Source organism: Phascolarctos cinereus, unplaced genomic scaffold (assembly GCF_003287225.1).
Source record: "Phascolarctos cinereus isolate Bilbo 61053 unplaced genomic scaffold, phaCin_HiC Scaffold_5;HRSCAF=322, whole genome shotgun sequence".
Classification (NCBI taxonomy): Eukaryota; Metazoa; Chordata; class Mammalia; order Diprotodontia; family Phascolarctidae; genus Phascolarctos; species Phascolarctos cinereus.
In genome coordinates, this window is record NW_027555958.1 from 415,139,581 (window position 1) to 415,283,759 (window position 144,179).

Genomic DNA, 144,179 nt, shown 5'->3' on the forward strand with positions numbered 1-144,179 from the left:
ACTCAGCTGGAAAGAAAGAGTAAATGTGCCTCAGTCATGCAGATTTAAAGATGCAGACAATTCAGAACATGAAGACAATGGAAAGAGGTTCTTCCCAACCACATGATAGGAGTGTAAAATATCCTCACATGCATCAGGTCTCCTGTATCACAGAAGCAGATCCTCAATGCTTCTCAATGTAAACTATAAAAAATGGGACATTATGTTGTAGTGGTAGAATCAGGGTCCTAGAAACATTTGACCACACGGTAAAGAAATATATTAAGGATGGGATTCAAAAACTTAAGAAGAAGGATATGTGATAGATGGAAAAAGGAGACCAATCAGAGCTATAAAATAAGATCTTTGGGAAAAGGAAGAATGGAAAAAGAAGACTGGAGAAGGAGGCAGGTAGGGTGGCAGAAGTGGGGGGGACCTTAAGCAGCTAAGTGGAAAATTAATGCTTAACAGGGACAAAAAGATGTTTGAAGTAGAAATGGAAGGATACTAAGGCCAATTACATTTTAGGGGCCCCCCTAAATTCTTTAACAGGCTTTAGTTCTCTCCAAAACATCCTCAGCCATCCCTAGTTTGCCTAAACGTAGACTTTGGCTGTGCAGGAGACCAGGCCACTATAGGACTTAGCCAGAGGCCAAGTTGACCATGAAAATAACTATGTCCTCTTTCCACCAAGGAAGGGACCAGCTAGTTTCTTCTTAGTAGTGTAAGGGTGATGGTCCACTCCTCGTACGGGCTTGGGATATTGATTAATCAATCTTCACCAGTGAGGATTAAGTCCTGCACAGTATGCCCCTTTGATCCAAGGGTTGTACTAAGATAGATGGAGGGATTAACTCACACAGGCCCATTCTAGGATGGACAAACCAAGCAATCTCCAGCCAAGATGGTGGTCCTGCTTTTAGGCAGGCATTTTACATTGCAGTGGGTGTAAGAAACACTGCCCTGTTATGACAAAGGAGGATAGCCCAGCAGTCATTGAACTCTTCCTCCTAGCAGATGAGGCAATGCTGTTGCCTCAAGAATCTGCTGACTAATGGACTTGAGTATGGTTTCGCTTTCAAAGGCAACAGCTTCTGGCCTCTACTCCCACCCCTCCAAAAAAAAAAAAAAGAAAATGAAAAGCTCCCCAGGGCTTCCTGTTTTGCAGTGATGCAACTGGGAGGGAAGAGGTCTTGCCAGGCAGGCAGTGATGCAAACATCTCAGCTAAGAAAGAATCTGCGCTGGGCTGAAACAGCCCAGAAGGGGATTTCCTTCTGCATTGGATAAAAACTGGGACTTCTGCCAGTTTGGAGGAGGTAGGGAAGAGCGAGATGGTGAAAGAAACTTGCCTTTCACTTTCTTTCAGTGAATGGATAAACAGAGGCACGGCTAGCTTCCAGGCATAAAATTTAATTCTTCATCCTTTCTGTAGGTTTTCTCTGCCCTTGTCCGCCTATCTCTGTGAGCCTCTTTCCCACTGTAGTTGTGCATTTCTAAATGTGAACTTCTGTGATAAGCTTTGCAACAGCACCTTCCTATGTAGCAGTTAAATGTGCCGTGTTAGACCAGATATGAACTGTCCTTGAATGAGCTAAACATCAAAAATGTGGAGTGTCGTGAATTTCCCCTGTTTCCCAGGAAGCAATCAAGTTCAGCAGCCAGGGACCCAAAGGAGGAATTAATAGACAACTTTTCTGGCAATATCTTCCTGTACAGAGAAATTTATCCTCTTCTCTTTATCCCTTTGTCTTGTGTTACTTATTAACATCTGGACTGATCTTAACCAGACAACCAGGAAAATATCTTTCATTTTTATTTTGAACAATAACTTTCTGATCCAGAATAGACTTTTTGCTTGTGGTGGGCAGGGTGTGATACTACCTCAGCAAGAGAAAGCATTCTTGGTTTTAGAATTAGAGGATTTATAGCTATAGTGGAGCATGGAGAAAATCCAGTCTTATTCCTTTCAATTTACAGATGGGGAGACTGAGGACCAGAGGTTAAAGTGACTTGTGTAACTATCAATTGATCAGCAAACATTTGTTAAGCACCTACTCTGTGCTAGGCACTGTGCTAAATGCTGGGGGATAAAAAAGAGGCAGAAGATAGTCCTTGTTCTCCAGGAGCTTACAACCTAATAGGAGAGACAACATACAAGAAGTTGTACAAAAAGCTTTAGATAGGATAAACATGAAATGATTAAGGGAAAGTAGGCACTAGAATGAAGAGGAATTGGGGAAGGTTTCCTGTAGGATTTTAGTTGGATTGACTTAAAGGAAGCATCTGTGGTCAGTAGTTGAAGCAGAAGAGGGAGAGCATTATAGGCATGGGGAACAGTTAACTACACAGATAGTTATTATTCTACTACTTAATTGCTGCTGTAAGATGACAAATGCCTTCTGTATTTCAGCATAAGAAATACCACTACTCTGTCCCCCCTTTAGCTGCCCAAATAAATATACAATCTGGAGTAGACTTAGAAGAAAGGAATTCTATTCCAAATTGTTCTCCAGCATGGTTGGATCAATTAGTAACTTCACCAACAGTGCATTAATGTTCCTATTTTTCCACATCCTCTCCAGCATTTTTCATTTTCCTTTTCTGTCATGTTAACCAATCTGATGGATCAGTGTTGTTTCAATTTTCATTTTCCTAATCAATACTGATCTAGAGCATTTTATCATGTAACTGTTCATAGCTTTGATTTCTTCTTCTAAAAACTGCCTGGTCATATTCTTTGAATGTTTATCAATTGAGGAATGGTTCTTATTTTTACGACTTTGGTTGAGTTCCCTATATGTTTGAGAAATGAGTTCTTCATCAGAGAAATTTGCTATAAATCCCTCACCCTCCAGTTTCCTGCTTTCCTTCTAATTTTGGCATCGTAAGTTTTGTTTGTGTAAAAACTTTTTAATTTTATATAATCAACATGATCCATTTTACTTCTTATGATCCTATCTGTCTCATGTTTGGTTGTAAGCTCTTGCCTTACACACAAACCTGACAGACACATTTTTCCATACTCCCCTAGTTTACTTGTGATACCATCCTTTACTGATAAATCTTTTATTCCTTTTGAACTTATTTTGGTATATGGTGTGAGATGTTGGTCTATGCCTACTGTCTTCTGAACTGTTTTCTAGTTTTCCCAGCAATTTTTGTCAAACAATGAGTTCTTGCCCCCAAAGCTTGGATCTTTGGGTTTATCTAACACTGAGTAACTATGGTCATTTACAAATACTGTGTACAGTGTTTTATATACCTGATTTATTCCACTGTGTATTGTGTACCTAGTCTATTCCACTGATCCATCACTCTATTTTTTCTTTAAGTCAGTAGCTCATTGTTTTTATGATTATCACTTTGTAGTACAGTTTGAAATCTGATACTGTGAGGTTCCCTTTATATTTTTTATTGAATGCTTTGATTTTCTTGACTTTTTATTCTTTTAAATGGATTTTGTTATTACTTTTTCTGGTACCAGAAAATAATTCTTTAGTAGTTTGATTGGTATGGCACTGAATAAGTAAATAAATTTAGGGAGAATAGTAATTTTTGTTATATTGGTTTGTCCTGCTAATGAGCAATTGACATTTTTCCAGTTGTTTAGATCCATCTTTATCTGTGTGAAAAGTATTTTTAAATTGTGTTTACTTAGTCACTGGGTTTGTCTTGGGAGGTAAGTACCAAGGCATTTTTTAAAATTGTCTATTGTTATTTTAAATATCTTTTCTTTTTCTGCCTTTTCTTGCTGGGTTTTGTTGATAGAAATGCTGATGATTTCTGTGGGTTTATTTTACATCCTGCAACTTTGCTAAAGTTAATTATTTAAACTATTTTTCATCTGATTCTCTAGGGTTCTCTAAGCATGCCATCATATTATCTGCAAAGAGTGCTTGTTTTGTTTCCTCAGTGCCTATTTTTATTCCTTCAATCTTTTCTTTTTTTTTTATCACTATAGCTAGCACTTCTATTACAATATTGAATAATAATGGTGATAATGGACATCCTTACTTCAACTCTGATCTTATTGGGAAGGCTGGTTTATTTCTATTACAGATAATGCTTGCTCTTGGGTTTTAGATAGATACTAATTATCTTCTAAAGAAAGGCTCCATTGATTTTTATACTTTTATACTTTTATACTTTCTAGTGTATTTAATATATTTTGTCGAAAGGTTTTTCTATATATATTGATATAATCATATGATTTTTGTTATTTTTGTTATTTATATAGTCAATTATACTGATAGTTTCCCTAATATTGAACCAGTCCTGCAGTCCTAGTATAAATCCCACTTGGTCTCCAAGTACATCCCTCCTTCTTTACTTATTTTTTCAAAAATTTTCTATAATTTTGGGATTAATTGTGCCTTAAATATTTGGTAGAATTCACTTGTAAATCCATCTGGTTCTGGGATTTTTTTTTTAGGGAGCTCATTTATGGTTTGTTCAATTTCTTATTCTAAGATAAAGTTTATACAGTATCCTATTTCTCATTTGTTAATCTGGGCAGTTTATATTTTTGGAAATTCATCACTTTCACTTACTTATATTGTCAGTTTTACTGTCACATAATTGGGCAAAATAATTCCTAATAATTGTTTTAATTTTAATCTTCATTAGCAGTATATTTACTCTTTTCATTTTTGATACTGGTAATTTGGTTTTCTTTTTTTTCATCAAATTAACCAGCTTATCTATTTTATTGTTTTTTCTCCAGACAGTCAGCTCCTAGTTTTATTTATTAGCTCATTTTTAATTTCAATTGTATTAATTTCACCTGGGATTTTCAGAATTTTTATTTTGGTGTTTAATTAGGGATTTTTGATTTGTTCCTTTTCTAGTTCTTTTTTTAGTTGCATGCCCAATTCTTTTTCTCTTTTATTGATGTACATGTTTAGAGATACAATTTTCCGCCTAAGTATTGCTTTCAATGCATCCCATAGATTTTGGAACATTGTTTCATTGTTGCCATTTTCTTTAATGAAATTATTAATTGTTTCCATGATTTGTTCTTTGACATACTCATTCTTTAGGATTAGATTATTTAGTTTTCAATTAATTTTTGATCTATGTTTCCATGGCCCTATATTGAATATAATTTTTATTGCATTATGGTCTGGAAAAGATACAGTTAATATTTCTATTTTTATGCATTTGGTTGTGAGGTTTTTATGCTCTATTACGTGGTCGATTTTTGTAAAGGTGCCATATGTAGCTCAGAAAAATGTATACTCCTTTCTATTTCCATTCAGTTTTCTCTTTTCTTTTTCTTTTCTTTTCTTTTTTTTTTTCAGGCTAGGCAATGGGGTTAAGTGACTTGCCCTTGGTCACACAGCTAGTAAGTGTCAAATGTCTGGTCTGAAATCAGATTTGAACTCAGGTCCTCCTGACTTTAAGGCTGGTGCTGTATCCACTGGGCCACCTAGCTGCCCTCTCCCCCATTCAGTTTTCTTCAGATGTCTATCATATGCAACTTTTCTAAAATTCTACTCATCTCCTTAACTTTTTTCTTATTTATTTTATTGTTAGGTTTATCTAGCTCTGAGAGAACAAAGTTGAGGTCCTCCACTAATATTGTTTTACTATTTCCTCCTATAATTAATTTAACTTTAAGAATTTGGATGCTATGCTATTTGGTGCTTATATGTTTAGTATTGATATTACTTCATTGTCTGTGGTTCTCATCTTTTAGCAAGATGTAATTTCCTAGCTTATCTCCTTTAATTAGATCTATTTTTGCTTTTGCTTTGTCTGAGATCTTGACTGCTGCCCCTGCCCTCCCCTCTTTTTTTTTTTTGTACTTCAGCTAAGGCACAATAGATTCTGCTCTATCCCCTTATTTTAATAAATATTTAACTGAAGTGTTAGGCCATCAGTGGAAGATGAAGTAGGGCCAGAATGTAGAGTCCTGAAAAAGTGCAGTTTGATTTCTACTTATTCTTCTTGCTCCTTATCTAGGTTAAATTTCTTTCCTCTGTTCATCTGAGTGAATTTTCTTTTATGGTATCAGGTTCTCCTCATTCCCTTGCTAAAACAATCTCTCTTTCTGTCTTGCTCTGTCTGTCTGTCTCTCTATGTCTCTGTCTCTCTACCCCCTCTCTCCGTCTCTTTCTCTCTTTTTCACTGTCTCTGTCTCTCTCACTGTCACTCCTCCACACAAACACACATTTTTATGTATGTGAATACATGTATATATACACAAACATACTACATATATAAAACATGTTTGGAGGTACATTTGAGGGAATCTGGATTTATGATTTCATCAGCATAAGGAAGCTCTTTGGTGAGGAAACTCCATTTACCCAGGCAGATCTTGTGTACCTACTCTCCTACTTATAATTTTAGAGATTAACAAACAAAACGAGAGAAAATCACAAATTATGCTGGCTGGGTCCACTACAGATTTATGGAACATAATCTTAACTGGATCATCACTGTGGAAAAGCCATCCTTTTATACTTCTCTCTCCCACTCACTACAAGGGCTTTTCCGAACTTTTTCATCCTTTCTCACACCTCCCATAGTTTCCCTCCCTCAAAACCTCTCAGCTGAGAACTTTGCCTCATATTTCACTGAAAAAAAGAGGCTATTAGTAGAGAGTTTCCTTTTTTCCTCTTCTTCCTTATCTCACATCACTCAGATGCCTTCTGCCACTCTTTCTCTTCTTAACTGCAGTATGGCTTCTGGCCTCATTATTTAACTAAAACTGCTCTTTCCAAAGCTACTGATGACTTTTTAATTGCCAAAAAATGGTCTTTCTCAATCTGTATGCTTTTTAACCTCTCTGTACCCTTTGACACTGTTAATCACCCTCTTCTCCTTGATGATTCCCTTTTCTCTAGATTTTCATGACTTTGCTAGCTGCTAGTTCTCCTCCTGCTTGTCCAACCATTCCTTCTCAGTCTCCTTTGCTGGATCTTTATCCAGGTAATTCCTACTAACTGTGAATATCTACTAGAGCTCTGTTCTGGGTCCACTTCTCTTCTTCCTTTACACTGTTTTACGTGGTGATCTCTTCAACTCCCATGGTTTTAGTTATTATCTCTGTGCAGGTGACTCTTAGATATACTTGCCTATCTCTAACCTCTCGTGATTTCCAGTCACACATCTCTAATCCTTTATTGCACATCTTGAATTGGATATCCTGTAGACATCTTAAATTCAATACATCCAAAACTGATCTCATTATCTACTTCTTCCCCACCCCAAGTCTTCCCCTCTTTCTAACTTTCCTATTACTATTGAAGGTATGCATCATCTTCCCAGTCACCCAGGTTCACAACTTAGGGGTCATCTTAAACTCGGTGTTCACTCATTCTTCTGCCCCATATCCAATAATTTATTAGCTGTTGTTTCTGCCTTTCCAAATCTTTCGTGTATATACCTTTCTATTCTCTGACACTGCCACCACCCTAGTGCAGGCCTTCATCACCTCATAACTGGACGAGAGAGAGAGAGAGAGAGAGAGAGAGAGAGAGAGAGAGAGAGAGAGAGAGAGAGAGAGGAAAAGCAGTCCTCCACATTATTACACCAGAGAGTTATCATGTATTCAAGTATATGAAATAGTGGGGGTGAGTATCAACACCACACCTCCATTTATCATAAAAAACACCTTCTGTGACAACTTGTTTCTCCAGTGATGCAATTCATCTGAAGTCAAATTTACTTGGTAGAAAAGGTTTCAGAAACATTTTTCCCTTTATTTTGTGGCTATTATGCTGAGTCTGATGGTTTTTTGACCTCTCACAAAAAGACCAAAGGAAACATTAAGATTTTAGCAGAAGTAATACAGTTCAGTATTAAGAAGGCACAAGCAGATGATGATTATAGGATTCAAAGCAGGAAGGGACTTTAGGAATAATTTAGTCCACCCATTTCCCATTTTATAGATGAGGAAGCTGATGCCCAGAGAGATGATTTTTTTTTCCAGACAGATGAATTTTAATTTAATTCAATTTAACTTGAATTTATCAAATAACTGCTCTCAAATGACCAGGCCTTGTGTAGGCACTGAGGTTATGAAGACAAAATCAAAACATCCTCAAAGAGCTTACATTCTAAGATAGGGAATGTGGTGGGTGGGTAGAAACAGCACACAAAGTGCAAAATATATACAAAGTAAATAAAAACAATTGGGGGTGGGGTGGGGTAGGGTACTAAAAATTAAGGAGGACTGGAAAAAGTATCCTGTAACATTTGGTACCTGGGCTGTACGCTGAATAACTCTAGAGAGTCTATGAAGCCAAGGTGAAGAGGGAAAAGTATTCCAGATATAAAAGATAAGAGTGTGAAAAAGTGCCAAGGCAGAAGATGGAATGTTATGCATAAGGCACAGCACATAGGCCAGTTGGGCTCTACCAGAACTAGCACTTCTCTCTTCCAGAAGGGGTCACAATCCCTAAAGCTGCCTTTTCTTGGGTTATTATTCCCCCTAGTTGGATAAGTTGTCTACCACTGGTTCATTCTCTAATCACATGGTCAGTGGAAGTCAAGAGGATAGAAATTCTCTCTTAGGGTTTTGGCTGAACCTAAAATCCTCTGAACAAGAGCTATTCTACTACTAGAGGGGTTTGTTGTTTGATTAGTCCATTGACTCCCCCATTAACTAACTGCTATCTTTATACACAGGCCCCAAAGTGGGTTGGATTCTTCCAGACAACCATGCTTCCTGTGTGGCGGCATTTGCTTTTATCCAGTGACTAAAAGTCCTATGGAATTGACTAAAGCCATTCACAAATTACTCAACACCTAGTTCTATCTTTGATTGACTGAATTGAATTGGGGCAGTCTGGACCATTTGTAATTTCATTAATTGGTGAATTCATTAATGCATTAAATGTAATACAAAAGGAATGAGAAGAAAGGAAGACTTAGGTTAGATAGGATAACTGTTTTCAGATATTTGAAGCTGAATCCCCATTAGACCCTGAGCTCCTTGAAGGCAGGAACAGAGGGTTGTTGGCATTTTTTTTAAATCTCCAGGGCCATCACTCAATGGTTGGCACATGTTAGGTACTTCATAAATGCTTATGAATTTGATAATCATATGGAAAAAGGATTTAGCTTGTTCTGCTTGCTCCCCAGAGGATAGAACTAGGAGTAATGCTAAGAAACAGATTTAAGAGGAAATTTCCTGGTAGTTAGAAGCAGTCCTTAGTGGAATGGATTGCCTTGGAAGAGAGTGAGCTCCCCATGATTAACTAGCTCTCTTCACATGAAGGCCAGATGACTGACTTTCGGGATGTCGTAAAGAGGATTTCTTTTTCTGAGGCCCAGGCTTATTTCCACACCACTTTCCACCATGTACCTAGATTCCAGTCAAATTTCACTACTCATTGTTCCCAGTAGTAGACAACATTTCTAGCCTTTTTGCTCATCTGTTCATTGGAATTCCCTTCTTTTCCTTCTCCCCTCTTTCACCAGGTGTTGGATTAGGTAGTTTCTGAGGTCCCAGTGAACTCAAACATTTGGTGAGTTTCCAAAGAAATGGGATGACCAGCTATTAGCTGATCTCTGTGGCTTCATGGTCCACTTCATTCATTCATTCATTCATTCATATAGTTAAATTAAATTAACTTATCCTTTAATTGTATAGTAAAAGAAGCCCTACAATGAGAATTAGAAGTGAAATTGTTTTATTTCCTTCTAAGTCAGCCTAGGCTTGCCCATGATAAATGGTGCTTTCTTATGTCACTGTTGAAACACTTCCTGTTCCCGTGAGTGTTTACAAATTAGCGGAGGATGATCTGCCAGCTTGCCTGCATTCTATCCTCTTCTTCTTTTCCCTTCATCTTCACCAACTCTCCACCCCCAAGAACCGCAGAAGAAACCCCGGAGGATTCCAGTAAGCGATAGCAGCCCCTTTCTAGGCTGTTTCTGCCTTCTGAATGTTCCTCTTACTGGGTTAAATCTCTGCTTCAGGGCATTTTCCACTCCAAACCTTGCTTTTGTGTGTGTAGAGGAGAGGAGGGAGGGCAAGAGAAGGAAAATGAAAAGGGAGGATTCTTGTCAGAACATGGACAACCAAATCCTAAATATAAACCAACCTCAGATATTCACATTCCCCTGCAGACAAGACACAAGTGAGATCAGGCCCAGGAACTGTTGGCACCAGCCAACCTGTTTTCTTGTTCTCGGTCTCTCCCCACCCTTTTTTTCCAGCTGTATTAATCTCTTACTTGTGGGAGTGATTCTGGAATATTCTTCTACCCCAATACATCTTATAACATTTTGGCTGAATGAGCATGGGACACATTCTGTCAAGGAAATTCCAAGTCTCTGCCTTTCCTTTATGTACTCCTTTTGCTTATCTACCCCTTACTGCCTCCCCAAAATTAAAAAAAAATATGTGGGAGATAACATTAATTGTGATTGAGGCCTGCTTGCCATTTGCTGTTCTTCACAATTTCTCGGTCTGATGAAATAAATGATTAATTGATTGATCATTGGATGAAACCTTAGAGATTCTTGAACCTGATTCCTCTGTATTACAGATGAAGAAACTGGCCCGGATAGGATCAGTAACTGATAGATCCTAGATTGGTTTCTGGGCCCTCTAACTTCCTGACTATGGTTCCATCCACATCCATGCCATGCTCAGCAATCCCCATTCCTTCTCTTTTACTTCCCTAAATTCAGTCAACCACCAAAAGTTATTATCTAGGTCCAAGATATTCCTTGCTTTCTCTCCCTCTCTCCCCCTCCCACTGCAACTGCTTTTGTTCAGGACCTTATGATCTCTCAGCTGGACTATTTTCATAGCATCTTAATTGATCTCCTAGACTCAAATCTTTCCCCTTTCCAACCTGTCCTTCATATAGTTGCTAAGTTAATTTTCTTTCCACACAGTTCTGATCAAATTAATCCCTTGCTCTAAACCCCTGAGTGACTCCCTAGTCAATCAATCAATAAGCATTTATTAAGCACCTACTATGTGCCGGACACTGTGCTAAGCCCTAACCTGTAGATGAAAGCACAGATTTCTCAACCTGCCATTTGAGCTATTTTCCATCTCACTCCAGCCTGTATTTTTAGAACTTAGTTCACACTGTTTCTCTTGAAAGAATGAATGGAGAATAGATTTAGATTGAGAACTGAAAGGGACTTAAGAGGTCAAGTCTAACTCTTTATAGATAAGTAATCTGAAGTAAAGAAAGTTCATGATTTGCCCAATGTCACAGGCAAGGCAGTCCCTTGGAACAGGAACAGACAGTATAAGGAAAAGTTAAACAAACCCCAGTAGAAGATTTTACCGTTCAGCCATAAAAAACCCAAGTGAAATCAATGGAGCTAGAAATGTATTCAGTGAGACAGAAGACTTCAGAACTGGATAGGACCTTACATAGATACTTTAACACCTTCATTTTACAGAGAGCAAAACTGAAACAGGGCTGTTAAGTGACTTGTCTGAGGTCATGCAGGTGATTAGTAACAGAGCCAGAAACCAAACCCATATTTTCTGACTTCCATTTTAGTACTTATTTTACTGTACAATTAGAGAGTAAGTTAAATTTAATTCAACTCTGTGAATGAATGAATATAAAAGCATTTATCATGCTCCTATTATGCACTAGATCCTTGGGATACTAATAAAAAAAAAGTAGACAAACTCTACACTCAAGGGGCTTACATTCTGATAGGGAAAAATAACATAAATAGAGGAGTAGTGGTCAAGGAAATGAGTTTTGGTGTGGGGTGGGGATGGGTCACAGAGATTGTGAATGTATCCCTAGGTTAGTAGAACTGGTCTTATTTATTTGATTACTGTTCCTAGAGTAAAGATTGAAAGAAGGTAGGGACAGGTACATGTTGCAGGGCAGATGGCAAGATGACCTGGTAGGCCCTGGATTCTTGATGGCTAGGCTGGGTATGGTTTCCTGCTGGCTAGATCAAGTCGGATAAGTGAGTTAGCCCTGCAGTCAAGACTGTTCATACCTAGGGCCAAGTTCCAAATCTGAATGGGAGGGATGCAGTGGTTTTTGGAACTCCTGTCCTGAGGGTGACTGCTCCAGCTGGGAAGAAGGGAAGGTCAGATGGGCAGAAGAGAGGAAGGAAGAAGCTTTTAAAGGCCTACACAGTGCTGGGCACTGTGTTAGGTGCTTTACAAATATCAAGTCAGTTGATCCTCACAACAATCCTGGGAAGGAGGGGCTATGGCAAGAATTAGTTGGGATGGGATAGGTAGCCCAGGTAGGCCCTGGTGTCCTGGTGAACGGTTAGACAGAATGGGTATAATAAACCAAACAATCAACAAATAAATGAATAAATTCCAAGATACAACCAGATTAAGGAAAGTAAAGGATGCATAAAAACCGTAGAAATACCTGGAGCAAACATTGAAAAAACCCAATCCAATCTAATCCAGTAAACATTTATTGAACACCTAATATTTGTGAGGCACTGTGTTAATCAATGGGGATACAATTAATAAAAATAAAGATAGTCCCTACCCTCAAAGGGCTTACAATATAATGGGGGAAGAAAAGGAGGCAGGAAAGAGGGGCAGATGGGACACCAGCATGGAGGCATTTTGTTTCATGGAGTTGAAACCAGCTAGAGCAGGAGGTACAAATTTTGCTGAAATTTTAGCTTATTTAAACCCAGTCATGCATGCATCTTTAGTTGTCCAAGGTTTCCAGTAAGAGGTGGTGACAAGGATGGTAGGGACAGAAATCTGGCACCACCAGGAACAACCTCTCCTACTGAATATGGTCCAAAAAAAAAAATGGAAAGGGTAGGGAGAGCTCTGATTCCAGTCTGACGAAGAAACAATAAAAGTAGAAGGGACAGTAAAAAGAAGGACGAACAGAATAATACAATAGGGCTTAAGCTTTTATAAAAAATATTTTCCTTACTGGGAACCCTGTGAGCTGAGGAGGGCAATATGTTTATTATTAGCCTCATTTTACAGATTGGGCACTGGAACTCTGAGGGTGTGGCTTGGCCAAAGTCACACAACTAGAATAGGCCAGGTTGGTATTGGTCCAGACATGAGGAACTTAGGCTTATGGATCTAGAACGAGAAGTGACCTCTGAGGCACTCATTTTATAGCTGAGGAATGGACTCAGAGAGGTTGTCTGTCAGTCAATAAGCATGTATTAAGTGCCTACTATGTGCTAGACACTGTGGGAAGCACCAGAGATACACAGAGAGGCAAATGACAGTCCCTTCTGTTGAGGAGCTCACAGTCTAATGGTAAACACAACATGCCAACACTTATGCACAAACAAGGGGTATCCAGAAAAATGAGGAAATGATTAGCAGAAGGAAGCCATTAGACTTAAAAGGGATTGGAAAAAAGGCTTTCTGTAGAGGATATAATTTTTAGCTGAGATTTGAGGGAAGCCAGGGTTGCCAGGAGGCAGAGATGAGGGGGGAGAGCATTCTGGGGAGGTGGGGGGGCATCCAGCCTGTAAAATTGCCTGTAGCAAAGAGACAGAGTGTCTTGGGGTCATAGGAAGACTGGAAAGGGAGGTAGGGTAGAGGTTATGAAGGGTTTTTTTGTTTTGTTTTAGTTTTTTTGGCTAGGCAATGGGGTTAAGTGACTTGCCCAGGGTCACACAGCTAGTAAGTGTTATATGTCTGTGGTCGGATTTGAACTCAGGTCCTCCTGAATCCAGGGCTGGTGCTCTATCCACTGCCCCACCTTGCTGCCCCGGCTTTTGAATGCCAAATAGAAGTGACTTGCCTAAGGTCACTAGCTGATATGTAGCCAAGTTTCAAAGCCAGGTCCTCTGACTCCAAACCTATATCTCTTTTCACTGCGTCTCTCCATCTCAGCTCCCTCTATCAACGCTCCTGTGTAACACAGGCGTACTTTAACACTAGCTTTCTGGAGATGATCAACTCTAAATCCGATACTCTTTCCATGACATTATAAGAGGCACAGTAGGAAAATAACAACTTTTTTGCAAACTCTAAATGAGTTTGATTAGGACTTCTCTTTAGGCACTTCTCAATGGCTCTGGAGAAAGTAGCTGTGCTGATTTTAGTTTATCCTTTAAAAAATGAATTGACTTTTGGCTGGAAAATGGTGAGTTTTTAATCACATCACCCAAAAGCCTCTAGTTTCTGTATTTTTCCCCAAATTCCCAACCACTTAGCAACATTTTTCAGATTCTGCTGTTACTCAAAGACGGCTTCCTCCCCAGGTAAATGCCGCCCCCCTCCCAAACTGCTAACAAGTAACATAAATAACCAAAGGCATTTCCAGGATAGCCATCCGGTTGAGGAGCTAGGCAAATAGCAAAATTGAGGAACCAGAGGGAGAAAGAGGTCGAAGCAAATGTCTTGGATGGTTTATAAATTGGATATTCAGCACTTAAAGATTCTGGAATAGATGAGGTTGAGGTCCTAAACTATTTTCAAGGATGGGTTAGTGGAGAAAAAGGCATTTGCTGATTTAACATCCATTGTTGTTAGAATTCCACAGAAGAATATACTTAAAGAAATTTCTTGCCAGTATTTAGACAATAAAAGTCATGTGTGTGTGAGTCCTCCATCCTGAAGAATTTGCCAAGGATGATGTAACTAGTGGGAGTTCAGTTACAGGATAGCAGCCCTTGCCTCGAGTAAGACAGCAAGTTTCAAGAAAACCGAGTCTCACCAAGAATTTGCGATTGGGTCTTCTGTCTCATACATCCCTTAAAAACTCCCCTGGAGTCATATGTCCCTATTGCCTTTCCAGGATCTTGGATCAGGAAACCTCTGACCATGACCTCAGGCAGACAATCTCGTGCCTCTCTCTTTTGCTTAGTTTCCTAGACCCTCTGCCCCGAGACTATGAGCAAAGTCTTTCCATCTTGAATAAGGCTCCTTAAGCTTTCTGCTTCCTGTGTTGCTCATATAGAGTGACTTCACCACCCACAGTTTCTGGTAATGCCATGCTACCCCTCCACCACTCACAGAACTGCTTCTCGAACTGCTCATTGGTGTGTGGATCACATCTTTCTTTGATGCACCGTATGAAGCCATCGTCTTTGCTGAGGCTTTACCACATCTCTTCTCCCACCTTTTCCTAAGTCACAGTCCTTCCCTCACCCAGTCTATGGATGATCGTCCAATTGATCATCTCATGTCTCTCTTTGAACCTTCTGCAGAGCAGTACCATATGACTGGAGAATACTCTCTCTCAACTCATCATGTTGCGTTCTCTTTATGAAGACATTCTAGGTTTACAGCATTTCATAAACGTTAAAGTACCATGCCAATCAATCAGTTCCACCACAAGCATTTATTACGAGTCAACTGTGTGCCAGGCACTAAACTAGGACCTGGGGATACAAAGACAAAAATCAAGTGGTTTCCGTCCTTAGGGAGCTTACATCCTATCAGGGGAAACATTTGACTCTACCTGTATCGGTGTATACAAAAGAAATACAATGTAATTTTGGGGAGGGCATCCATGAATTTGACTAAATCCAAACTTCAAAGAACAGGATCTGTTTGGATTTGTCAAAGAGCCACACTTGAGGACCTAGAAAGCCACATGTGGCCTTGAGGGTGCAGGTTCCCCACCCCTGGCATAGGTACTGAGGAAAGGTAGAAGATGGGACTTGAAGTGAATCGTGAGGGAAACAAAGAATTCTAACAGGTTTTGATGAGGGGCAAATTTCAGGTAAGGAGCTTATCCTTTGCAAAGACATGGTATGACAGATAGGAAGTTGGATGTGAGGACCAGGGACTGTCTTTTCTTCTTTTTGTATCTTCAGCACTTAGCTTAGTACCCACACATAGTGAATGCTTAATAAATCCTTGTTCACTGACTGCGTAGACTGTATAATGCAGGGAGGGGAGAGATCTATAATAAAGCCAGAAAGTTAGGTTGGAGCCAGGTTGTGAAGGATTTCAAAGGCCAAACTGAAGAATTTGTATTTGACCCTAGAAGTCATAGGGAATGATTGGAATTTATCAGCTGTTGTTTTTATTATTGTCGCTACCACCACTACCATCACTAGTGAAGGGGAGTTTGCCACTTCTGTCCCAGAATGAATCTCAAATTAGAACATTATACTTTCTCTTGGTCTGGGTAAATATAGCCTATGCCATCCATGCATGTATTGGCTCAATGATAGTTTTATTTTGCTGACTTGATCGTTCCCCACCTCTCTCTCTCCCTTCCTCTTTCCCCTTTCTGTCTCTCTTTGTCTCTCTGTCTTTGTCTCTCTCCATTTCCTATTCAGGTGCACTCCACTGGACTTTTCCATCATGCTTCCTGGAACTTTTTCATCCTGCAATGTCACATCAGCCTTGGAACTCACACCTCCTTAGTACCCTCTAACCTCAGGACTCCTCTCACCTTGCTTTTCAGCTTCTTGTTGGGTGTTGTCTTTCCCCATTAGACTGTAAGTTCCTTGAGGGCATGGATTGTCTTTGCCCTTTTCTTTGTATCCCTAGAGCTTAGCTCCATGCCTAGCACATAGTAGATACTTAATAAATATTTATTTGCTCGTTAGTACATCATAAATGGTTCTTGAAGACATTGATTAGATTGAAAAAAAATCTCATTTCAAAACATTGGGGTATCTTGAAAATGGTCAATCCTCTTTCTTAGTGGGGGTGCCTAGAATAGCCTTCTAGGAGGACTGCTGAGTGGAGGCTTGCCTGCCACTATAGAGAAATTTAGGGTAAGCCCCACCTTCTTCAAGTAGCCACTATCAGACTACAAAGGTCAGAACAGTCTGGGACCAAATTTGAAATAAAGTGCATATCAGGGTTCTCAAAGTCAGCAATGATGTCAGGTTAGCCCTTAGAGGTCTAGAGTCTAGGGCTAATTGAGCAAATGAGAAAATAGAATAGTTGAATTGCCAGAAGTTTAGACAAACATAAGACATTCCTTTAAATAGTCCCCCACATTCAATCCTGTTTGCTAAATGAATAGGGAAATCCAACTCTACCAAAGGCAAAAAGATCAAATGGAATTCAGACACTGAAGATGCAGCTGGACTGGAAGAGAGATACTTTTCTTTGGGAACTAAGCAATGAGAGTACCAATATAAAGAAAGACTGTATGTAGTTCTCATAAAAGTTCCTCTCAAGCAGAAGCCACCCCAGCCTGGGTTAATTGCTTCTTAGTTGCTTTGGTAACTTTCTGGTTGCAAAGTGGATCCAGGGAGATTTCTCTCCCAAGTTTTGCCATTCTATGGTTGCTACCTTTCCATGTTGGGGTATGTGTATGTTACTCTATCTTCTTTCCCCCTTTCTAGACATTTTCTCTATTTAGTCAAAAATTGGCAACAGGGAAATCTGGAGGGTAGACCAGGAATAGTCCAAAGGCTGTGGGCAGGCTGGCAGTGATGAGATGGGACAGACAAAAAAATCAGGTCAGTGATAGTTGCATGGTACTCTGTCCTCATTAGACTTCACCTGCAGTATTGTGTTCACTTCTGGGCACTGGGGCTTAAAAGGCACATTAAGCTGGAGAGTAATATCCAGAAGAGGCCAACAAGGATGGTAAAGGGCCCCAAATCCATGTCATATGAAGTTTGAATGAATTGGGTATATTTGTTCCAGAGAAAGAAAGACTTTGGTTGATGGTGGTGGTGTGAGTATGAGTATGTGTGTGTGTGTGTGTGTGTGTGTGTGTGTGTGTGTGTGTGTGTGTGTGTGTGTGTGTGTAAAATGGGATGTGTTCAAGTATTTGAATGGCTCTAGAGGAAAAAGTAGATTTTTTTCCATTTAGATCCAGAGAACCTACCTTCCAGGGTTGTGATAAGATCAAGTGTGATAATATTTGCAAAGCACTTAGCACAGTGCTTACTCTGCACATAGGAAGTGCTTAATAAATGTTCTTTCCTTTCCCTTCCTCTTCTAGAATATAGGACCAGGAGCAAAAGATGAAAGTTACAAAGAGGTCATTGTATATCAGAAAAGATCTACTGACCTAAATTAGATTTATCCAAATGTGGAAATTTACTGCTGGGAGACCTTCCTTGGAAGCCTTTAAACAGAGACTGGATAGCCACTTGTCACATATATGATGGGGATTTTTATTTTCATGTATGGCTTGGATTGGAAGGTCAACTGTGATTCTCAAATTCTGTGATTATGCAAAACTTACCCTGAATTCCTCTTTGGGCGGGCCTCATGTCTGTTGCTTCATCAGGCAAACATAAAACTCCACCCAGAAAAATCTTTAGAGTCACTTTGATCCTCCTCCTGCGTCTTTTGCTGGCCTCTGCAAGTGTGTGTTTGTTGAGTTTAGGTTTCTCTCTAGTAAAGGTACTCTCTAGTACCTTGATAAGATACAGCCACACCTGTGAAGTGAAGCAACTCATTTCCGCCACTCGAAAAACAACAGTGGCAAAGATCTTGATCAGAATAAGGTCATGGGGTGAGGATGAACCACCTCCAAAGTGTCACCACCTAACCTTTTTTGAACTGATTAAAAACTTCCTTCTGAATCCTGGAGCATGGGGTTTCCCACTGTAGGTTGCTGCCTGTGCATTGAGGTATGGAGGAATTCCTGAAGGGAGGGAATCCCCAGCTCACCAACTGGACAGGATTTTGGCTCTTTGCCTAAAAATGACTGGCTAGACGCCAACTCCACAGCTTACTGTTCTATTCCAAGAATGTTCCTCTGTGAGCTTCCTCAGTGGCTTACATGGCCCATTCACTGATAATATGTAGCATTAATGAATGTTTGGGAAATGAGAGAGAGAGGCATTACTCTGTAATCTGTATACTTGCTTTACACAGGGAAAGAACTGTAATGGGCCAGAGATCCTTCCTTGTGCAGGGTGCATGAAACTGAAACTAAAATTTTTATATCTTTGACAAGCAAAACATAGAAAAAATAAAAGAGAAGGAGTCTATTCTTTGCTAAATGCAAAAAACCCAGATCTCTGGACATTTTATCATGAGCAATTTATGCCAATGGAGAGATAAAAGGAAGGGTAAAAATTATCAGAAGATATAATCCTGGACCATACCCTTTCCTTAGTTTCTCTTCTTAATTGTTAATATATTGCTTACCTCATTCTGTCCACTCCAGTCTAGCACGGTCTGTTCAAATTACAGAATCATAGAGATGGAAGGTACTTTCCCAGGTCATCTTGTTCAGTCTGGGCCACGTTAGATCTCCTTAGGTTTTCTGGCTGCCTGATCAGTGTACAGTGACAATTCTACTACAATGCTTGTGTCTACAACAAAGGAGGTTGAACGGAGGTCTCTCAATTAAATTGGATATGGTCTGAAATATGAATTACTTCCTCTGGGGTCTCTATTATCATTCTCCTGCCCAATTGTTTTGCTGAAAATCTACCCTATTATTTCTCAAAGGTAGAGAAAATACAGAACTCCGGGCCCCCTCCCCCAAGAAAAATTTTAAAAAGTATACTGCAATCTGCATTCAGAGCCCAGCAATCCTCTCTCTGGAGATGCATGACATTTTTCATCAAGGGTACTTTGGACCTGTCTTGCATCATTGTCTTGATCAGAGTAACTAAATCTTTCACAGCTGATCATCCTTATAATATTGCTGTTACTGTGAACAATATCCTCCTGGTTCTGCTCACTTCACTTTATAAGAGTTCATATAAGTCTGCCCAGGTTTTTCCGAGACCATGCTGCACATCATTTCTTATAGTAGAGTAGTATTCCATCAAAATCATATACCACAACTTGTTCAGCCATTCCCCTCAATGGATAAACATTCTCTCAATTTCCAATTATTTGCAACCACAAAAAGAGTTGGTTACAAATATGTCCTTTTCCTTTTCCTTTGATCTCTTTGTGATACAGACCTAGTTTGCTGAGGTCAAAGGGCATGCAGTTTTATACCCTTCGATTATAGTTCCAAATTATTCTCCAGAATAGTTGGACTACCTCACAGCTATACCAAACAGTACATTGGTGTCCCTATTTTTCCCACATCCCCTCCAGCATTTGTCATTTGGGTTCATTTTTCAGTCATATCCAACTCTTTATGACCCTATTTGGGGTTTTCTTGGCAAAGATCCTAGCGTGGATTGCCATTTCCTTCTGTAGCTCATTTTACAGATGAGGAAACTGAGGCAAATAGGGCTAAGTGACTTGCCCACGGTCACACTGCTAGTGAGACCAAATTTGAACTCAGATAGATTACTCTTCCTGACTTCAGTTCCAGCACTCTATTCACTGACCCACGTAACTGCCTTGGTTTTAGAGAAATACTACTTTTAGATAAACTTTATTTAGATAATTAAATACTTTGAAGAGAGACTTCATTGATTCCTGTGCTTTCTTATATTTCTAATAGGAACGGGTGTTGCATTCGATCAAAGACTTTTTCTGCATCTATTGCTATAATCTTATGACTTCTGTTATTTTTGTTCTTGATATGGTCAATTATGCTGATAGTTTTCCTAATACTGAACCAGCCCTGGACTCCTGGTATAAACTCCACGCGGTCCTAGTCCATGATCTTTGCGATTTATTGCTGTAATCTCCTTGCTAGTATTTTATTTAAAATTTTTGCATCAATATTCATTAAGGAACTTGGTCTATAGTCTTCTTTCTCTGTTTTTGTTCTCCCTGGTTTAAGTATCAAAACCACATATGTGTCATAAAAAGAATTTGGTAGGATTCCTTTACCTATTTTTTCAAATAGCTTCTATAGTATTGAGATTATTTCTTAAATGTTTGGTAAAATTCACTTGTGAATCCATCTAGGCCTGAGGATTTTTTTTCCTTAGGGAGCTCATTTATGGATTGTTCAATTTTTTTCTAAGATAGGATTATTTAAGTATTTAAGCATTAAAATATTTAAGTATTAAGTATTTTCTGTTAATCTGGGAAGTTTTTATTTTTGTAAATATTCATCCATTTCATTGGGTCAGCTTTACTGACCATCCATTTCATTCACTGCCACCCTGCTTTCTTTTTTGCCTTCAATTTTCCCCAACATCAAGTTCTTTTCCAATTAGTTCCATCTTCCCATTATGTGGTCAAAGTATCTAGGCTTTGGCTTCAATATTTGATCTTCCAGTGAATAGCCTGAGTTAATTTCTTTAAATGTTGTCTTATTTTATCTCCTGGATATCCAAGGGACCCTCAAAAGTCTTCTCTAGAACCACAATTTGAAAGCATCAATTCTGTGGAGCTCAGCTTTCCTTATAATCCAACCCTTCCAGCCATACCTTGCTGCTGGAAAAACCATACCTTTGACTATACAGACCTTTATTGGCTAGGTAATGTCTCTGCTTTTTAGTATGCTATCCAGATTTGCCATAGGTTTCCTTCCAAGGAGCAAGCATCTTTTAATTTCATGGCTGCAGTCACCATCTACAGTGATCTTTGACTTTAAGAATATAAAATCTGACACTCTTTCCATTTCTTCTTCCTCTATTTGCTGGGAAGTGATGGAACCAGGTGTGAAATCTTGAGTAGATACTTTTCCTGTGGACACCATTTGCATAGTAGACAAAGTCCATCATTTTTAGACCTGGGTCTTCCACTTTCTTGCTGTATGATCTTGGGCAAGACACTTCATATTTTGAGGGTTCTGATTCCCCCTCTAAAAAATGAGGATGGTTTCCTTCAAGCTATATATGGTTCTATTTTTGTGACTTTCCTTGAAACTCTGGGTTCAGTTTAGTGGCAGTTACATAACAACAACAACAGTGATGATGATAGCTAACATTTATACGACACTTTGATGTATGGATCTTTGAGGATGCTGATCCTTTCAGAAGTTAATGTTTGGCTCAGACTGAGTATGATTGAATATCTGGATGTAAATGTCAATGTCTGATGGTGTCATCATGAAATGAGGCATAAAATCCAAAGAAAGAAATTGACACCTCAGAAGATGATGTCAGAAATGAAAGAGAAGGCCGAAGTAATATTTTCTACTTGAAAGCAAGATAGATGGAAGCAAGATTAGTGCCTGGAATAGTTTGTGGCAAGGTTCTCCAAAGGTGCTAAGTGCTCTCTGTAGGGAGATTGGCTAGCTACCTTTTGCTGATTATAATTGAAAACTTGGGAATGTTATGGTAGCCTGAATAATCTTGGACACTGAACCTCTCCTTCCCCAAATCTTTAGGTTATTTACTGTTTATTTCCTAAAAGTCACTGGAGATCCATATAAGGAGATATTTCCTAATAGTTAGAGGTATCTAAGAATAAAATGGGTTGCTTCATGAGATCATGGGTTTGCTTCACTAGGAATCTTCAAAGGGAGGTTGGTTGACCATTTGTCGATTCTGTTACACATAAGATGACCTCTTAGGTTGCTTCTAACTCTGAGATTCTATGGTTCTGCCTCATACAACTTATGTTTCAAGGACTGAATTAAGAGCTTTATTTAATTCAGAAGAACAGAAGACATTGAATCTCAAACAATACTGAATTCTGTGTCGTAACAACTAGGCTAGAGCTGTATGACATATGTTTATTGTTCTGATATGCTCTTCTATTTCCTTCTTTACTGCAGCTTCTAATGATGAGGCTACCACATCACCAACTTCCTATTAGACAATTTGAACTGGATATTTGGTAGGTATCCCAAACTCAATGTGCCCAAGACCGATCTCCTTATCTTTCTTCCTAAACCCATCTTTCTCAAACTTCTTTATTACCATTAAGGGAACTACTATTCTTCCACTCATCCAGATTCATGATGCTGATATCATCCTCAACTCCTGTGTGGCTCATTGGATAGAATATTGGACCTGGAGTCAGGAAGACCTGAGTTCAAATCCAACCTCAGACACTTACTAGCTGTGTGACCCTGGGCAAGTCACTTAACGCCATTTGCCTTAGTTTCCCCATCTATAAAATGAACTGGAGAAGGAAATGACAAACCACGCTAGTATCTTTGCCAAGAAAACTCAAAATGAGGTTTTTAGTCCTAATGAGAAAACGCCTACTATCAATGCAGAGACAGAAAAACACAAGGTGTTATCAGGGGAATGAGGAGAATCTCAGTGAATTATTCTTGTTTCCCTGACTAGATTATAAATTCTTTGAAGCCAGGGATCAGCTTCTACTTATTTTATATCTCTCCAAACTGCCTAGCCCAATACTTTGCATATAATAGACATTGGTTAAATACCTTTTCGTTGATTCAGTAAATATTTATTGAGCATTTCCTACGTATGAGATGTAGTAATAAGCATCAGGGATATAGAGATTTAAGTAAGAAAGTGCTTATTTTAAAGAAGTTTTCAGGCTATAGAGAGGAGACAAGATATAGACACAAATAACCACAATACAATGCTAAGAGCATCAGGGTACTAGAAAAGTGTGACTTTTATACAGGAGTTGGATCATTTCTAGCTGGGGAGTGGAATTAGGGGAGGCTTCACAAAGGAGATGGTATCTGATAGAGGCTTGTATTCATCAGATCCATCTCCATTATTGGAAAAAAACTTAAAAGTATACATCTTGTTCATAGTGTGGGCTATACTAGCTTTACCTAAGATGAAAACGGGAAATTCTCTACTAAACGGTATGAGGGCATGGACTATGAATTCTCTAAACTTTTCATTTCTCCAAGTACCACAAAGAAGGTTCTGAAATTTTTAGGAAATGAATCACTTTGTTGCATGAGTAAATTAACCCACATATGGGTATAATAAGATATATCAGAATATCTGTACCAATTGGTCAGATTTGCATAGTCTGGTCTGATGGTAAGTCAGGGTTTGGCACCACATTTCATCCCATGACAAAGTCTGGGCTACTGTTCAGGGAGAGCTTGCCACTAATTTCATGCTTTACTGTCCACAGAGGACTGTATTTCGTTTGGCATCTAAGCACCTAACACTTTTTTTAAAGTTCAAAACTTATATCAATTATATGGACCTGCAAGAAATAGGATGGTGGCCCTGGTGAGTATGGAGTGGGAGGAGATTTTTCAGAGGGTACATACAGGAAACATCTGTCCTGTGACATTTAAGATGGTTGGCTAACAGAGTCACATGTTAGGTTGATGGTAGATGAGAAATTACATTAACATCTGCAGCTTCCCACTTGGGCCCACCACCTATGCTGACTTCAGCATACGATTTTGGTCTTTATGAGAAATGGTGATGGTAGACCATTGTTGGTCTGAAGGGGAAACATCTAATTTGGGAAGATTGTATTGTATTAAAGCAAAAGTTTAAAAAAAAACACATTTTCACTTCCTATAAACTGTGTGAACTTTACCACATATGACAAGTGAGGTCTTAGAAATAGATTCTGTATTTCCCAGATTTTTTTGTGGGGTGGGGTATTATTTCTTAGTCTGAAAACTGCCTGTTCATATCCTTTGACCATTTATCAATTGGGGAATGACTTGTAGTCATCTAATTTGACTTAGTTCTCTATAAATTTGGGAAATTATGCCTTTATCAGAGATACTTGCTATAAAATTTTCTCTCCAGTTTTCTGCTTTCAGAAGGTGGCTATTTAAAAAAAGACATAACATAAGTAGGAAGTACACTTCAGGCCTTTTTTTATGTCTTCGACCTTTGTCTGACAGTCTGGGAGTGGCAAACAACAGTTTCTCTGTTCTTTCCATTAGGAGCTTTGAAATATGTGGCCACTTGTCAAGATAGAGTCAAGTGGGTCCATAAGAAGCCACCTAATTCTATCCCAATTATAAGAATACTAGTGTGTATTTTATCTTAGGTGCTGTGGGCCAGGATTCTGGGCAGCCTCCCATCCTCCACCGCAACACAAACCAGGACTATTATGACTAAGGAAGTACTAGTTCAGACCTAGGGTAGTTGGGGTTAACTTTGCCCCGAGGTGCATTGATTTGGGATCATTTCTCTGAACCAGAAGGATGTTAGGGTTACTCTTAAGGATTATATTTACAATTTGTAGAAGCTATCTTTAGTGGATTTGTACATATCGAGGTAGAAATTTCTCTTAAATATTCACATACTGATAAATTCCTAATTAAACATAGCTTTCCTTCTGTTTTGAGCAAAATGGTCTGTTTATTTAGTGAGATTCAACCTGCCCATCAGGGCACTAAAAGCCGCCAAACTTGAAAGTGCTGCATAAATGTCAGTTATATTCATTATTATTAGGAATGTCTGAGAACAGAAATGCAGCATCAGTTATATCCCCAAATCTCTTCTCAGGAGAGTGCTGCTTTTAACAGATCTGGTCAAGTATGTAGGCATTGGGTTTTAATAAGAGTATTGCCTTTAATACCACTAGTATCTTTGGATTTGAGAAGTTCACCTTTGATTGGTGGAGGAATAAATATTCATTATCATTAAAGATCTGAGCTTATTGTAATATGAGTAGTCTCTAACCACTGAAGGGGAAAGGAAAAATATTCTATTTATTTAAGCTTTACACCTTGCCCCACTGCTGAAAGAGCTACACTTGGGTTGTAGGATTCAAAGAAAGAGTATATAAAGACAAACATTTAAGGCTAAAAGGGAACAATTTATCAGAAGAAGGAAGTAAGGGTAGGTGCTATGAGGGACTGGGATGAACATATTATAATACTTAGCCAATAAATTTGGCTCTAGGTTTTCATGCAGCTATAGAAAAAACAGAAGTATATTAGGGCATAAAGATTTCTTTTTCGGGAAAGTAAAAGTCTAGAAATTCATTTGCAGAAACTGTATTTCCAGAAACTCCAGGAGCACTTTATCACATGACTCCTTTATCATGTGGGCAGTGGTGTATTTGAATGACATAGACTTTGGACTTAGAAGCCCTGGATCAAGTGCTATCTTTGTCATTTCCTAGCGATGTGAATATGATTATGAACAGATCACAACCTCTCTGAGCTTCAATTTCCTCTTCTGTAAAATGAGGAAAACAATACTACCTACTTAGAAAGAAGATGGCAGTGGAGGATGAAAAGTGAGAGAGACAGACAGGTAAAGACATAGAAAGAAACCGAGACAGTTTTGCTTCTCCATCTGTCAAAAATAATCTACAGAAAAGCAAAGAGGAGTGCAGCTTTCCCCAAGAATAAGCCTGCCAATGCAGCCTACCAAGAATAAGGATGAGGAGAATAGTGAGAGATGCCAGAAGAACTATTCGTGTTTAATCTCTGTCCACAAATACTGATCTAGTTAGAGTATGTGTATTTTTCTTTCTTGTTGAAATAGTCCATATACCTGTTCCCCATGTCTGTGGAGACCGGCATTCTGCATTTCAAGTACTGTGCCAGCTGTAAGAGACAATCTCAGAGGTGTTCTCCCTTTCCCCTCCTCCTGCCCTTAAGTTTTGGATGAAGGAGGGAGGTGCTACCCTGCTTACTGCAGAAGATTGCTTTCTCAACCTACTCACTTTGACTCTTTGCTTTTCCTTTTTCTGATACCTGTTGTTCTAATTGGAACCAAGAAGGGGAAGGAAAAATTATGCTCCCTATTAAACCACTTAATAAGTGATTAAGGGCTTAATTATTAAGTGCAATTATGAAGTGCTTAATATATGCTAGGAACTGTGCTAAGCACAGGAGATAGGAAGAAAAAGCAACAACAACGTCTGCCCTCAAGGAGCTTACATTCTAACAGAGGAGACAGTACATATGTAGGTATATATAAGAGTAGTGAGCTCACTCTCCAGGAGCCAGGTCAGCTCTATCACTTCCTCAGGGTTGTAAGGGCTGGTTAGGTCTTCTCTAATGCTATTAGCTCAAACTCCCACCAGCTGTGCTGTCCCCACTATTAAGGGCCGATGAGCAACACCCCAGTTCCATTTATCTACTTAATATCAATTAACTTTTACAATGGGGTATTTACTTCAAAGATACAACCAAGAAAAAAAAATTACAAACTTCCCCTCTCCCCAATACCTCGAGTATACACTTTCCCTTACACCCTTCACTCTCTAAAGAATGACCTTAGTCTTCTAAGTAGTAGTAGTTTCTTCTATCACGTTCACATCCAAAGGCAGCATGACTGCCAGGAAAGTCCTTGTCTCACTGGGTCTTGAAGGTCACTCTAGAAGGACACTTCTTGCTGACAAGGCATCAATGCTAGACTGGCCACACAACCTGGAATGGGCTTGGACTCCCAGAATTCCTTACTGTCCTGACTTTTCCAAATTCACAAGGGCAGAGTCTTCACATGAATCCCCTTCATATAAAACAGAACAAATGCTGAGGTCAACAACTCAGGCCTTTTCCACAGAGTAATGCTTAGTCTTGGTAGGGAGGGCCCAAGGCCCCTCTTTCCTTACAGCATTGTTTATAGCTGGATACTCTCATCGATGGAGTCAAAAAAATCCATCAACAGCGAAACGGTCAAAGTGAAAAAAGAAATGGTCATGTTGCTTAGTTGCATGTTCTTTCTGAATGCCTTCCCAGTCAGGCAAAAAGCTTCCTGTTTGCCTCACAGTTAGCCAACCAGAAACAGTTAAAATATATCACACTCCAATATTTTTCCAAAGTGCTTCCATTAAATGTCATCACAACTCATATGCAAGCAGGATACACAGCCTCTCCCACATATGAGATTTACCTCAATTAACCATTGGGCACATGCACCTGAGGGGAAGACAGTAGGTAGGGGGTCCTGAAAACACCTCTTGCAAAATAGGGCAAACTCAGCTTGATCTGAGCCTTGGAAGAAGTCAGGGATTTTAAGAGGCAGAAGTGAGAAAAAGTGGCATTGCATAAATGCATGGGAAACAGACATTGCAAAGGCATGGGAGTGTTTTGTGGGAAGGAGCAGTGAGTGGACCAGCATAGATAGACCATGGAATCTGTGCAATAGTGTTTGTGATGACTAGAAAAACAGGAAGGAACCACATCGAGACCAATGGATACATGAAGTATTTATTAAGCACTTGTGTGCCAGGCAGTTTGCTGAGCACAGAGGTACAAATATGAGAAATCAAGATAGTGTCTGCTTTCATTCTACTAGGAGAAGGCATACATAAAAGGCATCTGGAGTTGGGAAGCGGGTAGACATATGGAAATATACAGGAAGTGACATGGGACATAGCAAGGGAAGTTAGAAAGAAATGAGGTGTCAGCTGGTAATTATGAATATAGTGAAATTCAACAAAGAATTCCAGATTATCTCTGATTTCAGCATTAGTAATCAGGAGGTTGCCAGGAGCCACTAAAATATCTGTCTTTATAGCACCCTAAGTTAGCTATAAACTGAGAAAAACACCATAGTATAGATGAAAGAGTGCCAGTTTTAGGAGGTCTCAGTCTAAGACTCCTGGAGTGTAAGCCCCATGAAGTCAGGAACTATTGCTTATCTTTTCAGTTCAGTCATTTTTCAGTCATGTCTGACTCTCCATGACCCCATTTGGGATTTTCTTGGCAAGGATGCTGGAGTGGTTTGCCATTTCCTTCTCCAGCTCATTTCACACATGAGGAAACTGAGGCAAGCAGAATTAAGTGACTTTCCCAGGGTCACACAGCTAGTAAGTGTCTGAGGCTGGATTTGAACTCAGGTCCTTCTGACTCCAGGGCTGGCACTCCATCTGACTGTGCCACCCAGCTGCCCCTGGCTTATCTAAGCCTAATATTTCTTCTGGTATCTGGCAGAGAACTCTACATGTGTTAGATGGGTTTTTTTGGATGCTAACTGAATTGAATTTCAAAATTTGGCACATACTAGCTATGTAATTCTGAGCGAGTTGGTCTCTGTGAATCTCACTATTTTCATTGTAACATAGGACTAATACTTGTAACAGTTATTATACCACATTGTAGTAAAGAATTGCTGTATGAAAGTAAACTATTCTTTCATGTGAAGATTGACTTCTGTCATCTTTCCTTGTGTAGGCATTCCACATTGGATTTTGATATCGAATGTTTATTATGTTTAAGGATCCAAGCATCCATTTATTTTGAGAAACAGAAGCTCAGAAATTTATTCCTGGGAGCAACCTGAGATTATCTAGTCCAATGCGTTTTACAGAAGAAGAAATTGAAATTCAGACTATTGAAATCACCTGCTAATTGATGTCCCTGCCTAGCCTCTCTATCAAAATTGAAACTGAAACATAAATTAGTGGCAGATTGGGAATTAGAATCCTGGTCTCCCAATGGCTATCCTGTGCTCTTTATACCACACTAGGGTCCAAAGAAGAGCAATGGAGGTGATGAAGATTGAAGAAGAAAGTTTAAGGTTTTGGACAGAAGGGAAGACTAAGTGAGGGGTATGTCAAAAGGCTTCAAGTCAGTCAATGAGCATTTATTAAACCCCTCAGCCAGCACTATGCTAAGCTGTGGGGATACAAAGAAAGGCAAAAACCAGTTCCCGCTTTCAAGGAGCTCACAATCTAATGGGGGAAAACATGCAAATAAGATATATACAGGATGAATTGGAGATAACCAACAGAAGCAAGGTTGTAGTATTAAGAGGGATCTTCTTGTGGGATTTTAGCTTGGATTTGAAGGAAGCTAGGGAGGTCAAGAGTTGGAGATGAGGAACAAGAGAACCTCAGGCATGGGAGACAATGGGTGAAAATGCTTGGCATTAGGAGATGGCATGGTCTGTGCCTGGAACATTAAGGAGGTCAGTGTTGCTAGATCAAAGAGTGCGTGGAAGGAAAGAAGGTATAAAAAGATTGGAAAGGTAGGAAGGGGCTAGATCATAAAGGGCTTTTAATGCCAAAGAGAGGATTTTATATTTGATCCTAGATGTGGTAGGAAGTCACTGGACTGGGGTGAGGAACCTGCAGCTTTGAGGCCACATGTGGCCCTCTAGGTCCTCAAGTACAGCCCTTTGACTGAATCCAAATTTCACAGAACAAATCCCCTTAATAAAAGGATTTGTTTTGTAAAACTTGGACTCAGTCAAAGGGCTGCACTTGAGGACTTAGAGGGCCACATGTGACCTCGAGGCCACAGGCTCCCCACCCCTGCACTGGACTTTACTTGATAAGGTGGCAACATGGTCAGAACTGTATTTTAGAAAGATCCTTTTGATAACTGAGTTGGGGAGGGACTGGAGTAGGGAGAGACTAGGCAGGGAGACCAATCAGCAGCCTATTTCAGCAGTCCAGATGTGAGATGATGAGGGCCTGCAGCAGGGTTTGGCAGTGTCAGAGAGAGAGAGTCATATATACAGGGGTATATATGAGAGATGTTACGAAAGCAGAATTGACAGGTCTTGGCAATAGATCGGATACTGATAGTGAGAGAAAGTGAGGAGATGCCGATGACCTTGAGGTTGTGAGCTTTCAGTGAATGATCAATTAACTAATTGTATTAAGAGATTGGGGAGTGGGAGGTGATATAAAAATAGCTCTCAAGCTTAAATTATAGCAAGAGAAATTTGGGCTAGATATAAAGAAGGAATTCCTGACTGTAAGAGTTACCATGGAACATATGCCCGAGGGAGTGCATGAGATCTCTATCCCGGGTGTTCTGAGTGGGATGGTTTGGGCACATCCCTAACTAGAGGCAGTGGGATGACTCCTACAAGTTCTTTCCAGATGCTAGATGCTATCACCACTAAGGCTTATCTAGGGCTTAAAGACAATGGAATATCGGTGGAAGCCAAGCAAACCCACCTGACATACAGTCTTATTTCTAGAATGTACTTCTCTTCTTTCCTGTTTGTTTCAGATCTGATTTAGGAGAGAACAACTGAAAAGTCAAGCTGTAGAGGGTTCTAAACATGGCATATGAATGGTGAGGTTGGCAGGGAGGAGAAACTAGAGTGTATTCAGCTTGAAAATGAAATCAATATGTAAGACCCTATATACGCAGACAAAGGTGAGTGGAAGGGTCCCTAATTAACACCTGGAAAATACTCTACTTATTTTTCTTCTTTCCATTGGGTGACATCTGCCTACTTTGACTTGAAAGCTGTTACTACTACTCCTTAAAGTGATACTTTGCTGATTGAGAAATTTTAATGGCAAATTGTTTTTTCCAATGGACAAATTCCATTTTACTTCCTTTGTTTTATGTAACTTCTTTTCTTCCTTTTCACCCCCTGACCTTGGCCCAGCTGGCCAGTACGTTTTCCCTCCCAACTCATTCTCATTTTGTGTTGCTCATCTAAATCTAGGCCAATATCCCTGGGGCTGTAGAGTTAGAAAAAGAACAAAAAAAATTGTGTTAAGGAAGCTCACAGTGCCTCTTTATTTTGTAGCCATGGCCAGCTAGTAAGGAATTAGCTGCCTATAACTACTTTGGGAATTGTTGTTCCATTGTTTCAGTAATGTCTGACTTCATGACCCCATTTGGAGTTTTCTTTGCAAAGATACTGAAGTGTTTTACCATTTCCTTCTCCAGCTCATTTTACAGATGAGGAAACTGAGGCAAAGAGGGTTAAGTGACTTCCCCAGAGTCACATAGCTAGTAAGTGTCTGAAGCCAGATTTGAACTCATGAAGATGAGTCTTCCTGGTTCCCAGCCCAGTGTTGTATCCATTGTGCCACTTAGTTGGGGTTAATTGATGAGTGGACAGGAATTAAAGACAGATGGTCAGTGTTTGACATCTAACAGATACTAAATGAATGCCGGTTTATTGATTATGAGTTAGAGGCTGAACCAGTGATTTCTTTAGGATAGAGAGCTCCCAGGAGAAGGAACGTTCTTCCCATGCTGGTTTGGATCTTCTCCACAAATTTTAGCTTTAGAGAGAGCTGCTGAGAATACTGGCAAATTAAATAACTTGTCTAGGATCACATAACTAGTTTTTGTCAGAGGTGAAACTCAAACCCAGGTCTTCCTGGCTTAAAGCCAACATGCCATGCCACTTATTGAATGATTGTTAATTAATGTGATATTTGTCTCATTGGGATTGTTAAACTGCTTCCTTAATGTGCTATATGTGGAAGCCAAACTAGATTTCTCACATCCCCTCAAGAGTAGTCTATACTTTCCTGTCTCATTGTCTTTCCTGAAGGTTCCCTCTTGCTGACATGTTTTCCTTCTCTTATCTACCCACTAAATTCACACCCATTGACATCCCATCTATCTTTAAGAGCTAGAATTCAGATGGTTACTCTTCCCTGATTAGGCAGTATGGTGTGGTGGGTAGAGTTCTGGGACATGAAATCAGGAAGACCTAGGCTCACATTCTACCTCTGACATTTATTAGTTAATTAAGTGACTATGGTCCAGCACTTAGCACGATGCCTGGCATACAGAAAGTGGTTAATAAATACTTATTAATTGATTGTTGATCAAGTCACTTAACTGAAGCTCAGTCCCCATTTTCTACATTTATAAATTGGTAATAATAATAATATCTAACTCTTATAAACTTAGATAGAAAACATGTGAGTTACTTACCAAGTAGAGAAAGAGGGTCAACAAGGGCAATGACTAAATAGAACATATACTTGTTTGTAAAACATTACAGAGAAGGGTGTATTATGAGCAATATTATCTAATAAAATAGAGACAGTTGGGGTGGGAGCTAAAGCTGGTTCAAAGATAGGGTGGGGAGAGAATCAACTAAACAAATAGTACTCAAGATTTTGAAGGATGAAAATGGAATGTCAAGTCAACTCAACATGCATTTATTAAGCACTTACTACATGCCAGGCACAGTGCCAAGCTCTGGAAATACCAATATAAGCAAAGTAAGACAGTTCTTGCCCTTATTTGAGAAGGCTTCACATAAAAGAGAGACACAAAGGAAGGTGTTGGGCATGGGTGAGTAAGTTTAGAAGGACAGCAGTGTAGTCTGGAGAGAAATGAAGATGTGGCTGGCCTGGGTGTTTTCCTTAAAATGGAAGTTCTGGGAGTAACCAGACACCCAGAGGAAGGCCCATACAGGTGGAGGGTACTTCTAACATCAGAAATCAAGGGGTGAAGTGAATTTCCAGGATGAAGTTTCTGTGGCAAAGAAAGAAGTGAATAAGGAATGAAAATGGAAAGGATATCTGCAATGATTTTTATAATTATGTATATATATATATATTTATATATATATATTTATATATATATATTATATATATATATATTATATATATATATATATATATATATATATATTTCACCATCAAAGACAGTAAAATTCCTTGGGCCAAAATATTACAGATATACTTTTAAAGGAGGTAGAAATTGGGGAAAGCAGATAGATTATACCAAGTGTTCATTTAAGGAGATTTTTGCTGGAAACGATAGAATTGTGAGAGCATGAGAGTTCAGCTCACAAGGTTTCCTGAAGCAGGGCAGATATTAAAGGGATGGGAAAAAATCCTGGACCTTCTTAATACAAAGAAAAGAATACCAAGAAAATGTCAGTTAAAGAGTTAGATGCCTACTTTTCCATCTTCAAAAAATACACATGAGAATCACCTACACTGTACATCGAAGGCGTCTTTGATGAAATTATTTATTGGGGATAAACAAGTTTTTGAAAAAAATATTCCAAAGGGGACCATGTCTTTACCATCACAAATGAAAGAAAAGATTTAGAGGATAAAGATCCCACTGTGCTTGTTTGTTGATGATTAAAAAAAACACATACCATATGAATTGATAGAGCAAAATACTAGCTCAAACCTGGCTTCCAACAAAGTATTTCTTATCCATATATCAAAATTATTTAACATTCTTTGAAAAACAAAACAACCAAGAAAATCTTATCTGACAACCCTATGGTCATAAATATCAGGTGAAAAATGTAAGATGAAGAAGATATACGGTCATCTAAGCTATTTGCCATTTTGATGGAAGAGATCTCCTGCAGAGGTTAAGTTCAAGAGAGATTTCCTATGGAAGCCGAAGTCTTGAAGATATTCCTGTTCCTATATGACATTGTGCTGCTTCTGTCAAGGCCTGGAAAATGACAGAACCTCCTGGAATGGCTCTGTAACCATTCACAAGACTTCTTGTCTGTTTTTTACCACTATTCGCTCTTACTTGGCAGCTGTGAAATGAGCAAGAGCCTGGCAGCTTTTCTCTTCTACATTTGCTGTCTTGCTGGCTAGCTTCAGAGGGACCATGAGTGTAGCATCTGCCCCTATGATTCTTCCCTCTCCCTATGGTGACTCAGAACAACTCCTGACTTTCCTCTTGGTTTGCTTGCTGACTTTGGTCTAGTGACTAGAGTGGAGCCAAGCAGGAAAGATGTTTAATATTCTCTCTCTCTCTCTCTCTCTCTCTCTCTCTCTCTCTCTCTCTCTCTCTCTCTCTCTCTCTCTCTCTCTCTCTCTCTTCCTCTTCTCCTCCTCTTTCTTCTTCTTCTTCTTCTTCTTCTTCTTCTTCTTCTTTCTTCTTCTTCTTCTTCTTCTTCTTCTCCTTCTCTCTTTCTCCATTTCCTCCCTCTCCTTTTCTCTCTCCTTCCCCTCTTTTTCTCCTCCTCCTCCCCTTACTCTTCCCTTCCTCCTCTTCCTTCTTCCTCTCCACTCAGTAATGAGCATTCTAATCCAGTATCAATTAATCTAGTATATAGTAAGCTACCAATCATCTTCAGATCAATAATAAATCCAAATTTGAACTCAGATCTTCCTGACTCCAGGCCCAGCACTCTATGCACTGTGACACTACCTAGCTGCCTCTATCCAAATGTGAAATGAACTGCCTCAGGACACAGTGGATGCCACATCCCTGGAAGTAGGTCCTTGATCAAAGTCTATATGGGTACTTATTGGTTATGCAGTAAGGGGGACTTCTGTTCTGATTAGACTCAGAGGTCCTTTCTAGTTTCTAAGATTTTGTAATCCTCTGACTGTTATCACATCTCTCCTTGTGGTTTCTGAATCTTCTCTTTTCAAGCCTTCAGTTCCCATACTTCACTCCCCTTTCCACAACTACTCCTACCTGCCAAGATGACCTCCATTTTACCAAGAAGATTGAGGCCAAGCAATGGAAATTTCTTTAATTGCTGGGGAGTGAGGATGTTGGGAAATAGCAAGCAAACGTGTGTCTTGAGTCTAGGCAGGATGAGGTAAGAAGCATTTATTAAGTACTCACCATGTACCAGAAGGCAGCTAGGTGGTACAGTGGATACCTGGAGTCAGGAAGCCTCATCTTCCTGAGTTCAAATCTGGCCTAGGACACTTACTAGCTACGTAACCCTGAGAAAGTCACTTAGCCCTGTTTGCCTCAGTTTTCTCAACTGTAAAATAATCAGGAGAAGGAAATGGCAAACCATTTCATTGGCTTTGCCAAGCAAACCCCAAATGGGGTCATGAAGGGTTGAATGTGACTGAAACAACTGAACAACAACATGTACCAGCATTTATGCTAAGTACTAGAAGTCTTTGGGATGCTTCTATTTCATTGGAGGAAGATAACACAAAAAGGAACTGGAAAGGTGGTGAGTAAGAATAGCAGGGAAGAGAAGGGACCCGCATGGGACATCACCTGAAATCTCTTCACCACAAAGACTGGTGCAGGTTTGGATACTCTATGCTTTCTTAACTCACCCTCAGTTGTCTTTTCCTCTGATTGGAGGGCTGGGGGTGGAAGGTACTAAACTCTTTCCAAAGTCTTCATTATAGAGGGCTTAGAACTTTCCTGGTAACCCCATTCTCCGACAGTGGCTTTGCTTGTCTTCCACTCCATGACTGCTCCCTTACTTCCATTCAGCTTCCTTTTATACTTTGTCTTCCTCTATTAGATTGTAAACCTTGAGGGCAAGGATTGTCTTTTTTTCTTATTTGTGTCTCAAGTGCTTAGCACTTGGCACATAGTAGGCACCTAATAAATGTTTGTTGAATTGAATTGAAAATTCAGAGCACAGCCAGAAAGGGAATGGAAGTTGGCCAGCTTGGACAAAACGGAGGCCCCTGTAGAAACTCTCTAGTGGGAGTAAGGGGTCGGCATGGTGGATGGGTGTTCCAGGGTAAGGAGGTCCAAGATGCTGAAGGAAATTTCAGGGGGAGACTGTAGTCAAGTCTTGGTGCTGAAGTCCAGAAAGTCAGAATGAGGGGGATAAGCAGTTGTCTACAGCTTCCTGGGACCATTTGAAAACATCAATAATAATAACTAGCTTTTATATAGCTCTTTAGAGTTTATAAAGCACTTCACAAATTTTATCTCATTTGATGCTCACAACAGTCCTGTGAAACAGACGCTATTATTATCGCCAGTTCTACAGATGAGGAAACGGGCAATTGGATGTTAAGTGACTTGTCTAGAGTTACATAGCTAGTAAGGATCTGAGGCCAGATTTGAACTCAGTTCTTCCTAAGTCCAGTGCTCTATCCACTGTGCTCCTAGTCTCAGAGCTGTGGTACAATAGTGGTATGACCTAATCATTTTTATAGGGTTTTGTAAGGAAACAGAACAACTCTTCATGACACGTTGCGGTCAGTTCATCAACATCTCTAAGTCATCTCAAAGTCACCACCCCAAAGTTATCAGTGCCTTTTTGATGCTCTGCTGGACTGGGGCAGTGGAAGCCTGCATTTTGTCTGGAATTTACATCTCATAGGACCAGAGCCTTGGTAAGCAGCACCCAGATGGTTTCCCCTGATTTGGCACATATTACCAGGGTGAGAATTTTAGTTAATATAGGATACAATTTGCAAATTATTCTCCTTTGATCTTTGCACTGGTTTGTATGAGATTTCTAAATTCCCCTTTGCAATCTTATTTCTTGCTATTGCCCTTTTGTACTGGCTATTTATAAACTTATTATATTGACTAGAAGGGGTGATTTGTGGTCAGGGGATCAGTACAAGATACAATTTTAATACATTCATGTTCTCTTCATTCCTTCAGTCATCAACAGTCATAAGCTTAGAATCATCTCCAACTTCTTTCTCTTCTGTAACATGCCATATCCAATGGGTCACCATGTTCTACTGATCCTACTTCTTATGCCTTTTCTCTTCTCCCCACTCTGCTCCTTTGCACTGGTTATACTGCTTTTCAGAAATGTACTCTCTCCTCCCTTGTACCTTAGAATCATGGGTTACGTATAAACAAAGCTTTAATGTCATCTTCTGCAGGAGTCCTTTCTTAGTCTTGCCTCCCCAGCTACTGATTGTCCCCTTGAAGGCTACCTTCATGTACTCTGCATTTATCTTACATGTACATGTACCTAGTTGTTGACAGGTTCTCTCCCCCATTAGAATGTGAGCTCATTGAGGGAAGGGGCAATTTTTGCCCCCTTTAAAAAGAAAAATCCCTAGAGCCACAATGCCTAGCACAAAATGAAGACCTAATAAATTCTCACTGATTATTTTCATTTCTACTCCATTAGCCTGGATAAATCCTTTCTCTTAATCTATTGCAATAGCCTCCTGAACTGGAGTCAATGCCTTCAATGACTACCCCTTCTTCGCCAACCCCTCTATTCTATGCATAATGCCTACTGCCAAGTGCCCTTCTCTAGGGATGGGAAATTGGGAGTAATCTCAGCCAGCTGAATACAGACACGTCACTTTAGGGTGATTCTGAGCACAGAATCTCCCAGATCTCCCTTTTCCAGGACTGATGGCAGCCTGGGCACAATGCAGACACCCGGTAACCATCCCCATTCAGTACCATGATGCCGCTCACTATTTTACAGCCCCTGAATCCTTTTCTTCCCTTCCCTCTCTCCCAGTGTCCTCCCCTTAGTCCTCTCACTCTGAACCTCATTCTCTCCAAGCTCCTGAGAGGTTAGAAAAGCCCAGGACCCTAAGTATGGGTGATGCTTCTACACTGTTCTTCCCAACCTCAAACAGTATCTTATAAACTTACTCACAATACTCTCACTAACCTGTATAAATCTGCTTGATCCATGAAACACCACCCTGCTTCCAGTCTTGCTGAATCCCCTCAATACTCTCCTGGCTGTGCTGAAGCATCGGTCACTGTTGTAACCAGTGACTGCTCTGTTGGGTTTCAAAGGGTGGAGAGGAATTCACCTGCTGAAGAGGGGCAGGAGAAGGCATTCTATATGTAGGGAAAGATGGGAGAAAAGGTATAGAGTTACCTCTCTGAAGGTAGCAGCAAGATGGCTATAGGTAAGCAGAGAGAGATTGGTTTTGTCTAAAGAATAATGTATATGAAAGGGAATAATATAAGATTAGGCGCTAGGCCTAGAGTCAGGAAAACTCATCTTCTTGTGTTCAAATCTGACCTCAGATACTTACTAGCTGTGTGACCCTGGGAAAATCACTTAACTTTGTTTGCCTCAGTTTCTTCATCTGTAAAATGAGCTGGAGAAGGAAATGGCAAACCATTTCAGTATCTTGGCCAAGAAAACCCCAAATGGGGTCACAAAGAGTCAGACACAAATGAAATGACTGAGCAACAATAGTATAAGATAAAGCTGGAAAGGTAGAGTACGATTTTGATTGGCCTTGAATGCCAGGTAACATTGTTTGAATTTTCCTTAATAGGCAATAGAAAGTCATTAATTGGAATTTATGTCAATTTAGGCATCCAGTATTGGAAAAATCAGTTGCAACTGTTACTGAATGCATAATACATGCAAAAACTATGAGAAATATTAATGAGTCATTTAAAGATGAATGATGTAGTGTCACTAGTGCTTTATGGTATAAAAGCACAGGACCATCAGTTGAGAACTAGAAGAGGCTTCAGAGGCCTTTCAGGTTACAGATGAAGACACTGAGCTCAAATTCATAAGGATACTAAGATTTGAACTCAGGTCTTCTGATACTAAAGCCAGCATTCTTTCTACTGTACCACTGTGTACTTGAAACTTCTTAAAGGTCACTGGGGTAGTTAGAGCTAGGACTTGAAGGCTCAAAGTCCAATGTCCTTCCAATTTAATTCAGCACTTATTAAGCACCTACTATGTGAACGGAACCACAGTAGGAGACAGAAAGATGGTTGCTACAAAGACAATGGTGAAGAACAGCTCTTGCCTTCTGGGAGCTTACACTTTACAATGGCGTGCTGAAAGTGAGCTAGAAAATTGCTTGCAGACTAGCTTACTTGACTAGCACACTAGTAGGTGAGATAAGATACACAGAAATCATTGTACACAAGCTTTGAATAATCAGTCTCTTTATTCATCTGCCACATTTATTTCTCTTCATGCTTGCGGTTTTGTGGTGGGGTTTACAACATGATTCAGCATAAATCAGGAAATTTGTTAACAACCAAGATTCATTATAAGTAATTACTCAGTGCCCACAGGGAGCCTGGCAGAAATGTTTAACCTGAGTAAATCACACATCCTACCAGGATGACGACTTCCAGCGTGGATAGGGTCTACACAAGTTCAGATTCGTCTCAGGAGATGACGATACTCTTCATCTTCCTGGGAGGATACATTTCTTCCTGGGCCTAAATAACAACAGAGCTGATGAGAGGATGAATGGTGTGGTTAATCATGTGACAAGCAATAAGATTAGGGCAGACCCTCTCAATGGTAGCACTGGGAAGGTCCTGGAGAAGACACAGGGAAACATCTGCTTTCTCATAGCAGAGAGGTAGGACACCGGAGGACAGAACATTGTATGGCATCAGACCAAGTTTCTGTAGCAGAGGGTTTTGCTTAGTGTTTTTTCCTTGTTGCAAGGGAGGATTCATTCGGGGGTGGGAAATGGGGCCATAATATAAAGAAAAATAAATAAAATGAATTTAAAAATGAAACAAATGCTATCATGGGAGATACATATGCACACACACATATGTGTATATATGTATGTATGTATGTATATTATATATATATATGTGTGTGTGTGTGTGTGTGTGTGTGTTTATGTGTATAGCTATGTGTAGCAGTGATTAAGCACTAAGCTTGGAGTCAGAAAGACTCATCTTCCTGAGTTCAAATCCAGTCTCAGATATTTACTAGCTGTGTGACCCTGAGCAAGTCATTTAACCCTGTTTGCCTCAGTTTCCTCATGTATAAGATGAGCTGGTGAAAGAAATGGCAAACCACTCCAGTATCTTTGACGAGAAAATCCCAGATGGGGTATCAAGTGAAATAACTATGACAACAACAATAATATATATGCATATATATGCACATATACAGATGCACAGACATATATATATATATATATATAAAACACATACACACATGTATGTATGTATGTATGTATGTATGTATGTATGTATGTATAAAGATGGCTGGCCTTGTGATTTCATCTGTACTGGTTAATTCCCAGTGTAGAAATTATCCACCCCAATGCATATTAGCATCTCTTCAGAATCTCAGACAATAACTCAGGGCCAATGAGAATTAACTTGTCCATCATCATAGAACAGCTGGGTGCCAGAGGTCTTCCTAACTCAAAGGCTGGGCCTCTATCCATTCCAAAATACTAGCTCTGTCATAGAAATGATAAACATTCAAAGCTCAGTGGACAGGTAAGATTTAGAATTCATTCCTGAGATGCCTCAATGCAGAACAAGGGTCAGCCTCGATGAGGAAATGTAATTAAATAATTCTTGTGTCTTTTGGAGTTTGTCAAATACTTTTCTCACAGTCACCTTATGAGATAGATAGTGTACCTATTATTAACATCTTACCCTTGTGTAAGACAAGACCCATAGATGTGTAATGACTTGCCCAGGGACATACAGCTAGAAAGTATCATAGGTGGGATTTGAACACAGGTCTCCTGACTTGAGGGTTCATCCCTTGTGCTATTTATGCCTACAATACAATATCCTTATTATTGTGATTATTATTATTCTCTACCAAACCACCTCTCTTTCTGACTTTCCTGGATCTGATTGGCTGGATCTGGGCTGACCAGCACTTCTGAAAGGAGTAAAAAGCATTATATAATCAGCAGGAACCAAGCATTGTTTTTTCTTAATTTTAGTCTCCCCAAGAGGAAGTGTGAATGTTAGGAGGAAGTTAACTTGGGGCACAATTTATGTTCCACAATAGGTTCTGCTTGGTATAAGTTTGTTGCAATGACCTGATCTTTCTCTGGCTTGGGTTACCTGCCTATGAGTCATAGACCCTTAGTCCTGAAAGGAAAGAAGAAAAATCTAGTCCAATCTTTTCATTTTATAGTGGAGGAACCCAAGGTCCAGAAAATCGATGATACCTTGCCCAGGTGCTAGGTGGCACAGTGAATAAAGCAGTGGACGGGGAGTCAGGAAGACCTGAGTTCAGATCTGGCCTTCAAGACATTTACTAGCTGTGTGACCCTGAGTGAGTCATTTAACATCTGTCTGCCTCAGTTTCCTCATCTACAAAATAAGGAAAATGATAGCACTTACCTTGTAGTGTTATTGTGAGGCTAAAATGAGATATTTGTGAAAATCCTTTGCAAACCTTTAAGAACTATACAAATGCTAGTTATTATTAATATTATTACTAAGATCACACAGTTAAAGGCCAAGTCAGACATCTAGGCCTCCTGACATCCAATCCAATATTCCCATCACTATAAAATGCTCAGCTACATAAAAGAGAACCCTTCCTTTCCTCAAAATGAATGTTCCATAGAATCTCTTTCCATGTAGATCTTCTTGTTATTCTGTGGTGGGCAACTAGTTACTCTCCAATGGCTGGCTAAAAAGTTTAGTTCCTCATTTGAACAGCAGAAGGATGTCTAAGTTCTAAACTCAGTTGATGATTCTTAAAGGAGAAGCCTGTCTCGCTGATAAGGCTGGAAGCTTTTGATGCCTGTCCTACTTTATTGTTCTAAATTATAGCATAACCTTCCCTTATCCACATCGACCTTTTCCATATATGAATATCTAAACCAAAGTGTGTGCAACATCTTTTGGTACTCAATTAGATACTGACTTGTCCTGTTCTATGGTTGTGTGTGTGAGTGTGTGTGTTTTGTCTCCCTAATGAGCCTGTAAAGTACATAAGCATATGACCAAGTTCGATATTTATCTGCGTCCCTCAGAGGGTGTAGAATAAACCTTTGTTCTTCAGGATTCCCAGGGATTAGAGCATAAGTATCACCAAACTAAATTAATGCTCAGATTTTTTATCAATAAATAATATGTACTCATATTATTCAATTAACAAAATCATACATTGAAATTGTTTTTAAACATTCTGTATAAATAATAGTTGGAGTACTTAATACCCAACAAAAGGTTAAAGTCCTCAACCACTCATTAGCTTGGGGAAGTGGCTTTCCCTTTCTTGGATTGGTTTCCCATCTGTATGTAGTCCCCCAGCTCCTGGGTTGTAGGCTCAGAGTGCTTCCATGGAGATGGCTAATTTGGGAAATGGCTGAATAGATTGCATCAGAGCCCACCAGTTTGGTGATGTCTTTTTGAACTTGGCTTCAAGGCTTCTGGGAAGAAGGAGATACAAGATCACTTATTTCACTAGCTATATGGGAAAAAGATTTGCAGGCTGAGTCACGCGTGTTTGTCTGAGGTCTGGAGGCTTATTCCCCTGTTTTGTCTCCTCCAGTACTCTGACAAGATGCTTCTGAAGAACTGTGATGATGGGATACAGGCTACTCCCTAACTAGCCTCATGTCTGGGGATGCTGGAAGATCTCAGGGGCCATTTTACCTGGAGCCCCTCTCTTCTTATACCCACGTGTCCTCCAGTTAAAGAATGATGATGATAATAATAATAATACAAAGACCTAGTATTTATAAGGTGCTTTAAGGATTGCAAAGCACTTTATACACGTTATCTTTCATCATCATATCAACCCTGCATTCTTGTGACTCTTTGTGACTCCTTTTGGGTGTTTTTTGGCAAAGATACTGGAGTGGTTTGCTATTTCTTTCCCCAGTTCATTTTATAGACAACAAAATTGAGGCAAACAGGGTTAAGTGACTTGCCCAACATCACACAGCTAGTAAATGTCAGAGGCCAGATTTGGACTCAGGAAGATGAATCTTCCTGACTTCATATTGGGCATTCTATCTACTGCACCGCCTAGCTGCCCCTTCAATCCTGGGAGATAGGGGCTATTATTATTCCCATTTTACAGACAAAGAAACAAAGGCAAACAGGGGTCTTGTGACTTGTCCATTTAAAAACATCAATTTGAGGAGCACAAAGGCTCACAAAAAGATCCATGATATGTAAAAAGGCCCAGACCTGTGGCCTAGAGATACTGCTTAGCCTCTTTTGAGTCTGTAATGACTACAAGCCACCTGTTTCATGGCAGTGCCCAGAACAGTCCCTTGAACATACAGTAATGTACAGTAGGCAATGAACACATAATTATTTGACTCCAATGGGATTGTGACTAGAAGATAACATTAATAGTTAAAAATTCCCAGGTCTAAGGCCAGAGCAGTCTTATCAGCTCTCAGATGTTCTCCTTTTCTATACATATTTTCTGAGCCTTCGAACATTTCCCATTTGAATTCATACAACCTTTTACATTTGCCTCTAGTACCACTACCTGTGGTTAGTATTAAATGTTGTCCAAGGCATCTTTCTCCCAGCTGCTATGACCACTTCACCATTGTGTTCCTGTTTCTTACTACAACTGTCACAGAGGTCATTGACTTAGAACTCAGGGTCATTAGAGGTCATCTAATCCAACCCCCCAACCACTTCATTTTTTACTGATGGGGAAACCAAGGCCCAGAGATTAAGTGACTTACTGAATGACCCAAAAGTAGTGAGTGGCCAACTTTGTGACTCCACAGCCAGCATGCTTTCCAGACACTGTCTCTTTTAGTTGGTTTGTGCGTTTACAAAATATTTATTAAATTCCTATTATGTATAGTGTACTTACTATGTAGGCATTGAGACAGATGTAGAGATAACAAAGGCATGATTCCTGTTATCAGAGAGTTTACAGTCTATGAAAAGAAGATCTCCATTCAAATTCTGCTTTAGACACTAGCTTTGTGACCCTGGGCAAGTCACTTGACCTCTTAGCCTCAGTTTCCTAATCTATAAAATAAAGACATTAATAGCACTTACCTCACAGTGTTTATTGTGAGGACCAAAGAGAAGATATAAAATAAAGTACAAACCTTAAAACAATATATCAGTGTATCATCATCATTGTTGTCATCATCATCACCATCATCATCCTCATTATTATTATCCATGATTCTAGTCCTGGAGGAAACAGGAGTTGATGACCAAAGGGTCAGGTGGAAGAGATAGTCTTTGTAATGGAGAGAGTCACCTTATCCTCTCAGATGGATGAGTTCTGGGTGCCACATTTAGATAAGGATGTTGATGCAGAGGATGACAACCAAGATGGTGAAGAAGATCATGTTATATGAAGATTAATGAAAGAACTGAAGGTTCATCCCCACAGCCTAAATTCCCTGTCTTAGGCACCTTCTTCAGGAGACCTTCCCTAGTTCCCTTACCTCTACTCCCTGCTAGTACCTTCCCTTAACACAATATGACGCATGTTCAGTCATTTATTTCAGTCATGGTCAACTCTTCATGACCCCATTTGGGGTTTTCTTGGCAGAGATATTGAAATGGTTTGCCATTTCTTTTCTAGCTCATTTTACAGGTGAGGCAACTGAGGCAAACAGGGTTAAGTGACTCACCCAGGGTCAAACAGCTAGTAAGTGTCTGAGGCCAGATTTGAACGCAGGTCCTTCTGACTCCAGGCCTGACACTCTATCGCACCACCTAGCTGCCCTTAGTATGACACAAACTAATTGCCTAATAAATGCTCATTGTCTAGTTGTTGACTACTTTCATGTCTTTGTTACCTTCCTCTACTTTACATATATGGTTAACTGATAACTCCATACCCTCATGATTATGTTGTCCCCAGCATGGAAACACTCGATGTACACTTGATTTAATCTGGCTTCCTTTCTGATTTTTTTTTTCTCTATTTAATTCCATTTCTACCTTCTCTATAATCAAATTTGGGTCTGTGATTTTAGAGTCAAAGTGTAGTCACACTACTCTCCTTGATTTTGAAAGCTGTCACAACAACCTTTTCCAATATTTTTATATTTCTCCATTTGTCGTCCTTCTGTATTCATACTTAAATTTCCTTGAGATAAATTTACTTATTTGGGACTCTCATTTCTTTTAACAGGTAATTTATTCTGTGCTATTTCCCTTATCCATAAACTTTTCCACAAAAGATTAAACCAGCATTGCCTTTGGCTGACATTGCTCTCCAATTGACAGATAAGTTAAGTATTTGCTGATAGAGACACCTTTTAGGATTCTTTGTTCTCCTTGTCATAACAACTGATTTACATCAGTTAAAATTCTCTGTGAAATTATAATCAGTTTTAATATCTTTCTGTCCATTTCCAATCCTTCATTTTCAGTGATTTGTTCAAATAGTTCAAAAACAAACTGTTTCAATCACATGTCACTTCTCCCCTCCCCCTCATTTTTACCTTTTCTTCTAGCTTCATACTGTTCAATCCTTGTTCCAGTGTGACAGTGGTCTAAGACATAGGAATTGATTCAGGTATGACTTCTGCACCAGTAACAAAGGGCTCTAGACCAGGGGTGTTATGAAATAGAAATGGGGTCATCAAACCATACATAAGGATCCTTATGGGCTGTATATTAGCTTAGAAAACCACAAATTATCATTATCTAAATTTTATTTTTTGTTAATTTATGTTGTTGAATGTTTCTCAATTATGGTTTAATGTGGTTCAGGCCACACTTGGGAATTGGAGCTGATGGATGCATGTTTGACATCTCTGTTCTAGACCATTTGTTTTTCCAAATAAATTTTGTTATTATTTTGTTTGACTCTAAAATGTATGCTCTTGGTAGTTTTACTGGTTTAGTATTAAATCTACAAATTAGTTTAGGGAGTGCCATCATTTCTATTATATTTCTTGACCCATCTGAGAACATTTGACATCCTTCCAATTTTTAAGTCATTTTCTATTTCTTTGAAGAGTGTTTTGTAATTATATACAAACAAATTTTGAGTCAGTCTTGCTAGAGTGACTCTAGATATTTGATATAATTTGTAGTTATTTTAAATGAGGCTTCCCTTTCTTATTATTTCTTTCATGATAGCATATAGGGCCTGAAATCAGGAAGACCTGAGTTCAAATGTGACCACAGATACTTACTAGCCACAAGGCTCTGGGCAAGTCATTTAACCCTGTTTGCCTGAGTTTCCTCATCTGTAAAATGAGCTAAAGAAGGAAATGGGAAACCATTCTAGTGTCTTTGACAAGAAAATTCCAAATGGGGTTACAGAGAGTCAGACACAACTGAAAGAGACTAAACAACAACAAAAAAAGATGTTTATTTCTGTAGGGTTAGTAAGACTATCAATGTTCTCAATTTTGTCGACTGGGGTTTTCTAAGTAAACCATCATGTTGTTAGCAAGTAGGATAGCTTTATCTCCTCTTTCCCTATGTTTACGACTTTAATTTCTTTCTACTCTTTTGTTGTTGTTCATCTAGTAGTTCATCTAGTAGTACGTCACATAATATAGGCAAGGGATCTTACTTGACTACTCTTCTTTTTTTTTGTGGGGGAGACTTCCATTATTTTTCTGCTACAAAAATGCATCTTTTGGTTTTAGATGTAGACTTAAAATTATATGCCTGTGGTTTGTAGGGCTTTTACCACATAATCGAGATTTGGGAGGTGTTTTTGTTTGAAATGGGATTATGTGTATTGTTTTTCCTAATGTTGAGCCCTTTTTACATCCTTAATATAAATTCAGTTTGATTCTAGTTAATATTTTCTCCAGTAGGTTGCCGTTGTATTTTTATTAGAGTATTATTGAAAATTTTTAATCAACATTTGAAGACATCCATTCTTTAAAAAAGCTACTTAAGAGGATTATCTTGGTAGGTGCATAGATGATATGTTTGGGATTTGAGAGACTGGAGTTTGTCCCTTCAATCTATCATCCTTTATTTCCTTTTTCCTTTTATAGTAAAACTCCTAAAAGGAGTAGCCTACTTTTGTTGTCAATAATACATTGCCACCCTCTTACTTATTAACCCCTTGAGATCTGGTTTCCAATTCCATCATTCTACTGTCTCTACAAGGTTAGCAATGATCTCTTTTCCTTCCTACTTTATTATTTTTATTTTTATCCATAAAATTTTGATTGTATATTTTGTTTTTACTTAGCTCACACTTCCCAATGTAGTCTTTTTTCCTCCTGGACATTAATCCTCCATAATAACAGAAAAGAAAAAAAGTATAGCAAAATCAGTTAGCACATTGAAAATATCTGACATTATATGGCGTAGTCCACACCCAGGCTCCCATTTCTGAAAGGAAGGAGGAGGTGAGAAGGACTCTTTATGTTTCTTCTTTAGAGTAAAGCTTGGTCCTTCTAATTTCACAGCATTCAGTTTTGGTGGTTGGTTATTTTATTATTATACTAACTTAGATTGTTTCTATCATTATATTATTTCCCAGCTTCTGCATATTTTACTCTGTATAAACTCATATGTTTTTTTCATGCTTCTCTGTTTTCATTACAGTCCTCATTTTTTACAGTACAATTACATTCAGGTACCATGAAATTTTAGTCTTTCTCCAGACAACGGACATCTACTTTGCTTCTAGTTTTTTGCTACTACAAAAAATATAAAATATAAATATTTTGATATGTAGGAGGCTTTTAAAAATTATCATTGGTTATCTACCTAGCAGTGAAATCTCTGGGTCAAAAGATATGGATATCTTAGTCACCTTCTTATCATAGTTTTGAATTGCTTTGCAAGATGGCTGGGTTAATTCATAACTCTTTCGACAGGGCATGAGTGTCCCTATTTTCCCACAATCCTCCAATATTAACCTTTCCCATCATTTGTCACTTTTGGTAATTTGATGGTTGTGAGGTGAACCATCAGAGTTTTTTTTTTTTAAATTTATACTTCCCTTATTGTTAGTGATTAGGACCATTCTTTCCTATGGTTGTTGATTGCTTACAGTTCTTATTTTGAAAATTATTTACTCTTCGGTAGCTAGGTGGCACAGTGAATAGGGCACCAGCCCTGGAGTCAGGAGGATCTAAGTTTAAATCTGGCCTGTGACTCTGGGCAAGTCACTTAATCCCAATTGCCTCGCCAAAAAAAAAAAAAAAGAATTATTTGTTCCTATGTTTTTATCATTTATCCACTAGAAAATGACTTTTGGTCTTATATGTTTTTGTTGGCCACCTATTTATCTTGGATATCAGACCCTTAATTATAGATATTTAATATATCGGTTTTTCTTCTAGTTAATGATTTCCTATCCTTGCATGCATTTTGTTTGTACCAATGATCTCTTAACTGCTAAATCCAATGCTAAATCCATTTTGTTAGTCTTAACTTTTCTCCATTTTTTAACAGTCACCTCCTCTTTCTGGAAACTCTCTCTTCCCTTACTTTCACGACACATTATTCACTCATAGTTTGCTTCTTCCTTATGTTAGTCATGCTTAACTCTTTATTGGTTCATCAAACATCTCCCATTTCTTAAGTGATGATTTCCCTGAAGGTTCTGCCCTGTCTTTTTCTCTTACCTCCGTGTAATCTGTCATTTGGTGATCTCATCACATCTGTAGGTTAAATGATCATCTCTAATTGAATGAATCCCAAATCTAGAGATACTGTCCTTTTCTCTCTCCTGCTCTCCAGTCCCACACCATCATCTCACTTCCAGGTAGCCTGTCAGCACCTCCCAAATGTTTCCAAAGTAGAACTCAGCATATTTTTCCTAAACTCTCCCCTCCTCCACATCTTCCTATTTTTGTCAGGGGCATTACCCTTTTCGCAGTCACTTTGTTTCATTACATTGGAGTCATCTTTGAATGTTACCTCTCCCATGGCAGTTAGGTGGTGCCATAGTGCATTAGAGTGCTGGGCCTAGAGTTAGGAAGACCTGAGTTCAAACATAGTCTCAGATACTTACTAGCTGTGTGATCCAGAGCAACTCACTTAACCTCTGTCTGTCTCAGTTTCCTCAACTGCAAAATGGGAATAATAATGCTACCTACTTCCCAGGGTTGTTGCGAGTATCAAATAAGATAGTCGATAGAGTGCTGGCCTGGATTCAGGAAGACCGGAGTTAGAACATGGCCTCAGACACTAGCTGTGAACCTCTGTTTGCCTCCCAGGGTTGTTGTGAGGATCAAATAAGATAGTAATGGTAAAGCTCTAAGCACAGTACCTAGCACAGGGTAGATGCCTAACAAATGCTTTGTTCCTTCCCTCAGCCCTTATATCTAATGAGATGCCAGGTGTTTCTTGATGTTTCATTCTCATTTTTACATTGTTAGCCTTGTCATCATATTTTTGTGGTCAGCTAGTACAAAAATAACCCAACCTCACATGGACTACCCAACATCCAGTAGAGAAGCAAAAGAAGTCCTTTCTTGGGCTACACCTCGTTACCACTGTGTTCTCAGGAAGGCAGAGAAAGAGGTAGGGTGAAGTGGTTCAGGGAAAATCGCTGAAATGAGGTTTTGAGTTTTGAAATGCAACTGGAACAAAGAAAGCATATCATTTGGATCCTCTAGATTTGTATTCATTTTTGCCAAGAGGATAAAGATGCTGAGCACTGTGGAATTATTGTAGGGAGAGGAAAAAGGGCAGAGCAGGAATTCCTTAGGTGGTCACTATTGGGGTTTCCATTGAACTACAATCTTCAGAGCCAGATTTGAGCTCAGATTTCATTTTAGTCATTTGGAGAACTGGAAAAAGAAAGAGGAAGAAAACAAAACTGAAGACAGAGCAAAAAAAAAGAGTCATTTTGTTTTTGAAAAAAAAAGATTACAAAAATTCAGGAGAAACTTTTCCTCTTAAGAAATGGGTAGAAGTACGTGTTGTAAGAATGCTTGTAATGGAGTTTGGGGTGTGTGGTGTATGTGGAGTTAGTCACTTTCTGTGTACTTTCTGTGTTCCCTGATTTTCAATGAGTTTTAATTTTATCCAAGAGATAAGTCATATTTCTGACACCATCCACTCTAATATACTTATTTCTTTTCCCTCTTCTTTCTTTTCTGTCACCTTTAATTCTCCTTGTCACCTTTCCTGCACTTGATACTTGGAACTACCTATCAGTGGTGATGAAATCGGAGACTAAATAATAGGACTGATCCTGGAATTGATCCAGGAACCAGTGGGCTGGAGAGACAGTGTCAGAGAATGCATACGTGTGTGTTGGGGAAATGCATCTATTTTTAGACAAAGAGATTTTCCTGAGGCCAGCGGAGTGATAGGAGACTTGATGATAGGGCCATGTCATCCTTTGATCATTAAGAGTAGTTTTCATCCACTCCCCAAAGTTATTTTTCCTTCCTCCTTATCTTCTTCCTCCTCCTTTTTGTTCTCTACAATCCATTTGGCTCAGCTACCCTAAGCAGCATTCCATGAGCTTGTTGGTGATTCATTGATTTTTCCACTGGCACACCTGCCTAAGCTTTCCCCACTATGGTATAGCCCTACTGTAAAGTGGCAATTCATCCCTGAACAAGGTGTTAGAGTTTGCCTCTAGGTTTTCAAGTTACCAAACCAGTTCTCTAAGAAGCTTGGTCTAAATGTTTTTGGTTAATTGGGAAAGGAGAAGAGATCAGGATAAAAGACCCTGGACCAGGGGCCTCTAGAAGAAGGTGCCTCCCTCTACCTGCTAACTCAAATGAATGATTTAAGGGAAGGGACTCTAGTGTTGGGAGTCAGAGGATCTGTATTCAAATCTAGAATCTTCTACATAGTGCTTATGTGACCTTACAAAAGTCATATAACCTCTCTGGATTTCAGTCGCATTATCTGTAAAACCGAGGGAGGCTGACGTCTCTTCAGCTCTAAAGCCTGTGACGTGCATAGACTTTGGGGGAAGTCATAGTGGTAATTTGCTAGTCTTGGTGACCCAGTATCTTTTTTGAGCTTCTTTCTTATTGTGTAATTAAAGCTTGTAAAGCAAAGAAAGTCCCACAGGCAGAAAGCCACAGATTACAAATGCAAGGGACCAAGGATTAGTTTTCTCAGGAGAGATGAATAGAACTCATTGCAATTTGGAAAATACAGGTATACTCTGATTCAGGTTCGGGAGAAAGAAAGGGGTAAACATTTTTCTTTACTCATCTGTCTTCCTACAGCCAATACTAACCACAAAAGCTGTATATCTCTGACTGAGATCCCTGCCATTACAGGAGTGTCTATGTTCTAAATCAATGGCAGGAAATATAAAGTCAAGAGCCAGAAGGGAAAGTGTAGAGAATTATGTGGGTGAATGTCAGGGTAATTAGTAGGGGTTGAAAGGAGTGTAATTGCTAAAGCTCTGTGAGGTGGTGTGTAGGAAGCTGGAGGATGCAGACAGGTTTGGTTAATTTATGTGGGGAGAGCCAGTAGAAAGGTGGAGACAGGCTGATTTCCAACTGGGGTTGCCTGAGTAGATGAATCCCTTCCAAGAAATATGAGGAGAAACTTGGTGTTGGCAGGCTTGAGGACTTTGGAAAAAATGAAGTTGGGAAACTCCCACTTGCCATAGCCAGTCCTTCTTAAGGGTTTGGATCTGGGTGGCTCTATTTCTCATACAGCTTTAATGAGAACACGCTGGGGAAAGGCCCTCAGTCAGGGAGAGTTCTCACTTGTTTCTGGATTTTGACAGTCGATGGATGTTGAGATCTGTTTATTGAAATTTGGCAGGAGAAAGCTGGACTACATTACCTCTGAGGTCCCTTCCAACTTTGCTATTCTGTGATTGTTTCTCATTCTGAAGTTGCCAGTACAAATTCCATTGTCACCGTTTCATAGGGAAGGAAATCAGGGTCTAAAGGTGCCATGCTGATTTGTCCAAGGTATGTTGGCCAAACAACAGCAAAACTTAGGCTTGAGGGCAGCTAGGTGGCGCAGTGGATAGAGCACCGGCCCTGAAGTCAGGAGGACCTGAGTTCAAATCCAGCCTCAAACACTTGACACTAGCTGTGTGACCCGGGCATGTCACTTAACCCCAACTGCCTAAAAATTTTAAAAAAAATTAAAAAACCCCCAAAAAACCCTCTAAGGCTTGAAAACAGAATTGCCTACCTCTAAAAGTTGTGTCCTTTTCATCTATGACTATTTAACTTTGGAATCACCAGTTATTTTACAGATAGAACCCTGATGTAATTGTTTCATGACAAATCTCCTTGTCATACTATTTGCTCCAATTATTTTACTGTTTCCAAGATCTTTGAGTCCCTCAGTGTGGGATCAGTGACCCAGAATAATGACTCAATGAGGCAATCCTCAATGGGAGAACTTTGGCCATCTGCAGTGACATTTACATATTCTGCCTTGCAGTTTGCTTATCTGTCCTACTAGTTTGTAAAATCCTAGAAAGAAGGAATTGGGTCTTTCTTACTAATCTTTGCATATCCCCAAGGGTATCCTGAAGGTTCTAGACCAGGGGTGGGGAACCTGTGGCCTTGAGGCCGCATGTGGTCTTCTAGGTCCTCAAGAAAAGGGTTTGTTCTATGAAGTTTGGATTCAGTGAAAGGGCTGCACTTGAGGACCTGGAGGGCCACATGTGGCCTTAAGGGTACAGATTTCCTTGCCCTGTTCTAGACCCTCAAAAATGTTTGTTGAATTGAATTCAACTGAATTGTTGATTAAGTTCTTTAATAACTTAGATGTAAGTCTGAGTCATTTTCCTTATAGAAGTTTCTTTTTTATTCAGAAAATCCTGGGAAATTCAAGTTGTAGCATTTGTCTTGCACTTTATTTGACTTCTAAGGAAGCCACCAAGCATTCTTGATGTGTTATTGGATTTATGAGCTGTGTTGCAATTAAAATTCCCTTAAATCTTAATAATTAAAGCCGAAAGATACTATGACCCCCAAACTGTGAACTAACATTTATACAAGTTTTGTGATTTTCATTCCAAATCATGCTTATTATAAATGTTAAATATTCAATAAACACTATTAGAAAAATCATAGTGGAGTGTACCTTACTTGACCCTCTAGTCTAGTTTATCTACTTCTTGATAATATTTTGAAATTCAAACTATTGGGATTGGCTTTTGAATTTACTATGTCAGTCTCTGAATGAGCGAATACTGACTTTTTAGGGATTTTCCTTTAGTCACATACATAGACTGCGATGCTTGTCCAACTAGCACATTAAGATACTAGCCAGCATTTGTATAGCCTTTCAAGGTCTGCAGAGCACTGTAGATCTGAGACAACAACTCTATGAGGTAAGTATTATTACCCCCATTTTACAGATGAGTTATTTTCGTGTTATTTCCTCCATTAGAAAATGAGCTCCTTAAGGGCAGGGACCCTGTGTTTGCTTTTCTTTGTATTCCCAGGGTTTAGCACAATTCCTTAACACTAGAAAGGCCAGGCCTGTCTAGAATTCTCCGTTCTGGTCCTAAAGGCTTGTTGACTGATCACAAAAATTATCTATTATCATTTTTCTGCTACCTCCACAGAATTCCCATTTCATTCTTGGGTGAGTCCCTTCTACAACTCTTAATTTTCAAAACTGGCCATATAATTCACTACAAACTTGCCTTTGCTAAAAGATATCACAGCATTTCTAATTAAATTATCTAAAACCCTAGTTAAAATCTCCTGGTCATGGCAGGAATAATTCTCACACCCTTTTGGTCCTTGTATCTTTTAGTCACTAACACATTAAACAGCCCAAAGAAGGTGACAAAAGTGGTTAGGCTATGCTTCACTGCATTTTGAATTCTCACTTATGGCAATTAAATCTGTTTTCAAAGAATCAAGTTGTCAATGTATTTTTGTTGTTATTGTTAAGTCATTTCAGTCATGTCCAACTCTTTGTGACCCCATTTGGGGTTTTCTCAGCAAAGATACTGGAGTGGTTTGCCACTTCCTTCTCCAACTCTTTTGACACATGAGGAAACTGAGGCAAACAGGGTTAAGTGACCTGCCCAGGGTCACACAGCTAGTAAGTGTCAGAGGTCAAATTTGAACTCAGGTCCTGACTCCAGGGCTGGTGGTCTATCTATTGTGCCACCTAGCTGCCCCCAACCATTAATTCCTATGACATTTCATTTGACATGATCTAATTTTTCATGCATTTCTCTCTCCAACCATATTATAGGCTTTTCAAAAGACAGAGAAGGCTTTTTACATTTTTTTTGACAGCCACCTAGTAATGTGCTAAGAATACAGTGGGTGCTTAACAATTCTTGTTGATTTAATTTAATTAGGGCAACAACAAGAACAAAAAGAAAGTAAGGAGGGCAGGGGCTGTCTTTGGCCTCTTTTTGTATCCCAAGCACTTAACACAATGCCTGGCATAGAGCAAGCACTTAATAAATGTTTAGTGATTGATTGATTGATTGATTGATTCCTGTGTGCCTGAGTGGTGGCCAGATGTGGGTAATGGGGTATATGATAGCAGGTAAAGTTTGTGTTCCTAACACTTGAGTTCAAATCTCAGGTTTGTTATTTATCAATATCAATATCTATATATCTATCTACAGCTATCTCTCTCTCTCTCTCTAAATATATTTGTGTGTGTGTGTGTGTGTGTGTGTATAGAGCACTGGACCTGGAGTCAGGAGGAATCTTCTTCCTGAATTCAAATCTGCCCTCAGATACTTACTAGCTGTGTGACCCTGGGTAAGTCACTTACCTCTGTTTGCCTCAGTTTCCTTATCTGTAAAATAAACTGGAGAAGGAAACAGCAAATCACTCTAGTATCTTTGCCAAGAAAACCCCAAATGGGGTCATGAAGAGTCAGACGTAACTATAAGACTGAACAACAAAATCCATATGTTACTTTTTCTTTAGATGTCAGAATCCTCACTTATAAAATCAGAGGAATGGGATTCAATAATCTTGAAGGTCCCTTTGGGACATCTGATTTCTATTCCCTGTGATACTGGCAGGTGCAATTTTGATAACCAAGTATAACATGTACCTTGTGTTACTCATTGCTGGGGAATCTCAGGAAGAATCAAAAGTATGTGACCTTCATATTTTTGCCAGCTTCAAATTGATATTCCATTCATTTTTGAAGGGCTATGGCATGGAAATTTAGTCAGGAATGTGGCCCTCTTAGGGCCTGCATGTTTTCTCCCACCTCTTAAATGTCAAAGGCTAACTCCCTTCCACATAAACAGCCAACAAATTTCCTCATCATGTAAATCAGACTGTTTAGGAAGGTTTATTTTTAGATTCACCTTGGCTAGAGGCAAGAGGAGTTAGTATATTAACATTTTTAACAGCTTGTCATTTGAATGACCTGGGAAAATGCCTACAGGTCTGGAAAAGGAGAGTAGGGGAAGGAGAAAGAACAGATTTGGGAAGGGATGGATGAGTAGCAACTTTGGGGAAAACTTAAGTTTGTTCTCAGGTAAGAGATGATACATGAGTTAGGGAAATAGGTCATAATTTCTCACAAGACAGAAAGACTCTGAGATATTAGCCAAATTCTAACAGACTGCTAGAAGAAGAAATATTTATACCTTGGATTAATTTAACACTTTTCCTTAAGGTACTTTAAAATTCTTTCCTTTTTAGTTGTGATATCAAATAGGAGGGATAAGACATATGTACAAAGAATTATAAAGCCTGAATATGATCGTTGCCATGGGAGATGCATATGACTCTTTGTGAGATGGTTATCTATAGTCCTATGGGGCTTTCAACAATAGCACAGGTACCTGCCCTTATAAAGGGAAATCTTATAATAATATACAACCAGTCCCTAATGCAATGTGCTAAGAACACAAAGCCTGTTCAAAAATATCTGTTGATTAATTTAATTAGGGTAAAACAAACTTTGTTCCTGTGCATGAGTCATGCAGGTGGGGGTGATAGTAGGTAATTTATTAAGCATACATAGTAGGTACTTCATAACTGCTTGTTGCTCAAATGTTGTAGAACCCCTGTGTTTTACAGATGGAAAAAAAAACCCCAGAGGTATTTAGAGGTGAGGGGAACTGCTCAAGGTCAGGTTTCTTTAGCTCTGGTGCCAGGCCAGAACCCCAGGGTCCATTCATTTCTAGGACTCTGAAGACTGCTTAGATACATATTCTTTCCTAAGCAAGATAGACTATTAAAAACTTCATTGACTAATTTTTAGCTTTAATTTTGGTAAGGATATACAAATTCAGCTCTGAGGGGTTGCTTGGGGGCCAAGGGTGCTGGAAATTTACACAAATGATCATGGTGTGGCAGCCTTGGACGTCTCTGCCAGAAATTACACGGTGCCTGGCGCATCGTAGGTGCTTAATAAATGCTTGTAGACTGACTTTTGGCTGACTCTACTACCACTTGAGCCTGAATTTAGGGGCCTGGGAAAATCAAGCTTCACAAATGTTAATGTTGCTTAATTGATTGATTGTTGATTAATATTAATATTGATCTTTAGAGACCATGGAATTGTTGCTCAATGAGTGATTTTTTAATTCTTTCTTTTTTTACAAAAAAAAAAATCCCCCAGAAGCATATGTAATATCTGGAGTGAGGAATGACTTAATTTCAACAATGATTCTTGTTAGCAAATCATCTGAATGTGAGTGAGAGGTTCCAAGCTCAGAGGGTACAAACCCCAGAGCACTTCCTTTCCAAGATATTTTCGATTTTCTTCACTTGTTTGAACTTCCCTTCTGGGGTGTGTGTGTGTGTGTGTGTGTTCCCTTCTTCAGTGTTGGCTGACTGCAAACCGCCTTCAGACTGGTGGCTGATGGCCAAATGAGACTCAGCTCCTTGTAAGTTTCACAGAGGGAATGTTTTGTATCATTTTCCAACTGTCAGTGAAAGCCCCGCCTCCTACTCCCACCATGTAATTTCCATAACACTACAAAAGCCTGTGCAATCCCAGGACTAGCGTCCTCAGACTGAGAGAATCCATCCATCAGTGTAAAATCTCTTTGCTATAGGGTTATCTTCTTTACAGTAGGTGAAAATGATGCAGGTAAAGAATTCACCCAACCTCTTAGAGAGTGGCACAGAACTTCAAGATTCAGAGAGGTCTTCCAAGAAATCATGGATCATCGGCACAGTTGTTGGCCTGATATTAACAATATTTTTCTCTGGTATCCTAACTTATTTTTTTCTCCATTTCAAGGTAAGAAAGTAAAAATACATAATTTTTATTGCATTGGTATAATGGTTATTGTTATTGATTGCTACTATTATTATGATCATCCTCATTCTTAGTATCTTCAGCACTGTAAGAGGTAGGTGGAGTGAAGAAATTTGTGAGTTTAAAAAAAAATGAATCAAAATTCAACTCTTCCCTGTACTATGGCACATGGTTGGTGGGATTCAATGTCAGAAATGGTTACCATGAGCTTCAGTTCCTATCGATGTAAGATGTCATAAAATAACTACTGGCAAATTCTCACCACGTCTTGGGAGATTATTGAAAGAGATATACTTGGTCTGCCTGGTTAGTTGCTCCATTGACCACTTCCCCATCTAATCATTTCTCAGCAGGAAAGAATGCTGACATCATTCATTTCTTGTAGTAGTTTAGGTTAGTGTAGACTGGGGTGAAATCAGACTCGGAAAAGATATTGGTGGACTGATAAATTTGGGGTTCTGATCTGGAAGAATGATGGGTGCAATGTACAGGCATTAAGTTATTGCATGTTGTAGCATACGAAAAAGATATATTACCCGCCCTTTTAGAGAAATCTATTAATTTATCAACAGTGTCATGTATAGGAGGTGCTTAACAGCTTATTCCTTGACTGGACAAATGAATGAATCTGGTGAGGTTGATGACATATTGATATGAAAGGATAATTAACAGTAGAAGGCAGCATGGTTGGCAAATAAATGGAAAGATCATTGGAGAGAGAGTCAAGAGACCTGGGTTCTAGTTCTGCCACTAGCTATATGCTTCCGGAAAAGTCACCAGACCTCTAGCGGTCTCGGTTTCTTCACCTGTAAAGTAAAGGGTAGGGAGGTCAACTAGATCTTAAAAGGTATCCTCTCAGTTTAAAGTTCAGTGTCATCTAATCTTTGAACAGAACAGTCAGGGCATGTTACAGAAGTTAAAATATGAAAAAGATCACTTCAGGCTGGGGAAATCAGGGAAAGCTTCATAGAGGAGGAGGAGGAGGGAAGTGTGAATGCCTGTTTATCATAATGCCTGTTAATGCCTGGTAATCATGCTGCTTATCCAAATGCCCTAAATTACCTATTGGTTACCTGCTCAGGCTAAGTCCTAGAAGTTGGAGTTTTACCCTGGGTAAGGTGTTTCCTGTTCATCCTGATCTAAGAGGCATTTTCATTGAGTGTGACCACAGACCAAGTAAAAAGTGAAAGTTGTTTTAAGACATAGCTTGGCTGGGTTGGATCTTCTTATTTCTGAGAGTGCCTGCCATGAATGGAAAGGAGCCAACACAGAACATCTAAAAGTTATATGCCCTGGGTTGAGAGAAGGCAATTCAAGGAAGTTCTGGACTGAATTTGGTCATTAAGGAATCATATTTTAAAAAAAAAATTTGATTGATATTTTTAATGCTTGCACAGCCTAAATTTCTCCCAGTATTTTTCTCTCTCCCCCCAACCAACCAATATAAACAAATAATTTTTTAAAGAAATAAAGGAAGAGAATAAATTCAGTAAAACCAATCCTCATTAAAAAAAACCCTGAAAATATAAGCAATGTTCCACATCCAGGGGCCTTTCACCTCTGCAAAGAAGTGAGGGAAGGTGTCTTCTCATGCATCTTCTTTGGGGCCATCCTTATTCTCTGTAATTTTGTAACATTTACTTTTAATTGTTCTGTGATTATTCTTTCCATTTACATTGTTGGAGTCATTGTGCATATTGTGTTCTTGGTTCTATTTACTTCACTTTACATCAGTTTATGTAAGTCTTCCCATCCTTCTCTGTATTCATATTTATCATTTCTTACAACACAGTAATATTCCATTACATTCCTATATTAAGGAACAATCTTACAAAGTTGGTAGATGGATAGTTGCAAGAAGTCTTTAGAGAGGGAAGGGACTGGAGGTCATCTAGTCTGAGTCCTTTGTTTTATAAATTAAGAAACTGAGGCAGAAGACAGTTAAGTGACTTGCCCAAGGTTACATAGAAAGTAACAGAGCTAAAATTTCAACCTATGTTCTTTGTCTCCAGAACTAATACAATGCTGCCTCATTCTATCCTGATAGGCAAGATGGTGGAGCCAGAAAAACTTGAGTTCAAATTCTACCTCTTATATTTACTAGCTATGTAACACTGAGTTAGATACACACAACCTCTCTGGGTCTCAGTTTCCTCATCTATAAAATGGAGATAAAAATACCAACAGTACCTAAATCATGAAGCTATTAGAAGTATCAAACGAGATTTATACAAAGTTCTCCCCAAGCCTTTAAGTGTTATACAATATTTATTATCATTATTATTATCATTTTGAAAGGGCAGCATATGGATTTACTAGTCGTGTGACCATAGAGAAGTCATTTCAATTCTCTGAGCTTAGGTTTACTTGGTTGTAAATTGGAGATAATGATATATGAGCTGCCTAAATAAGAGGGTTATTGTGAAGAAAACATGTTGTAAATTACCGCATGATAGGTAAATGAAGTCGTTATTTTCTTCTGAATAGATCATGGTGTTACACAAGTTGTAAGGGACCTTGGAGAGCAACTAGTTTTTAAAGTGTTTTCAATGAATGGGTGGTTTTTCCACTTGAGATAATAGAATCTTAGAGGTGGAAGCAACTTCTGAGTACACTTGGGGGATGGGGACAGCATAGCTCGGGGTTGCTGGGCAGCACAAGGATTATAGCTGAATAAGCTTGTGACTAGCTAGATGGCAGTATAGAATTATAAGCGTCCAGAAAAGAAATTTGACTACTGTAGAAGAATCTTTAAATGACTCAGCAAAGATTGATTTAGCTGCCTCTGTTGACCCAGGCTGTCTTTTTTTTTTTCCTCCCCAATCCACAGGTTCCAGAAAGTTGTTGGGCTCAAGCAAGTTTAGACACCAAGACTGAAGCAACTGGTGAGTAGATTGGAAATTGTTCCTGCCTTGTTCCCTTTCTTCTCTCCTTCCATGGACAGATGATGTTAGAAGAAAGGAGAGGAAACCAGGAATTTAGCTCTGGTACTATTCCCTGGGTTACAATGCCTTTTCCTATAATAGCCTTGTGAATTAAATTAATGTAAATCTTGAAGATCCCCAGTCTAGAACTAGAAGGGTTCTCAGAGGCAACTGGGTGGTGCAGTAGATAGAGTACTAAGCCTAGAGACAAAAAGACCTGAGTTCAAATCTGGCCTCAGATACTTACTAGCTGTGTGACCCTAGGCAAGTCACTTAACCTGTTTGCCTCAGTTTCCTCAACTGCAAAATGGGAACCCTGGAGAAGGAAATGGCAAACCACTCCAGTATCTTTGCCAAGAGAACCCCATAAAAATAGGGTGACAGAGTCAGACGTAACTAAAATGACTGAACAACAAAAAGCACAATGTCTGGCCCATAGTAGGTGCTATTTAAATGCTTATTCCCTTCTCTCCCTCAGAAGCTATGTAGTCCAACTCCCTTGTTTTGCAGATGAGGAATCCGAGCCCTAGATTTCATAACGTCCAATGTCACATAGTGTCAGCAGCCAAAATATTTTAACTTAATTTGTATTTGTAAAATTTGATGGGAATTAGCCAAACCTGGCATAAAGCATGTTTTTTTCAAGAATGTATTTGTTGCATGGATTCTTGTCATGTGGGTAATAGGTTGCATAGGTCATATAGGTAATAGACATCGAAAGTGGGATTTGAAGCCAGATGCCCTGAGTCCAAACATAGGTTCTTTCTACTATGCCATTGTGACATGCTAAGTGGTAAAAGATAAGAGTATTAGTACTGCAGTCAAAGGATCTGAGTTCAAATGCTAGCTCTGTTACTTCCTCTGTGACATTGAATCAATCAATAAGCATTTCATAAGTACTTGTTATATGCTAGGCACTGGGGATACAAAAACAGGAAGCAGTCCCTGCTCTCAAGGAATTAATATTCCTGTCATGAGAGACAACATGTACATTTTTCAGTATATGCAGAATAGTTACAAAGGAGTTTAGGCGGGAGTGCACTAGCAGTTGAAAAAATTCAGAAAGGCTTCATATAAAAGGTCACAGTGCTTGATCTGACTCTTGAAGGACGTTAAGGATTCTGTGAAATAGAGCTGAAGAGGAAGAGCATTCCAGCCATGAGTCATGGCCAAAGGAAAGGCATGGAGATAAGAGACGGAGAGTTGTTATGTGAGGAACAGCAAGAAGATCCGTTTGGCTAGACTACTGAGTGAAAGAATAATTAGGATAGAAAAGTAGGTTGGGTTGGATTGTTGAGGGCTTTAGAAGCCGAAAAGAGAAGTTTATATTTCATCTTGTAGGCACTAGGGAGCCGCTGAAATTTAATAAGCATCTGGTATTATCAGACCTGCCTTTAAGGGATGTGGCAACTGTGTAGATAGATTTGTGTAGGGGAGAGACTTGAAGCAGAGAGACTAAGTAGGAGGGTATTGCAATTCTCCAGGCAACAGGTGAAAAAGACCTTAGCTAAAGTAGTGGGTCTCAGTTTCCTCATCTGTGAAATGCCTGGGTTGGACTAGATGACCTAATGGTTTAGTAATCCCTTCCAGATCTAAACCCATGACACCATTTTCTAGATGAGGAAAGTGAAGCTCAGGAAGGCTAATTAACTAAAATTTGTCCCAGACTTCTCTCCCTACTCCATTTCCAAAGTTCTCAGTCATGAGAAACAGACTGTGTTTTGGCTTATAACTTTTCTAAGACAAGAAGAAAACATCTTCCATCCACGTCTGTGTCCTTTATTTATTTATTCACTTGTTAATTAGCTGATTAATACTTATTAAAGATGGAACTGGAGTTTGTACCAGCAGAAGAAAATATAATCCAACAATAAAAATAATAGCTCACATTTACATGGCCTTCTTCAGCTTGCAAAATGCTTAATATGCATTAGTTAGTCTAGGAGAATAATGGAATTTTGGAATAATTTTGCTCTTTATCTTTTTCCTCTTTTGGGAAGATCGTGTAGAGGTAAAGGACTGGAAATGGTCTGAAATACCCACTTCTTGCATGAAGAAAACTGAAAATGAGAAACTGAGCATCACCCAAGATGGCAACTTTTTGATTTACAGCCAAATGAAGAGGAAGAGGAAGAGCCACGTTCCCTTCGCAATTCGACTGATGAGGGGAGATGAAATTCTAAGTCAAAGCCAATCCGAAGAAGACATTATTCTCCTCCTTGGAATCTATCACTTGAATGAGGGCGATGAGATAAGTTTGGCTTTCAATGATGAAAATTTTGAGCATATTGAGAAAAATTCCACTCAGACTTATTGGGGGATTTTGCGTATTCCACACTATGACTCCTAGGACCCTGACTCTCACTTCCCCCACCCTCCAGAAAAACAACGGACTTCAGTGCTAATGGTTTGCCTGGCTGTGTAAATCCAAGCAAACAGATCTTCTGCTGGGTGATGATATTCTTCCCCGTCCTCCTTTTGAAATACCGGTGTTTCGCTCTTCAATGAGGTTGTGACCCAGAGGACACAGATCTGAAAGGGAACTTCTCTGCAGAGAAAGAAGAGGTGTTCTCTTAGAATATGGGTGATTGGAAAAAGGGGGCTCCTGGAGGAGTCTTTTCCTTTCCAAGGTCTTCTTAGATTTGGCAGTAAGAAGTCCCAATCCAAAGGAAATGTTGGCTTGACATTCCAAAGGCCTAAGGAGGCAGACTTCCTGGCTTCATTCCCATTCTTTGGGAACCATCCACTGCTCATATAACTCTGTTTGGTGACTCCAGTCCCTCTCAGAAAAAAGTGATAAGGTCAGCCTGGAAGGGTGACCATACAAACTGCCAAAGTATATCCTACCTAAGAAATGGCCCTTGATAGAACAGAATATTATTCACATGCTCACCAGAGTGGAAGCCTTTGGGACAGAAACACAAATGTCCATGATAGGCTGACCCAGCTGCACTTTATATATAGGAAGTTAGTGATTTTTGGCTTCCTCATACTCAGGACACATAGCTTTAAAGGAAATCATGGAGTGGAAGGATGATTCCTGATCTTCAGCCAGGGTGCTCTCATCATTCTACAGCTAGAGGAAACGCGAATGATGTGGCCAAAGTGATCAGGAATTGTTCCCACCACCATGTCTCCTTCCCTTCACCTGTTGTCACTCTCTAGCCTGTAGACTGAGCATACAGGAAGTCTCTTCAACCCCTCATGCCTAGGGTGGGGAATAACTAGACTACTTAGGAGATACCTTTCCTTTGATGAAGTTGCAATTCTTTGTCTCCTATTCCCTGGTGAGGACACCCCTGTGCGGGGCCTGCACTCCCAACTAGTCACCTTGTTTATCATTTGTGTCTTAGTGTAGGGAATGCCCTCTTCTAGCTCAAGGCAAGGACTTTGGTGCCTTCTACGATGCTTTGCCCTTGTTCCCGTCACTCTGTGCTCTGATAAACAAGAGACAAACATGAAGCTGTCATCCTCCAGCCTTGCAGGGTCTACAGTGGTTAAAAAGCTGTGTTCTAAGACAGCTTGTACACGCACACTACACATGTATATAGACATACATATTTTAAATATTTATATTACTCATTCAGTTAGAGAGACCCACTGCACTAGACAGGTGTACCAAATGCAAATGTAGGGGACCCTTTCCTTTCACCTGTACACTGGAGAGAGCTTGGGTCCAAGGCTTGGACACTGTGTGACTATTTCTTATATTTGAAAAGTTCCTCAGGAAATTACAATTGCTCAATTTGTCTATTTATAGAATCGCTGTGATGTTTACTACTGTTGTGTTTGTTAGACTCTGTTTTCCATACATAAACTCATCCCTGTCCTTGCCCTACCACCCCCTGCCCTGTGGGATGAATGTGATGGCCTCTTGGGGCCCAGCCTGGGCCAGCCAGTGGCTAAGGAGGTGGCTGTTTGTAGTTGAGGTGTGGACCTTCTTCACCTAAATCTACTGATCAGTGTGGAAAGTTGCTAAGGCTTTCTAGTCATTAATTCTGCTTCTTGATATGTGTTTTGATATGTGATTCATTCTGTTCAAGATCAACTGAATGCTCTGTAAATCTCTAGTAAAGCACACATTGGCCACTGGATTGCAGCTGATTTCTTCATATGACTTTATTCTACCCCATCTCCTAGTGATCTATCGAATTTGAGAACCCAGGGCTGAGAATTCTATTTGTGTAGGGCTGGTCTACTTTGATATTACTTACACTTGCTCACTACCTGGGGCTTGCCCGTGATGTATCCTATTCTTCCTAGACGGAGTCCCGTGCTTCTAGCTTTCCCCATGGCCTTCCCACAGCCAACTAACAATTTTGACATCTGAGCAAACATCACCCACAGGCAAAGGAAGCAGTATGAAATTCATCCTTGTTACCTTGGTAATTCAGATTGTGAAAATCATGAGAGAAGCCAATCAGACAAATTGAACAGAGCTATTTGGAAGGGAAAATTAATTAATCTACTTAGTCTACTAAGACTGGAGGTTTTAATCTGGGGTCTGGGGACCTATTTTCAAAAATTGTATTCAAATATAATTGGTTTTCTTTGTAATCCTATATATCTAATTTATGCATTTAAAAACATTATTCTGAAAAAGGCTTCACCAGACTGCCAAAGGGGACCATGACCCAAAAAAGGTTAACTTTTATTTTAGTGACTCACAGCTTGTTGTCATTAACAATGAACTGCATCTTATTTTAACTAATTATTCTTGCTAATTGGGTGCCAAGCTCAATTGTTTCTAGATTGCTGGAGTGCAAGAGGGTACAAACTTTTGTACCCTCTAAACTTCAGTCCTGACTCAAGCTCACCCTGCCTTAGTGAGAGCTTCTTCACCAAAACCTGCTGGTCCCATCCACCTGGAGTCCTGCCTCTGCTTTCCATTTAGCCAATTAGATAAAAGAATTGGCAGTTATACGTCCAAGGGTAAAGAGGACCCCCACTAACCTCACCTGAAAGAGCAGTTATATATGTTTAGAGTGGCTTTCTGGAGATGATGTCTCTACCCTTATGGCCCAAACTAAAAGAATAACTCCAAAGGTGAGAATTTTAGGTCATTTAGAAGAAAACTGCCAGTCACGCTGGAGGGGATAGGATCTCATTCTACCCATCAAAATACAGCTCCTCCTTCATCTGTGCTAAGTCACTAACATGGTTTATTTGTACACAAGCAGAATCAATGTAATCAGTTGACCATAGAAGTCACATTGATCTTTAACACCAATGATGGATTTGAAAATGGCTAGATATTAGCAGGATACAGAGAGCTTACTTTCAATGAATTCTCTTCTAGAAAGAACTTCAGAATCTTAGATCTGCTTAGCTTTATGACATTGAGAAATCTGCATCTCTTTGCACATACCTCAGTTTATTTGACTGTACAATGGAGATAACAATACTCACACTACCCATCTCACTGGGTTGTTGTCAGGCAGCAATGAGGCATTACAGGGTGCCTTTCTTCAGTGATCTCAAAACTCATTACAGACTTGAACATTATTTAAGCAACACGTTTAGATGAATGAGTTCCACCTTACAAGTTGGGAAATCATGCCGGAGAGTGATAGTCTGACATGACTCAAGTCATACAAGAGGAGTTTGGAGGAATACAGGGAGTGTTGATTTGAGTAATTGCATGTTATCCACTTGCTTAAATCCAACTGTCTTATATCTGTAGGTGGACCGGTTTAGAGAGCACTGATTTCCATTTCCTGGTTGACATTCTCTGACTCAGCTTCCATGCAGGTCAGTGATGCTTAGTAATACACTAGGGCAGGTTTCAGTCCTGACCTGATGAGTGCAAATTTCCTAGGAAGCACCATGATTCAAGAGAAGTTTAACATTTGTGCTGAGTAGATAGTGAACAGATGGATTTGGGTTTGGAAATTTATTTTAAAAATACAAAGTCTCTCTGTCTCTCTGTCTCTGTCTCTCTCTCTCTCTCTTTCTCTGCCTCCCTCCCTCCCTCTGTTTCCTTCTCCCCCCCTCCCATTCTGACTATAGCACTTGAAGAAAGGCAATGCCTCTTGAGTCCTCCCTCCCTCAACCTGTACAATTTAGTAGTGGCTTCCTAGAGACACTGTTCCATCTTTGTGTTCTAACATGATGGCTGTGATAGGTGAGGTAGGGGTGGATGAGAAATGGGATGGGAAGAGAATAAGCATTTTAATAGTACCTATTATGTGTCAGGCACTGTGTTAAGTACTTTATTAATATCTCACTTGCAGGTAGAGCAAATCTATTAAAAACTCATTAAGACTGAAGTATCCAAGTGTACAAGTCTTAGACCTCTCTCATTCCTTATTCCTTATTCAAATTTTCCATTATATTTCTTACCATACTTACCTATGCTTATCTTGGCATTGAAGTTATTGAATATCAAAATATGTGTTGATTTTAACCTGGACAGTTTACTGTATGCCTAGTAGATCTTCTCTATCTCTTCTTCCTCTATCATTGAGGTTGGAAAAGGGAAAGGAAAGGAACGAACATTAATTAAGTACCTACTATATGCCAGGCGTTGTGCTTAAGCACTTTATAAATATTATCTCTTGATCCTTTGCAGATACATTCATGATGCTCTTTTTCAAAATAATTATTATTAGTTCTCCATTATGAGATGACTAAATAACTCATGAAATAATGTGTCTTGTTTCCCTAGCTTGCTGAAGTATTTTTGTGACTCTGTTGTCCTTATCTTTTGGAAGGAATACTTGGAATGAGTCATAGACCTTTACAGAAATCTCTCTTTCTTGGGTTTGTTGCTACAGATGATTTCTACCTTTATATCTACAAAAATGAGACCAATGATCATTTCCAGGCTAGACTTTTCAATCTCTACCCTTTTCCATGTAACTATACAGCATGCACAATTAATCACAGGACATTAATTTTCATATGTCATAAAAGATTATGGCCCATTAAATTATACTTAAAATTAAAATACAAAATTCATTGAATCACAGCTTATCTGAGTTGGAATGGACCTTAGAAACCATCTCGTTAAATCCCTATTTGAAAAGAGGGAGTCCCTCTACAACATACATGTTAGCTATCCAGCCCCTGCTAGAAAGACCACTGGTAAAGGAGAACCCACTTCCTATTTAGACAACTTGTTCCATGTCTGGATTTTTCTAATTGTTAAGTAGTTTTGGTCCTAGTTCTTCCCCCAAGGATTAAGCAGAAAAAATCCCCCATTAATTCTTCTTCTATGGAACAGACTATTAGCAAGCATTTATCATGTGCTGCTTCTAAATCTTCTTTTCTAGAATAAACATCCTCAGTTCCTTTAACCATTTCTCATATAGTATGGATTCAAAAACTTTTTACCATCATGGTTGCTGGCCTCTGCACATCTACTTGTTTACCGTTGTTTTTCCTAAAATGTGACACCTAGAAATGAACACAATACTGCAGATATTATCTCTTTCTTGATTCTCCCCCTATCTGGCCAGCTGCTCCATCTCAGGCTCATTTGCTTGATTTTCTTCCAGGTCATGCCTACTTACTATGGCTCTATCCTTGGCCCTCTTCTACTTTTACTCTATATTGTCTTGCTTGATAATCTCATTACTTCCCATGGGTTCAATTTTTATCTCTGCCAGATGATTCTCATATCTACTTATGTATCGCTAACCTCTCTTCTGATCTCCAGTCTCACATTACCAACTGCCTATTTGACATCTCAAAATGGACATCCTGTAGGCATCTCATACTCAACATATCCAAAACAGAACTAGTTCTCTCTCCCCTCCCCTCTCTACTTCTGAACCACCATCCTCCCACTTAACCCAGGCTCACATCTTCATTGTCATCTTCAACTCTTCACTCTCACTTGCCTCAAATATCCAATCTGTTGCCACATCTCGCCATTTCTGCCTTCACAACATCTCTTGAATATGTCCTTTTCTCTCCATTCATGCAGTTGCTATGTTAGTTCAAGCCCCTGTCACCTCACACCTGGACTATTGCAATGACTTTCTAAATTCATCTTCCTAACTCAGCTGCCAAAGAGATTTTCCTAAAATGTAGGTCTCCTCTATTATCCCCTTTCTATGAGATCTGTTGACTCTCCATTACTTCCTGGGTCAAATATTTAAAATTCTTTATAACCTGGTCTCTCGCTACCTTTCCAGCCTTCCTGTGCCCTATTCCCCTTCAGGCACTCTATGATTTAGGTAAAGCAGCCTGTATGTTGTTCCTCATACGTAAGCCTCCATCTCCCACCCCTAAATTTGTGTGCCGGCTGCTTGTCATGCCTAGGATGCTTTGTCCCTCTCACCTCTGCTTCTCAGTTTCTGACTTACTTCAAGAGAGCTCAGATCCCACCTTCGGCAGGTGGGTTTCTTCTCAGTGGCTAGTTTCTTCTCTTCTCAAATTAGCTTCCATATGCCCTATATCTATTTTGTTTATACCAAGTTATTTGCATATTGTCTCCTTTATTTGAATGTGAGATCAATCATTAAGAGCAGAGACCTAAAAAACAAACAACCTTTGTATCCCTAGTACCTACCACTGTGCTTATGCTTCAAAAAGACTTGCTGAACTGGTCAGAGTAGGTTATAGCAAGGCTATTACTTCTGTGTTCCTGAATCCTATATCTCTTTAAATGCAGCCTAAAATGGCATCATCTTTCCTGGAGACCATATAAGACTTTTTACTCATATTGCATTTGCAGTCCACTTATAACCTAGATCTTCTTTTTTCCCCCAGATGAAATGCTTCCTCACCATCCCTCCTCTATGTTACACTTGTGAAGGTTATTCTTTTTTAACGCAAGTGTAAGACTTTTACATTTCTCCTGATTAAATTTGATATTAAGATATTTGGCCCAATGTTCTTACCTGTCAGTGTATTTTTCATAGTGTAGTAGTTAACTTTCCCGGTTTAGTGTCATCCCACAATTTCATAAGCTTGTAATCTTGCATTTAATTAAGTTACTGTTAAAATTGTCGAAACAGCACAGGGCCAAACATCAGGCACTCTTTCCAAGTGAATGTTGGACAACTAATAGGTTCTCTTGAGTCTAGCCATTTAGCCATTTACAAATCCACCTGATTCCAGAGTCATCCAGCCCTAGCCTTCATCTCCCTTTCTACTCCCCCTCCCCCTGCCCCTATCTTTTCCTAAATGATTTGCTAAAATCTAGGGAAGTGATATCTGCAAGCTATTTATCTTTTTGACTTTGTGTCCTAAGCACTTGACACAGGGCTTTGCTCGATAAATTTAGAAGATTAGATGCTCAATAAATGCAGAATGAATGAATGAATAATGGCAGCTTTCTCCTGACCCACTTTAACAATCCTGTTTAAAAAAAAAGAAAATATGTTTATCTTGACATGATTGGCCCATGGCCCTCATTGGATAATATTAGCAGTACCTTACGCTTTTGTAAGATGCACATAAATTATCAATTAACAGAAGCATTTATTAAGTGACAACCATTTGCTAGACGAGTTGAAACGGATAAAAGCACCAAAGCAAGACCGTTGTCTTCACAGAATTTACATTCTACCAGCAAGCAGGGATATAACCTGGAGTCAACCTGAAACCCACATAGCATGACACAGTTTTGGGGAGATAGAGAGCAGAGAAGGCTTTGCACTCTGTGTGTGGGAAGAGATTCTCAGGGTGGGGGCCCTTACACTTTCCATTTTTCTTCCTCCTACATCCCTGCTGATTATTGTCTCAACCTTCCCACTTGAAATGCACCATGAAGCATGGGTAGCCATCATGTATGGATCAGCTTGCCTGCAGTGGGCAAGGCTTTATATTTTTATGCATCCTTGACGCAATCAGTGTGGTGATATGCAGAGAGCAAGAGGACGGAACAAGTTCAGGTGTTTCTGTGGAACAGAAGCAAGTCAAGATTGGGGCTGGGCCATGGAATCCAGGAAAGTTGGAAATTAATGCACAAGCATAGTCTAAAACAAAGGCAAAATGTCAGCATGAGCCAAGAGGTCAAGAACTAAGTAGGATGAATAAGCCAGGGGCTGAGCTTACGCCAAATGGCAGATTTTTCTGCACTTAATATATGACCTTTGAACAAATGCCTCTTTTATAGTAGGTTTGTTTGGCCTTTTAAAGGGGCAATGATCTCTACCAGAGGGCTCACACAAGTGGTACAAATAAAGGTGGGGAAATTCCCATAATGGCAGACTCATGAGGTCCAGTCTCCAAAAGTAGAAAGTCATTGGTGTTCCTCAACTCTCCTTCCTCTCTCTCTCTCTGCTACACTCTGATTCTCCCTCCCCAATTTACCTTCCATGCTTTCTCTACCTTTTTTTATAGACGTTTCATCATGTCTTTTATTGGCCTTTATCTTTCCAGACTGAAGAATTCTGATTATATTATGCCCTCTTCCTGAAACCTTTTTATCCATTTATTCATTTCTTTAGCTCTTCTCTGGGCCACCTATGGTGATCCAGTTCAGTGAATTGTGTGCTGGATTTGAAGTCAGGGGACTTGGGATAAAAATCTGTCTCATTTGCTATTTGCATGACTTTGGGCAAGTCACTTAACCTCTCCAGACCTCGGTTCCTCATCACTGAGATGAAAGGGTTGGACTACAAAATCCTTAAAGCCTACATTTTATTAGTTTGCCTTTATACCTTAAATGCATTATTGTTGGAGGGATGATTTCTGTACACCTGTATCATAGCCAATTATTCCTTAGAAGTAAAAGATTGACCCTGGTACTGAATATGTAGAATTCTGGCAATAATTTGAGCTGCTGGTGGTAAATGGCCTATTGATTATAATTCCTATAAAACCTTTCCCAAAATATTATGTTGTCTCAAACACTAAATGATTAACAGTGATGTCACCTTCCAGCAAGTATTCTTTGAATTTTGATGTGTTAATTTTTTCAAAGAAATTCCTTTTAAAATGACTTTGATCCACCTTCATCTAATCCAGACACGATGGAAGATAATTAGGCTCAAAATTTGAATAAAAGAAGTATTTATTTTTCTTTGGTTAGAAGACTATTTCTTTGTTTTTCTCATATAGGAGTGATTTCAGGGAGTGCTGGATCTTCCACTCTTCAAGGCTTTGGCAGGATATTCTGAGATTTGAGTCAGATGAGTGTCTTGGTTTTATCAATGGCTCAGAAATTCTACACAGACTCCATTGAATTCCATTTCTATCTGAGTGACTAAAAATTGGAATAGTACATTACATTGCTCTATATTTTGGACATGGGCACCCCAAAAGACAAAGAATTGCAAGGAAACATTAATTTTTCACATCCCAGAAAAGCAAAGTGACAAAGGAAGAAAAACAATATGGAAATGGAAGTGAAAGTTTTGAAATATATCAGCTCATTGTCACAAGTTGGAACTCTGAAACAGCACTTCATAAATGGTCCCCTACCTTCTGTTAAAAACAACAATAAAAACTAAACCAAACTTGAGATGAGCCTTCTGGAAATACAGGAATTTATGTGACATTTATGGAATTCCAGAATGGCAGGACCTCAGAAATCCTCTCATCCAACCTTATAATTTTACCAATGAAGAAACTGAGGGTTTGAGAGGTTAATTGACTTGCCTGAGAGTGAAGTCACCATTGAAACAACCAAGATGTCCATGTCCAACACTATGTACCACTGCTTCTGTCTGGTGGGTAGAGAAAGAAATAGGAAAGGGGAAAGATTACTCAAGATCTTCTACCCAAACCTCTTTAGGGTGGAGTAAGCATTTAAGAAGGAGGCAAATTCCATCATTTTTCCTTACCCTAGAAATTGACTCTGGAACAAACTAGCTACAAGTTCATCCTTCTTTTTCATTATCCCTAATCTTCAGTGGCAGAGATTTATGAATATTCATGAGAGGGAACTTTTCTTGGAAAGGTAATGAAATCAGAAGACTATAGATAGATGGTAGTATTTGTGGTTCCTTTTCCAGAGTCAGAGTATTTCCTCTCTTATTTTTTCCATTTCTGCTTTCACAACGAATGGAAAGAACAGCATTTTCATTCATTTGGTTTTCTTTTGTCATTTATGAAAATAAGCAACATGATGTAATAGAGAGTGGACCCTGATGTCAAAAAGACCTGGGTTCGAGTCCTGCCTCTGAAACATCTTGTCTGTGTGACTCTAGACAAATTACTTAACCTCTCAATGCTCCGCACAAGATTCTAAGACTCTCAACAACCTATTAAGTTGCAGAGAAGGTGCCAACTTGCCTTGGCAGAGGGATTTTCCTCACTCACTGATTCCCTACAGCATTGAGACCACAGGTCCAGTACCTATTCTTTTATAATTAAAGAAGGAAGAGTCCACCTGAAGCCATTGTACAGGAATTTTCTTGGGAGTGGGGCAACATTTCGGGATTAAGTTAGAGTGGAATTGGAGGAGGAGATAGATTTTAACATTAATAGAACCAAATCAAATAGAACAAGAAGTCACTTAACCTTTGTTTGCCTCAGTTTCCTCAACTGTAAAATGGGGATAATAACAGCAACTGCCTACCAAGGTCGCAAGAATAAAATGATACTTATCAAATGACCAGCACATAGTAGGTATCATATAAATGTTAGCTATTGTTATTATTATAGATCTGCTTAGGCCAGTAGAAAACACAGGAGAATTACTACTTCAATTTACCACCACATGGTATGTCTCTGTAAACCAACCAAAATTTCATGACTTTTTTTTTTTGGCAGCCATAACAAACTGTACATATTAAATATACACAATTCAAATGAATGCTGAAGTCAGTGAAAATCCTCAGTCATTCGACGTGAACAGCTATCCAACTACTTTGCCGTATCCTATATTCATGCCATAAGTTCCTTTTTAATAAAAGTGCAGTGTTTATTGTTATCCCTAATTGTATTTTTATTATGTATGTATGATTACTATTATTATCTGTAATTGAATTTCAACCTCTTTTATCAGTTATCATTTTTGAAGCTGATTCTGTCCTCCAATGTGTCCACTAGTCTTACAGTTGTGTATCATCTTGCAATTAGTAACAATGATAATGATATGTATATAACACTGGGTAGTTTACAAAAAAATACTTTTCATGAATTATTTCATTTGAAGCCTAAAGGCAGTGACTAAGTTGGGACTTAGAGTCACGAAGACCTAGGTTCAAATTCTGCTTCAAGTATTTACTAGACATGGGACTCTGGGCAAGACGTTAAACCTTTCTGGGCCTTGGGTTCCTCACTTATAAAATGAGGGATTCGGATTCTGTGATCTCTAAGGTCCTTTCCGCTTCTAAACCTCTGATCCTTGAGAAGTAGGTGTTACAGATGTTTTCTGTTGTATCCACTTTGCAGATGAGAGAATTGAGGCTCAGAGAGGGTTAATATGAGGATTGGCCTGTTTCTAAGCCGTAGGCAACAAATATGAAGTGACTTCATATTTGAGCACTGGTTGACCTGCCCTTGTGCAGGTGCCCTGTTAATGATAAGGGAAGGGGTCTCAGTCTGGGCCACCTGCTGAATGACTCCCCTTCTGGCACTCCTCTCACTCACTCCTTCTGAATCTGGCCAGCAACAATAATCAGACATAGAGTCAGAGACCCCAAGCTTTGGGTGCTTTATAGGGGATATGGATCCTGCCATATCCCTGCATCATCTCTTGTGCCTTCCCATGAGACAGAAGGGCTGAGGAGCCACAGACTTGCATGTTTATGAATAGTAAAGTACCTGACTTATTATCCTTTGAGTACCTTGTGTTCCTTCTAGGTACCTCACTCACTATGTACAATAGATTGTAAGCTCCTTGAGGGCAGGGACTGTCTCATTGCTGCCTTTGGTCCTTTTGAGGATTCAGGCAGTTCAATCATCTCTGTTCAATCATCTTTGGTGCTAGCCTCTTGAACTATTTCCTTTGGAATTTGAAGGGTGTCCCTGGCCCACTCTCCCTCTGGCTGGACACCCTTTGTGGGAGATAGTGGGCTCCTGGTATGATGACAGAAGGGCATTTGGTAGGCAACAGCAGAGGTGGGATTGACACAGAATAGCTTCAGAAAGCCCTCTATGTTGCCCAAGTCACCCTATATACTTTTCTGATATCAGGAAAGTATCATTTGAGCTTTCCATCCCAAGGTGGCAGCCCCTAGCTTCCTGGGTCTGGAGCCCCATGCTGGCCAGCCATGGGGTTGATGGAGATCCAGTTGTCTCTGCCAATGCTGCACAGGCCTCATAGTCTGCAATATGGAGCTGTACCAGGGCCAGGCATCAGCTGTACTTAAACAGTCATTAGGTGGTGATTGGAGTGGACCAGCTTTCCTGCACGGCTGTCCAGACAGGCTTCCTCTTCTGCATTCAGGGCTCGATGGCACAAGCTGGGCACACAGTGTTGGAAGCAAAGTTCTGTCACCCGATTATGTACCAAAAAGAAGTCCTGAAGGTTTCTCAGTTTTTACTGTTGCGGCTGCACCTGCTGCTGCTGTGACTCCGTGGCCCCACAGGGTACAGGTCAACAGTTTTTAATCATACAAATCTACTCAACTCTGTTATCATCCCCCCAATTGTATAAATGATATCAAGAGAGGATTTTTTTTTCAAATGCCTTGCTGAAAAGATTATGCACTATATCTATCCCATTTCCCTGATCTATCCGTCTAATAATTGTACCCAAACTAGAAAATAACATTTATTTTGCATTATGTATTTTTAGTGAACTTGCTGCAAATTCCTAGTGATCATCATTTTTCCCCCCTAAGTACTTATAGGCCATTATGTTGCTATTCCCCCCCCCGCCCCGAATTTTACAGGGGCTTGACATTAAACTCTCTAGTCAGTAGTTTTCAAAATCCATTTTTTCTTTCTTTCAGAAAATTGGGACAGCATTTACCTTCTCTAATTTGCCAGTACTTTACCTATTCTCAATGTTTCCTTAAGGATTACAGACAGGCAACCACATCTGTAAGTTCTTTCAGTACCCTGGAATGTCAATTATCTGGAAAACTTAAGCAGAAGTCAATTAAAATGTCTAGGTGACTTATAATTAGCTTCTCAGCTACCCTGGGCTTCAACTATTTCTCAAAAAGTTTTGTTATAATTTTCTCTCTCTCTGTCTCTCTGTCTCTGTCTGTCTGTCTGTCTGTCTGTCTGTCTCTCTCTCTCTCTCTCTCTCTCTCTCTCTCTCTCTCTCTCTCTCTCTCTTTTGGTGAGGCAATCAGGATTAAATGACTTGCCCAGGTCACACAACTAGTAAGTGTCAAGTGTCTGAGGTCAGATTTGAACTCAGGTCCTCCTGACTCCAAGAACGGAGTTGTGTCCACTGTGCCACCTAGCTGCCCCTCGTAATTTTCTCTAATCCAAATGTAGAATCTCTAGTTTCTTCAACCATGACTTAAGTTATGTGATTTCCAAATACCTCATTATGTTGGCCATGTTCCTTTGATGCTAGGTGATGCAGCAGATAAGAGCTCTGAGTTGGAGGCTGGAAGACCTAAGTTCAAACCCTGTCTTAGACACTTAGCTAGGGGTGACCTGGGAAAGTCATTTAATTCCCCTTAGCCTCAGTTCACTTATATGTAAAATGACAATAATAGCAACCACTTTACCAAGTTGTTGTAAGGAACAAATGGGATAATACACGTACAGTGCTTTGCAAACCTTAAAGCACTGTATAGATGCTAGCTGTTAATGATGAGACACTCTACTTTGTCATTGACCTTAAAATATAGAATCTAGAACCTCATGTAATCCTCTAGACATAGTCTGCCCAGCGCAGCCCGGTGTTAGTCATTAAAGTTACAAAGTTAAAAGAAATGAGTTTAGGTGAGAGCATTAAGAGTGTGAGTCAAGGTCTGCACCGGCAAATCCCTCTCAATACGGCTAGAAAAGGGGGGAGGGGTGACTGGATAAAAAATGTTGTTCAGGTCTGGGCGGCTTCAATTCACGTAGTGAAAAGCTTACACAACACAGCTGTAATGTGATGCCAAGTGCCAATCAGGTTCTTAAGCTTAGGGTCATTCTTGCCTCTTCATTCTCCCTCTCCCCTCCCCCACTCCAATTCAGTAATTTTCTAGGTTTTGTCAGTTCTTTCACTACAACGTCTCTTGCGTAATTCCCCTTCTCTTTATTCACAGGATCACTACTGTAGTTTGGATTTTCACCACCTCTCTCTTGGCCCATCAAAACTAATTGGGCTCACTCAATCCCCATGGATTCAACGATTATTTCTTGAGGCAGCTAGGTGTTACAGTGGATAGAACACTGGGCCTGGGGTCAGAGGAGACTTGAGTCCACATGTGACCCTGGGCAAAAACTTTACCTCTTAGCCTCAGTTTCCCCAGCTGTAAAATGGGGACAATAACAATGCCTATCCCCCCGGAGTGTTGTAAAGATTGTATGAGATAATATTTGTAAAGAGCTTAGCACATAGTAGGCCTTTAATGAATGCTTGTTCCCTCCGGTATGTAGATGATTTCCATTTACATAGATATGAAGATTGATAGATAAAGATATAAAATCTCTCTGCTGACCCGCAGTCGCGCATCTCCAAATGCCTCTTGGACATCTCATGTGACGTCCCAAAACCATTTGAAACTCAACAAATCCAAAATAGAGTTTATTGACAATCCCAAAGGTCACGTGATAAAGAATGCTGTCCACATGCAGAGGAAGAACCGACAGAGGTTGGATACAGATCGAAGTGTGCTATTTTTCACTTTCTTTATTTTTTCTTGTTTATTTTTCCCTTTTGGCCTGTCTCTTCTTTCACAGCGTGACTATATAACGTAATGTAACATAACGTAACATAACGTGTGGCAATATATTCGACAAGATTATACGTATATAACCTAGATCAGATTGCTTTACCTTCTTCGGCAAAGAGGGAGAAACTTTGGAGCTCAAAATTTAAACATTGTTAAAAATCGTCTTGACGTGTAATTAGAAAAGATAAAACGATATTAAAAATAGAGCTTATTATTTTCTCCTCCAAACCCTCCCCATCTTTGAAGCATTCCTATTATTGTTGAGGGCACTACCATCTTCTCAGTCATCAATGTTAACACCCTTGGTGTCCATTGCAACTCCTCATTTTTTAGTCATCCCAAATATCTAATCCACACAGAGGATTCTACAGGGACAGAGTGGATTCTGTGGAGCATGGGCCATAACACTATTCAGGTTTGTTTGCTCAAGAACATGATTGTTTTTAAGCCCACTGCACTCTTCTAGGAGAGACAATCAGAAGGCAGTCTAAACAGCAAAATATACTTGGTGTCTTGTTGCGGACGTTATACTTGGAGACACCAAATCTGGTTTCTGAACAAGACCGTGATTTAATCTGGGATTTAATTTGGGAGATAGGCATTATTATTGTTTCCATTTTACAGCTGCAGAAACTGAGGCTGAGAAGTAAAGATATTTGCCCAGGGTCACATAGCTAAAAAGCGTGAAGCCACATGTGGACTCAAGTCTCCTCTGACCTCAGGCCCAGTGTTCTATCCACTATAACACCTAGCTGCCTCAAGAAATAATCATTGAGTCCGTGGGAGATGGGTGAGCCCAATTTAATGATATCTCTAACTCACTGTCTTCTCTTGGATACTTTACAGAAAGTACCTAAGGCAGACAAAGGGGAGAAGGGAATGTGCACCTTCATTTTCCCATTTTAAGTTTAAGAACGTGTCCCCAAAGTCTGTACTCTAAGGACTGATAAGGCTTCCTGTGGAAGACGATGAGCTGGAAAATTTCTATGGGTTTCCATGATGATGAAAGAGGAAAGCCTATGGTCTTATCAACCCTGTTCCCACTTCTGTTAATATTCTTGCCATCTGTTGCATGTGGGTACTTCCCTTTTCTGTGGGGGAAGAGAGTAGCACAATCATTTGCAGAATTTGTTTTCACTGATTCTGTTTCCTGTTTCTTGAACATAAACGGCAAATATTTCTCTCTCCTCTATTCTAGTGGAATTAGGAATTAGTGGCCAGGCAAATAAAACAAAAAGGATTATATAAGAAACCACGAATCTCTTTTATGGACAGCTTGTTCTTTTAAAATCATATCATAAATTTAACACATTTCTTTCAAAACTGTTGTGCTTCTTTGTGTTTTCCTCTGAACTTTCTTCTGTTCCTTTTGGTACCTTGTTTTAAGAAGTTTCAATGATCTTATTTTCTTTTATTTATGTTTGCTTATTTATTTGTTTACCTATTTATTTATTTTTTCATTCATTTGCTTACTTGTTCATTTATTTATTTACTGCATCCATCCATCCACCCATCTGTCCATCTGTCTGTCCATCTGTCTGTCTGTCTATCTATCTATCTATCTATCTATCTATCTATCTATCTATCTATCTATCTATCTATCTGTCTATCTGTCTATCCATCTATCCATGCAAGTTTGCTGCTAGCTCTCCTTCCTCCAAATCTCCAAATAAAAAAGAAAAATACAGTTCTTGTAACAAATAGGTAGACTAAAGCAAAGTTTCATACCATATTCTGGGTCTGTGACAGGTAGCCAGGTAGCACAGTGGATAGAGCACCAAGAAGATCTGAGTTCAAACCTAGGGTTAGATACTTTGACCATTATTTGCCTCAGTTTCCTCAACTGTAAACTGGGGATAATTCTAATACGTACCTCTCAGGGTTTTTGTGAGGATCAAATGAGGTAATAATTATAAAGTGCTTAGCACAGTGCCTGGCACATGATGTGTTTATGTATGTTTATAATTATTGTTATTGTTAATGACGAGGTGGGTAGCATGCTTCATTACTAACCCACTGGAGCCATGTTAGTAGATTACATTGATCAGAGCTCAGAGGTCTTTCTAAGTTGTTTTTCTTCACAATGTTGTTATTACCATATAAATTGTTCTACTTGTTCTGCTCACTTTACTCAGTTTATATGTCTTCTTGGATTATTCTGAAACCATTTCATCATTTCTTATAGCACAATAATACTCTATCACATTTATATAAAATGCTTTTTTTTAGCTTTTCCCCAACTTAGTTTCCTGTTTTTTGCCAGAATGAAAAGAGGTGCTATAAATATTTTTGTACAAATTGGTTCTTTTTTTCTTGCATTGATCTCTTTGAGATATTGACTTAGTGGTGATTGTGGCAGGTGAGTGAGCAGGCATAGTATCATAACTTTTTTTTGTCATAGTTCCTAATTGATTTCCAGAATGGTTGTACCATTGTATAGCTTTGTCAATAGTCTGCCTGTGTATTTGGCTTGCTGAAGCCCTTCTAACACTTGCCATTTTTTCTTTTTTATCATCATTGCCAATCTGAGGGAAGTAAGGTGGTATCTTAAAGTTGTTTTAATTTGCACATCTCTAATGTTGATTTGGAGTATTTATTTTTCCACGTGGCTATGAATCGCTTGGATTACTTCCTTTGAGACTTGCTTCTTCCTACACCGTCTGACCATTTATCTATTGAAGAATGACTCTTGTTCTTAGAAATCTGAATCAGTCCCTCATATATCTTTGTGTCTCTTCTAATTTTAAGTTCAATGATTTTATTTGTGCAAATGCTTCTTAAATTTTGCTTGATCAAGACTGTCCATTTTGTCTTCTCCTTATAGTCTCTATTTCTTGTGTGGTCGTGAATTCTTTCCCTATCAATTCTTGTGAAGGTTATTTTCTTCTTTGATTCCCTAATTTAGGAGCTGACTGGCAAACCATTGACCTGAGAGCCAAATTCAGCAGCTGTCTGGTTTTGTATAGCTGTGTAAGCTGAGAATGATTTTTACAATGTTAAATAAAGCTTCATTAAAAATATAAAAAACTTTTTAAAATTATTATTATTATTATATTATTATTATTATTTATTATTATTATTATTTAGCTTGAGAGACATGTGAAAGCTGGCTGCTAGGTGGATTTGGGCTAGGCCATAGTTTGCTGACCCCAGCTCTAATTTGTTTATGATGTGACCTTTTGTGTTTAGGTCATTTATCTATTTGGAGCTTAATGTGTTATATGTTGGGAGATCTTGGACTAAATCTAATTTCTTCCAAACTGCTCTGCATTTCTTTCTAGCAGTATTCATCAAATAATAAGTCTTTACTAATTGCTATTTTGGGATTTAATGAACATCATACTTCCATGTTTATTTTTTTTTCTATCTGATGTATCTTTAACCTATTCTATAGTCAGTTTTTATGCTTTTAAACCAATATGAAATAATTTTGATGGTTACAACTTTATGGTATAGTTTGGTAACTCCATTGCCAAGACCTTTTCCTTTTTCTTTTTTTCCCCTATGTGATTTCCCTTGAGAACCATGACCTTTTGTTTCTCCAGATGAATTTTATTATGTTTTTGTTTAAATGTCTGAGGTAATCCTCTGTTAGTTTGATTGGTATGGCACTGAGTAAGTAATTAATTTAACTAGCATCATCAGTTTTTTTTTATATTGGCATGATCCAAGCATAAACGATTAATATCTCTTCACTTATTTCTGTCCGTATTTTTGTAAAAAAGTGTTTTATAATTGTATTTATATAATTCCTATGTAGGTCTGAAAGGTATAATGTTCCATATTTTACAGTTATTTTCAAAGAATTTTTATTTCTTCCTGCTGGGTTTTATCAGCAATATTTAGAAAAGTTGATTACCTGTGTGGATTTATCACATATCTTACTACTTCATCATAGTAATTAATTGTTTCAACTTACTTCAACTAATCGATAGTTGATTCTCTAGGGTTATCTATGTATAAAGTTACATCATCTTCCAAAAATAAAAATTACATTTCTTCTTTTCCTCTACTTACTCTCTCAATGTTTTTCTTATCATCACTATATCTACCATTATGTTAACTAATAGTGGTGATTATGGACATCCTTGATCTAATTGGAAAGGAGTTTGTCTCAATGACATATAATGGTGGTTCTTGGTTTTAATAGACATTCTCTACCACATTAAAGAAAGACCCACTTATTCTTATGCTTTCTAATATTTTGTAAGAAAATGGATGTTATATTTTATTAAAAGCTTTTCCTTCATTTATTTATATCATCATATGGCTCTGATTGTTTTTATTATTAATATGGCTTATTATATAGTTTCTCTAGTATTGAACTGTCTTCTTATTGGCATAAAGCCTTACAGTCTTTTAAATTTGTCACTGTAGCCCCTTTCTAAGATTTTAATTTATTTTTTTAAATATCTCTATTCATTAGGGACATTGAAAGGCTGAAATTTCTAAACTTAGTGTTAGATATCTGTAGTCTGAGGCATTTAGGCAAGCCGTATCAGATCTCAGGTCTGTGATGTTTTCATCTATAAAATGGAGAAAATAATGCTTATAGATTTTGTGTGAGGATTAATGACTCAATTTTATTTTGCCAGTAAAAAGCTCTGTAAGAAAAGTGGTGATGAAGGTATTGTCCTTTTATGGTCAAGCAGTTCATTGGTCAATAGGTCAACACACATTTATTAAATACTTATTAGGTACCAAACATGGGAAGTACAATTAGAGGCAAGAGGATGGCTCCTTCCCTCAGGCATGCCCAGGATCTAAGAACCTGGAATATTGAGCTTAGAATGAAAAGTGCTACTCTATCAAGTTATGGTGAACATAGAGTCATAAGAACAGGACCTTACCAAGGGTATGTTCTATGTATTTTTGAGTGTAGGCTAAAGAAGGAAAAAATAGGGTCATGTGGAGAACCAGAAGGACTAGACTTTTGTCAAGGGGCTCTTTAAATATATGCAAAGCCCCTGATCCCTTATTTAGTTTCTAAAGACTTCATATTTTACTGTGGGATGGAATCATGTAGATACTTTTGTATACATATGTGCAATATATACACACACACACACACACACACACACACACATGTATAAGGATGTGTGTATGCATGTGTGAAACCATGTTTATGTACATATTTGTATATATGTGTATGGATGTTTGTGTGTGTGTCCATATACACACATATATGCATATTTGTATGCATATGCTGATACAGATACTTGTATATGCACATACATATAGGGATGTGATAGAGCCAGCCTGTACTGATTTCTAAGAGTCAATTGTTGAATTCTCAGTGTGAGCATTTATACCTTAGAAGTGACAAATACTACAAACCAGAGCTTGATATATTGTTTTATTGATTGTCTAACTTAAGAAAGTGATGGAGAAAATGTTAATAATACATATTAAACTTAAAAGTGTTTTCGGCATTTTCACAGAGGCAATTGTTAAACAATTACCAGCATATCCCTGTGTATATATGTGTATGTGTGTGTATATCTATATCTATATCTATATCTATATCTATATCTATATCTATATCTATATCTATATCTATATCTATATCTATATCTATATCTATCTATATCTATATCTATATCTATATCTATATCTATATCTATATCTATATCTATATCGTGTATGAGTGTATCTGCACGTGCATACACACACACACACACACACACACACACACACACGGAGGCAGCCAGTGGTACAGTGGACAGAGTGCTGGGCCTGGAGTAAGGAAGACGAACCTGACTTCAACTTTAACCTCAAATACTTAGCTGCTGTATGATCCTGGGAAAGTCATTTAACCTCTATTTGCCTCAGTTTCCTGCCTATAAAATGGGGATAATAATAACACCTACCTTCCAGGGTTGTTGTAAAGATCAAATGATCTATTTGTAAAGCATTTAGCACAGTGCCTGGCACATAGCAAGTACTACATAAACGCTTATTCCCCTCTCTATACCTATATCTGTATCTAAAATTATTTGAGGGGAGAGACAGCACTGAGATCCACAGGATGCAAATGAACTGAGACTTGAAGGAAGATAATTATTCCACGAGGTGGAAGTGAGAAGAGGGTGAGTGTTTCCAGTTATGTGGGACAAGGGCATGGAGGTGGGAAATGAAATGCTTCCTTAGAGGAATAGCAAGTAAGATCTGATTGACTGGAAGTTAGAGTGAGGAAGAATAATATGAAATAACCCTGGAATGGTAGGCTAGAGCCAAATGATGATGGGATTTAAATGATAAGATGAGGTATTTGCATTTCATTCTAGAGCAATTGGGGCTACTGAAGAATCTTGAGCTGGGGAGTGTCCTAGTCAGATTTTCACTTCAGGAGGAAGAGTCTTGCTTTGTAGAGGAACAATGGGAGAGGGAAGAGATAGAAAGCCAGGAATCTAATTAGGGGGCTAAAGCAACAGCTCAGGCAAGAGACGATGCCTTGAACAAGAGTCATGGTCCTATGGGTGGACAGAAGGGGTGGTCACAAGAAACTGGGAAGGTGCCATCAACAAAACTGATTGGATAAGTAAGATGAGGGAGAAGGTCGTGAACCTGAGTTACTGGAAGGATGATGGTCTTCTGAACTCTAGTTCTGTTTTTTTTTATTGGCTAATGGATGTTTCTGATTAGATATCTAATCAGATACCTCAGATTCAACATTTCTAACACCCATTTGAGAATCTTCCTTCACAAATCAGTTTTGTCTCATAACTTTTCTACTTCCATGAATGATACCATAATTTTCTCCTTGCCACCCAGAATCAATCTCTTCAACCACACGTCCATTTGGTCACTAAATGCAACTGAATCTTCATTGCAACTTCTCTCAAAAGATATTTGTCCTCTTCTCACTGTTGATACTGCTACCACTTTAGGTCCTTTTTATCATTTTATGTCTGGATTGTAAGAGAAACAGTATGGTATACTGAGGGAAGGTAGGTGGCCCAGGAGATAGGATGCCAGGCTTGGAATCAGGAAGACTCATCTTTATGAGTTCAAATCCAGCCTTGGACACTTACTAGCTGTGTGACCTTGGGCAAGTCACTTAACCCTGTTTGCCTCAGTTTCCTCAACTGTAAAATGAGCTGGAGAGGGATATGGCAATATCTCTGCCAAGAAAACCCCAAATGGGGTCATAAAGAGTCAGACATGACTGGAAAATGACATGACAAAAATGTTATAGTGCTTAAAAGAGTTGACCTTGTAGTTACATTTAGGTTCAAGTCTCACTTGTAATACATATTTACCTTGTATAAGGAACTTAACTTTCCAATGCCTAAGGCAACTTTCTAAGATTGTGATCATAACAACAATAATAGCTAACATTTTATAGGACTTTTAGGATAGCAAAACATTGTACATACGCTAGGTTCATTTGATCCTCAACACAACCTTAATAGATAGTGATATTATCTCCATTCTACAGATGAAGAAATTAAGGCCGAGAGTAAATGACTTGCTAAGGATAACATGGCTACCCTCTTTCAGAGGCAGGATTTGTACTAAGATCGCTCTGACTCAAAGTTCAGTGCTCTTACTCACTAAGCCACAAACTAGCTGCTGGGACTATCCCTCTTAAGATAGAAGGTCTTAACTGGAAATTTGCTATATGGATGTAATCACAACATCTGGTTGAAAAAAAAACACTTTCTACTTTTAGTGTCTAAATTCATTTGTGGATACCTCCAATCGTTCCTCCTTGCCTACTGGTTAAAGTCCAAGCTCCTTAGTTTAACATTTGAGCTCCTCCAAAATTTGGCCTCGATCTAATTATTATTATTTCTCTTATAAGTAGTAAGGATAATGATGACACTAATAATACTAATGATAATAGCTTGCATCTATGTAAGTCTTTAAGGTTCTCATACTTAATTTTTTGTGACATCTTTTTTTTTTTGGAGGTAGGGGGTGAGGCAGTTGGGGTTAAGTGACTTGCCCAAGGTCACACATCTAGTAAGTGTTGTGTCTGAGGCTGGATTTGAACTCAGATCCTCCTGAGTCAAGGGCCAGTGCTCTATCCGCTGTGTCCCCTCACTTTCCCCTCCCCACATTTTCTTTTTTTAAATGACATCCTTTTGAGACGGTAGTAAGAGCTTGGAATCAGTGACCCTGAGATTGAATCCTAACTATACTACATACCTGTGAGGATCAAATGAAATCCTATTTGTAGAGTATGCTTGTTTACTTGTTCTCTTCTCTTTTCTATGTGGCTTCAGTCAAGTCATTTAAATTCTTTGAAACTGATTCACCTCATCTGGAAAGTTTTATTAATGAGATAACTAGAGTCAAGAGAAGGAAAAGGCCCAAGGTGGCAGAACTGTTTAGGGGAAGGGCTGGTGGTACTAGAACCCAATCTTCCTGACTCTCAGGAGGTCACACTGCCTCTCGGCTGACTCTTTCTCTAAATCCCACGAGAATCACCTCTCTGTGCTGGCATTGCCATTATTCCATTACCCTCCATTTTAGCAACCTTGTGACAGTGTGAAAGTTTACAGGCTGGTTTCACTCATTATATTTAAGTTTAGCTGTCTACTGATGTCGCAACAAGAAGAAAATTAGTCTCCTCGACAATAATAACAATATCTAGCATTTATGTAGTGCTTTAAGGGTTGTAAAGTGCCATTTATGTAGTGCTTTAAGGGTTGTAAAGTGCTTTATAAATGTTATTTTATCCTCCCAACAACCGAGGAGATGGGTGCTATAATTATTCTTATTTTACAGATGAGGAAACTAAGGCTTAGAGGTTAAAAGGCTTGTCGAGGGCCACACTGCTAGTAAGTGTCTGAGGTAGAGTATGAACTCTGGTCTTCCTGACTCCAGCTTCAGCACTCTATCCATCACACTACCTGGCCGTGCCCTGCATGATGGGAGAAATTATATTTGGAAAAGTTTCATCAAAAAAGCTGAAAATATGGGGTCAGGGTGATCAAATATAAAGATCACTGTCATTGGATCCAGGTTTAATAGGTCATAGGATCATAGCTGGAAGCAACATTGGACTCAACTGTCAGGAAAATAACCACCCAAATGGTAGCACACAGGCCAAACTTAGTATCAACAAACTGAAGGATTGTCCAATTTGGAATTTGGTTATATTGGATAAACTCTTAATGAGTGGGCCACTCTCTAGACATCTCTTTATTCTTCAGAGATTTATTTTTGGCTGTCATCTGACCTTGTACGATGGAAGAGTTGGAAGGGACCTTAAAGGTCATCTAGTACAAGTCCAAGCCTCCCTTTACAGATGACGACACTGAGATCCAGGCAGGTTAAGTGACTTGCTCAAAATCAAACCTTAGTTCTCTTTCTACTTTGCCTTGATAGACATTAATTTGTTCTTAGTGCTTTGCTACCACAAAGAGCATTACCATGGATATTTTGTTATTTATGAGACCATTTTTTTTCCTGTCCTTAACTGCCCTTGGGGCATAAACCAGTATGGGATTCCTGTGTTAAAAGGTTTCAGATATTTCATGCCTTTGTTGCCTATTTTCAAATTGTTTTTCAGAATAATTGGACATCTCTCTTCCCAGCTCCACAAACAGTGTATTAATGTGCCTGTCTTCCCATAGCCCTTCCATCAATTTCCTGGATCCTTTATCTTCTGTAGCTATCAACAAACTTCTCAGCCACAGGTATCAGGATCACCTCATCTCTATGATTCAAATGACATTGTTACAAGGAGGGAGTCAGGGACAAAGCAGTGTCTTGGAGAATTGTTTAATCCTGTATCTTTATCTGTTTTGTCAAGGTCCTTACTGGCTGAAGAATTGAAACTTATGGCAAAGGTGTCCATGTTTCAATCAGATTTTTCCTTGAGTGGCCTTTGAAGTCAGTGAGTTGGGAAAAATTTTGGATGGTGATACTAGCCCAGAATGAATGGACAGTGAACGTGGCAGAGTGAAAGGGCTTGTCAAAATCAAATAATCAAACTCCAATGATCCTCTTACCATGCTAGGCACAAGGGGAGAAATTTAAGTCCTGGACATGACTGAATCCCAGCCCTCATCCAACTTACAATTTGACTGAGGAGGCAAAACTGATGAGCATGAAACAATTAGAGAATAGTTCAAGAGAGCATATAATTAAGGGTTCAACCATGTCTGTCAGTCAAGAAGCATTTATTCAGAATTACTATGTCCCAGACACAGTTCTTTGTGTTAGCAAAAAAGGAGAGATGAAAAACAATTCCATGGGGCACAGATAAATGCTCTTCCCTCATAATGCTCACAGTTTTATAACATTTTGAAATTTACAGAGTAGTTTCTCCAAAATAACTTTTGCTATGGACACTTAAATGCTGTTACATTCTGCATTTTAAAAATTGAATTTAAGAAATAAAAATTTTTACATTTTACTGTTAATCATTTTACAAGTTAAGAAACTGAGGTAAAGGTAAAGACTAGTCCAGCATCCCATGACTAGTCAAAAGAGCTGGGAGTTCAATCTAGGTCTTCTAACTCCCTGCTCTTTCCACGACACTGAAAATGCTACAGGAGTTTTCAGAAGAAAAAAGACAAAGAGCATAAGCAGAAGCTTCTTGGAGGAGGTGAATTAAGGATGCATGAGATATTCAGTGTTAAGGAATAATGTGGCTCAACTTGGTGCTGGGCAGTAAAAACCAACAGAGGTGTTTATGGTTTCCAGTCTTGGGTTTGTCTCTCCCATCCTGTGTGACGTGAGCTGTGACCCTTTACTTACCTGCATTAATTTCTTCTGGTGGTTACAGGGCAAACCTGACAAACAAGTAGATGCTACATCATCAAATGCAGCACCCTATGAGCAACTGGGACAGGTCTAAGCAAGACTGTTTTCATTTTTAAGCTGAAAGGAACACGCAATCACCAGATTGCCTTTCCAAGTCTCTCCTTCCACTCTCAGTTATTCATCCATGTGGTGAAAGTGAGTATGTTTGTGTTTCTTTTCATAGTAGACACATCCTGGGTGTTATCATACAAATCCATCTGACTTACATAAAGATACTCTATAGAGAATTAACCATCCCAGATTCAGAGCTCAGTGTATTCATGGTATCTTCTCCAAAGTCAATCCATAGCCTCTGCAGCTGAACCTGCCTTCCTTCAGTATCACTTGGTCTGGGAGAGACAAAACTAAAGAAAGAAAGAAAGAAAGATGAATCCAATGGGGCAGCTAGGTGGTGCAGTGGATAGAGTACCAGCCCTGGAATCAGGAGGACCTGAGTTCAAATCCAGTCTCAGACCAGACACTTGACACTTACTGGCTGTGTGACCCTAGACAAGTCACTTAACCCCAATTGCCTCACCAAAAAAAAAAAAAAAGATGAAGCCAAGAGAACAAAATAAGGAAACAATAACAACAGTAACGAGCATCTCTGCACACTTACAGAATACTTGAAGGTTTGCAGAACATTTTTATCCTCACAACAGCCCTGAGAGGTAAGTGAGATTATTATCCCCATTTTTCAGATGAGAAATCTGAGGCAGGAAAAGGTTAAGTAACTTGCCTGAAGCCACATAACTAGTAAATATCTGAGGCTGGATTTTTTAAATTATTTTTTCTCAGTTACACAAAATAACAATTTTTAACATTCATTTAAAAAAATTGAGTTCCAAATTCAATTTTCTCTCTCCTTATCTCCCTCTTTGAGAAGGCAAGCAATTTGATAAAAGATTATATGTGCAGTCCTGCAAAATATCTTTCCATATTAGCCATGCTGTGAAAGAAAACACAGAAGAAAAAAAAACCCAAAGAAAAATGAAGTAAAAAAAGTACATTTCAATCTGCATTCAGACTCCATAACTTCTTGCTCTGCAGGTAGATAGCATTTTTCACCATAAGTCCTTCAGAATCATCTTGTATCATTATGTTGTTGGGAACAGCTAAGTCATTCACAGTTGATCATAATACAATATTGCTTTTACTATGTACACGTTCTCTTGATTCTGCTCACTTCACTTTGAGTTAGTTCATATGAGTCTTCTCAGGTTTTTCTGAAAACATCCTGCTCATCATTTCTTACAGCACAGTAATATTCCATCGAGATCATATATCACAATTTGTTCAGCCTTCCCCAATTAATATGCATCCCTTCAATTTCCAATTCCTTGTCACCACAAAAAGAGGTGCTATAAATTCTTTTGTACATATAGGTCCTTTGGTACATGGCACCTTCACATAAATTGAAGATGTATTAGAGCACAAAAAACCATTCAATTTTTCCTGAGGTCTATCATATCTAACTTTTCTAAAATTCTATTAATCTCCTTAACTTCCTTCTTGTTTATTTTTGGTAAGATTTATCTAGTTCTGAGAGGGGATAGTTGAGGTCCCCCACTAATATAGTTTTACTATTTCCTCCTTTAATTCCTTTAACTTTTCCTTTAAGAATTTGGATGCTATGCCATTTGGTGCATATACGTTTAGTATTGATATTACTTCATCACCTATGGTACCTTTCAGCAAAATGTAGTCTCCCTGATTATCTTTTAATTATATCTATTTTTGCTTTTGTTTTGTCTGAGATCATGATTGCTACCCTTGCTTTTTTTTTTTTACTTCAGTTACAACACAATAGATTCTGCTCCATCACTTTAGTTTTATACTATGTGTGTCTCTCTGTTTCCAATACGTTTCTTGTAAACAACTTATTGTCAGATTCCAGTTTTTAATTCTTTTAATCCATATTTGCTTCTGTTTTATGGGTAAATCCATCCCATTAACATTCCCAGTTATTATTACTAACTACATTCCCCCCTCCATTCTACTCCTGCCTCCACCCCCTTTTAACCTTCTCTCTCTCTTTCATTCCTGTCCCTTCTCAAAAGTCTGTTTTGCTTCTGACCTTGCCTTCCTTAATCTACTCTCTCTTCTATCAGTGTCTCCTGCCCTTCTTTTGTCCCCTTTTCCTCCTACTTTCCTGTATGATATGATAAATTTCTATACCCAACTGTGTATGTTATTTTCTCTTTGAGCCAATTCTGATGAGAGTAAGGTTGAAGTGTCACCCACCATCCCCACCCTCCCATCATCTTCCTCTCCTCTGTAAAAGCTCTTTCTTTCAAAGCTCTTTTATGTGAAATAATTTCCCCCATTCTACTTCTCCCTTCTTCCATCCCCCAATACATCCCACTTTCTCACCCCTTAATTTTATTTTTTTGAAATTATCCCATCATAGTTAACTCACTCCTGTGCTCTCTGTCTATGCGTACTCCTTCTAACTGACCTAATAATGCTAAAGTTCTTGGGAGTTACAAGTACTGCTGTCCCGTATTGGAAAGTAAACAATTTAACTGAATGCTTTGCAATTTCTCTTTCATGTTTACCTTGTAGCTCTCTTGAGTCTTGTATTTGAAAGTATAATTTTCTATTTTGCTCTGCTTTTTATCAGGATTGCTTAAAAGTCTTCTATTTCACTAAATATCCATTTTTTTCCCCCCTGAAGGATTAAAGGTTATTCTTGGTTGTAATCCTAACTCTTTTGTCTCTCATAATATCATATTCCAAGCCTTCTGATCCTTTAATGTAGAAGCTGCTAGACCTTGTTTTATCCTGACTGTGGCTCCATGATATTTGAATGGTTTCTTTCTGGCTGCTTGCAATATTTTCTCCTTTACCCAAGAGCACTGAAACTTGGCTATAATATTCCTAGCAGTTTTCATTTTGGGATTTCTTTTGTGAGGTGATTTGTGGATTGTTTCAATTTCTATTTGATCCTTTAGGTGTAGTTCTAGGGCAATTTTCCTTGACAATTTCTTGATATATGCTGTCTAGGCTTTTTTTTTTTTGAGCATGGCTTTCAGGTAGTCCAATAATTCTCAAACTGTCTCTACTGAATCTATTTTCTAGGTCAGTTGTTTTTCTAATAAGATATTTCACATTTTCTATTTTTCCCATTCTTTTGACTTTGTTTTATTGTTTCTTAATATCTCATGGAGTTATTAACTCCCATTTGCCCAATTCTAATTTTTGAGTAATTATTTTCTTCAGCGAGCTTTTGTACCTTCTTTTCCATTTGGCCAATTTTGCTTTTTAAGGAGTTTTTCTCTTCACAGTATTTTTGTACCTCTTTTACAATTTGATCAGTTCTGGTTTTTTAAAGGTATTTTCTTCAATATTTTTTGTGCTTCTTTTACCAAGTCATTGACTCTCTTTTCATAATTTTCTTGTACCACTCTCACTTTTTCCCCCCAGTTTTTCTCCTACCTCTCTTATTTTATTTTTAAAATTCTTTTTGGGGGCTCTTCTAGGAATTCTTTTTGGGTTTGTGCCCAATTCACATTTTTTTTGAGGCTTTGCATATAGTTTTTGACTTTGTTGTTTTCTTCTGAGCTTGTGTCTTGATCTTTCCTATCTCTATTGTAACAGCCTATGGTCATGTTCTTTTTTTTTTCCTCATTTATTCATTTTCCTCACCAATTTATTAACTTTTAAATTTATGTTAAAGTGAAAGTTAGGCTCTGCTCCTGGGGTGGATGAGTTACTGTCCCAACCTTTAGGTTTTTTGTGTTGCTGTTTTCACAACTAGTTCAGGTGGACTGTATGTTTTTGGTTCTTTCAAGGACAGCTGTGATTCCTACTTTCCCAGCCTATGCTCTGGCCTGTGAGGGACCATAAGCACTCTTTTCCACCACTGAATTATGACTAGGGCCCCTGCTCCCCTGCAGCTGCAAGTGCTTTCACTCCTTATGGCCCTGGGCATGGGTCCCAGGCCCATCCTCTCCTGTGAGTGACCACAAACACTTTTCTCTACCTTGGAACTGTGACTAGGGCCTTTCCTCCTCTTCACCCTGAAATCTGCAGCCCTGAATTTTGTATTGGGAATGCACCTGGGTCCTGCTCCCAGTGCCAGCAAAGGAACTTTGCACTCTCCTTCTGACCAGCTGTCTAGCCCTGAAAACTCCCCAAACTATTGCTGCCACTGCTGTTGCAATCCAAGTGAGATAGACCTTTCCTGCCAACTTCCTAAGCTGTCTTGGGCTAGAAAATTGTTTACCTCTGACCTTTTGTTGGTTCTGACATTCTAGTATTTGATTTGAAGCATTATTTTAAAGTTGCATGGAGGGGAATTTGGGAGAGTTTGGGAGACTTCCTGCCTTTATTCTACCATCTTGGTTCTACCCACCTTACCTCCCACCTTTCCCCTCTGGCTGGATTTGAACTTAGGAGTCTTCCTGAGCCCATGTCCAGAACTCTCTTTCCTGTACCACCTAGCTGTCTCTGGCAAAATAAGGCAATTACTTTGGTCTGCAAAAGCAGAGCACTTTTCACTCTTCCTATGTCTTTTAGTATGTTTAGATTGGGAGTTCCTATAGCCCTAGAATTAATATAGTGAACATTACTATATACAGGGCCAAAGGGGACCAGGTAAAATAGTATTTATTGATAAATCAGGTCCTTCTCTGTACCTTATCTATCTTTTTAAAAACACAATTCCTTTTTTTTAAAATTTTTTTTTTGGCAATTGGGAAAGTGACTTGCCCAGGGTCACACAGCTAGTACGTGTCAAGTATTTGGTCTGAGGCTGGATTTGAACTCGGGTCTTCCTGACTTCAGGGCCAGTGCTGTATCCACTGTGCCACCTAGTTGCCCCTAAACATAATTTCTTAAACTAGAAAGTCAATGTAGTATAATGGAAAAAGCTCTGGACTTGGAGTCAGGAGTCCTGAGTTCAAATATTAGCACTATCATTTATTATCCATAAGACCTGAGGCAAGTCACTTTGCCCCAATCTACCTCAGTTTCCATACCTGTAAAATCGCGGTGGGTAACAAATAATAGATATGTACTAATCAACATACTTTTGTCATTATATGTAAGTTGTTTCCTCCTGTTAATAAAAACAGCACCTGGTTTGAAATTGGGGCCTGCCATATTCTGCCCGCTTGCTGCCTTGATGTGCTAATAAGCTCCTTTGTCTTATTTCCCAAGTTTGCCTTATTAACCAGGGAAGGCTGAACTGAGATTTCTTTTAGCACTGTCTTCTCAACATCTTTGGTATTCTCCATACTCACACTATGTCTTAGGTGATCATTACCTCTCCCCTTGACTAATACAACAACCTCCTAACTGACCTCTCTGTTTCCAATATCTCCTCTCTCCCATCCATCCTCCATATTATCCTCCAAAATAATCTTTGTAAAGCCCTATTCCAACTTGCTTTTAGGAAATCCTCTACTGGTGCCCCATTACTTTTTGCCTAACACAGATTCCTCAGCCTTGTATTGAAGGATCTTCTCAATACAGAGCCAATCAAATTTTCTGAGCTTATTTCACATTATTCTATCTCATGCACTCCACATTCTAGACAAACTGGGCCATGGCTTATTATCTGAGCTCAGCATTTATATCTCCCATATCCATGCATTTACAGAAGCCATAGCCCACTGTAGGCCTGGGCTGCCTCCTCATCTCTACCTCTCAGAATCTTTATCTTTCTTTTTTTTTTTTTGTTCATTTGTTTTTTGGTGAGGCAATAGGGGTTAAGTGACTTGCCCAGTACGTGTCAAGTGTCTGAGGCCGTATTTGAACTCAGGTCCTTCTGACTTCAGGGCTGGTACTCTATCCACTGTGCCACCTCGCTGCCCTTATATCTTTCTTTAAGTCTCTCTTCTTATACTAAGCCATATGTAATGCCTTTCCTGAACCTTCCAGTTAGTTTTCTCCCTTAAAATTATCTCCTAGTCATTGGATCTCTGTGTATATTTTATCTCCCCAGAAAAAAGGTAAACTGCCTGAAGGCAGGGACTATTTTGTTCTTGTCTTTGTATTTCCAGGAGTTAGCATAGTGCCTTTCTTGTCATAGGCTTTAAAAAATGTCGGTTAAATTGAATTGAATTCAGCAGAAAAAACACTGGATTTGGAGGAAGACAAATAAAAATCTGTTCTGCTTCTTACTAGGCCATTTCTTCCATGAAAACTTCTTTGATAGGTAATTTCAAGAATACCTGTACATATCCATGGCCTGTTAACTCGAACTATTAACTTACATGAATTGAACTTGGTTCAATTCTGTGGGCTTCTCCAAAATCATACCTCATCAGCAATTTTTTTTTTCTTTTTGGTAAATTTTGCACCCACTCTGAGTTTCCTCCAGAAATCTCAGAATGTAGCTCATTTTTATTTTTCTTAGTGATTTGGGTAAAAGGTCAAAAATTCCTATGCAACTACTCAAGGTAAAAATGAATGTCATATATAGGACAACTGAAATAGTTGAACAACAACCTTTATACAACTCCAGAGAAGATGCAAAACAAAATGAAGCATTCATAATAGTTGTAAACAATTGATAAAATTCTCTTCCCCTTTGCTTTGGGTTCCACCTTCCATCCCAGGGACCTACTTAGGCCTTCAAGACTACAGTACTACTCTAAAAAAGAAAACAGACTTGAGGGTCGATTGACATTCCAGTCAATCTTAACATCATTCAAGCAAACAACATGGTTCTCTAGTCTTATATCCAACCTCCTTCCTATTCCACTGGTACTGTCCGTATAATTCACAGTAATCATGAAGGCCAAACTACTAGTTTTTGCTATTTTTTAAAAATTGTAGTTCAGTTTCTTGTTGTTCCTTAAGCACCAGGACCATATATTCAATTCTCTTCTTTTGAAGAATCTAGCAATATCCAGAAACTTCTCTTTTCTTTTGAAACTTGGATATCTTAACTTGCTAGGAACACATTATTATCCAAGAAATACCTTCTCCTCCACCTAAGAGTCTTTATCTCCATTCTTTCCTTAGGTCTTGACCACTATCTATTGTTGGCTCTTCTTGGGACGTATGGTTGAGAATGCATGTGTCTGTCTCTGCTTCTCCAGAATTGCAGTTAATGGCTCCTTGGGGCAGGCTGTGTGGGTACAGATTCCCACTACACTCTTTCCACCCCCAGACCAAAATCTACTCTTCTTTCCTCTTGGATTCTACATCTCAACCTGTTCCTTTTTAAAAACTCAAAACAAACAATTCTGAGTCAATCAAGTCATCTCATTAAATGGGTTCTTAGGCATAATGAATGAATGAGACAACAAGTACCCAGGTCCAGCAAATATCAGCTAGTTGTCTTAATGAGATTTTATGGGGTACGTCCATATACTCCATAGGGAGATGCAACCAGAGGACCAAGCTGATGAGGTGATGGGACCTGGACCCCTAAAAGGAAATGACCTTGTCTTTGAAAGCAACCTAGTCCCTGAATTTTCCCATACATTTCAGCAGCCCAGATCATACTACTGTGGTCACTAAATATCATCCTAGTTCCTTTAAAACCTGATCTCCGAAGGGCAATCATATACCCATATACCCAGTTGCCCAAGGCAACTGGCCCACCCCAACACACTTAGATCACCTAATTAGCTTACTTGACATTCCCTTCACTGTTTCTCTTGGCCCACCCCAGACTATTTACCACTTCTTAATCCCATCAGATCCTTTCATTGTCCCTTCTGTATATTTGCATTAGTCTCACACCCATTAAGTTGCAGATTCACTAGGAACCCTACTATTGGTGTTACAATAAACCTTGCCACTTGATTAGAACAGGTTTGAGTGTTCGAATTCATTCCAGGTGGACACCTGCCCTGTACCCTGACATTTTGGGGTTCCAAGCAACCCCAAACCACATTAAAACCTCATCCCTTTAACTTTATCAAGAGGATTAGGCAGGTGACCAACACTCTACATTTATTTTATTCAGACTAATGTAGGGAATGCTCAGTGAGGAAGTTCCCTCCACTCATGTAGATTGGCAACTCATTTGTAACTTAGTCTAAGAGAGTTGCTTGCTACTCCAAGAGATTAAGTCACCGTCTCAAAGTCACAGAGTAGAACTTGAGCTCAGATCTTCCTGACTCCAAAGCTGAGGTTCTAGCCCCTTACCATGATACCTCATGTGTGTCTATGGAAAGATATAGATATATAATATGCATGTATATGCTTGTATGAATATATCTATCTATATCTATCTATATATATAGATAACTTGTTACAACCTTCTAAATAAACCAAATTAGATTCTAGGAACTATCATTTATGCCCATTTTAAAAATTATGCAATGTTGTACTTTTTTTCAAAAAGAAAATTATCATAGATTATTTGGGAGCAATGTTTCATTTTCTTTTTATTAAATTTTATTTTTAATTTATAGAATAAAGTATTTCCATAATAGTACAATAAAAAAGATGATTGTACATGAAACTGCAAATCTACTATGCACAACTTGCTATTCCTTTCAAATATACCACAAAATTATCATGTAAATTTCTTTTTTTTTTCTTGAGGGGGAGAAGATAAGGGAGAGAATTTTAAAGGGGTGGGTAAAATAAGGAATCAGAGGATAAGGGGAAAAGATAAGGTAACAGGGATAGGGTAAAAAGAGAGACTGAGAAGGAAAATAGCAAATAAAATAAGATGGAGGGAAATTCACAAATAATTATTAGACCTTTGTCAAATCTATAAGAATACAAGGAATTCCTCAATTGATAGATGGTCAAAGTATATGAACAGGCAGTTTTCCAATGAGGAAATCAAAACGATTTATAGCAGTTTCATTTTAAAAGCAAATCCTCACAGAGCATCCTTTAATCTTGTCAGTCTTAGTGCAAGACATTTCTTTTTTCTCCACATAAAGATTTTTTCCTAAAACAAAATTGTTGCAGCTTTCCTAATGATGAGCAACTATCCTCAGAAATCTCAAAATGTATCACCATTAAATTATGGCCTCATCATGTCATATGCCTCCAATCCTGCCTTTGACATTCATTACCTTTGATTATCCAGAAGAACCTTATTTCTAGATTATGTTCTAAGTGTGTCTGGCCCAGTCTTCTGGAGATGGAAGGAAAGGATTGAGTTCTAGAGAGAATGGATATTAATGATGAGAACTGCCTCTACTTTCCTTCCATTACTAGAGAAAAGATCTTCTGAGTTGGAGAGTGGTTGAAGGTGGGGTATCATCCTCTGTGGTCAATAAAATCTCTGAGTAAAAGCCACTAGCCTTCTCCCCCTCTCCACCCCCGTCCCCCAGGAGTCTAGAGATTGATGTGATGAGTAGATTTCCCAGCACTCATTTCAAGATATGAACCTGATCATATTTGCCAACAATCTGTTAAAACTAAAATGCAGTGTGGCATGTGGAAAAGAATTCTAGAATTGGAAATCAGAGAGCTGGGGTTGAATTTCCACTGCTCCAACTTTATTACCTTTGAGGAAAGTCATTTAATTTCTTTAGTACTCAGGATACTTATCCACAAAGTGCAAGGACTGAATTAGATGAATACTAATATTTTGTATTATTAAAAAAAGACAGCTGTTTAGGTGACAACACTCAGGTTTAGGGACTGGAACTTATCTCAGCCTCCTGCATTCAGTCCTAGTAGCCCTCTAGATGAGATCAAGTTCTGCAAAGTTAGCCACATTAATCTCATAAAACAGAATGTCAATTTAATCATTTTTAAGAGGTGATATATATGTCAGGAGAACTGGTACCCAACTGCATAGAAGGGCACTGTCTCTTTCTGGGTATATGATTGCACTTAGGAGATCAGGTTCTAAAGGAACTAGGATGGTATTTAGTGACCACAGTAGTATAAATTAGGAATTTAACTATTTTTTAAAGGATATTCCCATCAAACTAAGGGAGTGTGATTAATTGGCCTTTTTTCTCTGCTCTAGGTATCTTTCTATCTAAAGAACCCATATAGGTCATTCAGGATCAGAACACACTTCTTCTTGGACAGTCCTAGGTAAAAATGAATGAATTCCATAGGGACTCCAATCCATCCTATTTTGTTGAGGAAGGAAGGAGGGGAGGAAAGAAGGGAAAGAGGGAGGGAGGGAGGGAGGAAGGCTAAAAGGAAGGGGAAAAGGGAGGGAGAAATGGAAGAAAGGAGGAAGGGAGAGGGAAAGAGGAAAGGAGAAAGAAGGAAGGAAAAAAGGGAGGGAGGGAGAGAGGAAGGAAGAGAGAGAAAGAAGATGTGACAAAGGAAGGAAGAAAAGGAGGTAAGGAAGGAGGGAAGAAGGAAAGAAGGGACAGAGGAAGGGATGGAGAAAAAGAAAGAAGGCAGAGGGAGGGAGGAGGAGGAAAGAAGAAAGGAAGGGGAGAAGGAGGGAAAGAGAGTGGAAGGGAGGAAGGAAGGGAGGGAGGGAAAAAGGAACGAAGGACAGAAGGAAGGAGGGAAGAAAGAAAGGAAGGAATTAATTTTGAATTAATTACAGAGTACAAAACCCCCCAGAAGAGAAGGGCCTCTTCCTGTCCTGGAACATTCCATGGCAGGAGTATGTAATATTTACAGAAAAAAAGCCATAAAAGGAATCCATAAAAGACTACCTCATCAAAATTATGGCAATTTCCAGAGTACTAGCAATAGAATTTCTATGATCCTTTCAGTCATCTCTTCAATTCTAATGCCCTAGAAAAACACAGAGAAGAGATAAGATACTACAGACTTCGGGTTAAATGATTGCTTGCCACCTTGGGGAGGTGAACCTTGTCTGCAGATCTAAAAAGGAAGAGTTCTAAAGTGTACCTGAACAAGAATCTCTTCTACAAGAATTAGGTATTCAGCTTCAGCACAAAAACCGTGGGGAGAACCCATTACCTCTAGAGGCAGATTATTTTCGTTAGTTTGCAAAGGCTTTAGGTATGGAATGTGAAACCTTCTGGGTGAACTTTGGTGATGAGATTTTTTTTTCCTTACGATGTTATTTACTATTTACATTTTAGCCGATGTTGTTTTAAGCTAAGTATGAGTATGATTCACTCTCTTAATCTGAGGTGATTTCTGTGAATCATGATTTATGGGAACATCATCCATTAGGAAGATCTCTGTGTTCCGAAGTTCAGTTACCCCAGGTCAAACCACACGCGATCTTAGATTGAGCTAAAGAAAGAAACTTCTCCTTTACGTCAGACCATGTGCTATCATGACTGACCATCAACCAAAGTTTCCTCCTAAAGATAGCTACTGAACTAACCTGGGCTGGGTGAGGCCAAGTCTTGACTAGAGAGAGGGGCAAGCAGGGAGGAGGTGACTGTAGGAAACATTCCTTCTTGGCCTATGATCCAGATGCTTCTCGGATAGCAAGAATCACTGAATCTTGCTCCCAAGATAATAATCATAATAGCTTTGTTATCTAGCACATTAAAGTTTACAGTCTACTTTGCATGCATAATCTTATCTGATTGTGGATGAGCACTAGATTTGGAGTCAGAAAAACCTAGGTCAAAATCTCCCCTATGACTCTTCCTGGTGACCCTGGGTAAGGGACTAAACCTCTTGCAGCCTCAGTCACTTCTCTGTAAAATGAGAACAGTAGCATCAACTTTAGAACTTGGGGTGAAAATGAGATCGAATGTATAAAACACTTTGTAAGCATGAACGTTATATAAAGCCCACTATTATGAGAGGTACTTTTTAACCCCCATTTTACAAAGGAGGAAATGCAGAAGCATAGAAGGAATAGACTCATTGATCCTTGGGTTATGATCCTATAAGAAGATGGAGTTTTACAATTCTATGGGGCAGTGTTCTTTCTATAGTTTTAGAAGGGAGTAATAATAATATTAGCAATAACAACAATAATAACCAGCATTTACATTTATTTGGACCTTTAAAATTTGCAAAGTGCTTTATAAATATCATCTCATTTAATCCCCACAACAGTGGGTGCCATTATTATACCAATTTTACAGATGAGGAAAATGAGGCAAACAGAATTTAAGTTACTTGCCAGGGTCACACAACTACTAATTGGCTAAGGCAGGATTTGAACTTGGGTCTTCCTTAGTCTCAGTCCAGTACCACCTAGCTGCCCCAGGAATAAATAGCCTGAGTGCTTTCACTATAATCAAAAAAGATCTTTTGTCAACTTGATTGCAAGGACCTACTTTTTGTGTTCATTTGTCTTGAAGAAAAAAAATAGAATTTTTAAAAACATGGCCAGCATTGTATTTGAACATACAGAATTTTGGGGTATAGTTAGATTAGCACATTTTCTCTTATTTCAATACTACCAATGATACCTCAGTTAAGGCAAAATATTTATGAGCTCTTTGAGGAGCTTACATTCCTGGGACAAATTTCTTCATGAAAAAGTTCATTACTAGAGGAAGTATAGGTTTACTTTATAAGCCATAATAGGAAGAGAGTCATTTATGAAAATGTCATTAAATGCCAGTTAAAATTGTGTTTGATATGCCACCTTCTAGGAAAAAAAAACACAATATACATACCTGGAGCAGAGGAAGGATGAAAGTTAAGAGAGGTGGGGCGTGCTGTCTGACCTGTGCTTATAGAGAGAGGGAAAGGAAGGGAAGGGGGAAAGGAAGTCAACCTCAGAGAGAAGTCATTAGTTCTAGGACAGGGCAGGCTTTAGGTCCCACAGCATGGGAGAGTAGAAAGTATGCTGGTTTCAGTCAGAGGAGCTGGGTTGGAATCTCAACTCTGACACTTAATCACCAGGGTGACCTTGGGTAAGTCACTTAAACTCTCTGAGCCTTGGTTTCCTCAGCTGTCAAATGAGGGGTTTGAACCTCCAGTGTTCCTTCCTGCTCTCGATCTATGTCCTAAGAAGCTAGTGACAAATGGATGGAAGCTTCAGGGGATAGGTCTTAAGTTGAGGGAACTACTGAAATGGTCTTTGCATCTTGGGTAATAGAGTTGGGGATAGGGAGGTGGCAGGATCTTGCACCTTCCCATTCAACTATCACTAAAGGACTTCAGGGCTGGATTTGTGAATTCAATTCAACAAACACTGGATGAAGAAACAAGATACACAGATGAAAAAATGATGGTAGTTGCTGCCTTTCAAGAACTTATGTTCTCCTGGAGTACAACATATGTACAGATCAGAGTGTTTGGAAGTAAATTAAGATGGAGGCAAAGGAAACATCCAGATAAAGTACTCTCAGAAAGTTGGAGGAGAGAATACCAATGGTGAGAATGGTAAGGGACCTGCATTGAGCCTTGAAAGAAGAGAAGAGAAAGTTTCTGAAAGCAGAAGGGAATTCATAACCTACAGGGAGAATAACTGACCTTAATGCGTAGAAGCAAGAGAGTTCAGGGAACAGTTCATTCTGGTTTAAACAAGGAAAGCATGCTGGGAAGAATGAGGAATAAGTCTGGAAAGGTGGCCTAATGGTAGTTAGTGAAGGACTTTAAATTCCAGGCTGAGGAGTTCACAGTTTATTTTTTTTTTAAATGACACTTTTTTTGTGTGTAATTTTTAAAATTAAAAATGTTTCCTAAAAATACTACTTTTCTTTTTTCTTTGAAAAAGATTTTGGAGCAGAGGAATGACATAGTTAGAACTATCCTTTAAGAATTTCACTGGAAAATAAAGAACATTACTTTGGTATTCCAAAGCAATAATCATTAGAGAAATCAAATTAAAGCAACTTTAAAGTTATATTCCACACTGATCAAATTAGCAAAGGCGGCAAAAAAGAAAAAGACAAATCTTAGAGGGGCTTAGGGGAAATGGGCACACTAATGAGTTGGTGGTAGACCTGTGAATTAATCCAGGCATTCTGGGAAGCAATTTAGAGCTAAGCCTCCAAAGTCACTAACCGTACAGGCCTTTTGACTCAGCTATCCACACCCAAAGAGATCACAGTAAAATAGAAGAGAGCCTAAAGGTACAAAAACATGTATAGTAGCTTCTTTGATAGTAGCAAAATGACTGGAAACAAAGTATGGTCCCCAAATTTTGGAAAATGGCTAACCACACGTATTGTTGTTGAGTTATGTTCAACTCTTCATAGCTCCATGGATCGTAGCATGCCAATACCGTCCATTGAGTTTTCTTGGCAAAATTACTGGAGTGGTTTGCCATTTCCTCCTCCAGTGGATTAAGGCAAACAGAGGTTAAGTGTCTTGCCCAGGGTTATATAGTTAGGAAGTATCTGAGGCCAGATTTGAACTCAAGTCTTCTTGACTCCAGGCCCAGCTCTATCTACTGAACCACCTAGCTGCCTCAAACATGTTAGGGTATATGAATGTAATGTAATATTGTGGCATATAAGAAATGGTGAAGGGGATAGCTTCAGAGAAACTTGGAAATACATGTATGAATTGATGCATAATGAAGTGAGCAAGAACCATTTGTAAGATAACAACATTATAAAGAAAAATAATTTAGAAAGACTTTAAAACTATGATTCCAGAGGATCAAAGATGAAGCATACTACCCACCTCCTTCCAGAGAGATCATGGACTCAAAATGAAGAATGTGAAATATCCTTTTGGACATGGTTAATGAAGCTGTTTGCTTTGTCTGACCATGCATATTCGTTAAGAGTAACTTATTGGGGCAGCTAGGTGGCACAGTCGATAAAGCACTGGCCCTAGAGTTAGGAGGACCTGCGTTCAAATCTAGCCTCAGACACATAATATTTCCTAGCTACGTGACTGTGGGCAAGTCGCTTAATCTCAATTGCCTTACCAAAAAAAAAAAACCCAAACAGAAACAAAGAAGTGGGGGGACAGTTAGGTGGCACAGTGGATAGAGCACTGGCCCTGAAGTCAGGAGGACCTGAGTTCAAGGACCTGAGCTCAAATCTGGCTTCCAACCAAACCCTTGACACTTACTAGCTGTGTGACCCTGGGCAAGTCACTTAACCCCAATCGCCTAAAAAAAAGTATTTTATTTATTTTTATTTAATGGGGAGGGGAGTGGGAGGTAGAATGAATAAAGGCTTGTTAATGAATAAAGAACAGTTTAAATAATATTTCTTTGGAAGCTAAGTGTAGGATGGTTTGGAGAGGGGAGAGACTGGGAAGAAGTGACAAGAATCTAAACTGGGGTGGTAGTCATGTGGCTGGAGAGGGGACACATACCAACTGTAATTTCAGGTTCCCTATCACCAAAAACAAACAAAAATTCTCACCACTTAAGGATGTCTAAATTTTCATAAGAGGGATGTGACAATAGTGATTTTCATATTATTTGATGCGATAGTTATGATGATAGGATTCCAATATGGAGTCATTTAGACTAAGTATTCATAAGGTCCATAAAACATTGGCAATGGTAGACAAGTCTGTACTTTTCCACTGTTCTACCCTATGTTGACCTTGAATTAAGCAGTTGATGCTCGCAGCTTCTGATTGGATAAAACTTCTGAATGACTGCAGAGGTCTGTGAGTCACTCCTCCCCTGCTGCCTCATATAGCTAAGTCAAATCCTCTCTCAGTTTCTGGTGCTTAGAGAGAAACTGCTCCTGTCTGAGACTGGTCACATCCTGGTACTGATGAATGACCTGAATACTTCACCACATCTGGGCCTGATTAGGAATCCTCCCTGTCATAACTGATACCGGTTATCTGTTCTCTACCAAGCCCATTTTTAAGTCTTCAGTCCCCTAATTCTTGACATCAGTCTGACAAGTCTCTTCTTAAGAAACTAAATAAAGGAACACCTATCCAGACCGCTACAAATGTTACTTGTGCTATCAAGGCATGTAAGTCCCCTAAAGATCTCTGAGGGATTCTGCTAGCGCTAGGATAAGCAGGCCAGAAAAAGAGTATTGCAACTTTCTTTCAACCAGAGGGTTAGGTAAGAATAACCCTTTCAAAAATTTGCCTCCTGACCTCAATAAGACAGACTGAGACTCTGCACACTGCTGGGGCCCATCACAAGCCTTCCCAATGACAACCCAAAGAAATCATCCAGGCAGATGCTGACAGTTCCTCTGAACATCCTTAATAAATCAAGTCCTAACTTGCCCTGAGCTCCAGGCTCTACTCAAAGACTTAATGTAGAAGCCAGAGGAAAAGTTATCCTAGTGGCCACATAGACTCTACCTCAATGAAGATGGCTTAAGCTGTCCTCTGCTGAGCTATTTCAGGTGGCTACCATTTGCCCCACTCTCTGAAATTGCAGAGATTTTGACACTGCCTGGGAAAAAGCAGCTCCTACACTGTCACTCCGTCAATGGTCGTTCCTGAACTGGAGAGAGGCTCACCCCACCCTGTCCTCTTTGGCTGCCTGCTCCCATAACACCTGGGACTCTCTCTCTCTCTCTCTCTCTCTCTCTCTCTCTCTCTCTCTCTCTCTCTCTCTCTCTCTCTGGTTAGGCAATGGGGTTAAGTGACTTGCCCAGGGTCACACAGCTAGTAAGTGTTATGATTTGAGATTGGATTTGAACTCAGGTCTTCCTGACTTTAGGGCTGGTCCTCTATCCACTGTGCCACCTAGCTGTCCCCACCTGGGACACTCTTGAGGAGAGATGTTCCCTATAGCAGGGATTAGGGATGTTGTGGCTGTATCATGATACTGCCAAGCCCTGAACAGAGGAAAGTAGAGGTTCTGGTCAGGACCTGGAGAAGCTGCCCAACATAAGGATGCTTGATTGCCATTCCTTCAAGGAGTTCCTGAGAAGTATTGGGCCTCCCTCCTCCCCATAATAACTGTAGCTGACACCATGCATGCTTCTCTCAAGTACCTGGATATGGTAGAGAAACATGAGAAGGAGCAGGACCTTCAGGTATACTCCAATGAGGTCCCCAGGGGAAGGTTTCATGCAGCAAGGATCCAGGGGTAGAGAAGGCTGCCAAAATATTGGCCCTCACAATTGGGAAGGGGACAAGTTCACCCAGTCTAATCGATAATGGTGTTTCCGAGAACTGGGTGCCCCCAGCTAGATGATTTCAGGAAAGTCAATGAATGAACTGAGAGAGCTCCTATCAAACTAGAAAGGGACAGAAACAACAGTGGTGGCCTTTGAGGTAGCCAGGAAAGAGGTCACCAGGAAAGTGGAGCTCTGCCCCCAATCAGAGGGAAAACTACCCATAAGGGACATGGTGGGGTCTGGAGCCTTTTAGGGATAATCACCCCTTGAGGCCCTAACTGTTCACAAACAAGAGTGGATGTCCCTTTTGGATACAGGAACACAGATCAATCTTATTCCTAGTAATCTTGACATTCATCATGGAATACCCAAATCCATGCAGAGCCTTGGTGGCCACACTATTATGGGTAGATTATGGGTAATTTAGATGTGGGGCCTGTGCTGGTTCCCTGATCTCAGGTTGTCATTATACCTGGCAATCATTTCCATTTTCCCATTATAAGCATTGATATTAAAGCCATCCATTTCAGTCTTGGGGAAAACCCAAGGCCCTGACACTAATAGCTGCACATGCTCACTTGGGAACTAGGTCAACTCCCCTTCTCCAGAGAGTTGCTAACACTCTTCAGTACAAACTTAGACAGGGGACAGAGAGATTGCACCTGGTATTTAAGGAGCTATTGCATGCACTAAGGTGTTATCATTCCCACAGCATCCCCTTCAATTCCCTTACCTGACTGATCCAGAAAGTAGAGAAGAATGAGTGGAGTTTCACAGTGGATTATAGGAATCTTCACAAGTTGTTCTCCCTTTGGTGACTCTTTTGCCTAATTTTATAGAAGTTACTAAGAGTAAACAGAGTGTTGGGTATGACTAGTTTGCTGTGATTGCTTTATTCTGTTCCCATTTCCCATGAAAGTCAGGCTCCATTGCTTTTATTTTTGAAGGTTCTCAATTTACATTTAGAAACTGGCCCATGGCTATATTAATGGTCTTGCCTTTGCTCAACTGTCACCCTTAGCGCTGAAATCCCCATTATGTTCTGGGTATGGGAAAACACTCCTCATAAACTTGGGTCGGCCTCTGATGCCTCCTTAATTAAATGGAAGTGGGGAATTTGCAGGGCAGTGTCAAGCCTAGCCCCTCTGGTTTTAACTACAGTCTTGGGCCCCCTTCCCTTGACCCTCCTGCTCCTCTATTCCCAGAAGTCCTCCTTGCTCACTGGAGAGTGCCCTGGGGTGACCTCAACCTCTTCCCCCCCAAAGTACTCATCAGCTTATTTTAGAGACGTACATGCCTCTGAGAGTGGAGGTGGGCAGTACTCTGCTTTTCATCCTGTCTCCAATACTCAGCCCAAGAATCTCTGGCAGAGGTCAGAGTATACAATAGGCAGAGTCCAAAGCAGATGACTTCACCTCGGAACATGGGATTATGAGAGATCTGGCTCTACACTGATCTTTACATCTTTCTCATTCATGGCTGTCACCTCAACCCACTGCTCCCAGATCCCCTCCCAAGATGTCTCCGCCTCCACTGCAAACTTTTTCTCCTGGTTCTCCTGGTATTGGTTATTATCTGGATTCTGTGGTTACTGTTTGATACCATGAGGGTAGAATAAGTAATACTAACCTGTTCCTGCAAATACGTGGACTGGTAAGAACTTGCCTCTGGATTCGGCTCCTATTCTCTTTAAAAGTACCAGTGGTTAGAACATCCCTAGAGCATTCCAACGGTTGCACTATATCTCCTTCTTGCTTTGGGATGCTGGAGGAGGGTTTAGTTTTCATCCTAGCAACCCTGAGGCCCTGGCTGCCTGAGATCCTATCTAGAATCACCTAAGTGCCACCCAAATGGTGGAAATGGCCACGTCAGTTCTTTTGGCCAAGGACCTGAGAGAGCAGGACCAGTTTGGGATAGGCTGGGCTCTTGGTCTATTATGGATTTTTGTTTTTTTGGAGGGGGAGGGAGTGTAATTGCCACTGTTTCTTTGGCAACTTCTCCATACCAAAATCCTTAGGGGAAACAGGCACTAGTGTTAAAATGTGACTTGTATTAGCCTATTAATGTGAGATAAATTGTCATTAGGACCAAAGGGTAGATTGTGATCATTGTATTTTTATACTGTTTGATGTTACAGTTACAATGTGACTCCTATATATAATATATGTATACATATACAATGTATATGTACAAAGGGGAAAGTCATGATGAGGAAGGCATAATGTACTGTTTCAGCTGGTGAGCTTTTCAGTATCCATGGATTCAAGTATTGTCTCTATATAGATGATTCTCAGATCTATTAATCTAACCCTAATCTCTCTTGATCTCAAATCTTGTATCTCCAACTGCCTACTGGAAATCTCAAACTGGATAACCCATAGACATCTTAAACTCAACATGTCCAAAAGTGAACTCATCATTTCTACCTCCAAACCCTCCCTTCTTTCTAACTAACTATCCTATTACTGTCTAGGGTATCACTATCTTCCCAGTTATTCAAGCCTGGGTAACTTCTTTGTACACAGTTGTTTGCACGTTGTCTCCTCCATCATTATGAGCTCCTTGAGGGTAAGGACTGTTTTTGCCTTTCTTTGTATCCCCAGCGCTTAGCATAGTGCCTGGCACATAGCAGGGGCTTACCAAATGTTTGTTGATCAGAAGGAAAGCAGAAAATTGGTGTGTAGGGGAATTTTATAGACAGTTTTCAGATAAAGGTCTCATATCTCAAATACATAAAAAACTTTGCAAAATTTATAAGAATATGAGTCATTCTCCAATTGATAAATGGTCTATTATAAATACTCAAATTAACTATAAAGGATATACGAAGGAAGATGCTATCTGCATCCAGGAAAAAAACCCGATAAATAGAAGTATGTACAGAATGATTTTACATAAATTTACATATTTGTGTCTAATGGTAGCCATTTCTAGGGCAGGGGAGGGAAGACAAAAAGGGGAAAAAATAAATTTGCATGAAAACTTTATTATATATTTAAAAGAAACCTCAAGTTGTACATCATAGAGTTACAGTTTCACATGCAATTATTTTTTTTATTCTTTATTGCATTCATTTTTCTTTTTTATTTTACTATGTTATAGAAATGTTTATTTTATTTCATAAATTGAAAATAAAATAAATGAAAAAACCAAAGGCTTGTTGACTTGACTTGCCCTCGGGGGAATACAGCTTGGTGTTTAAGTTGTCTGTATACTAAGGGTTCCTGTTTATTTGTTGCACCATTCTAAGTGATTTTGTATACTAGTTTAATTATTCTTAATATAGTTTTACCAGTGTGGTCGAAAAACAAAGTTTATGTTTTTACATAGTTGAAAGAAAAGAAGAAGAAAGACAAGGAAGGAGACAAAAAAAGAAAAGTATATTGTCTGTTTGTTTGCTTTTTCTTTTGGCAAGGCAATTGAGGTTAAGTGACTTGCCTAGGGTCACATAGCTAGTAAGTGTCAAGTATCTGGTCTGAGACCAGATTTGAAGTCAGGTCCTCCTGACTCCTGGGCCGGTGCTCTATCCACTGCACCACCTATCTGTCCCTGAAAAGGATATTGTCATCTAGAGATAGGGATCCATTTATGTGTGGTGAAGGGGCTTTTAAAAATATAATATGCCCTTTAATAGTGTGATTTGTGAAGGAATAAATGAATGAATGGAGAAACATTTATTAAGCATTTAATATGTTTGTTACTGTGCTAAGTTTTGGGGATGTAAATATAAAAAAGCAAGAGAGCTCCTGCCCTTAAGGACCATACGTTCTAATAGAGACAGAATACAGATGGAGTGGTAATGATTAGGGAAGGGTGTATTAACCTGGAGAGTCACAGAAACCACAGAAAAATGGGTCAGTCACAGGGCAATTAATTAGAAACGATAGGACACTTAATTGACATGCCTTTCTGGAAACAACGGTAGCAATGACTTGACTATTGTTCCCAGACCTAGGGTGAAGGAGGAAGTGATGTGTACGTTCGATTACAGGGTTGATAGCCAGAGTGAATAGCTAAATGGAATTCCAAGCAAGGCTCTGGAACAGCTTGTTGACATCTGGGTGAGTTCAAGGTAGCTCAGCCCCAAGCCAAGGGTTCTAAACCAGAGTAGACTAAACTTTCCCAGGCCTAGAAGTATGATTTCTGGAAGTTCTGTCTGGAGGGTACTGTCCTAGGTGGGAAGAAGCAGGGGAGCAATATGGTTACTGGCAAAATGGCCTGGGAGGAGAGCTAAATAGTATAGACCAGCAGATTATGGCAGGTCTTTCCTATTGGTGGCATAGAGGAGACATCTTCCTGAATTTAAATCCTGTCTCAGACATTTACTAGCTGTGTGACCCTGGGCCAGTCACTTAAGCCTGTTTGCCTCAGTTTCCTCATCTGCAAAATGAGCTGGAGAAGAAAATGGCCAACACTCCAGTATCTTTGCCAAGAAAACCCCAAATGTGGTCATAAAAAGTCCGACACGACTGAATAACAATAACTTTCCTACTATTCTGGAACAGCTTACAGGGTCATTGAATAAGTTTATCATCTGAAAGTTGGGCACCAGGTAAGAAATATTTTTAACCTCAAAAATATCTAAAACCTTCTCCTTTGGTGTGGAGGGGTTGAGGGTTGCATCAATGGGAGAAAGAGTGCTCACTGATAGAATTACAAGATCCCTGCAGCATCACAATGATATGAATTTATATTTCTATAGTACTTTAAGGTTCATAAAATACTTTCCTCACAATGTTATGAAGTACATGATGCAGGTATTATTATCCTCAATCAGTTTGGCTGCATTTTGGTATCATTTCATTTGCATCATTGAAGTCATGGATTTTGTTCTAATTCTGGTTACTTCACTCATACAAGTCTCCCTGTGGTTCTCTGAATTCTTTCTATTCATTTTTTTTCTTATGATGCAATAATGTTCTAATATATTGACATAATACAATTTGTTTCACCATTCTGTAATCAACAGACACCCACTTCATTTCCAATTTTTCTACCACACCAAAAAAAAAAATTCAATGACACTGTACTTTTGCATGGTGGTAGTGGTGGTGGTGGTGGTGGGGTGTGTGTGTGTGTGTGTGTGTGTGTGTGTGTGTGTGTGTGTGTGTGTGTGTGCCTGTATTTTAACCTGCTTGATGCCTAGGAATGGGATACCTGGATCAAAACATATATATAGCATAGTGATTTTTCCCCATAGTTCCAAATTATTTTCCAGGAAGTTAGGAATAATTCATGGCTCCACCAAAAGTGCTTTCATCATATCGTATTTTATATGAAGGTAAATGTCTGTGTCTATGTAACTAGTAAATTTAAAGTTTCTTGAGGACAGGATTCCTCTTTATATTTCTGTACCTCATGATGTCTAGCACATAGATGGGTTCTGTGAATTATGGTAAAATTGATAAAGATGAGGCTAATGATATTGGTTCTGCCAACTTGACAGAGCTATTTTTTGTGGATAGAAAGAAATGATAGATGTGAATGCAATCGGGGGGAAAAATAAAAACTACATAAAATGAAAGGAAAAGAATTTTCTAATTAGCATCAGAATATTAGAGGAGGAGAATGACAAAGGAAGAGTCAATGTAACCTGACCTAAACAAGTTGCTATAACTTCTCCGTTTCCTCTTCCTTATTCATGAGTTGGGCATGAGAAAATCAACTTCTTCTACTGAGGTGAAACAGTAATAGAGGGAAGAGGACATGTAAAGCCTGACAGCATTCTTTGTAAGACCTCAACAAATATTTGCTGTTTGGATGAGGAATTATATTGAAAATATGAAAAAGTGCTTTATATCCTTGCAAAATCTGCAGCTTCCTTCAAACTATAGTTCAATGTGCCATCTCCTGACCCTTCCTTCCTAACTCATCTCTCTCTGCTCCAGTTTCCCAAAGTGATTAGCAGCTTCCTCACCTATGGAGCATTTGATTGAGCTTGAAATTTATTTTATATTCTTTGAACTTCCTTACCTGTATACCTGGCACATCAGGTCAGAGATCATTTATTAAGAATCTACTACTGGTTGATTGAAAGGGTCTATCACACCAGGCTGGGAAAGGAGCACAGCTTGGCGTGGGCACACAGGCCTCAGTGAACCTGGAGCAGGCCTCAGAGAACTGAATCACAGGCAGCTGTGGCAGTTTCAAACTTCTCAACTCATGAACGCCAAAGACAACTTAGAAGCTCAGTGGGAAAAGTCTGTGACTGCATTAAGAGAGAAGCTTGGTCCCAGCCCCAGTCCCACTGTGCAACCCTGGGGCAGCGACTGCTTCTGGAGCTTCTGGCCCACAGACTGAGGGGAAATTGAGTGGCTGATCAGAGAGGGAATGCAGGGATCTCTCTGCTGGTACAGTATTCTCTTGCTTTGCCCATGCTTGGATCTGGGTCACAGTTCTGGGTGGCGGTCCTGGGGCAAGGAGGAGCATTTGTAGTGGTGGTAGACAGAAAATCCTCCTCACAGTTTCAAGTCAGAAAAGAGTGCTTGTGGTCACTCATAGAGCACAGCACAGGCCAAGAAAGGAGTAATACCTCACCCCTTATCATACCACCTTGGAAGAACTGACAGGTCCCTAGAAGTATCTCTGCAAACAGCTATACAAACCCCCTGAAGCTTGGGGCAGTACATTCTCCACACTGGAAGCAGACTTTTACCTTAACAAAGAGTTTAAAACTCAAGTAGTTGGCTGGGATCACGAACAAACAAAGGTACAAAAAAAGTCAGACCACAGAATCTTTCTTTTCTTTTTCTTTCCTTTTTTTTTTTTTTGGCTAGGCAATGAGGTTAAGTGACTTGCCCAGGGTCACACAGCTAGTAAGTGTTATATGTCTGAGGCTGGATTTGAACTCAGGTCCTCCTGAATCCAAGGGCCGGTGCTCTATCCACTGTGCCACCTAGCTGCCCCAACACAGAATCTTTCTTTGGTAAAAAAGAAGATTGAAACATAGAGCCAGAAGAAGATAATAAAGTCAAAGCTTCTACATTGAAAGCCTCCAAGAAAAATATGAATCAGTTCCAGGCCATGGAAGAGCTCAAAAAGGAGTTTGAGAAACAAGTCAGAGAAGTAGAGAAAAAACTGAAATGAGAAATGAGAATGATGCAAGAAAATCATGATAAACAAGTCAACAGCTTGCTAAAGGAGACCCAAAAAAATACTGAAGAAAATAACACCTTAAAAAATAGCCTAACCCAAATGGCAAAAGAGGTCCAAAAAGCCAATGAGGAGAAGAATGCCCTAAAAAGCAAAATTGGCCAAATGGAAAAGGAAGTCCAAAATTTACTGAAGAAAATACTTCCTTAAAAATTAGAATGGAGCAATTGGAAGCTAGTGACTTTATGAGAAATCAAGACACTGTAAAACAAATCCAAAAGAATGAAAAAATAGAAAACAATGTGAAATATCTCATTGGAAAAACAACTGACCTGGAAAATAGATCCAGGAGAGAAATTTAAAAATTATTGGACTATCTGAAAGCCATGATCAAAAAAAAGCCTAGACATCATCTTTCAAGAAATTATCAAGGAAAACTGCCCTGATATTTAGAACCAGAGGGTAAAATAGAAGTTGAAAGAATCCACCAATCACCTCCTGAAAGAGATCCCCAAAGGAAAACTCCTAGGAATATTGTAGCCAAATTCCAGAGTTCCCAGGTCAAGGAGAAAATATTGCAAGCAGCCAGAAAGAAACAATTCAAGTATTGTGGAAACACAATCAGGATAACACAAGATTTAGCAGCTTCTACATTAAGGGACTGGAGGGCATGGAATATAATATTCCAGAGGGCAAAGGAGATAGGATTACAACCAAGAATCACCTACCCAGCAAAACTGAGTATAATCCTTCAGGGGAAAAAATGGTCATTCAGTGAAATAGAGGACTTTCAAGCATTCTTGATGAAAAGACCAGAGCTGAATAGAAAATTTGACTTTCAAATACAAGACTCAAGTGAACATGAAGAGGTAAACAGGAAAGAGAAATCATAAGGACTTATTAAGGTTGAACTGTTTACATTCCTGCATGGAAAGATGATATTTGTAACTCATGAGACCTTTGTTAGGGGTAGTTGGAGGGAAAAAATTATATGTATGTATATATGTATGTATGTAGATAGATAGATGGATAGATAGATAGATAGATAGATAGATAGATAGATAGATAGATAGATGACACAGGGTGAGTTGAAGATGAAGAAGTGATATTTGGAGAATAAAATTAAGGGGTGAGAGAGGATTATACTGGGAGAAGGAAAAAGGGAGAGGTAGAATGGGATAAATTATGTTACATAAAACAGACAAGAAAAGGCTTTTACAGTGGAGGGAAATTGGGGGAAGGTGAGAGGGGATGAGTGAATCTTATACTCATAGGATTTGGCATAAGGAGAGAATAACATACACACTCAATTGGGTGTGGAAATCTATCTTATCCTACAGGAAAATAGAGGGGAAGGGGACAAGCCATCAGGGGGATGATAGAGGGGAGGGCAGACTGGGAGAGAGGGTAATCAGAAGCAAACACTTCTAAGGAGGGGCAGGGTCAAAATAGAGACTAGAAAAAATGGGGGGCAGGATAGAATTAAGGGAAATATACTTAGTTTTTCACAACATGACTAATATGGAAGTGTTTTGCATGACTACACACGTACAACCTATATTGAGTTGCTTGCTTTCTCAATAAGGATGGGTGGGAAGAGATGAAGGGAGAAGATTTGGAACCCAAAGTTTTAAAAACAAATGTTAAAAAAATTGTTTTCACATGCAACTGAGAAATAAGATATACAGAAAATGGGGTATAGAACTCTATCATGCCCTACAGGATAATTGAAGGGGAAGGGTATAAGAGAAGGGCAGGGAGAGATAGAAGGGAGGGCAATTTAGGGGAAGGGGTATTCAGAATACATGCCATCTTGAGATGGGGGAGGGATGAGATGGGGAGAAAATTTGCAACTTGAAATCTTGTGGAAGTGAATGTTGAAAACTAAAAATAAATTAATTAATTGACAAAAAAAAGAATCTACTACATGCCAAGCATTTTTGCTAAGTGCTGGAATATCATATATTTCCCAACATAATTGCACAAGTAGGTCCCAATAGATGTCATTTGAGTTGAATGTAAATCTTTCATACTATTTCCTCTAAACATTATCTCATTTGAGTTCCCTGAAATAAGATAAGAGGGAGATGTTCCAAAGGAAGAATTTAAATAAATCCACTTTCCTCTCTTCTGTATTCATATAAAAACTGCTACAGTCACCCTCATCCTCTTTTGGAGTTTCTCCTTGCTCACCCCACCAAAATGCCAATAATTGGATACTTCAGCAAGTTGACTCCACCTGAAGACTTAGCCAGCTTAGACGATGTTGGAAGCTGGCAGAAGCCCAGCCTCAGTGCAGTTTCATGGTACCTGGTAGGTATGATTAAGTCCTTCTATTATTGAGAAACTTTTTGTGGACATATTGCCTCATCAGGGCTGCTAATAATCTTTAGCTTCTCCCCACCCTTCTCTTCTTCCACTGGGCTCTGTTATGTGTTATAATTGTGGCTGTTTTCCAAGCATGTCAAGAAGATGAATTTTAAAAAGGAAAATGACTGGCAAAGGTCAAGTGGAAGAAATCAATATTGGGTGGGAACTCAGTATGGGAAATCTCAACCTTTCTCTATGTAGTAATACTATTAAGTTTCCATTTTGCATAAAGTTGAAAGGGCGGGGCAGTTTACAATGGATGGATGAAAATGCAGCTGGGGCAAGGCTGGTTTATGATGGACTGGTGAAAAGGTACTATGTGACTCAGGTTTTGGATAAAGATAGGGAAGGAGACTTGTTAAACTTTTGTGACTTCTTTGTAAGGTTGTTCTAATCTAATCCAATCCAGTCCAATCCAGAAAACATTTTGTAAAGGTCTACTATATGCAAAGCACTATGTAAAGAACTGGGGGGCCTAGGACAAAACCAAACCAAATAAAAAAACAAACAAACAAAATAACCCAAACCAAAAACAAACAACAACAAAAAAGCAGCTTCCTCCAAGTAACATATTCCACTGGGGATAATATAACATGTAAACATATTACTTTATGTATATAACTAAAAACTCAGGGACTCAGTTAAGACTTCCTAAAGTTGATAAACTTAGGCTAGGAATTCTAAGAGACATAAGTGAAGAGAGTGAAGTCTAGGTATTAGAGATCACCAGTCATCCAGATTAGAGATGGAGTGCAGAGCTCAGTAGAGCAAGTAGACCAGCTCAGTTGTAACACAGAATACTTGATGGACAGTAACGTAGAATAAGCTTGGAAAGTTGAAAACACAATTAACAAAATAGAAAAAAAAAGAATCCAAAGTGCAGAGCTTTTCTGAAGAAGTGAGAGATTTACAGTTTTGAAAGACAAAAGTATTGAAGTGAAGGACGATCTGACAGAAGAGAAGCAAAAGAAAACCATGTGAAAAGAATATGTGAATTCTATGCAAGCTAAAGCAACAGACCTAGAAGATATTATGGACAAAGGTAATGGAAGGATTACAGGTCTTCCAGAAGAACATGAAAAAACAAAAAAACAAAAAGCACTGAACACAAGAATCCAAGAAATAATGAAAGAAAAGTGCCCAGAATTTCTGAGTACAGACAATAAAGTATCAATGGAAAGAATCCACAGATAATCTCCAAAAAAAGAAAACCCCCAAACAAAACAACAACAGCAACAAAAGCTGCTTCCAATCCTACAGTACATAATGGTTAAATGTAAGATTTCAGTGACATCCAATTTTCCAAGTGACCAGGAGAAAAACCTACAAATGTAAAGGGAAAAATAAAAATTCCATAACACAAGATTATTATTGAAGCCATGAGAAATCAAAGTAAGGAATAAAATACTATAGTTTTAAAAAACAAAGAAGCTCAAGCTGCAACGGCAAATTTCACATAGCCTGAAAAACTGAACCTAATTATCAACCAAAAAATATGGACATTCAATATCAGAGAGGCATTTAAGTGTTCCTTTTTAAGAAGATGCAAAAAAAGATTGACTTGCAACCATTCTAAACAATAGAAACATGAATATAATGTGGCAGCCAAAAAAGTAATGTAATCTTAGATTGCATTGAGAGAATATGACACATGGAGACAAGATAGTCCTACAGTATTCTTTCCTGGGAAAAGTACTTATCTAGTATATTTTGTTTATCACTGGGCACCACATTTTAGTAAGGCAGGCAATAAACATTTATTAAGCACATGTTCTATGCCAGGCACTGTCATAAGGGCTTGGGGATACAAATACAAGTTAAAAAAAAAAACATAGTGTCCTGCCTTCAAAGGGCTTATATTCTAATGCGGGGAAGACAACATTTAAAATGGAGCTGAAAAGCAGATAGTGGAGAAGGAAGGAGGGAGGCTATGGTGATGAAGTCAGAAGCAGAGCCAAGAGAGGAAGGAAGGTTAATCAGCTTGGGCCCTTTGCCAAAATGGAGGCCCCAGGAGGAGCTTACCAATGATAAAAGGGAACCAGAATGGCAGAGGGATGTTCCAAGGTGAGAAGGCCACAGTGGAAGATAGATGTTACAGGATGAAGAGGCCCTAAGCACTGAGGGAAGATCTAGGATGAGACTGCGGCTGAGGTATAGTGGTAAAATCTGGCTAGTCAGAAATAGAGCTGGTAGGGGGATGAAGGTTGGATAGCCTGAACCCTCTGCTAAAATGAAGGCTCAACCATGGGAGAAGAGGTCTAGTCCGGTGGAAGGATGTTCCAGGCCAAAGGGGAAGATGGATGTTCAAGGGTGAGGAATTTGTAGTGTTAAAAATGATTTCTCTTGATGGTGTGTCTTGGGGACTCAGAGCTCCACCCTGCCAGCCTTCTGTCCAAAGTTCTTCAGAAGGACGTCTCTGATAATGAGATTGCATCCAATCTTCTTATTTTGGTCTAACTCCAACCCAGGCCCGAATTGATTTTATCCTACTCAGGTCTGGGTGGAGACAAACTTCCAAGACTGGGGGTGGTATTTCCTTTGATGGCAAGCAATATTGGTCCCTGTGGCTTGTGATCCAAAGCACATAATCAAGACCTCATTTTAATATCACCCACCTCCTTGTACGTCGACCAATCACAGTTAATTGGCACCCCTTTGGGAACACCTACTGTGTGAAGGGCATATAAAGCTGCACCCCAAAATCTCAAACCAAGACAGTTCTGAATTGGCCCCTTAGGAGGGGCCCAGTTTTCACTGAACTCCCGTGCGATGCATGTCAAGCCACTTTGAGAAATTAAACCATGGACACATGTACCCCAATTTTGTTTATCTCTTTCTTAGAGCAGACTGTATTTCAGATTGGGGTTCTGGGGATTCATGGGGTTCAGGGTTCACAGTAGGTAGTGAAGGAAGTGAAGGATAATTTGAAAAAGTCCCAGAGGAAGGTATTAGGAAGGCAAAACACTTTGAAATCATGTCATCTGATAATATTTTGGGGAGGTTTTTTTTTTTAAAGATTTGATTTCTTTTTTTATGTAACAATTTTTTATTTTCTGTTCCAAAATTCTCTCTCCTTCATCCCCATCTTACCTACTGAAAAGTCAAGCCCATTACAATAGGAAGTCATGCAAAACAAATTTTTACATTAGCCATATTTGCCCCCTCCCTCCCCCACCCCAAGCACAAAAAGGAAATAAAGAGGGGGAAAAAAGCTTCAATCTATACTCTGAGTCCATCAGTTCTCTGTCTGGATGTGGATAGTATTTTTCATTATGACATTCATCATTCCTTTGGAATTTTGTGGTGGTGGGTTATTGTGTTGATCAGAGTGACTAAGTCTATCACAGTCCATCTTTTTTAATATTTCTTTTTTTAATTTAGCATTTTATTTTCCTCCAATTATATGTAAAACAATTTTTAACATTCATTTAAAAAATTTTGAGTTCCAAATTCTCTCCCTTCCTCCCTCCCTACCCCCCTCACTGAGAAGGCAAACAATTTGATGTAGGTTATACATGTGTAGTCATGCAAAATATTTCCATATTAGTAATATTGTAAAAGAAAACATAGACCCCCCAAAAAAATCTGAAGGAAAATAAAAGTAAAAAAAAATATTTCAATTTATATTCAGATACCCTCAGTTCTTTCTTTGGGGATGGATAGCATTTTTCATTATAAATCCTTCAGAGTTGTCTTGGATCATTGTATTGCTGAGAAGAACTAAGTCACTCACAGCTGATCATCCCACAGTATTGCTGTTACTATGTACAATAGTTCTACACATTTCATCTTGCATCAGTTCATGTAATTCTTTCCAGGTTTTGCTGAGAGCATCTAGCTCAACATTTGTTAAACAAAATAATATTCCATCACAATCATATACCACAACTTGTTCAGCCATTCCTCAATTGATGGGCATCTCCTCAATTTCTAATTCTTTACCACTATAAAAGAGATGCTATAAATATTTTTGTACATCTAGGTCCTTTTCCCCTTTTTTTTTTTTTATCTCTTTGGGATACAGGCCTAGTAGTAGTATTGCTAGGTTAAAGAATATGCATGGTTTTATAGCCTTTGGGGAATAGTTCTAAATTGCTCTATAGAATGGTTGAATCATTTCACAACTCCACAAACAGTGCATTAATGTCTCAATTTACCCCCATCCCCTCCAACATCTGTCATTTTCCTTTTCCATCCCATTAGCCAATCTAATAGGTGTGAGGTAGTATCTCAGATTGTTTTAACTTACATTTTTCCAAACAATAGTGATTTGGAGCATTTTCTCATATGGCTATAGAAAGTTTTGATAACTTCATCTGAAAAGGGACGTTCATATTTTATCAATTGGGGAATGGCTCATATTCCCATAAATTTGACTCCTTCCTCTACGTATTTGAGAGGTGAGGACTTTATCAGAGAAACTTGTTTCAAAATATTTTCTCACAGTTATGATTGCTAACTGTGTTTCCCTCCGTCCTATTCTCCCCCATTTATTCTATTCTCTATCTCCTTTCACCCTGTTCCTCCTCAAAAGTGTTTTGTTTCTGACTACTGTCTCCCCCAATCCTCCCTACCTTCTCTGAGCTATTTTGGGGTCTTTACTGAACCTTTCACACGGTGAGATAGAATGATTTCAAAATATTATTTTATTCAAATAGAAGAAAGACTACCTATCTACAAAGAAGTTTTACTGTTTTAACATTATAGGGTGCTTATTCTATCAGTAACTGGAACACTACTAGGCCTCCCACATGGTCACTGAAATTTACTCTAAATGTTCACCCTATGGAAACAAACCAAACCAAACCAAAGAAACCAAGTGAATAAAGAGTGAGTATTGTCCTGATGAAATGGAGTTGGACGGCAACCCAACCTTTTGAGTCAATACATTAGCTACCTGTATCTTCCTGCTAGTGGACAATGGTCTAAACTTAGCCTAGAATTTAGTAGAAGGAAGAGAACAGATAGAATTTCATTTTGAAATTTCAGTGGCTCCCATAACAAAAAAAGTAAAATTTTAACCTTAGTATTCTTTCAGTCGATAATATGAATTGTCTATTTCTATCATCTCAGAAGAATCAAAGAGAAGGTGGCTTAAAGGAACAAAGGGAAGATGAACAGAGGATAGAATAGGAATACTGAATTTTTGTGTTAGAATCAAATGCACACTGAAATTCTGTGTCTTACAAATCTTTGAAATAGTCTTCTAAACTTTTTTTTTTATCATTTGGAGTACAAGAAAAAGAGACAAAATAAAACAAAAAGAGGAAAAGCAAGTAACAAATATTGAAATAAAAGTATTGGCCAATTAAAATAACTGGTATTTAGTTGAAGAGGGGAAAATGAGTCAGTTGCAAATTGAAATAAAATTTTTACTTCAGCTATGAATCAGTAAATTCAGACAATTCAATTTTAAAAATGCAATTAAGCTACATGCTTGCAGATGTGAAGACTAGACATTTGGAAGAACTAATACATTTTTGAAATGCCTGAATGTTTTACATTAGAGATTTCATGGTCATTTCCTCTCCATGCTACATCACAGGCATCATTCTCAACTTTTCCTCCACCACAACCTTGGACTCTACCCAGGGTGCCTCAGTTCTGATAAATAAGTATTTGCCTATTCTAGACACCACTTTATTTCCCAACTATTTCCAAAGCACTCTGTCTCAATTGTCACTCACTTTCTCTTTAAGCATTCAATTGTCTACTTCCATTAGAAAGTAAGCTCCTTGAGGGCAAATGATTTATCAAAAAGCTTAGCACAATGCCTGGCATAAGGTATTTGTTATTGTTCAGTCACATCAGGCTTCCTGATCGCGTTTTGGGGTTTGCATGGCAAAGATACTGGAGTGATTTGCCTTTTCCTTCTCTTGATTATTTTTACAGATGAGGAACTGAGGCAAATAGGATTAAGTGATTTGCCCGGGGTCACATAGCTGGTAAGTGTCTGAGACCAGATTTGAACTCATGAAGGTGAGTCTTTCCTGATTTTAATCTCAGTGCTCTATTCACTGTACCACCTAGCTGACTGGCATAAGGTATGCCCTTAATAAATGGTCCCTTTCTGTTTGTCTCTCAGTGTTTCACTGTGTGTGTGTGTGTGTGTGTGTGTGTGTGTGTGTTCTCTCAGTCCCTGTCATTCTTATCAGATCAAAGATTTGGTGCTAGAAAGGATAATCTAGACCAATCCACACATTTTACAAATGAGAAAATTAAGTCCTGATAGAGATGGCAAGTCACACCCCTGGTCTCATAGATAGTTAAGTGTCTCAAGTAGCATCTGAACTCAGGACTGCTGACTCCAGAGCTAGTGCACTCTTTACTACATACCTTTGCTTATTTGAGCAGAGCATGGGAACTACACTGGCATTCAACAAAGACTCTTGCGAAGGACTCCTGGAAGTGAGGGAGGTTATTGTATTATAGATTTAGAACTAGAAAGGATCTGAGAGGTCATCAAATCCGACCTCCTTATTTTAGAGCTGGGGAGACTAAGGCCATGAGAGTTTAGGGGACTTTTCCAGGGCCACACAACTATCATATATCTGAGGAAGTATTCCTGACTCTAGGTCCAATGCTTCCCTATGGTAAGGGTATCAAACACACTGGCTGGCTGCAAGCCATGCAACCTTCCCCAAAGCTAATGGAATCAGATGAAAATGTAATTGGGAATTATTTAACAAATGAATAAAAATACAGCAAAACAAAGATAACACTTTTAAAACTAACTCAACATGTAGCCCCCAGGAATACTTATTTATTGATCAGTGGCCTCCATTTATATTTGAGTTTGGCAACCATTGCCCCATACAAAGCTGCTTAGAAGATTTATGAAAGGATACAGATGAGATGAGTTTACATAGGAGGGGATGCGTTGTGTGCCAGAGGAAATACCTTCTTCAATGAGACCATAGGTGCCATAGGTGAACTCTTGGTAGAATATGTTAATAGAGTTCCGTTGTAAGAGATGACCCAAATTACAATTATTTCCATGTTATACCCAAATGAAGGAAATTAATTTTTAATTAATTAAACCAAAAGTGAGAAGTGATATATCTATGGATAGAAATCTAGCCTTGGAATCAAGAAAATCTAGGTTCAAGTTCCTTATCTAAGATATGCTGAATTTGTAACCCTGGGCAAGTACTTTACCTTCTCAGAAGTTCCCTGGAATACTTTTCTAAGAAGCTGAAGAACAGGTGCTTATTTTCATTGATAGGAATTTCCTTATTGGGAGTCCCCTATAACCAATGAAATCATGTCTGACCAAAATCCAAAATAAATCATTGAATTCAACCAAAAGAAGAGAAATAGACTGTCTCCATTGAATTTAGCCTCTATATTTATCAAACAAATAGCAGCTGTCTCTGATATGACTAGTTAGGTATTGGCATTTAACCAGATGGGCTGGTTTCTTTTATGGGAAATGTCAGTGACGGGATATAAACCCCCCCTCCCTCCTACACAAATATTTTTAGGGTTTTGCTTCAGGATTGTTTGAATTTCAAGATGGAAACACTTGAACCACATGGACTAGTAAAAGTAAGCCAAAGTCTAGGGATAAGCCTACGACCATAAACCAAGAAATCAAAACCATGGAGCCTGGAGAGGTTAATCTGGTGGTGGTGGTGGTGGTGGTGGTGGTGCTGGTGCTGGTGCTGGTGGTGCTGGTTGTGGTGGTGCTGGTGGTGCTGGTGTGGAGGCGGGAGGTTTATAGAGGGATCATACTCTACCTAGTCAGAGGCCACCAGTATCAGAAGAAAGGAACCACAAGTGATTTTGAGTTGGCTAACCTGCTGTTCTGAGGCCCTTGAAAAATAAATATAACAATGCTGGTGTAGTTCAATTGAGTGAGTATTGGATTTGAAGTCACTACCTATGTCACTTTGTGCAAATCAAGAAATAACCTTTTGGGGGCTCATTTTCCACATCTGTAAAGGGGTAGATTAGATGACCTCTAAGTTACCTTCCAGCTCTAAACTTACTATTCCACACTGAATTGTCATCTAGCCAGAGCACTTTGGGACTGAGGTGCTCTGGCTAATTTACTTTTCTGAGAGTCTGAGGGATGATAAATTTCATCAGTTAACCAAATGTCTTTTTATATAAACCATTTTCTCAAAACGTATCTAAAATATATTTGCCTTTTTTCATACATTAACCTCATAAGAACATAATGCTTTGCACATAGTTGGTATACAGCAAAGATTCTTTTTTAAATTTAAAAGTATAGAATATGGGACATAATCAGGGATGTACTGGTAAATGACTGACTGCTAGGTCTCTAAAAAATGTTGTTGTAACACATTTTAAGCTTTAATCTGAATTATTAACATTTCCTCCATCATTTTCCTGAGTTTAGACAATTAATCAAACCCTGATTTGTAGCCATTTGCCAGTTTCTAATGTATAAATGCTCCTGCTGTATATTTAACAACTGGCTCCATTACACCCTTAAACATAATGGAAATTTTCCTTAAAGTTCCTCGAGGTCATTATTTCAAACAGATCAGTCTAAGTGGTATTGTAATAATTCTGGGCTGGGAGTCAGGAGGCCAAGATTCTTTACCCAACTATTCCATTAATTAGTTGTATGACCTTGGGCAAGTCACTTCTCTTCTCTTGGCCTCAGTTTCCTCATCTATAAAATGAGGGAATTGGATTGGATGGCCTATATGGTATGTTCTAGCTCTGAAAGTCTGGAGTCAATAATCATTCATTCTCATGGTCAAGGATTGTGGACATAATAGTAGAACAGACAATCTTTACTAGTCCAAGGACATAATCTGGGAACCACAACTTATTTTACATTTTACTAAATCTCTCATATCAGCTCTTTTTTATTCTTTCTTTTCATTCGACACTTTCCCCTAAAAGCCAACTACAGAGAAAATGCCAATTAATTGAAAGTGCATCCCACTTAATTGAGTTTAGGCCATATAGGAATTTGAATAACTGTTTATTTGAAATGAAGGATTTCAAGTGGGACTTCTTTGGCCTAGGCAGCATAGTTAAATGAAGAGAAAGAAATAACTAGATAGGTCAAGTGCATGTTGCTTGAGCTGCTTGAAGTTTATATAATCTCTTGAACTTATCATCACTTGTTGCTGGTAGCTGGTAAGGCTCATAGATGATTTTCCTTCTTGATGGGCCAATGCTCACACATTAGCTAAGAATTTACTGATGTTTTTCATCTAAGAAGCCTCCCCAGCAAGCTTTTGGAAAAGGGACATCAGTCTACCTATGATAAGTTCCAGTGCATGAATACAATTCTGCCTTGTTAGTCAAAGTAAACATTTTCTATGCAAATGAGATTCTGGTTTCAGTTGGGACTTTCCGGTGTCCATATATGAGGCTTTCCATTTTTATCTCTAAAAGGTAACTTGATTTTTGCATTTGTATCATCACTTAGTACAGTGCCTGACATATGATAAGCGCCTCCTAATTGTATTATTCATTCCCTCATTTATATATTCATTTATATCCACCAACAAGTGTATTGTCTAGTAAATGCTAGGCACCGCCTAGGCATTGGAGATACAAAGACAAAAGCCAAAAAGGCTCTGCCCTCAAGGAGCTTATGTCATCTAGGCAGGTGAGATCACATGCCCACATATAAGTATATGCAAAATAAATACAAGATAATTATGTTGGGAAGGCATTAGTATCTGGAGTGGGGAGAGGAGGCAGGAAAGGCTTACCATGTCAAGCATTTTTGCAGTGACCTCAACCATAATGTAAGCTGTTTGGCTCTGAAAGACCTTAGAAGTCTGATGGAAGCAGCAACCAAATACGACTTCAAAAGACTGAGAATGAAATGTACATTCCACTTCTTGACAGAGAGATGATAGATTAGAGGTGCAGAACCTGACAGGTATTCTCATGCATGGCTACTGTGGTGATTTATTTTGCTTGACTACAGATATTTGTTATAAGAGAGAACTTTTTTTTTGAAATTTAAATAATATTTTATTTTTCCCCCAATTGCATGTTAAAATGATTTTTAACATTAAAAAATGTTTTGAGTTCCAAATTCTATCCTTCTCACCTTCTTCTCCCCCTAACCTGAGATATTAAGCAATCTGATAGAGGTTATACATGTGTAATCATGTAAAACATTTCCATGTTATTCATTTTGTACAAAAAGACTTAAACAAAATAAAAAAGAAAGTGAAAAATGGTATGCTTCAGCTTGCATTCAGATTCTTCCTCAGGAAATGGATAACATATTTCATTATGAGTCTGGTAGCTAAGTCATTCACAGTTCTTCATCAGGCAATATTGCTGTTGTTATTTATAATGTTCTCCTGGTTCTGCTCACTTCACTTTGCATCAGTTCATGTAAGTCTTTCCAGGTTTTTCTGAAATCATCCTGCTTGTCATTTCTCATAGCACTATAATATTCCATCATAATCATATACCACAGCTTGTTCAGCCATTCCCTAATTGATGGGCATCCCCTCGATTTCTAATTCTTTGCCACCACAAAAACAGCTGTTATAAGTTAAGGGAGAACTTCTGCTCAGTTAGGTTGGTAGGTAGGTGGGTGAGTGCAATGGGGCCATATGAAGTAAATGAACAAACATTTTGATAGTGGGTCATTTGAACACAAAGGTAGAACTAGTTGAGGATGGTGAAAATTATGTTGTAAAATATGGATCAAAAGTAGGGAATGATTGGTCAAAAACTTGACTACGAAAAACTTCATGCCTATAATTCATAAATACTTTCTTCAGTACAAGAATCAGGAGTTGCTGAACATGACAATTACTAAAAATGTCACAAAAATGAAACATTATATTTTAATCAATAGAAAGTGACTGATTAGTATCATGGAAGTTATTCCTCAGTCAACTAGCTGTGTTCAGTCAGATCAGCAACTCAGCGTAAAGATCAAAATTAATATAGTTAAAAGAAAAGATAAGGAGAAAAAAGATATAGAGTAAAAGCAAAATGCTTCCAACTCAACCTTTTTAACCAAGTTATTGATGCAAAAAATGAGATATGGGTGAAAGAAATAACATTGACAACAGTTGCAATAATTTCATATTGAAATTTAAGCAAAGTTAATAAAGAAGCTAGGTGGGACAGTGGACATGGTTCAGGACCTGGGGTCAGAAGACTCATCTTCCTGAGTTCAAATCTGACCTCAGAAACTTACTAGTTACATAACTCTGGGCAAGTCACTTAACTTTGTTTGCCTCCATTTCCTCATCTGTAAAACGATCTAGAGAAGGAAATGGCAAACTGCTCCAATATCTTTGCCAAGAAAACCCCAAATAGGGTCATGAAGAATTGAACATGGCTGAACAACAATAAACCAGTTGTCATGGAGAAAATCAAAGACCATAAAAAACTGTTTTAGTCATCAAACCCTTGAATTGCCAAATGGAGAGAAGAAGCAGTTGAGGGCAACACCCATTTAAAATATAATGAATGGAGTGAAATCTTTACTGTGAAAGATGGTAGATTATTTTGTGCTATACTACTTTTAAAGTAGTAACCAATATAAAAACACAATAACAAGATAGCTATGAAAAGTCATACTCAAAGCATTTAAGTATGAAGCTAGAAGAACTACAAACAGATTAAAAAAAAGAAATGATCGGCAAAGATGTTCATAGCAAACTCTTTTCGTTATCAAAGACACTGGAGGCATCACATTTGGACTCACATCACAGTTTTGATGTGATCATAGTGGAGGCAGGAAAAACACTGAAGAAAACACTGCAAAAGCAGTTAGACTAGAAGGTCCAGTCTATGATAGTGGATGGTAGGGAAGGCAAGATACAAACATTTATCAAGTACCTACTAAGTGTCAGGCACGGTGCTAAGTGCTTTTTAGAAACATTATCTCATTTAATCCTCACAGCAACCCTAAGAGGTAGGTGCTATTTTATCATAATTTTACAGTTGAGCAAACTGAGGCAGACAGAAGCTAAGTGACTTGCCCAGGGTCACACAGCTATTAGGTATCCAACATCATATTTGAACTCATCTCTTCCTGACTCAAGCCCAGCACTCTATGCACAGTACCACCTAGCTTCCTCCAAAGCTGCAAACAAAATAATTGTGAGGACATTGATGGAACAATTCTCAAGCTATGTGAAAGATACCAAAAAGTGAGGAAATGCCCCCCACCAACCTCAGACCTCATTACTACCAAAAAAGAAAGAAGAGACTTACCAATATTATGCCAATACCAAAATTATAAATTACCAATTTATAATTTACTAACAATAATTACCAACCTATACACCTACTTGCCCACCTCTATGGGCATCCTTGGTAACACTATTAAAATGAAGTGGGCTGGCTTTCACTAGTAACATTACATAATAGAGCAAATCTTTGCCATCACACAGCTGACTTACAGATGTAGCAAATAGAAGATTCCACTGTATTTACTATTTATTGACTATAAAAGCATTTAATTCAGCCTCATGCAATCAGAGGCTCTTTTCCAGCCAGATGTCTCCAAGTGTACACATCCAAATTTTACAAAAGTCTATGACAAACATAAGAGGATAACCTTATTTGGTTAGCCTCTGATCATTGCTACTGGTCAAGGTACGAAGGAATAAAACAGACATGTGTTCATCAAATATACTTGGCATTGTCATGGAAGAAATCCATCTGAATAAAAAATACCACATCATTGAGGTGCTTGAGCAGCTTCTCTTAAGGATGTGATATTATTCTGATTACATTAAGCTGGGAACACTACAGATCCTGGAAGAGATCCATCACCACTTAAAAGAAGTTAGGCTAAATAGTTGCAAAAAAAGCAAATGGATGATTAACATACTATTTGCATCAATTTCCTCTCATCCCACTCATTTCTCAACCTTTTGTAATCTGGCTCTGACTTTATCACATAACTGAAACTACTCTTTCAAAGGTTTCCAATTATTTTTTAATTGCTCAATCAGATGGTCTGTCCTCAGCCTTTATTATGCTTGACTTTTGTGCAAGATTTTATATTCTTGATCCCTTTCCCTCCTATATACAGAGTTGATAAATCTTAATTTTACCACCACAGCATCGCCTTAATTCCTCCGCCTTTTTTTTTTTTTTGCATTCCCTTTTCTCCTATCTCACAGCCACTGCTTTCCTTAGTTGGTAATTTATCTACTGCCTCTGAACTTTTGTATAGGTCAACCCGTTCCTTATTCCTGAAATGCACTTCTTATTCACCTCTACTTCTTCAAATCCTTAGCTTTCTACAAGGCAAAGCTCATGTTTCCATCTCTTTCTGGAAGGCTCTGCCTCTTGGTTTTTTGCTCCTTCCTCTTCAGCTTTCTACAAGGCAAAGCTCATGTTTCCATCTCTTTCTGGAAGGCTCTGCCTCTTGGTTTTTTGCTCCTTCCTCTTCAGCTTTCTACAAGGCAAAGCTCATGTTTCCATCTCTTTCTGGAAGGCTCTGCCTCTTGGTTTTTTGCTCCTTCCTCTTCAGCTTTCTACAAGGCAAAGCTCATGTTTCCATCTCTTTCTGGAAGGCTCTGCCTCTTGGTTTTTTGCTCCTTCCTCTTCAGCTTTCTACAAGGCAAAGCTCATGTTTCCATCTCTTTCTGGAAGGCTCTGCCTCTTGGTTTTTTGCTCCTTCCTCTTCAGCTTTCTACAAGGCAAAGCTCATGTTTCCATCTCTTTTTGAAAGGGTCTGCCTCTTAGTTTTTTGCTCCTTCCTCTCCAAATTTCATGAATATGATTATGTTTGCATAATTAATTTTCTTTAGTAGAATGTAAGCTTGTAGAGGCCAGGAACTCTTTGTTTTGTCTTGTATCCCTAGTATCTAGCAAAGTGCTTTGATAAACGGCATGTTGCACTGAGTTGAATTGACTCAATTCAAGTGGCACCTCATCTATAAAGTCTTTCTTCATTCCCTGTCTCCTTACCATCAGCAAAAAAATTATTTTCCCTTCCCAAATTTCCTAAACACACATTTGCCCTTGTCATATATTTTTTTTTACTTCTGTTTCTGAGAATTGGTGATTTCAAAATTGACTAGAACACTGGGACTTGTAATATAGAGGGATAAGCATTCCTTTGTAGCCCTGGGAGCAATTTGGGATTATTTCAGTCTTTGAACTGGAAGTCACAGCCAGGAGTTCCTAAAGGGATACAGATGGAGACAGACAGACAGACAGAGAGACAGACAGACAGACACACACACACACTGCAAGAGAACAGACTGATATGGACAAGCAGGTACTACAATATATGAGCGTCCACAGCAGCCAGGGAAAGACTCTCCAATCCTTCCCAGGGACTTAAGGAACAATGGAAAGGATTCGAGGCATAGGGGCAATAAGCAAAGAGGGAAACTGAGAGGAAAGTAGAGTAACGGAATGGAAGGGGAAGATCAAGGTAGGCCTTTGGGCCCTGTAAATATCTTCAACAGCAGACTGAAGTTACTGCTTGCATTTACTTCTTCAAAGACTGAGAAAAGGTTCTCTCTCCTGGGAAAAAATAATACAAGGTCTGTTTTTTCCCCAACTTTTCCTTTATATGTTTGTCTAGTATTAGACACTGTAATATATTCTACTTTTTTTTTTACTTAAATGTTTCCTGAATCCTGATTTTTGCTTCAAAAATGAAGAGGCCAGGGGTTAGCTAGAGATACGAAAAAAATTTAAATTAAAGCAGAGAGCCAGATCTCTGTCCAAATGATAGCAATTTTCCTAATTTGAATGGAGGGGGAGGGGTGAGTCTTGAGCTATTGAGATTGTAGTAATAATTTTTCATTTAATAATGAAATAAAATAAATGAAATAAGTAAATGAAAATGATAATGAAATAATTAGAATTAAATGTCTTTTAAATAAATAAATAATCTCCGTAAAATAAAGAAAGGACAACGTGGATCTGAAGGCCACTTTATTACCCATAGGCTGAAAAAAACAACAACCCCAAAACAACCATGTAAAGGTAGGGTAAGTTATGAAAAGCTTAGCCAAATAAAGGTGTTGATTTTATTTTGGCGGTAACAGGGAGCTGCTGGAGCTGGATGAGTAAGGGAAGATTGTATGGTTATACCTTTGCTTTATAAAAATTATCTTGGAAAATTAGTGGGTAATTTATTGGAATGGAATGCACCTGAGGCATGGAAACTAATCAAGGGGCTATTGGAATCATCCCGGCAAGAGGCAAAGAGGGCAGGAAGTAAGGCCACAGTTATGTGAATAAAGAGAAAGGGGCATGCATGAGAGATGTTGTGAAGGAAGAATGACAAGATTTGGCCACAAATTGGATTTGTGGAGTGAGAACAGGAGTAAAATACAACACCAAGGCTGTGGGCCTGTGTGACTGGAAAATGGTGGTGTCTTTGTCAAGAATAGGAAAGTTTGGAATAGAAGAGGGTTTTGGGGGAAAATAATGAGTTCTGTTTGGGATCTGTTGAGTTTAAGCTAACTATGGGACATGTCTAAAAGGCCGAGTTGGGGACATGGGTCTAGACTTTACGAAAAACACTAGGGTTAAGTGTATTGATATGGGAATTATTGACATAGAAATCATAATTGAATTCGTGGTAACTGATGATATCATTACGTGAGATGGTATAAAGCTAAAAGAGAAGAGGGCTTAGCTCAGAACCTAGAGAGACAGCCATCATTACCAGGCATGACATGTATGAACAACTAGCAAAGGAAACAAGAGAAGGACTAGTCAGACAGAGAGGAGGAAAAAAAAATGGAGAGTAGAAAACATCCACAAGAAGAAAATAATCGATAGTGTCAAATGCTGCAGAGGCATCAAGAAAGAATAGGACTGAGGAAAGTGGATTAGGTTTGGCAGCTAAGGGATCATTGGCAACTTCAGAGAGGGCAATGGGCGACAAGGGCTAAATGTGGCCTCTGACACTTTGGACCTATTTAACTAGAGAACAAGTCACTTCAGTCATTTTTCTGACCCTCAGTTTTCTCATATGTAAAATGGAGATAGTAAGAAAGGATATTAATGACAATAAAATGAGTTATATTAAGCATCTCACAGAGGTTTTGGGAGTTTCAAAAGCACCTTGTAAAAGTCTATAGAAATGTGAGTTAATGGTAATCAATCAACAAATATTACCTAACATACCACTGTAGGGCAGTCACTGTTCTAGGACTGGGGATAAAAAGCTACCCAAATGAAACAATCGCTACTATTAAAGGGCATATATTCTATTGTGGGAAATGTCATTTACATACATAAATATATGAAGAATAAATCTATTCAGAATAAACACAAAACAGATAAAAGATGGTTAAATACACATTAGTTTGGAAGATAGGACGCTAGCCGTTTAGGGGGACAGAAAGGTTTTATATAGAAGGTTGTGCGGGATAGAGAGCTGAGACGTCTTAAGTCAGAAGACTTGAATGTTAACCTGACCTCAGACACTAATGGGCAAGTCATCTTTCTCCTGCAAACCTCAGTTTGTGCAACTGTAAAATGGTGATTAAAAATAGTACCCAACTCCCAGGGTCGTTGACAGGATCAAATGAGATAGTTTTGTATAGATACAGATAATATTACTGAATGGGGAAATATAGTAGACATTTAATAAAGTTAATAAATTCCTGTTTTCTTTCCCTCCCTCCTTCCTCCCTCTCTTCCTTCCTTCCTCCTTTTCTTCCCCTTCATTTCCCTCCTTAACTGGCTTTGACTGAGGAGTTAGCCTGCCAATATTTATCACAATGATAGGCCAATACAAGTTTTCAAATGGATACATCGTGATTGCCTGGGACAGTGAGGGTATTTCATAGAACTTAATGTGGTACCTCCCACGCAAATAGTTGTGGGTCCATTTATAAATTGATTACATTTCTTAATGGTAGAAGTTTGTGGTTTATACTAATCCTGTGTGGAATAAAAGACTCCTTGGGACTTTAACAAATATTTTAAGGTCATGAGGAGTTCCACCTCTAGCTATACAGACAGAAAGTGTGAGCAAACCAGTATGGTCTAGTTATTCTGATGATGGAAAGGAGAAAAACTGATTGTGCCACACTGAAACATAGGTGGATTTCAGAAGGTCCTGAGGATAATGGAATGAGGACATGAGCCATTGCCTTGTGTCAGAGTTTCTGGGAGTGATCACCAGCCTTGGCCCCTTCTCCTTCTGATCTTGGAGTGCTTGCTTCTTCAGGTTTTTTCAAGTGGCAGGGTAATTTGTGTGACCTGATCCTAGCCACTGGAAGGATGGAAAAGGGTGTGGGGATATTTGTCCAGCCTCCAAAAGACTTAATGGGAGCTATTGACTACATTGAGAGGATGCTGACTGGGCAGACAGAAAAATGAATGGAATCAAATCACTCTAATTTAGCTGGGAGCAAGGGCTGGCAACCTTGGGTTGAAGTGGGTGATTTAAGAGATTTTCACAGACTTCTGAGGTAGCCTTTAGTACAGCATGGTGGGGCCTAGGGGTCCAGACAAACAAGAGAGACATGCATGAAATACTCCTGAAGAATGTTGGCTCTGGGGGCCGGAGCCAAGATGGCGGAGTGAAAACAATGGCTTGCTTGAGCTCTTCCCCCAAACCCCTCCAAAGAATGTTGCCTCTGGCTATGTCATTGTAAGAGGTCTTTCTTGAGGAAAATAGGGGGTGCAAAGAGCACTATGAGAAAAATGAGTCAAGAGAATCCTGCCATTAACAGTATAAGGCTGTCTTGGCAATCTTCCCAGCAAAATCGATGTTCTTTGCCTTGATTTAGCATTTAGAGGAGATAGTCCCCATGAGCAGCTCTTAGTATTTTTCCTTGAATTATGGAGTACTGGCTTAACAATAATTGAGTTACACTTGTAGTATAAGTACTCAGAGGAAATCGAATTATGGTCCTAAGAAGTTCTACTTCTCAAAGAAAACCTCACTGTTCATAACTTTGAGTAGGGTATAGTTGTTTCTCAAGTTAAGAGCAATGTCAATAAATTTGCAATAAGTAACAATTAGTAAAAACACTTATCCTTAGTGCTTATTAAGTACATAAGAACTTTTCAAAAACTTTCAGTTTCTTATTTTCTAGTTTAACACATCCTGATGTAAAAATCAATCATCAGAAATTAAGAAACTAATTACATTGTGAGATGCGACATGTAAAATGAATGCATGATAGTTCACTTAAAACCTAGAAAGATATTGGTTAATTAGCCCACAATTTAATACACCGTGCATCAACTCCAAGGAGAGACAAAAAGAAAATCTTTTAAACTGCGATCTATTGATCCAAAGTTGACTCAAAGAGAACTTTATGTGATATGCCAATTGAAGTATAATTTTCCCTGGTAATTTTTATAGATTTGATAATTGGTTGTCAGAAAATCCATCATATAAATAATGTCTATACCATAATAATGGAGGCAGCTAGGTGGCTTAGTGGATAGAGAAATGTTCCTAGAATCAGGAAGACCTCAGTTTAAATGTGGTCTTAGATACTTACTAGCTGTGTGACTCTGGGCAAGTCACTTAACCCTGTTTGCCTCAGTTTCCTCATCTGTAAAATGAGCTGGAGAAGGAAATGGCAAACCACTCCAGTATCTTTGCCAATAAAACCCCAAATGGGGTCATGAAGAGTTGGACACGACTGACCAATAACGACTCTTAAGGGCACCTTTATGATCATCTCATTACCTTTTCATTGAGTTTCAAGTCAGAGTACATGACATCCCATTTCTTTTACTTGTGTTATTATTCTTGATTCTGATTAACCAAAGACTGAACCTTGAAAATCCTGGAATCATGCTTCTTTCTGCATAATGATCCAGGATTACACACTCTTTCTTTTCAATTCTTTACCATTCTGCTTCCAAAGCATGATTAAAACCATCTTCAGAACCAGTTTTCTCTTAATCCAAAGGATCTCTTCTTGCCAAATTAGTGCTTCTTTCATTGAGAAACTTTACTTGCCCCTTATCAGAATTGAAATGTTAAGATTTAGACACTTTCTCATTTTGCCAAGTAAGACACTTCCAATTTAATTTGTTACTTAAGAGCTTATGAATGCGTAGTCTATTTTAATTACTTTTAAGGGAAAGGGAAGGGAAAAGGAAGAAGCATTTCTATAGTGTCAGACACTTTGCTAAGACCTTTGTACAAATATTACCTTATTGGATTCTCACAACTCTGTGAGGTAGATGCTATTATTATCTCTATTTTACAGTGGAAGAGACTAAGGCAGTCAGAAGTTAAGTGACTTCTCAGGGGTCATAAGCTAATAAGGGTTTAAAGTGGAATTTGAACTCAGGACTTCTAGACTCCAGACCTGACTGTGCCATTTTGCTTCTAATTTACCTAGGCAATTAAACTCTGCTGAATCATTCACAAAAGACCACAGTGGTCAGATGGACCACTCTCCTAAAACAAAATTATACTTATTCCCAAATGATTTGCATTTAATTTAAAAGCCTCTTTAGCTGGAACATGAAGAAGCCAGGGCAGCCAAGGGGTGGAGAGAAGGAGAGTTTCATTTATGAGGGAGAACATTGAAAATTCCCGGAATTGAGGGAAAGAGTATTCTGTCTGACAAACAACATAGAGGCCAATGTCACTGGTTTGCAGATATATGGGGGGTAAATAAAGTGTAAGAAGACTAGAAAGGGGTGTGTGTGGGAGTGAGAAGGTTATGAAGGGCTTTAAAAACCAGACAGAAGATTTTACACGTCATCCTGGAGGTGATAAGGAGACACCGGAGTTTATTGACTAGAGGGTAACATGTTCAGGCCTGCACTTTAGAAAGATCACTTTGATAGCTGAGTGGAGGATGGACAAGTAGGGAGAGACTTGTGTCAGAGAGACCACCCAGCAATTGCTGTGGCTATTACAAAGACTAATGCAATAGTCCAGGGTGATAGAACCAATATTTACCAGGGTTTCTCTACCCCTGCAAACACCGACATGGGTTAGAAAAAGGCAACAAAGAACAAAGCCAAAGCTTAAATGTCTTGAAAGTGGGCAACATTCAAGTTATGCCTCCCTTGACACAACTTCCTGGTTGCCCCTGGCTGTATGGAGGTGGTTTCCTGGTCTCTTACCTGGGGCAGCTGTCCAACTTGGAGGATGTCTTTAAGATGACCATTTAAATCCCACACCCTGTCTTGCTGAACAGACAAGTTTCCAATGAAAACAGTGGGAGATGTCTATATAGAAGATGAGCACCACCATATCCTTGTTTCATATCCTTCCTACGTTTGGGCTAAGTACGCCTCCTTTTGTGAGTTACCTGGTGCCTTATGCATGCTTTATTTTTTTGTCCCTAAGTTGAATCTGAACTAACAGTATGTCAATGTCAGGTCTGCCTCTAATACCCAGCCTTAAAAAATGAGTCATCATCTACTCCTTCCTCACTTTCACCCCTCACATCTGATCTATTACCAAGTCTTGTCAATCCTATCTCCACATCAGAAATGTTAATTGCTCATGAGTAGGCCAAGACAATATAATAAAAATTTCAATACTACCTAATTAATTTAGTGCCTTACCTAAATTCAGTGCCATATCAATCAAACTATCAAAGAATATTTTATAGTGAGAAAAAATAACAAAATTCATCTGAAGGAACATAAGATCAAGAACATCAAGAGAATCAAGGAAAAAAATGGAAGGGAAAATAGTAAGTCTAACTTACTAGCAGTACCAGTCTCAAACTATATTATGAAGTGGTAATCATGAAAACAATTTGGTACTAGATAAGAAGTAGAACGTTTGATCAGTAAAACAGATTAAATATACAATATACAGAAGCAGATTAGCACAGTAGCCTAATGTTTGATAAACCTAAAGATCCCTGCTACTATGTAACAAAAACTGCTGGAAAAACTGGAAAGTAGTTTGATAGAAACTAGGTATAGACCAACTTCTTTCACTGTGCATCAAAATAAGCTGAAAATGGGTACACGATTTAAATATAAAGTGTGATATAGGCAAATTAAGGGATTATGTCAGATCTATGGATAGGGAAAGATTTCATGGCCAAGCAAAAGATAGAGAGTCTCCCAGGAGGTAAAAGTGGATATTTTTGGTTACATAAAATTTAAGTTTTTGCACAAACAAAACAAATGCAGCCAAAATTATAAGAAAAATGGGAAACTGGGAGGAAATTTTGCAACACATTTCTCTGACAAAGATCTTATTTCTCAAATATATAAAAAGCCAAATTTATAAAATAAAAGCCATTCTCCGACTGATAAATGGCCAAAGGTTATGAACAGAGTATTTTCAGAGCAAGAAATCAAAGTTATCAATAGGCATATGAAAATATGCTCTGAATCACTAATAATTAGTGGAAAATTAGAACAATTCTGAGATGCACCTCACATTCATCAGATTGACCAAGATGACAGAAAAGGAAAAAGACAAATGTTGGAGGGGATGTGGAAAAATGGGGACACTAATGCATTGTTGGTAGATCTGTGAATTGGTGCAACCATTCTGGAGAACAATTTGGAACTACATCCAAAGGGCTGTAAAACTGAATACCCTTTGACCCAGCAGGATTTCAACTAAGTCTATACCCCAAGGAGATCAAAGAAAAAAGGAGACCCATACATACAAAAAGATACATAGCAGCTCTTTTTGTGGTGGCAAAGAACTAGAAACTAAGGGGACAACTATCAACTGGGGAATGGCTGAACAAGTTATGGTACGTGAATGTGATGGAATACTATTGTGTTATAAGAAATGATGAAAGTGATTGTTTCAGAAAAACCTCAGAAGACCTATATGAACTGATGCAAAATGAATTGACCAGAACCAGGAGAATAATCAACCCTGAAACAGCAATTATCAGAAGGAAAATCAAGCAGAAGGAAAGACTTAGTACCTCTAATTGATGCAATGATCCACCACAACTCTACTGGATTCATATAAAATGCTTTCTACCTTCAGATTGAAAACTGATGGACTTAGAGGGCAGGTTGAAGCATATTTTTTTCTTTTCTTTATCTTTCTTCCCCCCCCCCCCCCCAGAACATGGCTTATGTGAAAAGAAGTTTTACATGACAGTGTATGTATAATGGATAACAGATTTCTTGCCTTCTCAATGGATGAGGGAGAGGGTGGAGGTAGGGCAAGAATATGGAACTAAAAATAAAAATTAAATTAAAATTTAAAATATCTTTTCTCCACATCTCTAGCATCCCTTGAGTCTGGGCCTTTGCACTAACTATTTCCCAAGCCTAGACTGTATCCTTTCTCATCTATACCTTTTAGAATCTTTTTTTTTCCTTCAAAATTTAGCTCAGAAATCTACATTAATCCATACTTGATTCTACTCATATCTTCCCTCTCCCTCAAATTACTTTGTATTTATTTGTGTTTTGTATATATTTATCTACATACACGCTGTTTTTCCTTGACATAATGCATATTTTTTAGGAGCAGGGACCATTTAATTTTTGTCTTTGTATCTCCAGGGCCTAGAATAATGCCTGGAACATAACAGACACAACAAATGCTTGTTGTTTGATGGTTTGGTTTAATAATATTCTGTGCTAGAGGTCTGTGGGTTAGCCTATCTTTCTGCATCACAGAAGGGAGCTGCTGCCACTGATAACTCATTTCAATGGCATAATCCTGCTCAACTCTAATTTCATTTTGAGGCCCAGGTTTATCAGACTTAAGACTTTAATGAAATGTTATAAGCCTGTTTTTGTAGAAGTTTAATGGACTTTTAGATGACTACTTCAGATGTCACAAGTACCTTCACTTTCTTTCTCCAGGCCTAAGCTCCTGCCCCCGATTCTGACTCAAGAAGACAGAACATAAAATTAACAAACATTGAAAGCTATGATGCATTCCTCATGTCCTACTCCTAGCTTACTGACTGATATCCTGCCTGGGTCCCTCCCACCATCACAAGTGCCTGGACTCTTTCAGGCTGTCTTGGATCCCTTCCCAGGATTCTGGTTTAGGTAGAGATTGTAAGTCTTATTGCCACTGGCGTTTTTTTTCTTTCAAAAGCCATTTCAATCAATTTCACATTTATTTTCTACTATATGTAAGGAATTGCACTAGGTGCTGGTGATACAAAGACAAAAATAGGAGAAGAAACAAGAATTACCCTCAAGAAGCCTACGGTTTGTAGAGGATACAACTTGGATTCAGCTCCTGATTCTGTTGCTTGTACTGCCTATATGTTCTTGGATATATCATTAAATAGATCTGTGCCTCAGTTTCCCTACATATAAAATGAAGTCATTGGAATAATTGACTTCTGGGGTCTTTTCCAGCTTGACATCTATGATCCATCAATAACTTGCTGAAGGAGGAAGCGGTGAAAACTGGATAGAATCAAAAATAGATTGATGACATCAGAACTAAGACTTGAAGTATTCTGGGGATTCTTTGTAGAGGAGAATAATAGTCTAGGTATGTCCAGGGAGTAATACATGATAGAATGCATTTCCAAAAGTTAGTTTTAGCCACAATAGGAGGGACTTTAAATATTTCACTGAAGAATTGGTGTATTGAATTTTCTAGCTCAGCAGTCCATTGGGCTGCATTTTGACTTAGTAAACCATATATTAACATTATGTATGTTCTATTGTAATTTTATTTATTTTGTTAAATATTTCCCAATTACATTTTAATTTGGTCCCCTCAGCATTGGGAGTGTTGTCCTCCCTCTGATACCTCACAGTGGGTTTCAGATTGGCATTTTACCTTGAGACCATGCTTTTGGAACTGGTCTATTACTTTTCCCTCTCTTTCTGATCTAAATGTCACTCGGTAGGATTTAAATCAGGTCTCCAGATATCATCACCACCACTAAGTGATAGATTACAGATTCTGGGGGCTTCTCTGCTCTTTGAGTAGCTTTTGTTAACCCTAAACAAACAAAGCCCTTTTGGCCAAGCAAAATCCTTCATCATCTTTCAAAATTAACTAATTAGACAAAGTCAACTAATTAGTTAACTTATTTAGTTAACTAATTTCAGATGTTCTTCTCCCCCTCGCCACTCCATGAGAGATTTTGACTCCTCTACAGAAATGAAGCCAGGTTTCATCCACAGGATTTTGTACCTCCCCACCCACTTTGTCCTAACTGTAAATTTACAGGCACTGTCCTTTGAAACAAACTCTCAGTGATGTAACCCACAGGAAATCCTGGGCTAGGATCAAACATCAGGGTGCTGAATACATGGTATGAGTTGCTTAATGCTTATGTAATGAACGATCACTAAAATGAGTGGGTTGGCTAGCTGATGTCTAAGATTCTTGCTAGTGTTAACATTATAGGGTTCCCCCTTCTCCCTCCTATTCACTCTATTCTTCCTCATCTCTATCTACCACTACTATCAACCCCCCCCCACACCACCCCATTTCCACTAACCAAAAACACAGTCCATGAAGTTTGATATCATACAGAGCAGTATCATTGACTATTTACCCCTTGTTGGAATATTGTGCTATATCAAGAAGCTAGGAACAAAGTTTTAGGAGCAGTATTGAGCGGCAGATAGAGAGACCCAAATTGGAGCCAGTTAGATCTGAATTCAAGGCCTTCTTCTACCATATTCTAGCTGTATCATAAACAAATTGATTGACTTCTCAATACCCTAGATAACTCTCTAAAAGTATACGTTATAGAAGAGTTTTTGATCCGCACTGGGAATTCTATACAATAAAATCACATACCAACCCCCTCCCCAACAAAGTGATATTAATAGCACATTTCAAAAATGTTCAAAGGACTTATCTCTTCTTTCTGCCTCACAATAACCATCTGAGGTAAGTATTACTAGTATTGTTAATTCAATTTTATGGCCAAAGAAAATGAGGCCTTGAAAAGTTGAATGATTTACCCCTATCAGACATCCAGTACAGGACACAGGTAGAACTCAAAGCTGGGTGTTCCTGACTCCCAGTCTAAAAAATCAACAAACATCATAGGATCCTGATTGTAGGAATAGAGAGAACCATGATGGTTATCTAGACCGAACCCTCCACGTTACAGATAAAAACCCTGATGCTCAAAGACATGAAATCGTTTGCCAGAGTTCACAAAGGTATATGTTGCAGACTTGAAATTTGAACCAGGGTCTTCTGACTTCAAATCTGGCACTCTTTTCATTGGGTTACCCATTGTTATACTGTGGGAGACTTCTTTAAAGAAAACTCATACCAAGAATTACTTAAAAGAGACACAAAGAATATCTTACCATCATAAAGGCAAAGACAAAAGGTAAAAGTTGGATTAAATGGAACAGACCATCATTATCAAGTTTGAACAAGTAAAGTTAGAGTTTAGGTTGGACCAAGACAATGTGGAGTCTCCTTTATGGCAAAGAGTCTATGGTTCTACTGCCTCAGTTTCTCTATCTCTGAAATGGATTACTTAGGGAAAGTATTTTGGGATGCTTTCTTGGGAAACCTGGTATAAATAGTCTACTGAATTCATTCATGAGAATATCCCTGGATACACTGGTTCGCAGTGTAGCGCTCTGCTTTGAACCACTAGCCTAGCACAAATTCCTAGAGAGAGAGAAATGCTTATCAGTGTCTAAATTGTCTATCGGTTCTCTTGCAGGATGCTTTGCTGTTTCTGGCTGCATGAATGTGTCAGAGAGTGCAGGCCAATGGCCAATGCTCTTGGAGACTGAACTGTAGCCTCATCCTAGTGTGGAGGCCTTTCCTCCTAAGCTAATTTGGAAATGACCTGATGTCACAAGACAATCCTTCTTTCTCCCTCGTATCATATTTTCATAGCCACACCTTCTTTTTCCACTGTTCCAAGCCTTGGCCACCTTATACTCTCTTGCTCTGAAGGTGTGGTAGAGTGACAGCAGCACTATGTAGAAACAGGATGACCCTTCTGATCCTCATTAATGGGGTAGAAAAGATGGAGGGAGTGTTAAAGAAGGGGTATGTGGCAAAAGGAGACCTAGTCCTCTAATACTGGCTATTAAAAAAACTACATCTTTGGCCAATACTAAGGGTATCAGTAAAGGAAGAGGAGCCCTTCTTCCCACAACCTCTTAGGAAGAAAGAGAGGTAGGGCATCAGGTAGTTTATAGTGTAGGAGTGGGAAGGTGGAGCTGTTTGATATGTGGGCAAGAGAGACTTGGCAAGGAGAGCTGAGGACAAGGAGGGAAGCCCTGCCCTGCTGTTTGTACAAAAGCAACATTTCATCAGCACACAGGTTACAACACTCATGTTTTTCATATCTGAACCCTAACTTACAACCAAATAGGACTATTAATAGTGTAGAGATTAGATGTAAGTACAGAGCTAGCCATTGTTATTTTCTCCATGGGTTCTAGAACCAGGAAGCTCAGGTAATTTAAGATTGCTGACAGCAGAAGCTGGTGATGTTCCCTTCAATGCTGCGGGCTACAGATAGCAACCCAACCTTGCCTTCTTATCTTCTGAGAACATTCCAGCTAAGAGGCTGGTGGGGCCTTCCTCTAGATAGTTTATCACATGGGCATCCCATCAATTAGCCTTCACTCTGGTTATATGACCAACCCAACTCCATTTGCAACCATATATTTCTTAGATAATTGTCTTGATGACAAATTTCATGCTGATTCTCTCATAATACAATTATTATTTAAATTTCTATGAACTTCATCACCACTTTAATGACAATCTACTTTAATTCTTCAGACACCAGGCAATTCCATGACTTGTAGCCATGTAGCATAACAGAAAACATTGGTATTAAACAGATAGGTCTTCATGTCAGGAAGGAACTTATGGGATTAGAGATTTAGAGCTAGAAAGGGCCTCAGAGATCATTAAATCCAACCCCTGCCTTTTACAGGTGAAGGAACTGAGGCTGAGAAGTTAAGTGCTTTGCCCAAGGTAATGTAAACTCACGGCTTCCTGACTTTAAGATCAGTAGTACCTGATCCCCTGTGTTATACCACTCTCTATCAAAAACACTGCTCAGCTATCTAATGTCAGTCTAGCCCTCCATTTTCTTCCTGCTCAATACTGGACTCAATTGGTTGTCCTCCTGTAGTGTCTGTCCAAGCAAATATATACCAATGAACTGGCTTTATGGGTTGATCAATTGCATATCATAGTCTGGACAGGAGTCATTATGTACTCACTTGGTTTTTCCTTATGTGGCTTAGGTAAGACAATTATTATGAAGCCCACTTAGAAGGTTTTACAGTGCTTCAGGTTTTGATGAAAATCATGACTGCATCATTAGTAAGATCTAGAGAACCTACCGTCTCTAGGAGATTCCTCCTCAATTTGTACCCTTGGCAGTGTCCTGGAAGGACTCTTCCCCACCCTTCTTTATTTCCCAAGGCAGAGGCTCCCACTATCCTGTGGCTTTGACCTCCCTACCTCCCAAATAGCTCCCCTTTTGTTCCATCCCAGGATGATACCCAGCCCAGGACAGTCTTACAACCCTCCTGGCCTCTATAGCCTTTTTTTTCTCATAGATTTTCAGAGTAAAGCCCTTTGCAGTGTCATCTGAAGATCCCACTCCTAGAGCAGGGTGAGGACTATCCCTAAGGCTTAGAAAAAAGGTAAGGAGGCAAGAGACAAGACTGAGGAGGAAGAGGAAGATGGAGATAAAAGTAGCCAGTAGTGCTGGTTACAACTACTTAAGCACAGGAGGAAACACAACTAGGAGAAAAGATGAAAGATGGAGAAGACATCCTATTTCAAAGACTTCTCAGAGTCTCTTTCCCCTCCCCCTCCCCCCGTATCCAACATACACACACAGCAATGACTATGGGGACCACCCCCAAATCACTTCTTGACCAGCTCCCCAGGGTCAGGCTAGGGAGTGAAGAAAGTTAGTTTCAGAAAGGAATCTGCAGCCCAATACAGCAAGACTGATAAAGAGGGATAAGAAAAAAATAACTATGGTGTCTAACATGGCCTCAACTGGTCACCCTCATGCCTTGGGAGATTCAAACCTTATCGAATCTTTATAATCTAAGAGAACTGTGAACAAGTGTCAAAGGCTAAGATAGGGCCACAACAACTTGGGGACCTCAGAAGGGAAAGGATTGGTAGCCAGAAATACTTTTACAGCAGGGATACCCTAGAAAAACCAAGAGTGATTGACACAGACTGACAAAAGCTGATTGAGGAGAATTAGCTGAACTTGGGAAGAAAAGAACCATCTCAATGACAAATACCTTGCGACAAAGAAAACTGAGGGGAAATCCCCCAAGGAAGGTAATAAGTAGTATTACAGCAAATTCTTCATTAACCCCTGAAATGGCAATGGAGCAACTCTAAGAGTCAGAGCAGTTCCCAAGAACAGTCAAAGAACTAAGTGGGGAAAAAATAAAAGAAATAAGGACTTTTAAGGAATAAATCAGCAAGTCCAACAAATTTGGAATAAAATAAATAAGCAAGAAACAGCAGTAATCCAAAAGAGTAATTCAGTGTTTGACAAACCCAGGAATATAAATTCTGGGGGGGATGACTTGTTTTTGTAAGGAGGTCTGGGGAAAGTGGGAAATAATTTGGTAGAAATTGGGTTAGATAAGTGTTTTATACCATATGCCGAAATAAGCTCAAGATGGGTACAACTATAACTAGGAAGAGAATGTTTAACCAAACTAAAGCCTTGAATTGTCAGTCCCTCATGGCAGCTACAGTTTTAGATACATATTTTTAGAGCTAACTGATTGATAGGGTCCTATAAGGACTCTTCCCTACTTCCTCAGGCACAGGTTCTGACTATCCTGTTGCTTTGACCTCCTTACCACCCTAACAAGGGATGGAGAAGATCAGAAAAGACAAAATAGGACATTTTGACTACATGAAATTAAAAAAAAAAGTTTGTTATGTAAATAAAATCAATGATTGCAGAATAAGTTAAATTACTGAGTAGGAAAATATTTGTATCAAATGTCACCACTAAAAGTTTGATATCCAAGATATATAGGGAACTGACAAAATATTTAGCAATAAGAGCCATTTTGCAAATCCTGTTAACAAAATACGACCAAATACTTTTCAAAAGAACAAGTACAAAGTAGAAAAGAATGATAAAGATCACTAATAATGAAAGAAATGAAAATTTGAGGAACTCTTAGAATTTACCTTACACTATGCAAATTTGCAAAGATTGCAAAAAATGGAAATAGTCAATATTGGAAGAACCATAGGAAGTCAGACACTCTAATATAGTATTGATGAAGCTGCAAAATAGTCCTACAATTCTGGATATCAATTTGAAATTATGCAAAAAATGATTAAAATGTCCATATATAGGATATCCCCAAAGACAGAGCACAGTTTTAACTGCACTGTGACTTTGAGAATGCCCTGTATTTTGACCCAACAATTCTACTACTGAGCATGTAGTGTAAGAAAGTCAAAGACAGAAGCAAAGGATTAATATAAATCAAAATATTCACTTTAACTCTTTTTGTGGTAGCAAAAACAAAAATAGAAATAAAGTGGGTACCTATCAATTGGGGCATATCTGACAATAAAAACCCATAGCATATTATTGTAATATGGTACTATAATATATTAAGAAATGACAAAAACAAGGAATTTTGCAGAAATATGGAAATGTTTGCATGAAATAGTGCCAAGTAAAATAAGTGGAGCTCCTCCCCCCAAAAAAACCCCATAACAACAACATAGACAATGACTATAGACATAGACAACAACAAAGACAACATAAGGTAATATAAATTAAAATATCACTTAAATGGAGTCTAACTACAAGTCATGAAAGAACCAGTGAAGGTCCTGGAGAAGAGATAATGAAACATTCTATCCTCCTCACCACAAACAGGTAGGACTACTGGGATAGACTATTGTGTGTGTGTATAAGCTATTAAAGCTTAAAATTGCACTAAAATTTTTGGACCATCTTAAAGATATAGAAATGAAAATAGATATAGATACATATAGGAATGGATATATACATATGTACATGTACACGGAGATAGATCTGTAGATGCAGATATCTACTTCTTCATAGCTTTCTATGTGTATGTGTGTGTGTATTTTATATATATATATATATACACATGCATATATACCTGAAAGATGTCTTTGCTTAATTGCTTTTCTTTGTCACAAGAGAGAGTTCAATCTTGGGAATGGTAGGCGGACTCACTTCCACCCCTGAAAAGGTGACAATGTAATAACAAATGATATCAATAAAACATTTTTTTAATGTAAAGGATTGTAATTTTTATAGACTCTGAGTTAAAAAGGACTTCAGAAGCTAGCTACTCAATTCCATGGCTGGACAACAATTTCTTCTGGAGCATACTTGACAAGGAATCAACCAACTTCTTCAAGACCAGTGGGAAAAGGTACCATTTCTATCAAAGGTAACCCATTCCATTTTTCAGATAGCTCTACCCAAGCACGTGCCATAGCACTCCCAACAGCTGATTGATAAATTTTCAGTGTGAGCATTTACACCTAGGAAATCAATAAACTCCACAAACTGAGGTTTGATTTATTGGTTTATTATCTAAGTGATGGAAAAAAATGTTAATAATGCAAATTAACATGAGCACTTTTTTTTCCCTTTGAGAGACAACTGTTAAACATTTATCAGCACATCACTGGCTCTAATTATTAGTAATTTCATAGTTGTAAAGGAGGTTGTAAAAAGGAGGGTAAAAGATGAGTTGAAGCTATTCACTTATACTAGTGAGCTTAGTTCAAGTTTCTGAACCTACATCTAAAGAGGTCGTACTGAAGGGCAAGTGGGTTAGTACCAGAAAGGGGTTAAGGGAAGATGCTTAATTCTGAGGAGGGAGGAATTAGATTAAATTTTACTTTAAAGAGCTTATCATCCCTCCTAGGCTGATTTCCCTAGCAGATTTTTGGTCTACGGGAGCCTACCTAGCTTTTTAAGCATCCTTTGAATCTATCCTTCCAAAATATAGGATGCACATCAAACACTCCCAGATTACCTTCTCTATACTATCAAAAATCAAAA

The 144,179-nt window shown here is 38.9% G+C and overlaps 1 protein-coding gene across 6 annotated transcripts; it reads left to right on the forward strand.

Moving 5' to 3' along the window:
- The first annotated feature begins 1,184 nt into the window (after positions 1-1,184).
- TNFSF18 (TNF superfamily member 18) lies at positions 1,185-63,676 on the forward strand. Of its 6 annotated transcripts, none has more exons than XM_078156491.1 (5): positions 1,185-1,296; positions 22,402-22,463; positions 30,466-30,615; positions 59,489-59,543; positions 61,583-63,676. In XM_078156491.1, the coding sequence occupies exons 3-5, from the start codon at positions 30,577-30,579 to the stop codon at positions 61,930-61,932; spliced, it is 444 nt and encodes a 147-aa protein (XP_078012617.1). In that variant the 5' UTR covers positions 1,185-1,296; positions 22,402-22,463; positions 30,466-30,576; the 3' UTR covers positions 61,933-63,676. The 6 variants fall into 6 exon arrangements, 3 of the variants coding, with proteins under 3 accessions (XP_078012617.1, XP_078012618.1, XP_078012616.1); XM_078156492.1 differs by lacking the exon at positions 1,185-1,296 and adding an exon at positions 9,733-9,833; XR_013487363.1 differs by lacking the exon at positions 30,466-30,615.
- Positions 63,677-144,179: the final 80,503 nt, after the last annotated feature.

Bases quoted from the DNA above. Each gene is read 5' to 3' on its own strand.
- TNFSF18 (XM_078156490.1), top strand. From the start codon at position 56,479: ATGATGCAGGTAAAGAATTCACCCAACCTCTTAGAGAGTGGCACAGAA. The intron at 56,641-59,488 runs GTAAGAAAGTAA...CCCAATCCACAG, and splicing joins ATTTTTTTCTCCATTTCAAG to GTTCCAGAAAGTTGTTGGGC. The intron at 59,544-61,582 runs GTGAGTAGATTG...TCTTTTGGGAAG, and splicing joins CACCAAGACTGAAGCAACTG to ATCGTGTAGAGGTAAAGGAC.